The sequence below is a fragment of the Musca vetustissima genome, unplaced genomic scaffold (assembly GCF_032173495.1).
Source record: "Musca vetustissima isolate MV318-11 ecotype Yass unplaced genomic scaffold, APGP_CSIRO_Mvet_v1 utg4569, whole genome shotgun sequence".
NCBI lineage: Eukaryota > Metazoa > Arthropoda > Insecta > Diptera > Muscidae > Musca > Musca vetustissima.
This window is the reverse complement of record NW_026877951.1, coordinates 15,834-157,667: the sequence shown is the minus strand read 5'-3', so window position 1 is coordinate 157,667 and position 141,834 is coordinate 15,834. Positions and strand designations below refer to the sequence as shown.

Sequence of the window (141,834 nt, the reverse complement as noted above, 5' to 3'; positions counted from 1 at the left end):
CAATCTCGCTGACATTCCTTAACAAACGCACAAAATATTTATGACAAGTTTTTTTTTATGTTCTTGTTGATTTTTTATGATATAAAAATATTTTTATTATTTTTTTTTTTTCATCAGTTTTTATTGAAGATTGATTTGGGTGATCATAAAAATTCCGAAATAATGAAAAATTTCATTCATAAAATTAATAGGAGAGATGAACGAAAAGGGGTTAAATAAAACAATAAAGACAAATTGTTTCATGTCACAAACAAAAGACCTAAGAAACGAACGTGAAGTTTAATAATATAAACATTTGGTTGAAGGAACCGTTTTCACATTTTAAAAATGTTGAAAAATATTTTATATAAATATGAGAAAAAATATAAAATGTTCTTAAAAAAAAAAAAAAAGATTCTAAAGAAAAATAATAAGAATTTTTCTATAAAAAATTGATAATTTGAAAATATGTTTCCTATAGAAAAAAATTATTTTATATATAAAAAAATATAGTTTGACAATATTTCTATAAGAAAAAAAAGGGTTATATTATTCTATTAAAAATAAAAAAACCTATAGGGAAAATAAGCAATTTTTCTTAAAAACATAATACGATTTTTTTCGAGAGAAAAATATTTTCCATTTGCATTTTGGGTTTCTAGAAAAAATTGTGAAATGAAAATGAACATTTTCCCTATAGAACATTTTCCCTATAAAACAACAATCTTTTGTGTAAAAAATCAAAATTTTTCTATAGAAAAATTTTTTTGTAGAAACAATTAAGACATTTTGTATACTATATACTGCAATTTTTATGCTATTTATACCCTTCACCACACAATGGTACAAGGTATTATCAGGGATGGTCCGTGCGACGAATTTTTAGGTTTTCGACTGTCAAAAAGGTGTAAACGTCGAAAACGTCATATACCTGTATAGATTGTAATAAATGTAGTAAGCGTTATTTATTTGAATATCATTACCATATATAGGTATTTTGTAGGATATATATCATTTTTATATATATCTGACTATTCCTTACTGGAACTGATAAACAATTCCAAACTTTTTGGAGATGAAAATTTTGAAATTTGATATGGATTTGAGTAAAGCATACGTAATTTGATAATTTATTAAAGGAAATAGCTATTTTGTCAAAAACCTAATGGTTTTGAGTAGGTTTCCGACGTTTCTGACATATGTATTATACGTCGGATATGTAGGTCATTTACGTCACTGTTTCTGACGGACCATCTCTGGGTATTATGTCTTTGTGCATATGTTTGTAACATGCAAAAGGAAACGAGATAGACACATGGTTCCTTTTGAGAATATGCATAGAATCACTTTCTAAGTCGATTTATGCATATCCGTCCGTCCGTTTGTCTGTCCATGTTAAATTGTAAACAAAGTACAGGTCGCATTAATGATTCGAACTGGATGAAATTTGGCACAGCTCATTTCTTTGACCCAAGGACGACTATTGAAATTGGGAAAAACGGTTCAGATTTAGGTATAGCTCCCAAAGCCTCTAAATATCCTTCGATTTACACGAAATTTGGCCCAACGTACTGAAACAGGCCTAGAATGATGTGTGCTAAGTTTCGTGAAAATCGGTTCAGATTTAGATATAGCTCCCATATATATTCATCCGATTTTAATAGAACCACTTTCTAAGTCGATTTAGGCATATCTGTCCGTGCGTCCTTCTGTCCGTCTCTCTGTCCATGTTAAATTGTAAACTGGATGAAATTTGGCACAGCTCATTTCTTTGACCCAAGGACGAACTCTATTGAAATTGGGAAACATCGGTTCAGATTTAGATATAACTCCCATATATATTTTCGTCCGATTTTAGGTAAATAGTGCACCATAGTCCCTATAAATCCTTCGATTTGCAATTTGGCATAGCGTACTGAGTTTAGTCTAGAAAGATGTGTGTCAAATTTCGTGATAATCGGTTGAGATTTAGATATAGCTCCCATATATATTTTCGTCCGACTTTATGTAAATGGTGCAGCAAAGACCCTCTATATTTTTGGTTTTGCATGAAATTTGGCATAGCGTACTGAATTGAGTCTAGAAAGATGTGTGTTAAATTTCGTGAAAATCGGTTCAGATTTAGATATAGCTCCCATATATATATATATATATATATATATAAGGTAAATGGTACACCAAAGACCCTATATATCCTTCGTTTTGCACGAAATTTGGCATAGCGTACTTAATTATGTCTTGATCGATATGTGTTAAATTTCGTGAAGATCGGTTCAGATTTAGATATAGATCCCATATATATTTTCGTCCGATTTAAGGTGCACTTAAGTCCATAAATATCCTTCGATTTGCACCAAATTTGGCACAGCGTACTGAATTGAGTTCAGATTTAGATATAGCTCCCATATATATTTTCGTCCGATTTTAGATAAATAGTGCACCAAAGTTCCTATATATCCTTCGATTTGCACGAAATTTGCATAGCGTACTGAATTGAGTCTAGAATGATGTGTGTTAAGTTTCGTGAAAATCGATTCAGATTTAGATATAGCTCCCATATATATTTTCGTACGATTTCCATCAGTTGAATATACCCAAAGTGGTGAAGGGTATTTATTATATAGTCGGTCCGTCCGACTTTACTACTTTCCCTAGTGGTGTTTCTACAGAAAGACTTGTACTTTTTTTCTATATAAAATTCTCGATATATTTAGCAAATGCTTATATATATATATATATTAAGAGTACAGTCGAAATATAAAACAAAAATGCAACATGTATTTTGTGACAGTAGAAATTCCTTTTAATTTTGTTTCCTCCCCTTTGTTTTTATTAATTTTTTTCCACTAAAAAACATTCCATTTCAAAATGAAATTTTCCGCATGTGCCTGTTGTGTGAGTGTGTGTGTATTTTTTTTCAAGTAAAAGTTGAAACAAAAAATAGCCACCTAAAAGCAAGCAAGGTATTAAATAATACACCAGACCAAATAAAAAAATCCCAAACATTTTCAAAATAAAAAAAATTACATAACCAAACAAAAAATTATGAATCCGCAAAGAAAGTTTTTAATACGAAAAAAATGAAAAGTTATTAATTTTTTGGGAGGGCTTTTAAAAATTACACGTTTTTTATTATACAAAATAAAAAAACAAATGAAAACAATGGTCAATTGAAATGGAAATAAAAAAACTTTAATTTTTTGGGGGGCCTTTTTGATGCAATGCCATTTTGTTGTCCTCTTCAAAATACTCTGAAACGTTTTATTAAATTGCAAATGCTGTGTCGTATGTATGTGTTCATGGTTGTTGCTCTTGTTGTTGGCTACCCCGTGCCATGATTACCGTTATTATTAAAGCATATAATTGAACACACCCAATAAAGTAAAATCATCACAATCACCGGCCAGCATCACATCGTCATCAGCAGCCTCGGCAGATCTTAACTTTTATTTGTAAGCAGCCATGGTCATGCTTTTACCGGGCTGGATGGCTGCCTGCCTGGCTTTCTTAACTGTTTATTGGGAATTTTTATTCCACGCTCCTTATTGCTGTTGTTGCTATTGTTTAAATGAACTAAAAGTTGGCAACATGCACCAATTTCCATTGTAAGAAAGGTATTTTCTGCTGGTTGTTGTTGTTCCTACTTTTTTGTTTAATTCAGTCCACTCGTAGAGTCCATTCAAACAATCCTGGGCCCCCCTATGCATGTGTGTGTATGTCTGTACAACCATACGATTTGCAACAAAGACAGTAGGTAAGATTTAACATGTTATTGTTGTCCACCAATAGCTAAATGGCCGCTGATCCAAAACGATGTGAATATTTGCAGTTATAAAGATTATAGCAAAAATAACAGCAACAACATCAGAGCTGCAATCCCATCTAGCCATTCAAAATCGGTTTTTTGTTGTTGTTATTTTATTTTTAATCTCAACAGCACAGCAGGTTCCCTTTTTTGGATTTAAAAAAATAAAAAAAAAACTTGGGATAATCTTCTAAGCCAAGTGGCTTTTTGGTCAAGCCATTTTGCAGGAGAGGCCGTTAAGCAGGTGGAAGGCCATATTGGAGCAAAAGATGAGGACGACGATGATGAAGAAAAAAAGTGATTTTTGTCAGGAAAGGAAAGCTTAAAGGAAATGTTTACCACAATTTCTCTATCCTCTAGCCTCTGCGCGTTCATCGAATGATATCTTTGTTTTTCCCTGCTTCTTCTCCATGTATTTGGATTATCTTATTGAAGATATTTGTTTTTTTCTTTAATATTCTTCCGTTATAAACTGCTTTCAATTCCAATTGTGAGGTCTTTTGACCAGAGAAAAAAAAATAAAAAACGACAGCATGTTGGACATACAAACATATGAAAGTTCTTTGATAAGTGAATTGAAATGATTTGTTGGTGAAGATATAAAGCAGGATCAAAATTTTATAAAATTATAGAGAGAGAGAAGAATTTCTAGGGAAATTTTATAGATAAACCATTCAAAGGTTTACTAGAATTTTCTCCACATGAGAATTACCCCATATAGAATATATAATTCATAAATAGAAATCATTACAGAGAAATTCTATAAATTAAACACCTTCTTCGAATATACGACTTTGTAGAAGGCCTTTATGTTTAGGACACACATATTTTTCTATAACAAAAAAATCTACAGAAAAAAATAAGAAATAGAAAATATATAAATTATATTTTTATAAAAATTTGGTTTGTCAACAACTCAATAGTTCTGCTAAAGAAAAGTCACTACATTATTCCCTAGAAATGTCTTGGCATTATTCTATAGAAAAGAAATCGAGATAAACCTATGGTTCCTTTTTGAGAATATGCATAGAATTACTTTCTGAGTCGATTTATGCATGTCTGTCTGTCCGTCCGTCCGTGCGTCCGTCCATGTTTTTGGTGAACAAAGTACAGGTCGCATTTATGATGCGATTTGAATGAAATTTGGCACATGTCACTAATATGGCCCAAGGACGAACCCTATTGAAATTGGGAAAATTCGGTTCAGATTTAGATATAGCTCCCATATATAGTTTCGTCCGATTTTATGTAAATGATGCACCAAACTCCCAATATTTGTCCGATTGGGACAAAATTTTGCACAGCGCACTGAATCAGGTCCATACTTATGTGTGCGAAGTTTTGTTAAAATCGGTTCAGATTTAGATATAGCTCCCATATATAATTTCGTCCGAATTGTTTGTGAATGATACACCAAACTCCCAATATTTGTCCGATTGGGGCAACATTTTTTATAGAGTACTGAATTAGGTCCAGCCTCATGACTGCGAAGTTTTGTTGGAATCGGTTCAGATTTAGATAAAGCCCCCATATACAGTTTCGGCCAATTTTTTGTGAATGATGCACCAAACTCCCAATATTTGTACGATTGGGACAAAATTTTGCACAGAGTACTGAATTAGCTCTAGACTCATGTCTGCGAAGTTTTGTTAAAATCGGTTCAGATTTAGATATAGCTCCCATATATAGTTTTGTCCGGTTTTTTGTGAATGATACACCAAAGTCCTAATATTTGCCCGATTGGGGCAAAATTTTGCACAAAGTACTGAATTAGCTCTAGACTCATATCTGCGAAGTTTTGTTAAAATCGGTTCAGATTTAATTAATAATATTTGTCCGATTGGGACAAAATTAGGTCCATACTGATGTCTGGGAAGTTTTGTTAAAATCGGTTCAGATTTAGATATAGATCCCATATATACCAAACTCCCAATATCTGTCCGATTGAGCAAAATTTTGCACAGCAAATGCAATTTAGGAAAAAAATGATGTTTGATAAGTTTCGTTGAAATCGGTTCAGATTTTTATATTGGGCTTTTATATATTTTCGTTCGATTTTATGTAAATGGTGCACCGAAGGGCCCATATTTGTTCGATTTACACAAAATTTGGCAGAGGGTATTAAATTGAACATATGGTGATAACAAAGAAAAAAAAAACAAATGGTGTATGCAACGGTTGCTCAATTAGGTCCATGTGTTCATGTGCAGCTCCCATATATAATTTTACTCGATTTCATACAAATGGCACACCAAATATTCCAAGTCTGCGCGTTTGACATGCAATTTTTTATTGATTTCAGGCTGATATGTGTATGGGGGTTTTCAATTAGTTCAAATATCTATTTAGATAGCACATTTATTTTCGCCCGATTCCATCCCAATGGTCCTCCAAAGATTCTATGTCTGTGCTATCTACAGAATATTGTAGATATTAACATATCTTGTATGTACCCAAAGTGGTGAAGGGTATCATAAAGTCGGCCCTTTACGACTTTTGAACTTTCCTTACTGGTTTTTCTATAGACAAATTCGAATTATCTTTTCTATCGAAATATTCACATTCTTTTTTTTATAAAAAAAAAATTGGCATTATTTTTCTATACCTTTTTTTTTATTTTCCTATAGAAACATTTTCATTATTTTTTTTCGATAGAAAATTTTTTATTATTTTTTTTTCTATATAATTTTTTTATTATTATTTCCCTATAGAAAAACCCCATTAATTATTTTATTCTTCTATAGGGAATAATTATTCTTCTATAGAGAAATTCTCCATAATTAAAATTTTTATTTACCATAAAATTATTTGTTTGTCAAATTCTCATTACTTGTTCTATAGAAAAAAAAAACCCACTACATATTCTATAAGAAAACTCGAAGTTTTCTTTAGGAAAAAGGCTCAATCATTAATAGGAATGCACTACATTCTCTGGCTTCAATACGAATACTATGTAACATGTTTTGAAAAGCTTTTTCTTCTAAAAGAAGACTCAGTATTTTATAGAAAGACACTGCCTTCTTAAAAAGACTTTGTATTCTGAAAAAATACACTATATTCATAAAGCAAATTCAGCTTTCAATCGATCAGTTATCAACAAGTCTTATATAAAAATACCGTCTTCTATAAGAAGATTATTAGTTGTATGTATGAAAAGTCGCCGTCTTCTCCCATTGTTCTATAAGAAGAGCTCTTTTAAACTCTTCTAAAAGGAGACTTCTATAAGAAGAGTCAAAAATTTCTATAAGAAGACTCTAAGGCTTCTGCAAGAAAACTCTCCAAAACAATAACCCTCAGTCTTCCAAATTTCCAGACTCTTCATCTTCCAATGAAGACCCTCGGCCTTTTCTAAAAAAAAAAAAACATTCAGGAAAAATATTTTCAAATAACAAAAATATTTATCACATAACAAATTAGTGGCTAACAAACACTCATTCCCACATACTCTGGTGTATTGACATTTTCTATTACTATTTCGAAAAAAAAACATAAAAACAATTTATTACATATATTGTTTGCTTTTGCAATTTCATTAAATGTTGTGTTGTTGTTGTTGAGTACGGAAACATAACTTCAAGGAAAATTATCATAACTTTGTAGCAAAATAACTGCTAAATATTTATGAATGGAATTGAAAACATCGATCAATGAAAACAAGTCAATAAGTTATTAAATCGCAAAGCTGGTTACACATTTATTCGCTGTTACGATATTTAGCAGGAAGTGAAGCTAAAAATGTTGACAAATAAAAAAATACCAGAAAAAATAGTATATTAAGCAAACGAATTACCTCATTTTTGACATTAATTGGTTACACACAAAGTTTTATAATTTGAATACCAATTACCATGAGTTATCGACATCATTGAGTTATCGATGATGTCAAATTAATAGATTACGTGTGTGCCAGCAGATTTGGGGGGTTTTTCTTTTGTCGTGGACAAGAAAATATTGCCAAATTTATTTATTTAACAAATCATTGCTTAAACGATTTTGTAGAGATTGTCAATCTTTATTTGTTGACTGCTTTAGTTAAATCCATGGATGCATCTGTAGTGGCCCCGGCCATAATCATGCCAAATGCGAAAGACAGCGAAGCAAATTACCAGCTTGTTAAGTGTTTACAGCTGAGTGACAATTGTTAACACAATTTACTTAATGCCAAAAACAAATAAAACATAAAGCCAACTAACATAAACAAAAGGTGCAGGCAAAAAAGAATGAAGTGTCCGAACATAACCTAAACAATGTTGACATGGTAATACAAGAAAGAATACACGGAGAAAAAAGGGAAAAAATAATGTAATTTATTCGATTCAGGGGAGGATGAAATGGTTTTCTGATGTCAATCAGTAAAAAATCTTATATTTGAAATCCAACGATGATATTCTTCTAAAAATTCCTTTCCTTGCAAAGCTAAATCTACTTGTCAATCGGACTCTCCAGCTTCTACAAGAAGACTATGTCTTTCAAAAACAAAACTATTTTTTCTATAGAAAAAATTCTCAGACCATCAGGTCTGATTTTTTTCTATAGAAAAAAAATTATCAGGCCACTAGGTCCGATTTTTTTCTATAGAAAAAATTCTCGGACCACGAGGTCATATATTTTTTTCTTTAGAAAAAATTCTCAGACCACAAGGTCTAATATTTTCTTTAGAAAAAATTCTCAGACCACAAGGTCTAATATTTTCTGAAGGAAAAAATTCTAAGACCACGAGTTCCGAAATGTTTTCTATAGAAAAAATTCTCATACCACAAGGTCTAATATTTTCTGTAGGAAAAAATTCTAAGACCACGAGCTCCGAAATGTTTTCTATAGAAAAAATTCTCAGTCTACCAGTTCTGTTTTTTCCTATAGGAAAAATTCTCATACCTCCAGGTCTGACATTTTCCTATATTTTATTTATAGAAAAAAATCTCAGACCACCAGGTCTGATATTTTTTCTAGAGAAAAAATCTCAGACCACCAGGTCTAATATTTTTTCTAGAGAAAAAATTCTCAGACCACCAGGTCTGATACTTTTTCTACAAAAAAAAAATTTTTTAGACCACCAGGTCTGATACTTTTTCTGTAGAAAAAAATTCTCAGAACACTAGGTCTGATACTTTTTCTATAGAAAAAAATTCTCAGACCACCAGGTCTGATACTTTTTTTATAGAAAAAATTGGGCCAATTATGGCCCAAACAACGCGAATTTTGCATGGAGAAAGGAATCGGGCCAAAGAATAAGCATGCCTGCTTTGATTTAAATCGGACAATATTTAAATGTAACCTGATTTTCGTGGAAGCTGTGTAGGGTATCTTATGGTCGGCACCGTACGAGTCTAAAATTTTTTCCAGAACTAATATTTTTCTATAGAAAAAATCTTAAGCTACATGGATTGATATTTTTCTTTTAACAATATTCTCAATCAACCAGGACTAATGTTCAGTCTAAATGACAAATATGTTAAACCGATATTATTCCGGGCTTGTATCAATTTTTCCCTTTCAAGAGATTGAAAGGGAAAAATTCTCAGACCACCAGGTCTGATACTTTTTCTATAGAAAAAATTCTTAGACCACCAGGTCTGATACTTTTTCTATAGAAAAAATTCTCAGACCACCAGGTATGATACTTTTTCTGATACTTTTCTATAGGTTAGGTTTTTAGGTTATCGTCTTCGTCTACATAATTAAAACTGTCTCCCTATGCCATAAAAATATCACGAGAAAAATATTTTTTGCAGTGTATATTTATAGGCCACTTACCCTGTAGTTGCATATTTTTACCCAGTTATTTTTCCCCTATGTTAAATGAGTTGACAATATTTGGGTAAGACCGTCCGTCTGTCTGCCAGCCTGCCTGTCTGTCATTTAACTTCGTCTATTGGCATGGATGGATGAATGCATAGATTGATGAGTATTTGGCCAAGAGTCTAGGGTGATATGGTAACGATGATGTTCCGCTGCCTGATGCTGATGATGTGTTAATATTAACATCTTGGCCACAGCAAACACAACCAACATTTTCTAGGCAAAAAAGCGCATAATAAAATGCCAACTCTACCTTTGCCAATATTTCATAATTGCATTTTTCCAAAAGGCCGTACGGCCACCTTTGTCACCTATCCCAGTTAGTTTTTTTTTTTACGCAAACATGGCTATTGAGGTGAATGCTGGTGTGAAGAAGAAGATGATGAAGAATAAGCAAATAATAAAAAGACTTTCTGTTTTATTACCGATCAACGAAATTTGTTGTTGTTCTGGTTGCAGTAATTTGAATAGACTGTAATTTCGAATGTGTGTGCGAATAACTAGGCCAATGGGTTATACTTATCATCATTTGAGAATGGTTTAGAGTAGAGTGGTGGTGTGGGGTGCTGTGAAAGAATACCCATTGAAACCTTAAAAGAATATCCATTTTTTCTGTCAACAAAACCCCTGGAATTTTCATGTAATGATGTTGCAAAAAAAGAAAACGGAAAGCCAGTGCAAATGAAAAATGAGCCGATGACTAGGCAGGCAGGCACTTGCCTAGAATGTCGAAATAAAGATCAATATCTTGTGGGGAATTTTATTACAAAACTCTATTAAGTGGTGATAGTGATGACGATGGTGGTGCTGCAAGAAATTAATGGTGCTTTGGTTGTGCCCAGTGGTCCGGAAATGGCCTGTCAATAATAATGGTGGAGAATGAAACTGTAAATAAATGTTTTATGGTTTATTAATAAGGAGCACACAAATGAGATTGGAAGAAATGGTGTTTGTAATGGAAGGCATTAGGTCAACCCATAAAAGGCTAGGTGGGTAATGGGTACTGAGAGCAGATTAGATCAGGAGGAATTGCAATTCTATTATAAAGAAAACATAGGTCCCTCTGTATTTTATGGAAAGTCAAGGCGAATTTTTAGTAATGATTGATTGCTATAGTTTCTGGTAGATATTTAAAGATTAAAGTCCTTTGAAAAGAAAATCAATAGGTAACCACTAAAAAAGGAACTTAAGGGGTACTAAAAGCAAATAAAATCAGGAATGTAATTAAAATCAAGGGAGGATATAGGCAATTCGCCACAGATAAACATCAGTTCCTTAATTTTTTTATTTATTTCTTTTTGTTGTTATTATTATTTTATTTATTTATGTATTTTTTTTTTTTTTTGCTTACAAAATTTTCCACCAGCAATCTTCAACAATGGAAATTTCTCATCATTAATTAATTGGCTTTACTCTTTATTTTACTTGTTTATTTAGTTTTTTTGTTTTTAGTTATCACATCCGTTCAACGTTACAGAACATTTAGAGTATCTGGCATTATTAGATTTCTTTTAATATCTCGAATAATTCGTATTAATGATTTGACCCAGAATTTTACTTTTTGGTCTTTATTATTGTTCATTATCGTTTAAAGTACTTACGAATACTTGAAAGTTAAGATCACTCATATGCTTGACTGACGATTATCGAGCTTATTAAAATTAATGCTCATCCATTTCCCTTTATGTGGAGAAATTGGGTGAAGTCAATAAAAATAAAAAATTAAAGCATAAAAAGCATCAAAACTTAAAATAAAACAGAGAAGTAGAGAGCAATTGGTCATGGTTTAGAAGTCAGATTAATGTATAAAAGGCATGCATTTTTTAAAAAAACAAAAATTTACAATTAGAACTCCAGAGAATCATGATTTCAGATATCCACCCATTTTTGGGTATGCATAGCTATTTTTTAGAAAATCTGAAGAAGATCAGATAAACTTAACAATTTCAATTTTCAAAAAGATCTACATATTTGGTCCAAAAAATATTAGCTCCTGGGGACCGATTTTTTGCATTAGAAATAAATTCCTAAGTTTATGAGTACAGGTTTTTTCTATGAAGAAAATTCATAAAGACATTATTTTATCCTATTAAAATCAATCTCTAGGCTATGATTTTATTAAAGGCAAAAATCTTGAAGCATAAGTAAAGATATTTTCGCTAGAAACAAATTTTAGATTTCGAGAACTGGTCATTTTTATATCTTCGAAAAACGTATTTAAGATCTTTAGACTGATTGTCTTTTATAGAAAAAAAAAAAAAATCAACAAGGTCTGAGGACTACGGAAAAAATCCTAAGTCTAATTCATTATCTAATTTTTGTGTTCTAATTATAATATTGATTATAAAATTTATGCAAGACAGGAGGTCTGACTTTTTTAATAGAAAACATATCTGAGGACTGTGGAAGAAATATATCCAAAGGACCCATTTCTTTTATGACAAAAACTTACATTTCGTTTTATGAATAAAGCATTCTTCTGTGGTCCTTAGAATTTTTGTTTTCATAGAATTCTCAGAAACTAATGGGAGTTTCGAGATTTTTTCCTATTTAAATGATTAATTTTGCGGTGCACATTTTTCGGGACATATTTTTGCAATAGAAAAAATTCTGAGTTATGAGGACAGCATTTGAAAAGTAAATTATATCAGACAAAGTTTGTTTTATAGATAAAAATACCTCAGGTAAGGGTAATACCTTACGTATGAGGTCCAGAAAACGAATTATTTCTCAATTTGCCAAACCTTAAGAAGTAACTTGTAGATATATAAAAAAATATTTTCGCATCCTGAGGATTGATATGAATCTTTGAGGTCTGTGGAAAAAAAGGTCTAGGTACTTATTTTTTCAACGTAAAAAACCACAGCTCAAAATTCTGATCCACTAAAAAATTCATCTTGTTCTTAGAAGAAGAGATATTGTCATAAAGAATATTTTTATAAAAAATATAGATATGTTTCTTAGAAAAAATTTTAATTTTTGGGTGAAAAAAACATCAGATCCTGAGATTTTTTGTTTGGAAAATAATCCTGAGGTCATGAGAACATATTATTTTCTACTAAATAAATGCATCTCTCTTGAGCACTGATGTTGTGTGTAGGAGGAAATCCTCATTCGGGGTTTTTTAATAAATGAAAAAAAATGAAAAATCCTCTTATCCTGGAAATATATTTTTTCTAAAAAAACTCAAACCTACCATGGTCTTGAGAGGGTCCGAGACTGTTAACCATAAAGCATATTTTAATTAAAAATATAGATATGTGTCTTAGAAAAAATTTGAATTTTTGGGTGAAAAAAACATCAGATCCTGAGATTTGTTTGTTTGCAAAACAATCCTGAGGTCGTGAGGACATATTATTTTCTACTAAATAAATGCATCTTTCTTGAGTACTGATGTTGTGTGTAGGAGGAAATCCTCATTCGGTGTTTTTTTTTTTTTTTTTTTTTTTGAAAAAAAAAATACTTTAGATAAATGAAAAAAATACTTTAGATTCTGGAAAATTCCATATGGATGGGAAAATATATTTTCTATAGAGAAACTCTTCTTATCCTGGAAATATATTTTTTCTAAAAAAAACTCAACCCTACCATGGTCTTGAGAACATATTTTTTTCTACTGAAAAATTATCTCTCTTGAGCACCGATGTTGTCTACAGGAGGAAATTCTCAGACAATCCCAAAGAGGATCGTCGATTTTTTCCAATCAATGAAAAATAAATACTTAACATTCTGGGAAATATTCCTTAGGGATGAGAAAAAATATATTTTTTTTTCTAGAAAAAAATCGCTACGTTCTATGGGAAAAATCCTATGGTCTTGGAAATATATTTTTTCTAAAAACAATAAACCCTATCATGGCGTGGAAATCTTGAGAAATATTGAGGTCTGATGTTGTCTACAGAAGAAAATCCTCACATTGGCCCTAAGACGATCGTCGATTTTTTTCGATCAATGGAAAAAAATACTTTACATTTTGGGAAATATTCCTTGGGGATGAGAAAATATTTTTTTCTAAAAAATAGTCGCTAGGCTCTATGAAAAAAAATCGTCGATTTTTTCCGATAAATGGAAAATAAATTCTTTAGATGTTCCGAAATATTCCTTACGGATGAGAAAATATTTTTTTCTTAAAAATCACTAGAATATATGAAAAAATCCTGCGGTCCTAAAAAAATGGATAATATTACGTGAATGATGAAAAAATTGAAGCTTCTGAGAAATAGCGCCAACAAATCTTCAATTTATATATGATCCTGTCTCGTTTAAGTTCTTCATAAAATATGTATTGACCTTCTTTACAGAAGGAAGAAGTGCCATTGACCATCTGTTTCTTATTCTCTTGGAAGAGCCATCGATCATATTTATAGAATATGGCCAACACACATTTCCATTGGAACTCTAGTAGGTCTTCTCACAAAAGTTCACCAATGAAAACAAAAGACTTAAGCAACAAACTTGATAGGGACCATTTCAAGTTTGTTGCTTAAGTCTTTTGTTTAAATCGATTAGAAATAATTAAATACAATTTTCCCAACACAAATAATTCTCTTATCTCGTGTTATTTATTAAAGGATTATTTGTTCTTCATATTTGCTATTTTGCTAAAAATTCTGGACATTTGAAAAATAATTACAAACAAATGTTAGAGCTGTGAACTATGAATAATAATTAATGTTCCTCATTATATAGTCGATTGTATAAAATTAAACGTTGTATTTTGTTTTTTTTTTCTGCAAAAAAAAACAAAAAGTTGTTGAAAAAATAACAAAGGTGAATAACGAAAATTGCATGCATTAAAAAAAATAAATATTATTTTTTTTTGGGTGGCCAAGTTTTTGACTTTGAAAATATTGTTGCAGCAGCAAAACAACAGCAACAACAATATCATAATCCACTACTTCACAGGCCATATACTTGGCAGCTAGATAGTTAACGGTAATACACCTAATTTACTCTGAAATATAACTGAAGTTGGAAACAAAAATCTTCGAGCGATGCCATTGTCTATCGGTGTGTCGGTCTATCCGTTTGTCTTTGTCTTCATGTCGTCTATTAAAAATAGCTGCTGCCATATAAATTGTAACAGCAATTGTCATAATTACTGTTTATTATTTGTTTTTTTTTAAGTTTAACAAAATAAACAGCAACAATAAGAACACCAAACAACAAAAACTACAACAACAAGAGTAACATATTGACTAAATGAAATGTTGGCACGCAATATCACCACCAAATATCTGTTTCCAACATATTGTTGTTGTTGTTGTTGTTGCTTGAAAAAATAAACGACTACAAATAATAATAATATTATTATTGTTGTTGTTTTTGGTTTAGTTGGTGGGCCAGAAAAACGTTTATTAACCAAAACAATTGTTTGTTTTTTGTTTTATTTTTCGTTTATTGTTACAGTTATTATTTTTTAATGTTGCAAATGAGGTTTAAACTAAAAAAGAGGAGTGTTTGTATTTTTGCAAAATATTTTGGCAACGTTTCACAAAGGCCAGGCCATTCGCATTTTTTTGTAATTTAACGTAATATTAATAATATGAGAACAAGTGAAAAAGCGTTAAGTTCGGCCGGGCCGAACTTTAGATACCCTCCACCATAGATATACAAACAGGTACTTGAAATGAAAATATAGGGAAAATACCACAAAGTGGACCTATACCGACATTTCTACAAACCGATTAAGTAAACCATAATATAAATTTCAAAAATTTTTATGGATAATTATACCCTCAGCCTTATGGCTAATGAGGGTGTATACACTTTGACACGGTGAAAATGTGCCTCGTCGAAATACATTTGTTTTAGACCCCATCTTTCTTTGGACAAAATCTGTTTCAGAAAATTTAGATTTTCATGCATCTTACTATTTCTTCCAAACTTAGTTCAATTTCGAAGATTGGGAACATCGGTCCACTCCTTATGGTACCTCCCGCACAGGGGCTAGGTCTAAATGCGGGTTATAGTTCATATATATAGTTCTTTATCGAACCTTACGTTCTAGTTTTTTTATCTCGATATCCTATGCAGGTGAAAAGATTACAACAGAGTCTTAGAACAAAACCCAAAACACGGAACAAATCAGATAACGATTTTAATATAAAAAAATGGGGTTATATGGGGACTACCCCAAAAAGTGGGCGAATGCTAATAATTTTTTGTGGAGAGATTTGTTACCATATACGACTACAAAATACCAAATTGCAGCGAATTCGGTTGAAAAATGCGCTCAAGACCCCCAAAATACTGAAAATTAGGAGGTACCGTTATATGGGGGCTACCAGAAAAAGTGGACCTATATTTATAATTTGTTGTGGGGACATTTAGTACCCAATAGGAACCCAATGTACCAAATTTCAGTGAATTCGGTTGAAAAACGCGCTCAAGAACCCAAAAATACCGAAAATTGGGGGTACCCATATATGGGGGCTATCCGAAAAAAATTGACCTATATTTATAATTTTTTGTGGAGAGATTTGGTGCCTATTAAGAACTCAAAATACTTAATTGCAGCCAATGCGATGGAAAAGTACGATCAAAACCGTCAAAATACTGAAAATTAGGAGGTACCGTTATATGGGGGCTATCAGAAAAAGTGGACCTATTTTATAATTTTTAGTGGAGACATTAAGTATCCAATAAGAACCCAATGCACAAAATTTCAGCGTATTCGGATGAAAAACGCGCTCAAGAACCCCAAAATATCGAAAATTGGGAGTTATGTTATATGGGAGCTATGCCTAAACGTGGACCGATATATCCCATCTTCGAACTTGACCTGCCTGCAGACAAAAGACAAACCTGTTCAAAATTTCAGCACCCTTACTTAATAGGGTCGGAAATGAATATTTCGATGAGTTACAAACGGAATGACAAAATTAATATACCCTCCATACTATAGTGGAGGGTATAAAGAGGGTTCCAACGTTTTTGGATTGTAAAGACAAGCAACCGGAAATTGGTCGAATAATTGGACGGATGGGAACTATGATGTTTATGAGAGGATGGCCTATTAAAACTTACTATATGACTTCTTGGATTTCTATAAAGAGTAAGCTATATTTTCTTTTGTAGAAGGCCATTTTATAAACCCATTGGTCTTCTATTATAAAAAAAGTCTCTTGGTCTCCAACAATGTCTTATATCACGAATACATTTTCACCTCCTTCAAAGAAGAACTTTTATTATCTTGTTCACCTTTTAGAAAGTGGAGAGAACCCTTTAGTCTATTATTAGAATGACCTTTATCTTCTCTCCGATCCCTTCGATCTTCCTATTGGTTTCTATGAGAAGGTATTTTGTTCTTTTAAAACTAATGATTGTTCTTTTCCTATAAGAATTTTCCTTTAATGAAAACCTATGAGAACTATGAAGCACAGTATGGGCCTTCAAACATTCCCATCAAAAATACATTTCCTTTTGTATGATCATAAACAAAAGGAAAAAAAAAACATATTACAAATCTCACCAGGTTCGACATAAAACAAAACTGAACAACAACAAAAATTATACTTTACGATCAATCTGAGGAAAATTACCCAGTTCTACGTTCTAGCTGAACATTCATTTAAGGAAAATGTAATAAATTTTACTGCTAATCATGCTGCCAGAAATTCATCGCTTTTTCACTTCGTCGTCGTTTCGTTTTAGTTCTATTTTTTTATTCTTCTTCCAAAATGCTTTGGTCAAATAAATATTTTTCTAGTTAAATAATGATAATGACTCTGTTGATAGTTAACCACGCCAATTGCTGCACATCATAACTATAATCTGGACTACACAGCAACAACAACAAGACGAAAAAGAACAGAATAAAAAAATTAACAAAAGAGAACAACAAAACGGTAACAGAACGAAAAATTGTGATAAACCAAACATCCTGTTAACTTTCAAGCTATGCGGCGGCTATGGCTGTGCTGCTGGTACTCTTAAGTACCAAGCAGTGGCAGCAGTCATTTTGGGCATTGTTGGCACCAGCCACGACCAATTGTGGCCATCATCATTATCATCATCATGTAATGTAGAGTTAATAAAATGAATCGGAACATTTAAGCAGACAACCGTTCTCTTTTTAACTTTTTTTGTACTTGTTGTTGGTGATGGAGGAATGGCTTACCTTGACAGGGATGGTAGTTTCGATTGGGATAGGGAATTTGTAACATTTCCGGAATATTTCGGGGGAGAAAAAAGAAACTACCAAATGGAAAAGAAGGATAATTTCTCCAAGGTTAATGGAGGGAAGGGTAGGTTTGGCGAAAAGTAAAAAAAACAACATGAGGCAACAAATCATAATAATATTTATAATACGTCAAAATATTTTTATAGGGACTCTGCCATGGTAAATTAGTACCAAGAGGTTTGTTATTTTCTAGGAAAAAATTCCTGCATAACAGTCACTTTGAATGGGAAAATTCCGCAAGGACATCGAACCTTTATATAGGGCTATGCTAAAAAATTGATCTATCTTGACAAATTTATATCAGGGCGTACTCTGAAAACCCCAAATGGACAACAACCTTCAAGAACCCGGATAAAATATTCATACCATGCTTTCTGGTCGGTGTTGTCCCACCTTATTGCTCTGCCTTGATACAATTCGTTTGCCTCGATAATGATAAATGTTTATGTTGATAGAAAATGTTACCACCACCAAAGAATCACCCGATAAAGGTTAGCAAAGTTCAACTGACATTTCATTCATTTCTTTGGCAATGATTTGGATTTTTTGTTGCCGTCTTTTCTCCTTTCTTAATTCTATTGAGAATTTGGAAAAAGGAGAGGAGTAGAAGCGTACGGCCAATTGACTGGCCATCCATAGTTAGCCGCCTGCTCTTGTTCATCGGATTCTACACTGCCACCATAGATTCCAATAAATTTGTTAAAATGTAACAGCGTAAACTGGCGAAGTAACCACTCCACTCACTACGGTTTGTGGTTCGACTGGCCTGCTGCTTGGTATTTCTGTTGGGTGAGCGTGTGCGAAGCAGTTTTTTGAATGAACTATTTTAACGGTCAAGAAGCATTCCATTTTTTTCTCTTCGTTTATTTTCTGATAGTTTTTTTTCGGTGGTTTGGTTCCCCCACCACAACAAGCCTAATCAAATACTATGAAGTAAATGAAGTTAAACGTTTCAACTGTCCAGAGCAGCATGAAGTCATGAAGACATTCCTATTAAAATTTGAGAAAAGAAAACGAAGAAATATTTTTTTAGAGACTGAAATAATTTTGGAATATTTATTTTATGGCTGTTGATGGTGGCAAGAAAAAATAAGAGGTACAACAAGGAGTCAGTGTTGTTGTTTTTGTGGAGGGGACAACTTAAGTTCGACAAAGTATTTTAACACCTTATAAAGAAACCCATTCGGCTTAAGAAGTTATGGTTGAATATTGACAGGATGATGGAAGTCTTTATGGGTCAACAACTTGTTAATAAAATGTTTATATCCTCTATCATAGTATTGAGGGTATTTTTTTGTTTGTATTTTTATATTCTTGATATGTGTAAAATATAATATTTGTATGTCTGTCCGCCCATTGTTATTTTCTGAAATAATTGCCTTAGTTAGCTTAGCTCAAGTTCGAAGATGATGAGACGCTCGACTTTCAGTATTGTCAACCGAAGTAGGTCAAATGTATATTTTTATGTAGGCTTTGTCTTTCGTTTTCTTGGTGGGTTCAAAAAATTTGTATATAGGTCCAAGTCTTGACATTGCCTTGTTATAAAAGCGCCGCATCATCGGTAGGCATATTTTCCAATCGAAGTAGCTAGAACTTGGAATTTTAGGTTCTTGATGGTCCAAGTTTAGACGTAGCTTTCATATAATGTTACCACCCCATTTCAGTGTGCTAATGTTCTTAATCGAGGATTTCAGTCCAGATGTTAAGACCGTTTATTAGTTTTCCATTTAAAGGACAAGATAAATATGAGGTTTTATATATTTAAAAAAACTTTCGGGTGCATCAGAATTAAGAAAAGACTCCTATTCTTTACTTTACTTGCTAACTTAGCTGGCTTATGATAGAACGGTTGTTCCAAAAGCAGATCTTAAAAAAGATTTCAAAGTGCGTCGGTTTCGAAATGTTATAATCTACTTGATCTTTCCATTGGATTCGTGGCCTTCGCCTTCTGCGTGAACCATCACTTCGCTTTTATATGCCTTTTGAGCTGGAGCATCTTCATCCATTCTCACAACATGGCCTAGCCAACATAGTCGCTGCAGCACGATACGTCCGTCGATGTCCGAGAATAGATGGTATAGCACATGGTTCGTTCATTCGAGGGCGATATTCACCGTCGACGCAAATCGGCCCATAGATCTTCCTGAGATTTTTCTCTCAAACACTCCATGAGCTGCCTCAGATCCATACAACAGCACGGGTAATATTAGCGTCTGTAGAGAGTGAGTTTGGTCTGGCGAGAGGTGGCCTTGTTTTTGAGTTGTTTACTCAGACCATAGTAGCATCGGTTGGCCAACACTATTCTCCTCCGGATTTCAAAGCTGATGATATTACTTTGGTTATGGCGGTACCGAGGTATAAAAATCGTTCACTACCTCGAAGCAAGTTCCACAGTTGGCCTGAGTCTACTGGACGTCTTGGGCGTTGATACAACCAATCATGGTCATTTCGCCATTTACTGTCAGTCCCACTTTGGCAGACTCCTTGTAAATTGGTTCAAAGGTGTATGTTACCGCTGGCAATGTTGACCCTATTCCTTAATTCTGATAAACTGACACGGAACTCATAGATATATACTAAATATCTCTTATAGACTTAAAACAGTCCACGGGTCTTCCATACAACAATATCTACATACTGACTCTCTTTCAAAAATTTATTTTATATGGTCTGCTATAGATGGAGAATATTTAATATTTTCGTGTGGACTGAAGACCTCCTTCTACAGGTCGAAGAGCTTCTGGGTTGGGGTTTCTATTGCGAATATATCGAAATAGGCTATCCTATAGATCTTTCCAACTCTCATCACTCAAATCTCGAAATCATTTCAACTCTTTGCAGTCCACTTTCACGCATACTCATGACAATCTATATTTCATATTGTTGGACTGCAATTGTATGTTTCTTTCTGATTCATGGAAATTCAAAGTTCATCATAACTTTAACTATTTTATCTTTACAACAACAAAAATAGCAACAACAACGAAACAACTGTAACAGTGACATTAATTACAATGTAGCTATGCGGGTTTTTTTCTCATATGGTACTCCAAGATATTTGTACTATAATTAAAATTCCAAGCATGCACAGATTGCAAATTTAGCACAGAGATCTTTTCAACATCAAAACAAACCAAAAAAAGTGAAAAGAAATATGTGTATGTCTGTCGGTATGTCATCTGTTTGTTTATTGTGTGCATATGAAATGTGTCATAAATAAATCAAAATATTAGAAACCAAAAGAAAACATTTGTTACTGTTCCGAAAAAGAGCAATTTAAAATATATCATACAAAATTTTGGTTTTGCCAAATCGTGGGCAGAATAAAATTTTGGTTTTGTGGTTGGAAATAAAAAAATAAGAGTCTCAGAGAAATGTCTTCTGTGAAGAAAGTGAAGATAATATATTAGAGAAAGATATGATTATTATTTAGAGTAAAGAGATATCAATGTTTAAAAATACCCAGATCTTTAAAAAATATAGTTTTGAATTAAATCAAAGTTCTAATGGCCTAATTTGTAAAATTCGAAACGAATCAATCCATGTGACTTATTAAGGGAAGATCTTGACCGTATGGCTTTATCCTAGTTCATACGATAGCTATACACTCACAGAGAACCGTCCCAAAAATTGGAATCGATTGGGTTATTAGTTTTTGAGTTATCGTGCTCGCCATTCGTAAAAACACTGCTTTGAGAAAAATGCGTTTAAACTTTGAGAATCACTCTTGCCGTCACTTGATGCTGACACAATAAATCGGCTATATTTTCAAGAGTTCTTGAGATTTTTGACACCGAGAATGGGGGGTCCCCTTAAGTAAATGAATTTTTGAGGATCCCAAATATTCTGTATAAAAAATATAAACTTTATTTTAAGTTGAAAAATAATTAATTTTATTTAATTATTGATTAAAACATCCCCAAACAAATACAAAGATATCAACTAATTGTAATCGATATTGAAAAAAATCAAAGTACGTAGGATGAACAAACTATATTAAGATTTTTAATTATATAACGATTTTTTAATAACAAAATAATTATTATTAATGAATCTCTACCACATATCTACATATATGGCAATCATTAATCTGATAATAACAATAATTAATTTTATTATTACATAGAAGATTGCAGATGTGTAAATGTCAAAACTATAAAACCAAACTCAAACCAAACCAAACTCTCTGTCCCCATATGCACCTCTAGGTGATAACAACAGTTATGTCTTTTGTGACTGGTTGGTAGGAAACCATCTCGACAAGTTATTGTCAATTAAAATTGCAATTCCATTCAAATTAACAACTTTATAATAAATTTCGACAATTAAAGTGAGACTGACAGGCAGACAATCGGGTGCGGAGACTAACGTTACACTACAATTATGATTGTGATAGGTAGTTGTAAGTAGTCTGCTTTGTGTCTATCACCGTCATCATCATCATGGTTGTTATCGACATCGCTATTGACATTCAACGATTGAACAAATGACTGACGATATGAATAAATTTATAACAAATTACCTTGTCGATGTCTAACGCTATGTCAATAGTATTCAAATAAAATTAAATATGACATTTTTCTCAGGAGGGTTCCACACCATAGCTGTAACAACAACAATACTTATCACCACAAGATGGCATTGAATAATGAATGAAGTGAAAACAGTTTATGGACTATTTCAAAAGAAGGATTTTGTTTTTATTTTCTGCAAGAGGAGTTAAGAAGAAAAGTTCGGTATGGCCGAGCTTTTTATACCCTCCACAATGAGGACATTCAAAATACCCAAAATCGATCGGGACTTGTATATGGGGACTACGTCATAGTAAATTTTTGGCCAGAAGATTTGACATCCAACGAAAATCAAAAATATAAAATTATAGCCAGCAGTTTGGTTGAAAAACGAGACCCAATATCCCCAAATTACCGAATAATATAGACTAACGTTATACGGAACCTACCCTGAATCTGAAGACAATATTGATAATTTTCAATAAAGAGAATTTCTACCCCATAGAAATACTAAATTGAAGACAATTTTGATGATATACGCCCCCAATATCCTTAAAATACCAAAATATGTAGACCAATACTGCTAATTTTTGGTTGGAAGATTTGGCATTCCAATTTTCAAATATATATACAATGTTATTCAAAAACGTTTCAAAACTCATCAAATACCAAACATCCTAAGAATGCCATCAATGTGTAAAATTTCAAAACATGAATATTTTGAACCTTTTATTGATTTCGACAGAGAGTCAAACTTGGTTATATTGACATAGAATTTTATTCCGATCAAGAATATATATACTTTATGGCGTCTCGGATAAATACTTCGATGTCTTGCATACGGAATGTCGAAGTTACTACTTTAACTGTATGATAGAGGGTATAAAGATATATAGAATAGTACTTAGCTGGCTTGTGACAGAACATTTGTTCCATATACCGAGCTTAAAAAAGATTTCCAGGCCCATCGGTCTTTTGCACAGCTCGTCCAATTTGCATGATTTTTCCATCGAATTCTTGGCCTTCCCCTGCGTGAACCATCAGTTGGCTCGTTTTTATAGATATGCCTTTTGAGTTGGGAAAACGTAGTCGCTGCAGCTCGTTACGCGTGACTATGTCGATGTCCGACAATAGATGGTACAATTCATGGTTCATTTAATGCAGATCTTTTGAAGAAAAATTTTCTCTCAAAAACTCCAAGAGCTGCGCATGTATCCATGCTTCAGATCCACACAACAGCACGATATATCAGCGTCTTGTAGAGTGATGCTCAAAACTTCCCAAAATCAATCAATCAATCTCATTTGTTCCCTTTTCCTACGTCATTTTTGGTAATGAATTCTCCGTTACGCTCTTCAGACTAACTCTCTATTTAGGTGTCCACAACACTGTTGTAGAGTGTGAGTTTGGTGTGGCGACATGTAACCTTGGTCTTAAATTGCTTACTCAGACCACAGTATCATCTGTTGGCCAACACTATTCTTCTCCGAATTTCAAAGCTGATGTTAGTAGTTTTGTTTATGACGGTACCGAGGTATATAAAATCGTTCACTACCTCGAATCTGTAGTATGCAAGTTCCACAGTTGGTTCGAGTCTACTGGACGTCTTGCGCGTTGATACCATCAGGTTGATCGTCTCGCCATTTACTGACCATCCCCTTTTGGCAGACTTCTTCTCAATGCGTTCAACGGTGGCTGTTACCGCTCGCAATGTTCGTGCCATTATATCGATGTTGTCGGCTTAGGGGAGTAACATGTTTGGTGTACAGAGTGTCATTTCTGTTCACACTTGCATCTCGTATGACCTTTTCCAGCAGGATGTTAAAAAGGTTACACGACAAACTGTCACCTTGTCTGAATCCTCGTTCGGTATTGAAGAGATCCGAAAGGTATAGATAGTATCGCTCTCATATTGCCTCATTTTCCAAATCTTAAAGATTTACCCGCATTTTTCTAGCGAATGGAATTTTATGGTCCTGTTTTTTTTTTTTTTTTTTTTTTTTGTTAACCACAGTGTCTGTATTCCGAGTTCCATGTTTCAAACAATACCTCCTAGGTCCTAGCAGTGTTTAAGGTCCTAGGTGATTTTTCCAACACAAGTGTCTGCAATTTAGAATTCATTATTCATGTCATATAGATATACTTCTAATAGTTTTGGGCAGGAGTGATGTTCCTCTTTCTGCAATAGACCTATAAAACATCTATATGCTCATCAAGTTAATATTTATATAAAAACTTCTATCCTCCAAATCTCTAAAGACGTTAAAGAATTTTTATTTGAATTCATTAACGAGATTGGCCAAAATTCAAGTTTATTTCTTAACCTTGTTTTGCAAAAACCGATTTACATTTTGTTCTGCACAATTTTTTATGTATTTAATTTTTATATCGCAACGGGTATATATTTATAAATATGTATCTAAATATTCTGTTAAGCCGGTTATTTGTTTTTGTTCTTATTTCAGTTTGGGCGTTTCACCTTCAGATGACAGTGATGGTGAATTACATTTTTTTTTAAATCTTAAAAGAAGAGAAAAAACGTAACTGAAAAAATAAAGGCAATGACCAAAATATTTTTTAAACTTGTACAGTTAACTGGTTGACCTTAAACTTCGTTACAAGAGTGTGATAGGTGTTGTTGTAACGTATGCATGCATGCAATCATGTTTCAGTTGTATGCGGTATATTAGGGAGGAGAATTATTTCATATGATAGGAAAATGATGTCCTTTCAAAAGGGAATTTTTTTCTAGTTGGGTATCACCTTTTCTTTTAGTTTGGATTTAAAAACAGTTCAATTTTAATTGAATTTTTTAAGATTTTCAATGGGCTGGTAAATCAATACCAATGCTTGTTAAGGTTTGTAACTTTGCACATATATAATTGAAGATTTAAAAAAGAAGAAAAATAATTTACAAAAAATTTTTGTTATTGTTTTGATGTTGTTTTTCTTAATTAAAGAAAAGTCCTTATTTTTGATGGCGGGCATGATAACTCCTCACTGGAACATCGGAATCCGAAAATTCAAACGGTGTTAAAAAGAGTACATGTCTGGCTCTCGTATGAACTAGGATTATTGACTTCGCTCTAAAATTAACAAAATGGTGGACCTTTGAAAAAATATTTTTGGAAAATCGCCGATTTTTGACCAAAAACCAAATTAAAAAATAAGGAAGATCTTCACCGATTGGCTTTATCCTAGTTCATACGAGAGCTATACACTCCCAGAGAAACGATGCAAAATTTGGAACCGATTGGATTATTAGTTTTTGAGTTATCGTGCCCGCCATTCGCAAAAAAATGTTTAGAGAAAAACGCGTTTAAAGTTTGAGAAACACTTTAGCCGTCACTTGATGCTGACACATTAAATCGGATATATCTTCAACAGTTCTTGAGATTTTCACTTGAAATTTTGTAGAGACATTCTTTAATCAGTGTAGATTCGAATTATATCAACAAAAATTTTGACCCCGAGAATGGGGGGGTCCGCTTAACTTTCAAACCACCCTAATATTGAGAAAACGGACCCTCACCTAAACATGTATTTAATGTTAATTCGAAGTTTATCTACTTTTTTTGTGGCAATTGATTTGATATGTGTCATGCCAAAATGGAAGGGTATTATTTATGCCGTTACATCGCGTCTGGAGCATCCCTAAAAATAGAATAAAAATGAAAGGTTTCTTTACATTGTAAGGTTTATACAAGAATATGCTTACAGTATAATGCAGAGAATTCGTAATGGCAGGTAACAAGCCAATTTTTAATATTTAAACGGACTTTTCAAAAAGATTTTACGTATTTTAAGGGGTTCTTGGCAAGTTTTCGAACAGAAATGTTTCTAATTTAGCATTCCGGGATTGTTTAGACTTAAAAAACATAACGGCCTTTCGATAACTGGGTGACCAAGATCTATTAATCAGGTCACCCAGTTAGCGAAAGTCAGCTGTTTTTTCTCAAGTCTAATAATGGACTTTGACAGCTAACGTAAGTGGCAGCTGATATACAGCTGGTCTTCCTGGACGACTTTATTAATAGGCCTTGTGGGTGACATTAATAGATGTTGTGTTCTTCGAATTTCCATGGTAAAATAAATAGGTTGTCCATTTAGCGCAGCTGATGACTCGATTAACTGACAAAGTGCGTAATTTCTACTTTAATTGGATGTGCAATGTTGCCAACCATGATTAATATTATAAGGAAAAATTGACAGATGGTCGAGACCATAATACAATAAATAGGTTGTCCATTTAGCGCAGCTGATGACTCCATTAACTGTCAAAGTGCGTAATTTGTACTTGAATTTGAAGTGCAATTTTGACAAACATGTGAAATATTATAAGGAAAAATTTTGACAGATGGTCGACACAAATAAAAATGTTTTTGTTTTGATACATCACCTTATTATTGCATCAAGGAATTTTTCTGTCTCAAAATCTATTAACAAGGTCACCCAGCTAGTGAAAGTCAGCTGTTAATTCTAATGTCAAAAATTTTGACTTTGTTTACGTTTTCATTGTAGAAGTCAATTCACAACAATGAATTTTGACAGCAAACTTAAGAGGCAGCTGATATCCAGCTGATCTCCCTGGACGACATTATTTATAGGCCTTGACTTTAACATAGTTCCAATTTGACAATTCACAATAATGGATTTTGACAGCAAACTTAAGAAACAGCTGATATCCAGGTGGTCTCTATGGCCTTATTAGAATCATTATAGGCCTAGTTAGAATCATTAAAAAATATTACCACAAAAATAATCTCCTGATTCCCAAGCTTTGTTCACATATCAACAAAAATTGTTTTTCGCCAATTTTATATATTTGTATATAGTATATCTATATATAATAACTGTTATAAAATACTAATGGGCAAATGTGTTTACAAATATTGACAGTTAACAAAATTTGCATTAACTTGTGTTAAAAGAAAACAATGACACATTAACACAAACATTCCAAATAGCAGATAATATACAAATCTATTTGTTGGGATTGTGCTAAAGATAAACAAGAATAAACAAAATAAATAAATTAAAAGAAAAAATATTATTAGTATTGTTATAACAAACCAATTTTAACAGCTTATGCGGATTTCACATCAACAAGTTATTATTGATTAATATGGATCTGAGACAGGCAGGCATGTGATTAATTCAGAAGTCAATAATAATAAAAAATATTTTTCAACACCACAACAATGATTATTATTCCATTTTTTTTAATAAAAAGAAAATAGTTTTTAATTCAGAAATCAAAAATATTGAACATTAAGTATCTGTACAGAAGGCCTCAGCTGAGCGAACAATGCATTAAAAATGCACCTTGTTAGAAATGTCAGTTGTGACATTTAGCATCAGTTGTCAATGATATTATTCATTTTGTATGAAGTTTCCCCCCATTACAAGGTTCTTAAATAAAGTTCTCCAATTTTATTTAAACCTTAAAAAATGTCTCATAGCTTGAACACTACTCAATCGCTACCTTAAGCTGAAAAACAGCTGTTTTGAGAGTCAGCTGACTGAACAATGGGAGTTCAGAAATTCTTATTGGAAACATTTTCTTCAGTATCAAGGCCTGTTAATAAGGTCATCAGGGAGACCAGCTGGATATCAGCTGCTTCTCAAGTTTGTAAATTACTAAGAAATAACTTCCAAAACGTAAACAAAGTCCAATTATTTGACATTAGAGTTGAGAAAAAACAGATGACTTTCATTGTATGGACGATCCAATGTTTTATTGTTATATGCGAACAAATTTAAATAAAAAATGTCTATAACTTTTTAGCAGAAATATATTTCTTATAATGAAATTATAAAAAGAGAAACATACATATCGAAGTTATACTCTCTCAGAATATATCACTAAGTAATTTATACTGGGAAAATAATGAGCGAATATATTACAAAAAAAACCTATGCAGTAAAATCATGCAAACCATACAACATGTGATGGTGTTTAAACAGCTGACAGCATATTGTAAACATCTGTTTAAATGTAGGAATTTTCTTAATTATTTATCAAAATTAAATAATAAATTCAATTTAAAAATCTATAAATATAATTAATTTTTGCTTACTTTACACAATAAATAATACTAATTTCCCTTTTGTATTTCTTTCCAGGTATATCACACCCTCGAATGCCCCACAAAATTCTGTCAACAGTACTAGTCTAATGTATCCCACAACGTCGGGACAAATGTATCGTATGCATCCGTCAGCCACAACCATGCACCACCCATCATCCGGCACAACAGATGTCACCGATAGTCCTGAGATTGCGTCATCATCATCCTCTTCAAATGGTTTTTCACAAAGGTTACGTGAATTGGCCGCCTCTGCCGGCCTAATGTCACTGAAAACCAAAACCACCACCCTTAAGCCAGTTATAAAAACTCGTGGCTCACCGGGTCCTGAATTTCCCAAAAAAGTAACATTTAGTGCTTTTGCCACAGTGCAAGTGGTGTGATGTCCAACCCAGCAACAAACCCCTACCTTTGTACCAAAAAATCAAAAAATTTGGCAGGGGCGAGGAACAATAAAAATTAACACTTGATGTTTTTGTGAAGGCATAATCTGTGTCTGTGGAAGAGCTAAAGGGTTTTCGAGGTAATGCAAAAAAAATTAATGAAAAATATTTATTTAATTGATTAGCTATTAATTTTTATATATTTGTTGTTTTTTATTTTCATATCCATCCAGGGTACTGATGCTGCTGCTCGCTCAACACTGGTCCAATATATAATTTTTGTGTATATATAATTTAGAGCTAGATGTGTTTTATTTCTGTATATGGATAACTTCACATATTCCTGTTTTATATTTCTCCAGCTGATTGTTGCTATGTTTGTAGTCTTTTTTTAATATATACTTTTAAAATATATTTAAGAGTGAAAAAATAATATGTATATGAATGTATATAATCTAGTATATAGTTGAAGATACAATCAAAGTCCTAAAAGTAAAATAACTAAAAATCTTAAGGTATAAATCTAGTAACAATTTGGTATATCAAGACTATTAACAAACAATCATTAAAGATTTTCATTAATAATTATGTTTACATAATTATAATTATTTAAAATTTCAACCTATTTGACATATTTATTCACCAACAGCTGTTCTGATTCATATACCTTATAAAATATACCTTGTTAGAAATGTCATTTCTGACATTTAGCATCAGCTGTTAATGATATTATTTTGTATGAAGATTTAATCTTAAAAGAAGTTAAAATTCCTTTGTTTCCAGTACTTATTCCAGTACTTTTAATTAAAATTATTCAAAATTCTTTCTATATTTAGTAGAACACACCTCTTTCTCATAAATAGTATTGAACGATTTTTAAAATTTTTGACAATTTGTTAGGAAAATCCAAACGTATTGGAACGCTTTTATGTAGACTTAGTTACTAAAAATATTGTTAAAATCTTTGTTGACCACATTTTTCCCAAAAACAATTTGTAAACTATTAAAACCCGCCACCGTGCCTTCATCCAGAACTTGCTCTTTTTTACAGTTTTCGACCAATCAAGTCAAGGTCAATTTACAAATTCTCTCAGGAAGATCAGCTGTTTCTCAAGATTGCTGTCAAAATACATTGGAACGCCTTTAATTTTTAATTGATTACAGCCAATATATATTAATAAGTTTACCCAGCTAGTGAAAGTAAACTGTTTTTTCTCAAGTCTAATGTCAAAAATTTGGACTGTGTTTACCTTTTCATAATGAGAGTCAATTCACAATAATGGATTTTGACTGCAAATTTAAGTGGCAGCTGATATCCAGCTGGTCTTCCTGGGCGACCATGACACACTAAATAGGTAGTACATTTAGAGCAGCTGATGTCTCGATTAATTGTCAATGTGGGTAATTTCTACATGAATTCGATGTGCAATGTTGCCAACCATGTGAAATACTATAAGGAAAATTTTGACGGAAAGACGAGACAAAAACTAAGGTTTTTGTTTTGATACATAACCTTATTATTGCATCATGTGGGCGACCTTATTTATTTGCCTTAATTACAGTAAACAAGTTGGAAAATAAAAACTATGGCCCAATTATAAGATCGAACAATCCTGATAATTTCATCGGTACGAAAACATAAACAAAAAATTGCCTGTATGGTGATACTTCAATCAAAACTACCAATAAGGATTGATCTATGAAATGGGCCTTGTTAAAAACATTCCTTCACCCGCTGAACTCAAATCTCCCAAGTTTTCTCATGCAACGATATGACAAGAATCTTCACGATCTTGGTAAATTTAATAACTGCAAATATTGAGCTTAAGAAATCTCTAGAAATACAAGATTAAAAAAAACGGCGGTTTTGTCAGTCAGCTGAGCGAACATCTAGAACAAGATCTATTAATAAGGTCAACCAACTAGCGAACGTCAGCTGTTTTTCTTTCTCAAGTCTAATGTCAAACATTTTAATTTTGTTTACGTTTTCATAATGGGAGTTAATTCACAATAATGGATTTTGACAGAAAACTTAAGTGGCAGCTGATATACAGCTAGTCTCCCTGGACGACCTTATTAATAGGCCTCGATATGGGGTTTATAAGTTCTTATCGGAAACAATTTCCTCAGTAAACATATTTTAAAATTTTCATAGTAAATTTTGTAATTGCCAGTTTTGTTGTTAAATTTGAAAAAAATGTTACCATAACTTCTTAGCAAAAATATTTTTGTTATAAAGAAATTATAAAAAGGAAGGCAAATTATTTCGAAGATCATGTTTGATGTTTGAGGAAGCTGTGGACATTTTCCTTTTTTTATTATTAGAGAGACCATACTCAAAAAATATCAGTGTCATTTTGAGACAATTTCCATCATTTTTTGAGAAAAGTTTAAAAAACGCTAAAAATTTTAAACTATATACACAAAAATAAATAAATATCATTGACAGCTGTCTGTGACAGTTAAAATGTTTCAACTTCTATAAATATGTTTTCTAATTCTAATCTAAATAAAACTGATTGTATAAATGCCAAACCCCATTTCAAATGCATTTGGAAAATGGTGGCCTTGCATTTTAATGTGCCATGAATGATGTGGCCTTATACAAAGAAATAAAAGAATATTTAAAAAAATATGTTTGTAATACTTGAGTTCACAAACTTTATAAAAAAAAAGTAAAATAAAATAACAATTATTCATATAAGAAAAATGCAAAACAGAAATAAAATATTGAACTATGCTTTGCAAATATTGTAATCCAACCAAATAAGGCTTATTTTTCTTTACATATATATATATATATATATATTATATCATATATCCTTAAAAACATATGTTATGTCACTAAAAAACCCTTATAACAATTTTAAAACGATTTCAATTGATTTAGCCCCTAAGTCTCTAAAACCACAACATCTATCAAGTCATTCTAAATTATGCAAGTGTAATATTTTCCTGTTTTTTGTTAATATAATTCTTCAGTATTTAAAAAAATAATAGAATATTTAAAAATTGTTAACAATTCTTAAGAATATATTCATGCTTTAATTTATCTAAATGTAAATTATTGATAATGAATAGTAAGAACAACAACAATTAATGTTAGTTTAAACGAGAGTTTCAAAATCGAATTAAAACAATAACAAATAATAATTATTTATGTATGAGGGAGGTTTAACAAATATATATGGGGCAGGATATACTCTTTTGTTGAGGGGGTTTGCCTCATATTTTATATTGGAAATTTGTGAGAAAATACATGTTTGGGAAATTTTAGAAATTGGATCTTTGGCTTACTGTTTTTGATATTTTTATTTAAATTCTTTCCAAATCCTAGTTACTATCTGCAATTTAAATTGCATCTCTTAAATTCTTCTCCTTCCTTCCTTCCATCCATCTTTCCACCTCCCTCTCTCATATATTAGTTATTAACAATCAGAAAAAACATAACTAACTACATTATACACATAGTGTTCAACAAATGTTATGAATAACAAATAATTCTAAAATAGAGAGGATATGAAATGGAATTATCACAAATTCAAAATATATAGTCATTATTTACGATAAGCATTTATACACACTAATTATTAAGTATGTATTCTTGTAATGAGTGTTTTTGTAATATTTTTTGTACAATGTAATATTGTGTGTGTACTTATTTTCATATTTTTATTTTTTTGTAATATTTGATTGTGTTCTTGTAAATAAATAATTTTATTTAAGTAAATAAAAACAACTTAAATAATAAAGGCGAAAAATTTAAAAAAAAATGTGTATTTTTTGTTTTATTATATGGAAATGTGGTTATAAACTTCAAGAATAAATACAAGTAAAAACCAGTAAAGAAAGTTGAAAAGTAGGACGAGCCCGACTATATGATACCCTTCACCACTTTTGGTATATGTATCCTAACAGACGTCGATTTTTCGAATCATTCAGTTCAGTACGCTATGCCAATTACATTAAATTGGGTGGAATGTGTATGGGAGCTTAACTAAATCTGAACCGATTTTCACGAAACTTAACGAACATCATTCTAGACTCAACTCAGTATGTTATGCCAAATTTCGTGCCAATCGAAAGATATATAGGGACTTTGGTCCACCGTTTACATTAAATCGGACGCAAAAATATATGAGAGCTATATCTAAATCTTAACCGATTTTCACGAAACTTAACTCACATCATTTTAGACTCAACTCAGTACGCTATGTCAAGCTTCGTGCAAATCGTAAGATATGTAGGGACTGTGGTGCACAACTTACATTATATCGGACGAAAGTAGATATGGAAGCTATATCTAAATCTGAACCGATTTTCACAAAACTTAGCATACATCTTTCTAGACTAAATTCAGTGCGCAATGCCAAATTTCTTGCAAATCGTAAGATATATAGGGACTTTAGTGCACCATTTACATAAAATCGAAGGAAAATATATATGAGAGCTATATCTAAATCTGAACCGATTTTCTCTAATTTCAATAGGGTTCGTCCTTGGGCCAAATAAATGAGCAGTGCCAAATTTCATCCAATTCGGATTATAAATGCGACCTGCGATAGGTGTCTTATACAAAATCTGGCCACATATTTGGTAGCTAAATCATCGATAACATTGTGACTCAGACAAGAACCTGCAGTCAAGATTTATTCAATGTCCTTTACTACCATGCAGATTTGCTATACAGAATTGTAGTGTTTTTTATCTTATCTGAGAACATTTATCTCCTATCTCAGGAATCAATTGATGCTATATTATCCCTAAAATGGCGAAAGCCTCTTATGAGTTGGTTTAGGTTATACTACATAAAATATAGATGTAAGCAATTAGTAACTTTGCCTTCGTCTTGTCGACCGAAGTCTGGAATTCATAGAATACTGCAATATTATAGTTCTTAAACATTGTCGGCTTCTATTTTCTTAAAGTTTATTTTGATGTAGGATGCGGCTACACCAATCCCAATTATTCTAATTCAAACAGATCATTAGCAAGGGATATCGAAGACAAAGGAACTTAGGTTACACTAACACTTTTTCTGATACATGTTATTTATTCTCTGCTCATTGCAAGGTCTATAGATTATAGATCCAATTTGAAAAGCGGGTACCGTCTAGTTGCTCAAAATATATGAAGTATTTAAGAATAATCCAATATGTTCCAATATGTTTCCTATCTACATTTTCAATATAAGTATTATAGCCACTTACCCTTACAAAATCTCGTGCATCCTTCAGTGAGATATTGGTATTATTGGGCTATTTCAAGCAGCCACCAGACCGTTTAAATAAAACACAAGGACATAATTAAAATTCGATCTGATTAACATGCGAAAATTGGAATGTTTGATGAACTTTTTTTTATTTTCATTGAAATCAATGTCAATTTCGGATTTTGGCCACTTCATGCCAATTCTTGCCGCTAATAACACACATTCACAACGACAAATTCTTTCAGCACTATTTTCATTAATTCTCTCATTGTTATCAATTTTAAATATCGCCAAATTTTATTAAGATTGAAAATTTGTCATGGATATTTGTAAACATACTTTGTCAAAAAACTGAAACTTTAAAAGATGACGCTACCGGAATTTCGAAATTCAACTTTTTCTTACAATCTGTCAGTTGATTGACAACCTCCTCTTCACAAAGATTGCCAACCTCATTCCAATTAGAATGCGACACTTTTTACGAAAAATGTTTCCACGGCAACCCTAATTTCATAAACGAACTGTGGGAATCAATTTTTCATAACAAGTCTACCGAATTGGCATCTGCTATATAATTCGTGGTGTATAGCAGTCAAATATTGAGGTTTCTTAGAATCGGAATAATTTAGTTCAATTGTAACTCCCGGTATATTAATGAGCTGGTTCGTCAGTTATTCCATCTACACACCATGTATATTGCAAGATCTGATCCAGGCCTGCTATCTAGTATTTGAATATCAGCTGTTTTCTTGTCGTTTGTCACTTACCATTCGTAAATATAAATATTATTCCTCTCACTAGCTTTTCTCCTCATTCGTAAACATAATGCATTTTCGTTGATTTTACTTCTTCCAACATTTCATAATAAGAAATAGTTCATTAACTCATTTCAGTGAATCGTTCAATTGAAGCACAAGGCGATTACTGTTCGGGTCCCTAGGAATCAATTGGAACTGGAAGAATACCCATGAAAATGGCCAGTGATTGGTAAAAAAACTTATTTCAATAATCAAGAAATCCACATAAGCAACTATGGCTTCGTTTTCACAGGGTTTGTGCACCCCGCCTCTATGAGGTCACCAAAAACTACTTTCCAAGTTTTCAGACATTTGATCATCCACTGAAACTGGTCACAGTGGTGGATAGCAAGGGGACAAGAGCGCCAAGTTTGGGTAGCAATGCCAGTAGCCGTTCATCTAGCATGTCGGTACTGGCCGATCCGTTGTCACAAACAACATTGGATGCGGCCCTGGATCCTTTGTCGCAGTTTGCAAAGCAGGACCAGGATGCTATAGATCCATTAACACAAATGGCCTCGGAATATGTAAGGAAGGGGAATTCAATTAAAACTATGTTAATAAACAATGGATTTATCATTACAGGAATCCTTTAAAAAGGTCAAATCGAAAATACGCGACAAAGAAACATTGGACGTACTCGAGGACACTTTAAATTGGAATTCCAGACGGTTGACCATATTAAATAAATTCACCACATCTGAAAAGCTATCAATATCAACTAGTTTCTTGACAACATCCAGTTCATCTCAGTTGGGAACTGATACAAGTATATAATACCCTATACCGTGTTTAATTGTCCCGATTAACTTTTATTTCCTCCCCTCGTTTTCCATTTAGTTAAAGTCCAAACTGTTGTCTCCGATAAGGTTAAATTTCGTTTAGAACAATTAGATGATTTTGAAGATGGCTCGGTGCGTCATATGATGGACTTAACCCAGCAGGAATATATTCAACGCATAGAACAATTAAATCATGAATTGGTACAATCCTGGCATAATGATCAGCGCGTTAAGGCCTTGAAAATCGCAATACAATGTTCTAAAATTTTAGCAGATACCTCTGTTCTATCCTTTTATCCCAGTCAATTTGTTCTTATCACAGATATATTGGATATTTTTGGAAAATTGGTATATGATCGGCTTAAACAGAAGGCCACTTCGGGACCAGAGTAAGTTTGTCATCGAATACAAATAAATGAAGTGAATTAATTGCTACTTTTTGTTTCAGATCCATGCGCCAATCCAATGCTGATAGTGCGCGAGATACATGCCAAAATTGGTTTTTCAAAATCGCCTCAATTCGTGAACTTTTACCCAGGTTGTATGTGGAAATGGCCATACTAAAATGTTATGAGTTTTTAAATGAAAGGTAATTGGGGGAGTTTTTTTTGAATTTATAATAACAAATTTATGCAAAATTATTATTTTCTGTTAACATTAGTTACGACGATGCTTTACTGCGCTTAACCAAAGCTTTACGTGGTATTGGAGATCCATTGGTGGCCATATATGCCCGTTGCTACTTAGTGCGTACCGGGGTACTTTTGCAATCACCCAACAAGGCATATATTTATCAAAATTTCAGAGACTTCCTGTACATATATCAAACGGTAAGATAGACCCCTACTTTTGTTTTAAAATTTTGTTCAATTTTAATTACCTTTCTCCTTGCAGATATTTAGCGGTTCAATACGTTCTGAATTGAATAGACAACGGGTTGATATGTCAGCTTATTTGGCATTATATGGTCCTGCTTTAAATTTTATCTTAGAAGCATTGGTGCACAAAAATAGTCTCTACAATGAAGAAATTCTCAAGGATGTTCAAAGTATAAAAAATAAGTAAGATCTTTAATGTATTCCAATTCTACATCGATTCTAATATACAAATTGTATTACAGTGGCACAATTCTTATGTCAATTTTACACGCCTTCCAACCGGAATTCATTGCCGCTCATGCCTTTGAATTTGTTAATGTTTTATCCGCCTCTACTGAGGGTATTTCTAAGTCGCAACTCTTCAAAGCACTGGGTACAAGTATGAGTACATGCTCGCCACTGTGTGAATCCAAACAAACATTTTTACATGAAGTGTTTAAGACCATTAATACCTTTACCGATCCCAATGAATATATAATAAGTGTTGAATCATGGGCACAATATATTGCCACAAATATGCCGGTAAGTAAAAGGGATTAATTCGCAATACCTATCTACGTCACGTCAATTTTAAATAAATTTTGATTTTAAGACATTTTTGTATCCCTGTGAAAATATAGTAATTACAATCTTTTTCAGATTGCCGAAGTAAATCGCTTCCTGGGAGAAATACACAGTCGCATTTCCATCTCAAAGGCCGTGTGCGAAAAACATCATCAACAATTGAGGAATATACTGGATAAAATATTGCAATATCACAAAAATATTGAATTGCTTTTGGTGCAAGTAAGTCCAATTGTGATTAAGCAACTTTTATCTATTTTGTTTCCAGAAATAGTAAAGAGATCAGATCATAGAAGATCTAAAAATCATAGACAATCATATGTAGTCTAGATAGATCTTCGATAGACGACCAAAAGGTCTCCTCATAGACGACAAAGGGGTCTTCTCTTCTTCTATATCAAACAGTCTTTACATAAAATATCAATCACATAGTTTTCTGTGTATATCTCAAAAGGTATCTTTGAAGAAATTCAGATTTTTTCGCAGAGAACCAGATAACACTCTCTTAGAGGAACCAGATTCCTCTCACAGATTACAATTAATGAATTTATTCTTAAATATATCATAAAAATATGATCCCAATCGTAACATGAAAACCAGAAAATTCTCTCATAAAAGTTGAAGAGGCATTCTCGCGGAAAAGAACTCATTTTTACCATAGGTTACCTTGTGAGTTTTTATGTATAACAAGTCGACCAATAGGTCGATGTATTCTCATAATTGAGATCTTCTTGTATGAAGACTTTTTGGTCTTCTATATAAAGACCTCTTGATCTTCAATGAGTAGACTTTTTGTCCTTCTAAGAGTCGACTTTTTGATCTTCTATGACAATACCTCTTAATCTTCTATGAGAAGACATTTTGATCTCCTATGAGAAGGCATGTTGATATTCTATAAGAAGAACCTTTGTCTTCTATGAGGAGAACTTTTGGTCTCTTCATAAAAAAATCCCAAGGTCTTCTTGTAGAAGAATGTCACGAAAACAAGAATATCATATCATCTTCGATGAAAAGATCATGAAGACTTCTTACCCTGAAATCTCATTGTATAAATCTTTTTGATTTTTTGAGGAAGTCAGGGGGCTCTTAGAATTCTAGAACTCTCGGAGACTTTATCTAAAAGAACTCAAGAAGATTTTTTAAGGAAGACATCTTTCCAGAAGGTTTCAGAAATGTTGCAAAGCCTTCGAGGAGTTAAAGTCTTACTTAGCCAATTTCCCAAATTTTCAGATCATATCTAAAATATTCGGCTCATAAAAAATAATTGCCAATTAAACATTTATTAGATTATTTGTGTAGACACAAATAATCTATAAATCATTTTTTAAAATCTTCTTTTCTATTTCTAGGAACACTTTTTGGCCTATTTGGACTTATTTCAAAAAGAGTCACTAAAAGTTGAAGCTTGCAAGCATATTTTGGATATTTACAAACGAAATGGTAGTGATTCCACAAATGATCCCATTGTTATAAATGCCTTAATGTATATCGGAAAAATACTCAATGATTATGTAAAGTAAGTCATTACAGCATTCATTTTGAAAATACATCATTTAAATACATCCGTTTCTTTCAGTGCCCTAACCGTTGAAGATGAAAGGCGACAAATCTCAAATTTAATTTGCAATTTTATACGTAAAGTTCATTTTGGTACAGATTTCGAGAAGCAATTAAGTTTTTATGTCGAGGCGAGGGGTACATTTTCTAATCTCGATAGTGTGTACAATACTTTAGTACATTCCGTTAATAAATTGGCAATGGAAACATGTCAAATTGTGCAATATAAACATACACGAAAAACGCTGAGTTTTGTTAAGGCCTGTGTGGCATTTTGTTTTATAACCATACCCAGTATTACATCGATACAACAACAAATGGATTTATATTTATTGAGTGGACAAGTAGCATTGGTGAACAATTGTTTGGGCCAGGCTGATGCTTGCTTTGAGGAGGCATTAAATCTTGTACCAGATTTACAAAATACCATAGATATCGATGGTAAATCACGAACAATGGATACGTATCTTACAGCGTTTCTTAATAATATGTTGGCCACATTGGTATTGGTACCCGATAGCCCGGATCAGGGTGTATTGTATTTGTTACGTTTGCTATTGGATGTTATTCAAAAATATCCGTTTGCCCACGAAAGTGGTCCCGCAAATATCTACTTAAATGCTCTAGATATGTTGTATGTGCAAAGTTTGGAAACGTTTCCCTATCACATACCGGGAGGTAGGTTTAAATATATATATTTTTTAATTTAACAATTGTTTATTTTTTTTTAGTTATTTCTAATGATGATCTATATGGCCACGATCCCAAATTTTTGGGTGAGGTAAATAATTTGTGTGCCTTTGTGGTGGAAGAAATCCTACGATGTTTAAGTCAATTGGGTAATATCCAACAATATAAACTGCAAGCCACACTTTCATTGGAACTTTTGGTACGCATTGTACGCTATGCTGATTTATCCAAGGAACAAATATATCTTTTGGCTTTGAATCTGGGTCTATTGGCCTTGAAACATGAATCCCTAATGGAAGCGAAATATATTGTAAGTATCTGCAGAATGTGCCAGATTACAAACGATAATTTTTATTTTACATATTAACATATTAGTTGGTTAAATTATATTAAAAAATAATAAATTTTTATTAGTAATAATATTATATTATTTATTTGTGTATTCCTGCAGGTTCGTGTCCTAAAGTCTCTCGAGGATTATCATAAAATATTGCAAAACATTTTTCCTTCTCAGGCCAAGTATTTGCAACAAATACTTGCACGTTTGCAATCGAAGCAGTAATCGGCGTTGAACGCTTAAATCGTTTTTTTATTATCGAAAACTGACACAATGAACGATGACCACTTTAAATAATCAATTATCATAACATAAGCTTTGTATTATTAAGAAAAATTATTTATACTCATGTACAATTTAGAATTCATTAAATATATATAACTTCTTTATACTACAATTGATGATGGTTGAGAAGATTTTTTGGTCTTCTATAAGAAAACTTTGTAGTATTTATAAGAATTGTTTGTCTTCTATGAGAAGACTTTATGGTCTTCTATGAGAAGATCTTTTGGTCTTCTATGAGAAGTACTTTTGGTCTTCTATGAGAAGACCTTTTTGTCTTCTATAAGAATACCTTTTGATATTCTATACGAAGACCTTCTGGTCTTCTATGAGAAGACCTTCTGGGGGGTTACTCTGTATTGCGATGCGTAAGAAAAATTGTATCGCATCGCGTAATTGGTACTCTCTAATTCGTTTTCGTATCTCCTTTCGCATCTACTTTACGCAAATGTGGCATCACCGCAATCTGTAATACGAAAACGCATGTCAAACTAGTTCGTTAAACGCAAATATCTTGCGTTAACAAAATAGCAAACGCAAATGAAGCGAAACATGTAAATAAGAACAATTAAAGTTTTTATTTACATCTAAATTGATAATTATTTTGGGTGAAAGCCAAAAAAAGTTACAGTTGACGACTCAGCACCGTCAGTTCCAAACTTTAGTAGATTTTATGGTGCAACACAGCGATTTGGCAAGGGGCCAGTTGTAGAGTTCAAATGCGAAACGACGCGCGAAAAAATTGTAGAGAAAACTGGATGATGACCTTAATTCAGATGGACCTCCTGTAAGAGATGTCGCTGGTTGGGAAAAAGTAATGTTTTATATTTTATATATATAAAATGTGAAACTATGTGTGCATATTTACAGGTTGGTGTTGATAACCACCTTGTCCAAGCAATTTCAACGTCCACTTTTATTGGATTTGGAATTGCTGTGGATCTATTTGGAACGACGAGGTCATTTTTAATAGCGTTTATTAAAAACATAAACGCATCTTTATTGAGACGAACATTTTGTACAAATTTATAAAAATTAAATATTTGAAAACGTTTGACACATTATTCGTACTTCTATTTTCTCTTAAAATTCTTTTTTTTTAGTTGGTTCGTCATTTTTGTTTAAAAAAAACACTCGTACCACATAAAAATATGTTTTGAAATGTTTAATGTTAAAAAAAACACTCGTACCACATACAAATATGTTTTTATTTACAATTTTTTGACGTTTCCTTTTGTCATTTTTCGTTATTGTTTACTTTGTGGTGCCAGTGTTGCCCTATTTTGGATTTATTTTGCGAATGCGTTTGCGTGAGCGATACAGAGTACCAAATTGCACTCTTAACGCATTTAGCTTTCGCATCGCACTGGCTTTCGCAACGCAATACAGAGTAACCCCCCTGGTCTTCTATGAGAAGACCTTTTGGTCTTCTATGAGAAGACCTTTTGGTCTTCTATGAGAAGACCTTTTGGTCTTCTATGAGAAGACCTTTTGGTCTTCTATGAGAAGACCTTTTGGTCTTCTATGAGAAGACCTTTTGGTCTTCTATGAGAAGACCTTTTGGTCTTCTATGAGAAGACCTTTTGGTCTTCTATGAGAAGACCTTTTGGTCTTCTATGAGAAGACCTTTTGGTCTTCTATGAGAAGACCTTTTGGTCTTCTATGAGAAGACCTTTTGGTCTTCTATGAGAAGACCTTTCGGTCTTCTATGAGAAGACCTTTTGGTCTTCTATGAGAAGACCTTTTGGTCTTCTATGAGAAGACCTTTTGGTCTTCTATGAGAAGACCTTTTGGTCTTCTATGAGAAAGCCTTTTGGTCTTCTATGCGAAGACCCTTTGGTATTTTATGAGAACACATTTTGATCTTCTCACAGATTACCTTTTGGTCTTCTATAAGAAGACCTTCTGGACTACTATTAGAGAGGACCTTCTGTTCTTTTGGGCTTCTTTAGGAAGATTTTTTTTGTCTTCTATCAGAGTAACTTCTGGTCTTCTATGAGAATATCTTTCGGTATTTTATGAGATCTTTCCGTCTTCTATTAAAAGACGTGTTGTTTTTAATGCGAAGACCTTTTGGTCTTCTATGCGAAAGCCTTTTGACTTTTTGGACTTCTATAGAAAGACCTTTTGAAGTAATCTACAATTGTACTTACTGTGATACAATTAATCTTTCACGAAATCGTTTATATTGTAATTTTGAATAGAAACCACAATAAATAATTTTGGTTTTTTTTCTAAGTTTTTTTTATTGGAAAAGAATTGTCGTTTTTTGTTTTTTTGTTGTTGTTTTATTTAAATATATTCTTATGATCAAAGTGATACGCTGCTGTAATTATATGCTCGTATTATTCTGTTTCTTTATTTTCAATTTATTTATGGTTTTTGTTGTTGTTTTTTATTATTATGAGAATTATGAAGTTTAGTGTACGTAAGTGTGTGTGTGTGAGTTTGTGTTCTGTAGTATGAATGCGAGTTTGGATTTTGGAATAGTAAAGTGTAAAAGTAAATATCGTATAATTTGTGTATCATTTTTTTGTTTGTTGTAATTTATTTCCATATTTTGTATAATAATATACACTACCACTTGTTTTTTTGTTGTTTACTTTTTTGTAACTATAGGTATTTTCATAAACTCTTCACTACACAAAAGCGTAATAAATTATGGCAAAACAAAGAAGAAGAAAAAGAGGAATACCTTTCTTTGTGGGGGCGTGATTTCTTTTTTTAACAAGTAGGGTGTTTTTTTTCAAAAATAGGAAACTAACTATAGAACTATAAATGAAAGTCAAGCTTTTTTTCCATAACCATCCCGAGAATGAAAACTTCTAGTAATTGAGAAAAAATAAGAAAACTGCAAAGCATTTAGGGAATGTCGACAATTCATTGACATTTTTATATAAATTTTCTGAACGAAAAATTCAAATTCTTTATGAAAACAACTTTTTTAAAGAAGGCATTCGTCCATAGCTTTCAGATGAATATAAGCAGTTTATTTGCATTTACCTTCCAGCAAACCATCCCTGTCACATTTATAAAAAAGAAGTACCCTTAAGCAAATATTTAAACACCAAAACCTTAATGGTGTAGTTGGTTTGAGGACAAGAATATGACCGTACAACTTAGTGTGTTTGAAAAAGACGTTTCTTTGTTTTGTTTGTTTTTTTAATAGACACACACATTCTAATAAATGTTACCATTTACTTATGAGCCATTCTAAGAAATCTGATGAATTTACCAGCGAAAAGGGGCCGACAATAAAAACAAACTCAATTTACCAGCGAAAAAGGGCCGACAATAAAAACAAACTCCACTAACAGTTTAATAGTCATTTCAATTACCGGAAATAAAGGAAGTCCTTAAATAATGCAAGTATGATGTCATTGTTGGTCCTTACTCCGTTTCTTTCGTGCTATTAATTATTCTACCCAAGTTGTACACACCAAAACACATCCTGCTACCCCATAATTAAAAGTAAAATTGGTTTATGACACCCTAGGGTAATATAACATTTATGAAATTTTCTCCCCCTCCACCCAACAACAACAATAAAGGTGGAACAAACTTCAGTGCTATTTTTTAAATGTCAAACCTTTTGGCCACATAATGATGTGTTTTGATTCATGTTTTAATGTCTAAATTAAACTACACCTTTTTCAAATGTTATTCAAAACATTTCAATTGCAATTCGAGAATTTCATTTGTAATTCGCAAACTCAATTTGCAATTCATAACATTTCAGTTTTAATTCGAGAATGTAATTGGTAATTTACAACATTTCATTTGCTATTTTAAACTTTTCATATGAAATAAAAAAAAAAACATTTCCGTTTGTCATTCGTATATTTCCATTCTAAATTCGTAGAGTTTTATTTGAACTGCAAAGAAATTAATTTACAATTCAATGAATTCAATTTAAAATTCATAACATTTCACGTGCAGTTCATAATATTTCAGTTGTAATTCGTAACAATTCATTTCAAATTCAATATGTATGAATTTCTGTTACCAATAATATTTTTCGAATTTAAATGAAATGAAAGTGTTATGTATTTCAAATCAAATGTTATGTATTTCAAATAAAATGTTATGAATTTCAAATGGAAGTATATGAATACAAACAAGTGAAAAAGCGTTAAATTCGGCCCTTGGATACCCTCCCACCATAGGTATACTGACAGATACTTGAAATGAAAACATAGGGAATATACCAAAAAGTGAACCTATACAGATAATTCTACAAACCGGTTTATGTAATCCATTATGTACACCAAATACAAATTTCAGCAATTTTTAATGAAAACCCCAAAACATGGACGATACTAATAACGCATGGTAGAATATACAAAGTGAAAAACTGACTATTTCCCCCTATACTTTGGTATAATACGCCTATATAGGGACAACCCCTACACACGGAACTTATATAAACTTATTTTAATATAAAAAGGGGGAATATAAAAAGGGGGCAAATATTAATACTTTTTAGAAGGATGATTTGTTACCATAGCGAATTCGGTTGAAAACGCGCTCAAGAACACCAAAATACCGAAAATTGAGGGTACCCTATATGGGGGCTACCCGAAAAAATGGGCCTATAATTACAATTTTTAGTGAAGAAATTTGGTACCCAATAAGAACCCATTGTTAAAAACGCTCTTTAACCCCCGAAAATACCGTAAATTGGGGGTACCTTTATATGGGGGCTACCAAAAAAAGTGGACCTATTTTTTTAATTTGTAGTGGAGGCATTTGATACCCAAAAAGAACCCAATGTACCAAATTTCAGCGAATTCGGTTGAAAAGTGAGCTCAAGAACCCAAAAATATCGAAAATTGAGCGGCACCCTTATATGGGGGATATGCCTAAACTTTGACCGATATAGCCCATCTTCGAAGTTGACCTGCCTGCAGACAAAAGACGACTCTATGCCAAATTTTGGCGATTTATCTCACGGTCAAACGAACTGACATGGCTATAAATGTTACTCTGATCAAGAATATATACTGTACAGAACGCTGTACGTTACCCTGTTCGTTTTCATAAGTCCCATTCCAATACATGGAGATCGGTAACTGAAGTATATTAACGATTCAAAAAGTCAACACAATAATCATCGACGTTGCTCAACCAACACCACACATGAATACTCTAGAACGTAAACATAAAAAAATATTCAACAAGATTGTGGGTATTTTGTGGTTTCCAAATCCATATACAGTATTAGGATTGAATAAACAAAAATTGCCTACGATAGACAGTTCATTTTTAGATCGCATGTATTGGAACTTTCCCAAATGCATAAAAGTCCCCTTATATTCCCTTTCGCACATATTCCCATCCGACAATAAAAAAAATAAGTATTAAACATTTAAATGAATATCCATGAAGTGCGTAGAAAACGATTTTTAAATCCCCACCACTAGGGCACACAATTATTCACAAATCACATTCCATTGCAAAAGTAAAAAAAAAACGAAACGGAATAACTCATACGCCTTCCTTCCTCTCTCCCTCTACCTAAGAATGATATTAAACTGTTCCGCAGCAGTCTTAAAAATTAAGAATTATTTACTAATATTTGATTAATAATAAATTTGTTTATTTTATTGTGTGTTTCGTAGCAGTTTTTTATTATTAATTATCAAATTTTTTTATGTAATTTTATATGACTGTTCTTCTGCTGCTGCTTCTTGATGGTTTATTGGTTAGTTGGTAGGTAGGTTGTTTGGGATTTAGTGTGTGGTGTGTTGTTGTGTGGGTGGTTGGTTGGAAGTGTGTGTGTCTTGTATTTCTAATATATGTACTTCTTTTTTAGTTGTATGTCTGTCTCTCATCACTTTGCGCAATTGTTCTCTAATCTTCTCTCAATATTTAAAAAATGATAATATTTTTGTTGTGTTTGTTTTTTTCTTTTATTTGTTGTTTATTTTTTGATGTAATTTTTTCTGATGTTGTTGTTCTTATTTGTTGCTGTTTTTTATTTTATTTTTAATATATAATTTTCATTTTTGTTATAATATTTTTGCTTTTATTATTTATCCTTTTTTGTAATGCAAAAAAATAATTTTTTCATTTTCAAACATTGAAATGATGGAGGAGAAGGTGGTGTAGAATTGTGTCTATTGGCGGCTGCATTTATTGGACACACATGGGGTGACGCAAAATAATAAAGGAGACAACGAGCTGAATTTTTGTGTGTTTTATTGGAGTGGAGGGGAAGAAGAGTAGTTTCTGTATTTTTTGTTTTCTTTTCAGTTTCTACTGCTCTTGTTTTTTGTATTATCGAATGTGACCTCTATAAAAAGTGGAAAATATAGAATTATTACATTTAATTGTAATGACTACATTTAAAAAAAATACATATGTATAATAATATAATAATAATAGTAGTTGTTGTTTTGTTGATGATGTAGAAAAAAACATGCTTCTGCGGATTGTCGATCCAACGACCGACCACTCGATCGCTCGATTGACTGACTGGCTGTTTGATTTAATTAATACAAACGAACATAAAAAGACAAGAGATGAAAAAGAGATGTGTACTTCTGGTATTTCCGAATTGAAAAATTTTATTAATTATATGTAGTTTGGGGGTGGGTGGTGGAAGGAGGAATAGAGAAGGGAGCCATGAATTATGAATTGTTTCTGGGATTGTTGTTCTTGTAGTGGTGGTGGTTGTGGAGAAGGTGGTGTTGCAGTTGCGGTAATAACTGGAGAACAGTTTCCTTTCTTTCTGTTTCTTGTTGTTGTTGTAGTTTTAAAAATAAGAAATGCAAATAGTATTTTAGGGGGTATGTTTTTGTTTTGTTTTTAAGGATTTTTTTGTTTTGTTTTGTGGGGGGTTTACTTAAATTACGACACATCCTGATCTTCAACATCTTGGATTTGTTCTTTTTGTTCACCATCACCTGCAAGAGAAGAAGAAAAACAAAGTATGCACATGTATAAGTATAATCAACAATTCGCATATGGGGGGCGGAGGTATGTATTTAGTACAGAACAAACACTTACCATCGGCTTGCATATCCGATGTCCATAATGTAAGGTTGTCCCTCAGCAGTTGCATGATAAGTGTGGAATCTTTGTAACTTTCTTCACTTAATGTATCAAGTTCTGCAATGGCATCATCGAATGCTGCTTTCGCCAAACGGCAGGCGCGATCGGGTGAGTTCAAAATTTCATAATAGAATACCTGGAAAAGAAAAATAAATGAGGAAACATTTGGTTAGTATTGAAAGGTCACAAATCAAATCATGTTGAGGTGGTTGATTTCTGGTGTAGATCATATGGAAGCTTTGTGTGTGGAAAGATTTGACATCAATTGGAAAATGTTTTGCTTCATTTGAGGGAGTTTTTTTTTTCTAAATACTATTTTCTATATCAAAATGGCCAATTCAAATTCTACTCACCGAGAAATTAAGCGCCAAACCCAAACGAATTGGATGTGTTGGTGGCAAATCATTCATAGCAATATCACTAGCTGCCTTATAGGCAATCAATGAATTTTCGGCCGCATCTTTGCGATCCGAACCGGTTGCAAATTCAGCCAAATAACGATGGTAATCACCCTTCATTTTATAGTAGAATACTTTACTTTCGCCTGTGGTGGCACATGGAATGAGATGTTTCTCTAAAACATTTAATATGTCCGAGCATATATCGCGTAATTCTTTTTCGACTTGTCCGCGATAGGTTTTGATCATTTCCAATTTCTCCTCGGCACCCTTATTCTCCTCCTTTTGTTCAATTGAGGTAATTATACGCCATGAGGCACGACGAGCGCCAATCACATTTTTGTAGGCAACCGATAAAAGATTACGTTCTTCAACGGTTAGTTCAACATCCATGGAGGCAACTTTTTTCATGGCCTCAACCATTTCTGTAATGGAAAAAAAGAAGAAGAAAAATATGAAAGATAAGAAAATAATTTCAAAATTGTTCTTTTTTTTATTTAAAATTATGTGAGAAATTTGCAAGGGTCCATACATTCATCTTCATTTGTTGCTGGTTATCGAGTTCAATTAGTATTGTAAAGGTGGGTATGTCATATCTGGGAGTGCCAATTATTTATTTCAAAATTTATATAAATTACGAAATACAGGAATTTATAAATGGTTGGATATCAAAATGGGTTTGAAGTAAAAAAATGTTGAGTCAATTGACGACCGAAGGGTATATTTTAAAACGTAAAATACTATATTTTTGGTAATTGTTGAAATCGTAGCAAATAATATACCACTTAAGTTTCTTATACAATCAAAGTATTTAAAAAATGCAAAAAAGACACGTTATCCAATACGGACCCAAATCCATGCTTAGGAAGTTCATTTTTTATAGAATACTACTCTAAAACCAAAAACAAGGAGATCTAATAAAATTCCGAAGGCATTTCCTTCAATGATCTTAGATAAAATAAGAAATGTTTCAGATTTCCCTACATAAGTCCAAAAATATTTCCCATAACATAGAATATAGGTGTGTTCTCTTAGATATTTTCCCATAGAAGACTCATAAATGGCGGGTAAGTATTATCATGGATATTTTTTGATTCCACAGATATTCGTTAAAAAAATCAAATAGGTTCTCATATATTGCCAACTGAAGACGGGAGATTTTCTAAATGAAAACAAAAGATTTCTCATTGAAGTTTAGTATAGTCTTCTCAGAGATCGGGAAAAGACTCCGACAGAAGGGCAATAAAACATTTTTTATAAGGTAAAGGTCTATAGGGTTGTATAAATTTGACTTAAATCCTCCTGAAAACACCAGTATTATTAGAAGGTCAATAGGAGTTGAAATATTCAATTCGTTTTTACAATGAAAAGACCAGATGTAACTTCTAATGGTAGGTAAAAAAACGTTTTTCGCTAGATAGCCATAAAGAATGACAATTCATTTTCCAGGGAAAGACAGATTGCTCAACGTAGGCCCAACGGTCTTTTCAAAGAGTGCCAACTAAATATTCTTATAGAAGGCAAAATGTTCTTATTCTACAAATCAAAATACTCATCTATGTGAAATACATAGAAAAAATTTTTTGAAACCTTTTTCAGAGGTAGATATTTTTACCCTAATTATGGGGATATATTTTTTTCTTTGGGCCCGGATGTCAGTGTATCCGGTTATACTCGGTCTTACGGATCCGATATGGGTATAATTTAAAAATATTTCGCAAATGAATTTCCTCGTTTTTGTAGGGTTCTAATGTGACCTATCGCACCATTTTGGAAAGCGCAAATTGTAGCCTATAATTTGAGATATTGACTATAATAAGGCGTATAATGGACCCATGTTCTAAGGAGTTTTTCCAAAAAATCAGGGTAAAAAACTCGTTTTTTTAATCTTTTAAACTATTTGAGATAATTAGAAGAGTACTAAGGTCCAAAATGATTAATTTGTTTCGTTTCAGAAACCCACATTTTATTAGTATTGACTTGTGGCCAATATTATGAATTAAATTTCCTCAATGGATTATTACAAGATGTTCTTCATATAGAAGAGATGCAAAAACTCTTACACATTGAAGGAGCTTTCCTTAGTATTACAAAGGTCACACATCTCTCTTCTAAAATAGCCTGACTTTTGAATTTTTGAGTTTTAAAATTATTCTAATCTAATTTAATATCCCTATGGGTTTTATAATCTCTCAAGTGTTTCATAACTCACTTCATAAGACAACAAAAAAAAACTAGGCTAAAGTTAGAATATTAATAATGACCTTCAATAATTTAAGCATCTCGTAACGATGGTTAAGTTGTCTGTCTGTCTTTCGGAGAAAAGAAACAAAAACCCATTTCACTTGCAGTTTTTAGCAGTCATGCAAATAACTAACCAGGAGGCATCGTGGAACAGACAGGCGCAGCAACAGACCAAAAACAACCAACAATACAAAGAAGACTCAACAATGGAGAAGGAAATGCAGATAATTGTAAATCATATCCATGAACAAAAAAAAAACAATTCTGGCACGAGTCTAGATAATTGTTTGCTGCATAAAACAATCAAGAACACGCATGTTGTTGTCGTAACCAAGGGGAGAAAGAAGATGAATGGGAATTAAACATTTGTGGCCTAAAAGAAAACAACAGCAAGAATAAAGAAAAGCCCTGCTTACAACATCAATCTTCAATTTCAAACAACAGCAGACAAATAGACGACTGACTGGCTGGCTAGGTTATGGCGGCATATCCCACAGACCACTTAAATCGCAGAAAAAAGCTAAAACAAAATATGTAAACGGCACAAACACAACGGCCGGCCAAGTATTTAAAATGTACATTCCCCCAATAATAAAAATAACAACAACAGCAACAATGAGAGGGGCAACAAATAACATAACCTACTCGCGTACAAAAGTTGTTGCCGGCACATAAGAAATTACCGAACAAAGTAGCGAGAAAAAGAAACAAAGCAGAATTCTTTGAATTAAAAAAGAACGAAACGAACAAAAATTATGTGAAATAACAAAAGCAACAAACTTGAAAATAACAAGAACAAACGAACATTTTAGTATCTAAGGCAGTCCGACAGTTAGCCAGTCAAACAGCCAGCCAGCCGCAATCACAGCAGTCGCGTTTTGGCGACTAACATTGATTTAGCAGCCGCCAACTAAAAATCTGCACACACCACAACTCTGGAATGAACATCAAGATTTCAGTCATGCGTGTGAGTGAGCAAGACAAATCCATCTACCACAAAAATCATCATCAGCCAGCCATAATCTCAGTGAGACACGAGGAGACTGTAATCGCCGCTTGGTTAGCTGTTTGCTGCGCGGCGGCATACAACAAAACCAAAACGAAAAGTTGTATTTTTTTGGCAAAATCAAAAGCACACACTGCTGCTAGGCTATAATATATTTTATATCGCATAGATTGAAACAGAAAACAGAAACACAAGTGGAGCGCAAAAACACTAGCACAGTATTGGGGAGAGAGGTTGAAAAGGGGAAGGGTAGGGGAGGGGGGTTCAGTCGGTCGGTCATAAAGAGCGAGCGGTTAGTTAACAACAACAGTATCGTATGTTGGTTGCTTGTTGTGTTCCAATAATAAAATATAACGCATTTAAAAAACAGCAATGAAAGTTGCTCATTACCTGCTGTGGAGTGTTGAGAGGTGAGGAAGCAAAAACTAAGGTAACAACATGGTCACCACACCATTACCACCATCATCATAACCAACCAACATTTTATTGGCGGTGAGTGGTGGCGACATAAAAACTCCACAAAATATCCTTCAACACAGGGCCCACACACACACATACACACTGGTGTATTAAAAACAGGCTCTCAATTATTACGGTTTTGTGATTCGCTTCATGTTCGCTCGCTGGCCAACACCACTCCAGGTTAGACAGTTACGACGACAACAAACTCTTCAAAAACTGCACCCCCAAAAATCAAATCGAAACCAAGTGGAGGTGGTGGATGGGTGGGTGTCGATGACAACGTCGAAATGTCTACCACTTCTTCTGTATTGAACAAAAATCTATAACATAGTTCCTTCCTATATCTGTTTTTTGGACACTAACACACATACAATAATAAAAAAAGAAATAAAATAAAAAAAATATATTTTAGTATGCTCCAATTTCTCAAAAATAAAAATGGTTTGGGGGTAGGTTGATGTTTGTTACCAACTCTAATGGCAATGGAACACACAGGGTTTGGTCCGTTTGATAATAGAGTAAGAGAAGTGGTGGGTGAGTTGCATGTGTAAAAACGTTGCTGCTGTTGTTTGGAGGAGATGGCAAAATTAAATGAATTCTACTTGCGCACAAGGGATGAAAATCTAAATAGAGAGCTGATGGAGAATATTTTCTTCTTCCACCCAGACACAATAACACGCTCCACTACACAACAGCGAGCGAGCAAATAGACAGGCTCCCCCCGACCAGGAAAAACAGAAACAAAACATGCTAATCACGCAAATTATTTAAATTCAAATTTGCCACGGTTACACGTTGTAACACAAAACAACAGCAACACAAACAGTTTCAAACAAAATTTTTTTCCAAAGAACTTATATTGGCCAAAAAAAAACCAACCAGCCACATTAGTGTAAGGTCGCCATTGGTATATACGATGAGTAATACTGCATTTTTTCAGACAGAAAATCTAGCACAGTGTTGCCATGACAGGCAGGATAAAACTGGGTGAAAATAGTAGAAAAACAAAAAAAATTCAAGAAAATTAAATAAAATTTAACATAACCCGACAAAAGGGCGTTTTTCATCATACCCTGAGTAACTATTAAATAAAATTTGACATAACGCGACAAAGGGGCGTTTTTCATCATACCCTGAGTAACTATTTTTGAAATATATAAAAGGTAAAGGTCATATTGTTGAGGTTCAAAAGTAGAAGAAATAAAGTCAAATATAAAGATTGAATTGATTTTCAATTTGTTTAAAAGCCAATACCAAGAACATATATCTGAGGATCAATCAACGGATTTACATTTATCTAAGAATTCCTAAATGAAAAAAATAAAGAATCACAACAGAAGAGTAAGACAAAGAAGGCAAAAATGTAAATATAAGTCAAATAAGAAGATTTTCTAGGTGTGCTGAAGAAGGCTATATTCAAAATTTCGTTTTATACTAGAGGTTACAAACAGATATTTTTTATTCTAAAGGGAAATAGAAACCCCTGCCAATCTGTAATAAAAGTAGCGATTCTACAACAAGATAAATCAATACCTTACATATAATAGTGTGTAGAAGCTAGTTTCAATTTTCATAAATTATCTGTAAAATCGTCCCCTGCGCATCAGCTTTGATCGAATAAATCTTTCAGTTTTCAGTTCAGTTCAGTTTAATTCGGTTATAATAAACTTATACAAACTTATATAAATATATAAAATACTTAACGGAAATATTACGAATCAAAGTTTTCCCACAGATGTTCTTAATATAGAAGAGATAAAAATACACCTATTTGTTACACCTTCAATGTATCATCATTGAAGGAGTTCTCCTTAGTATTACAAAGGTCCCACACACCTCTCTTCTTGCAGCAAATCCAAAATCTATTCATATTGACCTGTTAATAATTATTCTAATCTAATCAAATATCCCTATGGGTTTTATAATCTCTTCAAGTGTTTCATAACTCGCCCCATAAGACAAATCTTTACTCTTAAAGCGAACTGCGGATGTAGCGAATTTTTTTTATAACGAATTATTTATTTGATCCCTTATTTCAGTTTTCATTTATTTTAATTCGGTTATAACGAACTTGCTATAAATATACAAAATACTTAACGATGACCAACCTGATCAACATTTAATTTATAGCTAACGCTGGCAACCTTCACAAAAATTTCAGATTCATCAAAGGATAAGTATTGTATTTTTTCTGCTAATCCTTGATTTTTATCTTACATTGGTTATAACGAACTAATTTCTTTGGTCCTTGTAATATATTTGTAACCAGGACCAGACCTGCTAGTTGTAGAAGATCTGTCAAAATAGTCTGCCTACATTTGTTTCTAAGTGGGATTCATTATACTTATGGTTTTTGTCAAGACATTAGGACCAGAAGGACCTTGTTATCAGTGTTGATTCAAGACACAATTTAATAATTAAATTTCAATTCTGCACTTGTAGGTGACAAGGCTTCACTTTACAGACTTCGAAGTGAGAAATGTTGATGTTGCCTAAAGGGGGAAACACATACGAGAATTCAGACCTGTGGGCCTATTCTGTAACTTTAAACAACATCCGATATTGTTTAAATGTCTTTTGTTATTGTAAAAACAATAAAACAAACAAATGAAATTGTTGTAAAATAAACAATACCGAATGTTGTTAAAAAGTTGCAGAATGGGCCTACTGGCCTGTTAAGTTGTCTTGGTATGAAATTTCAATTTATAAAGGAATATCAGATTCAAACTTGAATTTAGCTACCGTTCTCTTTTATTCTTTTACAACTAACGAAGCCAACTTAGCATGCCAATTCTGACGTCCTCTTTATGTGTTTCTCCTTTAATGCACCTCAGGACTTTTTAAGTTTATTAATATGAATGAAATAAATAGTGAAAAACCGTAAGTCTTAAAATTTTTTCAATCGATTCTATTTCGGCACGAAATTAACACTGATGTAGACTATCAAATAAGTCTGCATAAAAAACCCATTGTTTTTCATAAAAAAAATCTGGGTACATAATCCGAAATTTCTACTTCCATAAACAACACTGTCTTCATGGTACTGGTTCCCATAAGGACATCTATTTCAAAATCATTTCAACCTCTTTTAAACATATAGTTGATTCTAGCATTTACGTGAAATTTGGTCTGTTCCTGTACTGCAGAATCTACTACTTTTTACTACGAAACAAATTTTCCTTTAGTACGGGAACAGACAATTATATCAGCGTTCAAGCACTTCAGTTCAATAACTTATCGAATTCCCTCTCCAACAACACTCCCTTTTTCCAAACCTAAATTATTACAAAACGATCAGATGGATGATGAGCTTACAAAAGAAAAGAAAAAAACAACAACAAAAACATTGTTTACAAACAAATCTCTGCCTATTTTTAAAATTTAAAGAAAAAACTCCCATTCCCCACCAAAAAAAAAAAAATCAGTGAGAGTAAATGGATGAGATGAGTCACTACGACGACGTCGTTTTTAAGTCATTTGCGTGTGTGACGATGATGACGAGTGTGCGCATGCATGCATATTTTTTTGGGGGGATACAAAAAACAAAACACATTTGCTAATTATGATTTCCCCCCAATTTGGGTAAAATGTGTATCATGGCAACTCTATTCAAACAACCAACAACAAAAACGCACACACACACTTCTGTGTATATACACCAAATTCAAATTCTTGACGGTCGGTCGTCGGTAGGTTTGATTACAAGTGAATGTGAGTGTGTGTTTGTGCGTTTTAGACTTTTTTGGTTACTTTTTTCCTTTTGTTCAGCAGCGGCGCGCAAAGCAACAACGATCGATTCATTCATCGATTTTTCGCGCTTGTAATGAAACAAGACGACAGCTCATAGCGAAGAAACGCACAAACACGCACACTCATGCACACCTTTTGCCAAATGGCAAAATCACACATTTGCAACAAACTATAAAAGTAGATGAGAAAAAAAATATATATTTTCATCAACTCTCATGAAATGGGAGAGAAAAAACAAATAATGAAAAGAGGCAAGGAGACCGAGTAAGCAAAAAAAAAGAGTTAACAAACAAGGCAACTACTAAAATAACAACAACTACTCTAAAAATAATCTGCGAATTGTTTAAAACATAGCTAGCGGTGCTATTCACTCAAACAGCAAACAGGATACTAAAGTACAACACTTCACGTTTTAGCAAGTGAAATGGCAATAGAAGATAATGAGAGGAGATTGACAACGAAAAAGAAGAGGAGGAAGACGGCGGCACTGGACGACGATGATGATGACTCGAAATTGCAAAAACCACATTTTAAGACGAAAGAATTTTTTTTCGCCATGAAGCAGCAATAAAAATGGTTTGTTTGCCATTCCCCCTACTGAATTTTACTTCCTCATTACGGGGATTTAAAGATAGTCAACGACGACTACGACCAAGAATGAAAATGTATCTAAATTTAGATGCCGGAATAACACTTCGGAGAAAATGAAAAAATAATAAAAAAAAAACAAAATTATATATAAAATAAATTACACTCATGTGCAAGACACCACCCTAAAATAAACATAACCCCCACCCCCCTACATCATCCACATTCACGTCGACGACGCAGCAGTCACTCCATAGTCATCGCTGTCAGCCGTCGTCGCCGCCACCGTCGTTGTCGTCATATACATTATGGAAATTTTCTCTATACTCTTTGAGATTTTAACCAAGAAAATTGTTCACACAAAATTTCCAATCAATTGACGACAATTGAAAAAAAAAACAAATTTCTTTTGTACAATAAGAAGAAAATTCCAGCCACGAGTTTGTTGAGATTGGATGCATGATTCTAGCAAAAAAAAAAAAACACGCCGCCGAAGAATTTTTGCCGGCAAAAAACAAGTTTTGTTGTATTTATTATTGCGATTTCTACGAAAATTTTTACTCATCATCATCAACACAAACGTTATTTGTGTGTGGATTGACTGACTGTTTAAAGAAACGGCTGGCTGACTGGCCTTTTGATAGCTTTGGCTGGCTGGCTGCTGACGCACCAACCAACGAAAAGACAGAGAAGCGACACAGACCGACTGATAGACATTCGGGTTTACTTTACTTATTTCGCTTGTCCATTATTCCCCCGTTTCCATACATTTGAAGATTCGATTCTTCCAGAGAAAAAATTTTTCAATTTTATCCATTCAACGACTTTTCAATACAGGGAACTAACTCAGATGATGCTGATGATGGCTCATTGCATGGGATGTTTCAATAAATATCTTTTAAAAGTTGATTACTAGTTTTCTTTTTTTGTTTCAATTGATTTTTTTTTCTGTTAGGTCTATTACTCACCATCATAGCGTTCTGCTTGCTCGGCCAATTTAGCCTTGTACACATTATTTTCCCGTTCAGACATTGTGCAAATAATTTATTTGTGGTAGAGTTGCAGTTGTTGTTGCTATTTGTGTATTTGGAGAAAAGGTTTTTTGTTAATTCCTTTTTCTGCTTTTCTGTTTGTTAATAACAATTTAACAACAGTTTCTCGTTTGAATCCCGGCGTCGGTCGTTGTGCTTCTGTATTTCAGTTACGACTTGGTCGCCTTCGTTCTGCCGTTTTTTCTTTGCTTTTTTGCTTAACTTTTTTCTCTACTACGTTTTTTCTTCTTTCTCTGACAAGCCGCCGCTTCTCTTCTATACTGTATGTATGTGTGTGTATTTTTTCAATGTCGTTGGGTGTACGCAGGGTAAAGTCGCTCCAAAATCCTGGTCAGAGAAGAGAAAAAGAAATGATTTTCAGTGGTTTTTTTTCGTTAAATTCAATATCACTGAGTCACTTTTATAAATATATGTTTTGTTTTTTACTTAGATTTGTTCGGAAATTAATTTTTTTTGTTCTTTTTATTCAAATTTCAACAATAAAAAATACACACTTTAAAATGGTTGATGATCGCCGTCGTCTTTACACCGCTGCTTCTCGATTTGATTTGTATAGAATCGTCGTCACACTAGTTTTTCGTTCCTTTTTTGTAGCTTTGTCGCGCATTGCAAGCAAGGCAACGAAAAATTTTCGCATGCCGATATGGCCGCAGCATAAGTGGGAAAAGGAAAGGTAATATAACCAATATGGCCGCACCTTTTTGTAGTTTTGCAGTGCTGCGCAGAAAATCATTGTTGGCAATGCCCGAGAAATGTCAATGCGGCGTATAGCTAAATGGTGGCGTAAAGGTGGCGACGTCGAAATTACGTTTGAGCAATGTAAATTCTACCGTTTTTTGCACGAGAAAACAAAATGGCAAATAATACAATTTTGTGTTCATTATTACTTGTTGTTTATATAATGGAATTTATAATAGGCGCTTTATAGCACTTATAATTCAAAAAGTATAGCGCGTTCAAAAGTCTGCTTTGAAAGGTCAATGTTTGTTTATAAAACTGTACATTTACATTGTACTGTATTTATCCAAAATACTTCCTCATAGAGGTGGTGAAACGGCAAAAAGCTCTAATCATTACAACCTGCCAATAATTAATTTGAAATGTGACCTATAAACTTAATGGCATTGTCACACGAGCCATATTTCATATGTGCTGCCAGTTTTTCTGTACCTACGAAATTTGTATGTATGTCAAAATTGGTTCTTAACAAACATCTTCTACTTTTGTGTATTTGCATGTTTGTTTATTTTTTCCTTCCACTAATTAAACTTTGTTTCTTAAATTTTTTATCAAAAATATATCTTCATTTTCCAAGCAATTAAAACAACTGATTTATTTGGTATACATATGAAAATACATACAGAAATAGATCCGAAAAAAATTACATATGTGTTGTTATATCGTTTTAACAAATGCATTATTTGGCGTGTGCCACACGACGTGTACAGTACTCACATATGTAAAATTTGTTAAAAAAAAAATTCAATAATAACTATTGGCCGTGATAGACACACTACGCTAGTTTTAAGCTAATTATTTTAAGTTTGTTATTTAAAATTGCAATGTTTATTTATTGTAGATCAGAAAACTTCCCTGAAGATGATATTCATAAATAAATACAAATATTGACCTCAAGCTCGATCAGCCATCTATAATTTGTTTATTGAATTAATTAAATTAATTAAGTTATTTTTAGACCTGTGAAGCTATACCCATCCATTGTCATTATTAATTGAATTGTGCTGTGTCAACCTGTATACGTCATTGATAACTGATTAGAAGAGCAACAAAATTAGGGGGAAACACAAAAGACGACTTCAGGCCTGCCCTGTCAAGTTGTCTTTGTTTCAAGGTAGATATACAAGGTTACCGCATCGGCGAATTTCTACAACAAACATCGGTTGTTGTATTTTGATATGTCAAAAATATTTTGCCAAAACAAACAGATTCGCAAGATTTTTTTACACAAATTCTTGTAGAAAATGTTAATAAAAGTATTGCCAAACAAGCTCTTCGAAATTCGGAGATTTTCATTTATAAATTTGTTTTTTTTTAATTTTTAGCTTAAATAAGGTAGCCGATGCGGCTACCGATAAGGCCATATTATTTCACCCGAGCTATAAAAATGCTATAACGTAAACAAAAATTTTGAAAACTTGGGGGATTTTAATCCAAAATTGCCTATAACGATTGCTTCTTACACGACCTGTTTATTGGACCCATGGCCTATAAATAAGGTCACCAAGGGAGACCAGCTGATTATCGATACCTCTCAAGTTTGCTGTCAAAATGCATTATTGTGAATTGACTTCCATTATGAAAACGTAAACAAAGTCGAAATTTTTGACATTAGACTTGAGAAAAAACAGCTGTTTTCCGATTTCGATTGCTATCTTGGTGACCTTATTAATAGATCTTGATTGGACCATGGACCATGGCCTATAAATAAGGTCACCAAGGGAGACCAGCTGATTATCGATACCTCTCAAGTTTGCTGTCAAAATACATTATTGTGAATTGACTTCCGTTATGAAAACGTAAACAAAGTCGAAATTTTATATATTAGACTTGAGAAAAAACAGCTGTTTTCCGATTTCGATTGCTATCTTGGTGACCTTATTAATAGATCTTGGATCTTGCCATGGCATTAGACTTTTCAATACAAAAAGTCGATTAATCGAAAGTCGATTTACTTATCCCTAATCATAATTTGCCTAAACCTCATTCGTAAACAACACGGTTTCCATTATCCCACCTCATTCGTAAACTTTCGGTTATACCATTTTGAGTTCATCTTTATCGGCCATTTTGTCTTCTCCTCCCATTCGTTAGCAGGTGGAACGTTTTTCAATTTTTATTTTAGCTCCGTTCCAAAACCTAAAAGAATCTACTAATTTTACAAGTTTTGCAACTTTTTACTCGAAAACCGTTCCTGAACCCATAATTTTTATGGTAAAGCATTGAATCAAATTTAAGAGAGCACAAAACAAAATGGCTTTCTCTTTGTAAACTTTTTGTTAAACTTTTGTAAACTTTGTTATTTATTAACAGCTTTTGGGCTCTTTGACAATGTTGTTGGACAGAAGTAAAAGTTATATTTAAAACTGGGATTGTTATTTTTTGAAACAATACCACAATATGGCACCGGATTTGGGAGGATGGATACACAGCTTTGCTGTAACTGAAACTCAAACCCATAAAGCTGGTTTTACTCTCTACAAAATAACATCAATTGTATGTATTAAAAGGCAAATATTAATTTTAAGATTATTATAGAATATCTTTCTCTCCTAGGTCTTTCCCAGGTCGGTGCCGCAGGCTTTAACCACCCTAGTGGTTTGGCGACGTTTTCATGATATTAAAAAATTGCATCGTGATTTAAAGAGACGACATAAAAGCCTTGGTCTACCCGGCTATATGCCTGAACCCATTGATTGTTCATTTTTCAAACGCTTCGATCAAGATGTTATACGAAAACGTAAGGCCTATATTGTATCGCTGTTGGATTTCGTTGCCCAGCATCCAGCCTTGTATAAGTCACACAGTTTTGCCCAGTTCTTTAGCAGTGAAACAACGCCCTCAAATAAAATACACAAATTAGTACAAAAAGCAGCACGTAGTTTCGTTAGGAGCCCTGAAATTGAACATGATGTTGTGGTTAATGGTAAGGCAGCCAACGATGATATTGCAAAATATGAAATATTGCCGGATGATAACACCGATAGAAATGAGGAACAGGCAGAAGAGGAGACGGAGGAGGAGGACACCATTTGTGGTGATGGCGAAAACATTAACAAAGATACCATCACCAAAACAAGTGGTCTATCGACAACAACAACAACAACAACCAAGTGTAATTTACGTTTTTTGACCCCCATGGCATCTGTGGAAAGTGAAGATAGCGATTATATTTACGATGCAGCTCTCGAATTCAGTTCAGCCGTACAAGCAGAAGCAAATTTGGATTATAATGATGCTTATATGCGCTATAAATCCGGTGTTGATATATTGTTGAAAGGTTGTAAAGACGATTTGAATGAGGATAGGGTTTATATTGCCAGAGCGAAAATAACCAAATATTTGGCCAGAGCAGAAGACATCCATGAGCGGTTTTTGAAAACATCACAAAGGTCAATTACCTCAATCGTTTCGACATCAAACTTCCAATTAGCCTTAGATGTATCGTGCAATACCAATTCCGAGAGTTCTGGATTTTATCTCGAACGTCCATGGAATCATATGGCTAAATATAAAGTAAACGCCTTGCTGGGTAATAAGGTGTTGTTGGTCTCGTGTATTACCGAACCGTTAAAACCGAAATATGTAATGAAGGGTATTGAGAAGCCATCCAGCAACTCGCCCACACAAACAGTATTCCTTCCACAACATGTGCCATATATGGTGGATCTATTGGCGTTTTTCCAATCTGATCAGAAAATATTTCTATTACTCAAGCTGGCCTTGGGTGGCAATTTAATTGATTATGTACATTCCCAAAACCAAAGTAATGCTATTGCTGCAGCTAAGGAAAAACCCTGTGATGGTGATATCACATCTTCAGATACTGTTACGGACCCAATGAACTCAGACAGTAATGTACAAGACTTGGTAGAATCTTCCAAACAACTTATTGAATCTGTTTCAAATACTATAAACCAATCGGAATTCGTACCCCGCCTGGTGAACGGTATTCTACTATATGGCATTCCACAACATTTACTTAAGAAGTGGTCACAACAACTGCTGGTTGCCATACATGCTTTGCATGAGAAGAGTGTCATATTATGGTGAGTGTCGTCGTCTATTTTATATCTTCATTCAATTATATCTTCGTATGCCATTTTTTTAGTGATCTTCATATGGACAATTTATTATTAGATGAAGATGGTCAATTACTTTTAACGTATTTTTATCAAAACGAAGGCATCTCATCGGATAGTTTTATTCACAAAGCCCTGAATCCAAAGGCGCTGGATAATCATTTTGTTGCACCGGAACGTCCTTTGACCTTACGTTCGGATTGGTGGAGTTATGGTGTTATATTGTATGAATTGTTTGTTGGTTTGGTAAGTATGTTATTTTCTTTTTTAAAATAGGTAATAATAGTATTTTAATGAATGTTCCATATATAGAAAGGAATTTTAGGTTTTACATAGAATAATGGAAAATTAGAAATGGGTGCTTTCATTGTAAAAAAATTGCGGATATGTATTTTTTGAACACCTGTTTCTGTATGAAGGAGTAGCCATATCGAATCAAATTTTTACATGAGTTCATAACAGAGATGGAAGTTTCCAAAACACTTAATTTTTGTCTGTTTATGCCGCCCTTTCTGTCCTAGGCTAAGAACATTCTGAACTGCTCTCGTAAGAGGCTTTTTGGGTGCCTATATAAATACCTTTTGACCTTCTTTTATAAAGACCTTTTGTTTTCTGTAAGAATCACATTTTGTCCTCCTATCAAAAAAAACCTTGTTATCCATAATTATTTTAATAATTCTCATTTTTTTAATATCATTTCAGCCCTTCAAAGCTGCACATCCGGGTCAAATCGATTTATATGGTTTCGTGCAATATCCGGAAAATATCGAAATACCAAAAGTAATGCGCAACTTATTGGAAAAACTATTGCAACAGGAACCGGAAGAACGTCTCGACTATGAGCGTATCAAACAACATGAATATTTTGAGGATACCAATTGGGAAGAGATTAGACAAGAAGGTTTTAATTGTACTACAAGTGAAAATAAAAATTAGAATTTTTTTTTACCAAAATTTAGTTTTTTATTATTACTAAATATTTTTTGTTTTTTATTTGTATTATATAAAATTGTTGTTTTTTTCATATGTTCCTTATTTTGTTTTTAAATTTTTACAAAAATAAAATATAATTATAAAAATATGATTTAAAAATTATTATTTATTGGCTATGACTTACAAATACAAATGAAATAACATTAATTTTAAATAAGCTGAAAAAATTATTTATAATATTTGAAAATATAACTAAGATTTTAAAATTACAAATTATGAAAACATTAACAACAATTGGTAAAGACCAATTGTTTGTTTTTTAATTTAATAAAAATAAATATTTATTGTCACAAACCACAACAGTGTTTTTTCAGTTAGAAGTTGTTTAAAAAAATATTAATTACTTAAAAAATTATTCAATTGAATAAGGCACATTTGGAATACATTGTTTTTGGTTTTTATATATACTACTTATATATTCTATTATGGAACATGTTTGGTACTAGAACTATTTGCTATTGTAATTTGTTAAAATATGTTAACTTTTCTAAAATTCTAATTATAATTTATAAACCTCATTTAGGCTTTGATTTTGCTTACAACTAAGTGTTTAAGGCACATTTGGAATGCAATCTTTTGGAGTATTCTCACGAATTTACAACTTATATGGCAAATGGTTTTAAACTAAAAACTAAACTTTGGACAAGACTTTGGATTTTGTTGTTTTTTTTTTTCTTTAAATTATTCCATTGACAAAAAAAAAAACTAAAACTAACCTAAAAAACTAATTACACAAATAGATAACAAAAGAAATGCTTGACACACAAATACATACACAGAGAGGGGCCCAGGCAGCACACCCAGCTCACAAAGGACGACAAAATGTTCGAAATTTTAACAGCCGTTCTCTTTGTTCCTGCTGTTGCTGCCTACGCAATTGCCAACGTTTTTGAACTTCGTGGGCATGACGATTTTGTAGAATTGAGGTTGTCGTCATCGTCGTGGGATGTTTATGGTGTTCAAGCATTTCTTTTAATGCAAAAAAGGCGGCAAAACATAAGTATGGGAAACTGTACCGTTTTGTTGCTGTTGTTGTTGATGACCGGCGGCTGCGGCGGCAGCAGCATTTACTTCTTCACTTTTTATTACCGTTTGTAGGCCATTATCATTTGGATCATCACCCGTAGCTCCGGACGCTGTGGTAACATTTAAATGCGTTGCTTGTTGTGATGCTTGCTGCTGTTGTTGCGATTCGTGGGGTGTAATATGACATATTGTACCATTCTGCTCCAACTCATTACCGCCGGGACCAACATTCAAATATTTGGCTTCCTCGGTTGTTAAATATTTCGAACTTGTACCATTCTGTTGATGTACCATATGTACAGTAGTGCCATCCGCTAAATGGGCAGCTGTTGTTACATCTTCACCCATCATTCCCGATTGAGTCATATACCCGGAACCATCATGATTATGTAATTTGTGTACATCGTCAGGTTGTTGAGCAACACCACCGCCACCACCTCCACCCATTTCTACTCGTGGTGGACTACCGTATTCAAAATGACGCATTGGGAATATTTGCGATTCATGGACATAGGTACCATACTGGCTGGTGTAGGTACCGTAGGGGCTAGCCGCCGGTGATAGTAAACTAAATTGTGGACTCAACTCATATGGTGGCTGATAACTTGTCCAACTGTCCATACTACCGGGCGGGGTCACAGTTGTGGTTTGTGGAAATGTGGCAAACGGTGCTGCCAGCGTGGTATTCAATGTTGAGGTGGGCGGAGTACTGGTCTTAATGTAACCAGTTTTACGTGGCGGCTCATGTTTACGCCACTTGGCGCGGCGATTTTGAAACCAAACTTGTACACGAGATTCACTCAGATTCAATTTAATGGCCAATTCTTCGCGGGCAAAAACATCTGGGTATGGAGCTCGTTCAAAGGCCCGTTCCAATTCTTCCAATTGATAGGCGGTAAATGTAGTTCTGGAAATAAAATGGGGAAAAGGAGAATGCTATTAAAATTTTGTTTTTGAAATGACATATTCAAAACTGCTAAAATATAAAATATTTCAAATTTTTATAGAAAAAAGTCTGAAAAATCGAGTTAATAGATACGAGGCCAGTTCGGAAAGTTCTTAGCCTAGCACAAAAAAGCGCTGTATAAACAGAAAAAAGTTAACAGTGTTTTGGAAACCAATTCAAAACAAAAATAAATGACATATTTTTCAAAACCAAGGAGTTTGTTAAATTTTGTGTTTTGGAAACTTCCATCTTCATGTTAAATTTTGTTTCGATCTGGCAACTCCTTAATATAGAAACAGTTGTTCAAAAAAGACGCATCCGCAATTTTTACAATGAAAAAAAATTTAAATGGCAGCTTTCATTGAAAAAAAAAAAAATTGGGAATGCATTTTTTGAACAACTGTTTCTATATAAAGGAGTTGCCAGATCGAAGCGAATTTAACATGTGTTCATAACAGAGATGGAAGTTTCCAAAACAATTCACTTTTTTCTGTTTATATCGCGCTTTTTGTGCTAGGCTAAGAACTTTCCGAACTGTCCTCGTATTAATTCGGCAAATTTTGGAATAAAAGTTGAAATAGAGGACTTGTTTTGTTTTTAAATAAAAATCCCTTTCTAATATTGAAGATATCTCTGCAAGATCTGAATTCACACCGACGGGTTTATGTATTCTATAAATTGACGACTTTCATGTTACAAAAAAATATAACTCGATTTTTTTAGGCTCTAAGCAATACCTATTTGGGGATCCTACGAATAAAAACAAACATACTAACATTTCAAAACTTTATAAATTACCCAGATAAAATATGTATCAATGGCGTGATTAAAATCATCTGAACCCTTATGTTTCTTATGAATAAATATCTTGTAAAATAAACTTAAAATATTTCCTATTTTTCTACATTACTAAATTAATTTCTTTACATCCAAATACGTCCTAAGCTTGGAAAACCAAATATTTTTTTTTATTATTCCAATATTAAAAGAAAAATACAACCCTATTGTGATGTCTTGATATGTCATACGATCCTGCGAATAAAAAAACTATGCTAACATTTCAAAACTTAATAAATGATATTATTTTTATTAAAGCCTTTCATTTAAATATTCTTATTTTATATGAGGAAATTTCTAGTTGTAAGCATAAAAATGGAGTAGAAAGAAGAAGAAACTAAGAAAAATACAACTCTGTTGTGGTGTCCTATTATGTCACAGTAACCTATAAATATATAAATATATATAGGTGTTTTATATATTTGACACTTGTTACTGTTTGTTTTTAATTACGCAAGAAAACTAACTAAAGACAAACCTATATTCCGAATAATTCTTATAACTATTTTTCAACTTACCTCGTTTTCTTCTTCTTAATGCCATTGGGATCTCCTTTCTTTTTGTCATTCTTTTTAGCAGCAGGCGATGTATTGCTATTATTGGCTAATGATGATGATGATGAGGACGAACCATTGCCATTATTATTATTATTTTGACTGGCATCTGGATTTGGTGGTGAACACATCTCATCATGTTTACCTTTATTAAGTTTTAGGCCATTTGTTAACCCGGTGGGAGATTGTTGTTGTTGTTGCTGATGATGTTGCGGGTTAAGACCCCCACCATTCGTTTGGGGTACTGGGCCAGTTAAAAGATTATTGCTATTTGGTGTTGCTGTTGTTGGTGGTGGTGGTCCACCACCAACCATTGCTGTTTGCTGCAACAAACTCCCGTCGGTATTTGGATTGGCACCCAACGATGTCGGCACGGCCGATGAGTTGCCGATTAAACCATTTGCGGTTAATGGGGACATATTATGTTCATTGGAATTAATAATTTCATGGTGATTGTGATGAGGACTGCTGGTAGCATAGATGTGATGAGGGTGTGGTGCTTGATGATGAGGAAGTTGTTGGTGTTGCTGCTGCTGTTGATGTCCATGGGGATCATAATCCATTTTACCATTGGTATGGTGGAGCTGATGCTGTTGATGGTGATGATGAGCATAGTCCAGCATGGCATTGGGGGAATGGTGGAGTTGTTGCTGCTGTTGATGATGAAGGGGATGTTGATGGTGGGCCATTGACTTGTGATGTTGATGAGCCAAACCATTTGGTGTATGATTACCCGATTGTGAGGGCGGTGGGGTTGATGAGTATTGCTGATGATGATCCAATTTATGAGCCGATCCACCGCCATTGGCTGTGGTCAAATATTCATATTTCTGTGTTGGCGAATAACAGCCCATTTTCGTAACATATTCCATTTTATTATCGTAATCGGGTGTTGAAGATTTATATGGATCCATTTTGGGCGATGTTGATGACAACAAAGTTTGGCAATCCGGCAAACGTTGTGAACACAAATCCCCTTGACCACTGTGCTGCATAACTGTAGCTCCCGGTGGCAAACTTAACATAACCGAATGCATGCCATGGGCCACAGATGTTGGTGTTAAGGGTTTACCATCCAAAGGACTCAGGGGTCCTGAGAATTCAAATATTTGATCCTCAAAGGCGGTATGCTCCATAGTTAGTTTTTTTTTTTATTTTGAAATAATTTTCTTTTTTTTCTAGGAACTTTGTTTTATTTTCTTTAAATTGTTTATTATTTTTTAAATTGTTGTTGTTGTTATTTTTTTAATTGTAATAATTACATTTATTTTTTGTAAGTATTTATTTTAATTGGAATTTTCGCACGACTATTTAAATGTCTGGCTGGCGTAACTTAATCCATTTTGTTGCTTAATCAAAGTGTGCGCGAAAACGCGAAATTAAATCAATTTCAATTAATCAATTTGATGATATTGGCGGGGAGAACAGCAGCCCAGCCGACACTTGTACAATTGATGTATCCAAGTCCGTTCGTCCGTCCGCTTGAGTGGCTATACTAATTAATTACATTAAACGCAACTGCATCGAGTCGACTCTGGTCTATTCATTCACATTGATAAAAATTATCAAAATCTTTGCACTTTTCTGTGATTATTTTTGTCCCAACGATTTTTTGTTTAATTTTTTATAATTCTTTTTTGTAACAATTTATTTGCGGTTTAAACACTGTTATTGATATCGAAATAACAACGACGGCAACACCACACTCTACCGTTGTTCTTCTGCGTCGAACGGCCCTTAATTGAATCCGCAAACGGCGATGATTGTCTTTTTATACCCAATTTAGGTGAACAGCATTTTCCAAATTATTTCCACCAATCAGAATTCAGTAATGGCCGTTTTGCCATTAGGTGTGCGTGTGTGTTGTCTTGCAACAACCACGAATCATAACATTGGATTGGTTGTGTGTGCGTGCGTGTGTGTGTGCTTCCATTTGACTGAGATTGAAGAGCGAACAGTAACATCAACAGCATAGCACATATGAGAGTAAAAGAGAAAGAGAGGTTAGTAGATGATCGTTGTTATTGTTTTGTTGACTGCCTTGCTGACTGCATGCATAGGCCTTTGACAGTATTGTTTGTGTATTTCCCTTTTGCTGTGCTGTGTCAGTTTTATCGATGCTGGCTGGGACTTGCTGTGTTGCGTTTTTTCTTTGTACGTTCATTGTAATGTAATGCTGAATCCTACCGTTGTTGCATTTCCTGCATTCTTACAAATGTTCCCAGGAAAAGAAATTGCCAGCATAATTAAAATAATAGTATCCTGAGAATTTTGATTGTTTTTTTTTTGTTTTATTTTCGCAGCCAAAAGTAAAAGTATATTTGTGAGACGGGGAAAATGTCAAAAAATCATGGAGTGGATAATGATTGAATGTAAAAAGTTGAATGTAAAAAGTTGAATGTTAAAAGCTTTGTGCCGGGGAACGGTTCTTTTGCCATCATCGATTGATTTAACTTTGATTGGTAGAAAATGAAATAACGCCTATAACAAAATTCAAATATTCACTTGAAAAATATTTTTCGTATAAATATTAAGAAGATAAAGTAGTTTCTCTTCTTAATGGGAGGGCGTAATGTGTGTTTTACATTTTGTAATCAGTAGTGCAATTCTGTAATTATTTTTTGTATTACCGACACATATCGATAAAATTAAAGCACATATTTTTCAATCAATCATATCAATTGGTAGGACTTAACGACTGCTTTATTTTGGTCGTTAACTCAACGAACGCTCCCCTATTTTTATAGTTTTTTAAAAAAAAACTAGATAAACAATTATATTTTTGATTAGCTTATATATTACACTGGACTCAGAGCCATTTCGGCGCCAAACAATGTGGACAAAGGATGTCACGATTTTAATGGGATCATAACTTAGATGAGTCATAAAATCTAATAGTATTTTTTCTAATAAGAATTTGTAAATTTGACAACTGTCTAGATCAAGACTGCGAAGTCGATTAATTTGGCCGCAAATGGAATATGAGTTGAAAAATACCATTCGAATTCTACTTCGTAAACGTCGTGAAAACAAATCCTCTAGATCACTATGCTGCATAACTGTGATTCCCGTTGGCAAATTTAACCTAACTGAATGCCTGCCATAGGGCACAAATGTGGGTGTCAAGGGTTTACCAATCAAAGAACTGAGCAGTCCTGAAAATTCTTTAAACATTTTTTTCCTCAACGGCGGTATGCCCCTTTAAATTATTTTTTAGGAATTAAAAAATAAAAGAGATTAGAGATTCGTACAATCATACTAAATTGTTGGCGCCCAACGCCCAACGGACTATCGGAAGAAACAGGATAAACTAAATAAACAATTATAATTTTGATTATTCTATTACACAAGATTCAGAGCGATTTTACAATTTTGGCGCCCAACGCTGTGGCCAAAGAATATCCCGATTTTAATCAGACGATAACATATCCCCTGGACCACAGTGACTTCCCTTGGCAAACTTAACATATGTGGGTATTAAGGGTTTACCAACCAAAGAACTGAGCGGTCCTGAAAATTCTCTTAATATTTTAACCTCATAGGCGGTATGCTCCTTTAAATTATTTTTTGGGAATTAAAAAAATAAATAAAAATAGATTAGAGATTCTTACAATTATACTAAATTGTTGGCGCCCAACGCCCAAAGGGCTATCGGAAGAAACAGGACAAACAAAATAAACATTTGATTAGCTTAAACATTACTCAAAGCGATTTTACCATTTTGGCGCCCAACGCTGTGGCCAAAGAACGTCTCGATTTTATTCAGACGATAACATACTTATCTGAGTACAATCAATTCCCCTGGGCCACTATGCTTCACAACAGTGACTTCCCTTGGAAAACATAACAACCCAATGCCTGCCATGGGCCACATTGAGGGTATCCTGAGCGGTCCTGAAAATCCACTAAATACTTAATCCTAAAAGCCGGTAGGATCTTTTAAAAAATCAAAAATACATTAGAAATTAAAATTCGTACAATCATACACCCAATTTTGTTTCCTGTATAGGTGTATCGGTTAGCACAGGATAAACTAGATAAACAATTGTAGTTTTGATTACCTTATACATACACAGGACTTAGGACGATTTTACAATTTTGGCGCCCAACAATGTGGCCAAAGATCGTCATGATTTTAATCAGGCCATTAAACAAATTAACCAATCGTGTTTTCCAATAAGAATCTGTAAATTTGGGCCAACTTTTTGAACAGTTTTGCTGTAACACTTCAATTTGTTCATATATATTATCCCCAAAATTTCTCAGTCAGTGTTTTTTTTTTGTTTATTTACATATTTTTTTCTTGAAGATCTTTAAAAAAAGTAAAAAATAAATTAAAAATTACCAATACCAATAGATTAATATACTATTGCTGGCGCCCAACGTTTCACTATCCCTTATATTCCCGAAATATATGTATTTATATATACATTAGGGCGGGCCAAATTTTTTTTCGATTAAATTTAGCCTCTAGGATGATTCTATGGACAATTATAAGCAACTTTAGGGAAGGAACCATAGGTATATCTCGTTTTTCGAGCCTCCCACTTTTAAAAAATTATTTTTTCAAAATTCGATTTGTTATCAATGTTATCGAAAAACTTTTTCTCAATCCCCATGAGCAAAATATTTTTTGTGGTCCTCGCCCGGATACCTAGTTGCAATACAATCCTTTTGCTTTTCATTGAACAACTTCAAATTCCTATATGCATACCGGTCTGTCAGTTGTTCTCATGTGGGACACGTGTTATTATGTCCACCCTTGGCGTACGTCTCTACAGTTTCAAGCATCGCAATTTACAAAAAAAAACACCACCAAGTGATTGTGGGCCACCACGAGAACGAACAGACGTCACTATGAAAGTTTGACAAAAAAGTGTGCGACTTTGAACCTTTAAGGATTTCATTCTCGTTGGTTATGAGCGAGTGAATAATATATGTGGAGAGGAGGGTGACTTCATGATCACTGCTTTTACCACGCGTGTGACCGAAAGTATTTTACGGGCCATGATCGCGACCTTTGCTGGTCGTCTGTTTTAATATGCTGGTATTTGCCTAAAATGTGAAAAAGTTTTTTTTTTTTTTGGATTTTGCGTGGGGGAAGAAAGTGTTTTCACACGAGCTGGCAAAAGATAAGGGCTATTCAAATATTTTATACAATTTTTATAATAGTAATGTAGGATTGTGTGTTTATATGTAATTTATAGGAAATTTATTACTTTAAAGTCCGCAAAAAATGCAAATTCACATATGATATTCTAAAAATTGGTGAGCATTACTTAAGATTATTCCGATCAGAATTAAATTCGGCAAAGATCACAATATTAGTGATATATTCCTTGTTATTGGTATTTTCTTATAGTCCTTAAAAACTAATCCTTATAAAATCCACGTCTCTTATAGGCCTTTAAAAATATTTTTTATAAAATCCACGCCTTTTATTGGCCTTGAAAAAATATTCTTTATAAAATCCACGCCTTTTATAGGCCTTGAAAAAATATTCTTTATAAAATGCACGCCTCTTATAGGCCTTGAAAAAATATTCTTTATAAAATTTACGCTTCTTATAGGCCTTGAAAAAATATTTTTTAACGAGCATTTTATTAATAAATCTTTCTTCAGAGGTTTACAATATTTGATACCGATAAATTTAATACTTAATATCTCCCGCATTTTGATCCAAATGTCCTCTCCTTATACAAGAAAAAAAAACAAAAATTTCCCAGCAAAACGAACTGCTTCCCACAGTATCAAAAGTTAATATCCATTCATCAACATTATTTGATATTATTGAACGCAGTTTGATATTGAATTGGAAGTTGGCTGGGTGTGTGTGTATTTTTCGCTTTCTTCTTCATCTGCCTCTAAATGCGGGCAGCGGCAAAGGAGACACATAAATTTGATATTAACACGCTAATATGAACAAGCCTTGATCAGACTCAGTGAATGTCTGAAGGACTAGGCCAAAAGAAGTGATATTTAGTGGTGGTGATGGCGACTAAATAATACTGGTGCTAATGGGTGGTGGGTTTGTTTGGGAAAATAACTTGTTGAGGTTATGTTGTGCATTTTTCTTTAGTTTTCTAATTTTGCATGAAAAAGATACCTATTGCCCCTATAATTTTGGGGGATAATTAAGATGTTAGGTTTCTTCAAGTATTTATGTTGACTTTTGTTGGGCAAATAAAATCTTAAGGATAAAGATCAAGGACATAGAGGAAGAAAAAAAGAGGGTTCAAAAGGTTGTGATCTGTCACATGAAGTATATAATTAATGTTATTATAGGGGCCAAAGGTAAGAAAGATAACTAAATTTTAAGAAAATATTATTGATTTGAGCATAAAATGACTTGATTAACAATGACCTAGTCAATATTGGTTCTAATAACACGATTTTGAAGCATTTAACCAGCATTATACACGCTTAACATTCTCCGGCTGAAAAGAGTTTGAGGATAATTAAGATGCTATGCTTCTTCAACAATTTATAAGAAACAAAATCTAAATTTAGCAATCAAGGAAATAAAGAAATGGGTTCATGGGGTTATGATCTGTTGTGTGAGGTCTACAAATATAGGGGCCAAAGAACTAAGAAATGACAAAGAAACAGTCATAGATGACTATGCCACAGTCAAAGGTGAAATTAATTAAGCAGCATGGTTCGAATTTTTATAAATTTAAGGTGATGATTTTATACAAATCTAAATATCAGTAAATTTTAAAGGAGCATAACATTAATAAACTAATGTTGAAAAACATCTTCAATAAGTAAGTAAATGATCGGCACGACAAATCTAACCCAGCGTTTACATAAATTAATACAGTTGAGTTGATATATTACTCAGGAAATATACAGGTTGGAAAATACCGCTAATACCGTGAAAATATCGAAAAGGGGGCGAGACCTTAATACGTGAAAACATAATATAGGAAAAGTGAACGCAAAAGATGTTTAACCACCAAGAACCAAAAATTACAAATGAAAACTATAAACTATTCTCTTTAAAATTCCATGATTCGTATAGTCTTTAAAAATTTGCATTCTTCCTCAAATCCAAACTTCTTATAGGCTTTGATAGAATAGGCATTACAAAATCCAGGCTTTGAACAAATATTCTTTATATAATCGAAGTCTTAAAAAATATTATTTATAAAGTTTTAACATCTTATAAAATATATATAAATAATAATAATAATAATAATATATAAATATATTCTTTTTTATAATAGAAGCCTATTATAGGTCTTAAAAATATATTCTTTATTCAATCGAAGCCTACTATAGGCCTTGAAAAAAATATTCCCTATAAAAACCTGGCCTTGAAAAAATATTTTTTATCAAATCCAGGCCTTGAAAAAATATTATTTATTATTGAAGCCTATAATTGTCCTTGAAAATATATTCTTTATATAATCAAACCAATTATAGGCCTTAAAACATAATCTTCTTATAATCGAAGCTTATTATAGGCCTTGAAAAATACTCTGTATAAAATACATTCTATATAAAATCCACACCTTTTATAAGCATTGACAAATTTTTCTTTACAAAATCCACGCTTTTATAGGCTTTGAAAAAATATTGTTTATAAAATCCACGCCTCTTATAGGCCTTGAAAAATAAATATTTTTACAAAATGCACTCCTCTTATAGGTCTTGAAATAACATTCTGTATAAAATCCACGCCTCTTATATTCCTTAAATAATATTCTTTATAAAATCCACACCTCAAATAGGCCTTAAAAATATTCTTTATAAAATCCATGCCTCTTTTTAGGCATGGAAAAATGTTATTTATAAAATCTACAACAATTATAGGTCTTGAAAATCTTTCTTCGTATAATGGAAAGGCATATTGTTTTATGGGAAACGGAATTGGAGTTTTCGAATATTTTTTCATTTGTTTTTTTTTTTTTGTCGTGAGGGTTTACTCCCTCAAGGAAAATTATTTCAAGAAGTCCTCATCCGTAATAATTAATATGTTAACACAAGCCATAGATATACCCATAGGTTTACCAGCTATAAAACAAATATTTATTGGAAAATGTTAATAGAAATCCCCATAAAAACGATCTTGATTACTAATGGCCTCATCAGAGGTTGCTATCCGTTCTTCCTAACGAAAACCACAGCTTATCATGATGCTGCTGCTAATGATGGTGACAAAGATGGGAGGAGTTACGAAATAACAAGAACCCAAACCTGTATACCGACAACATCACTCAAGTTTCTAACTTGGTTGTTGTTGGTTTTTCTGTTCAGTATTGTGTAACTTTCACAAAACGAGTATGTACCGCTTTCGACGACGATCATTAGCAAAAAAAAAAATGTGTATGTCGCCGTTATTTGTACACTTGTACATACATATATCATACTTTATGGTACATATTTTCTGAAGCCCATAAAAAATATACGCCACAAACGATTTTATTTTTTTTTTGTTATTTTGATCTTTGGACAGACATTGTATTTCATATTTCAGTTTTTGTCGCTCCTCTATTTTTCCACTGTTTTTTTGTGTCTGTTTTTCATTGTTGTTGTTGTTGTTGTTGTTGTTAACGATTGAACTCGGTGACAGCAAAGTACTGAATAATTTTATATAAACGCTTTCATATCGGCGATCTAAAAGATTTTCCCCCGTCTTTTTGTTGTTGTTGCTGGTGTTTGTTGTTTTTTTTTCTTTCTTTTTTTGTATAATAGTCTCTTGAAAAATTCAATATGGCGCACCAAATTGTTTTTTTGTTGGTCTTGTTGTTTGTGTATTGTTTGCATCAATCCAAAGTTTAGTTATGCGGTGAAGGTGCACAGTGGGACAAAAAATATATTGGATCTATAAAGATTCTTCGAAGATTCTTCACATTGTCTTTCAATCATGGAATACTCTTCAGATAAAATAGACTTTTATTCCTCTTCTATTAATATAAGATCCTTCCAAAAGTTTACTCTTGATAGAAAGGTTTATAAGGATCGAGTTCACGAACTTCTCCAAATGAGTTCTTTATGATAGAATATTCTTTAATTGGACTTCTGTAAGTAGAAGAACCCTCAGATGGCTTCTTAAGATACCATGACAGAAGAATATTTCAAACCCATTTCAATAGATCCAAGACCCTTCAAATGGTACTCCATATATTAAAGTCCTACAAATAATGTATAGATGGAATAGTCGTGTATAAATCAAAAAATATTCCTTCTAAAATCCACACCTCTTATAGACCTTGAAAAGATATTCCTGATAAAATCCACACCTCTTATAGGCCTTGAAAAGATATTCCTGATAAAATCCACGTCTCTTATAGGCCTTGAAAATATATTCCTTATAAAATCCACGCCTCTTAAAGGCCTTGAAATAATAATCTTTATAAAATCGACACGCCTCTTATAGGCCTTTAAAAAATATTCTTTATAAAATCCGCACCTCCTATAAGCCTTGAAAGATATTCTATATAAAACCAAGGAAAAAGTCTTTATAAAATCCGCGCCTCCTAGGCCTTGAAAAGAATTCCTAATAAAACCCACGCCCACTATAGGCATGGAATAAACATTCCTACTAAAATCCACGCCTACTTTAGGCTTGGGAGAAATATTCCTTATAAAATCCATGCCTACTATAGGCATAGAGAAAACATACCTTATAAAATCTACGCCTAACATAGACATAGAAAAAATATTCCTTATAAAATCCACGCCCACTATAGGCGTGCGAAAATATTCTTTATTAAATCCAGGCCTTGCAAAATAAATATTCTTTTTAAAATCCACGCCCAATATACGCATGGAAGAATATTTTGTGAAAGACCTTAAACATATTCTTTATAGACCGAATACACTTCAAACTGTACTCCATATATTAATGTTCTACAAATAATCTTGTATAGATTGAAGACCTTCACACCCTTGAAATGACCCTAAGACCCTTAAAAATCGTGTATAGATAGAAAATTCTTCGAACTCAAATGTTCAAAGACCACTTAATACGTTGGTAAAAATCTTTAAATGGTCTTCTAGACCCGTTGAATAATCTCCTATATATCGAAACCCCTTAAAAGAATATTCTAAAGGACGGGCCCTTACCTTTAGAATGTCCTTTTAAGGAATTTCGATCTATAAGAGATTATTCGAAATGTTCCTCCATAGATCAATGACCTTTCATCGAATATCCTTCAAATGGTATCGCATATATCGAAGGTCTTCAAATAGAAATAATGACCTTCAAACCTTCTTCTTTGCCTCAAAGACCCTTCAAATGATCCTCTATAGATCGATGGTCTTTCAAATGGTCATCTATACATATAATCCCCTTTTATGGGGTTTTAGATAGTCTAGACCTGATTTACCCTATTTTGATCTGATAAAATATAATATAAATATTTTATTGTCCAATATTTTTCAACAGGTTATAAGTAGAATACATAAAATATACCACTGTGTCTCCATGGGCTCACACGAACACATTCTCCATTCCCTGTACACGTATGCACCAATACAAAAACAATCAATTAAGCTTCGTTAAGATCAATTTAAAAATCCCGCATAAAGTAACAAAATAGTTCTGTTGTCTTCTTATGGAAAACAAAAACCGAATGAGAATAATACAACAACAACTACAAAAGACTCACCAACAACAAACCGAACACACAGAAAAAAAGTCAGTCATTTGTTGACTGACCATTTATACCGGCCCGTCAGTCAGACATACATCCAGCTAGTCATGCATCCAGCCAGCCATCCATCCAAATCGAGAACTTTAGTCTGTTGGGCCATTTCTGTAGCGCGATCAACAATGTTTTTTAGCTTGTATGTGTTCATATTTGTTGTCAGCTTAGAAATAAAAAAAATATGTTCGGTACAACATTTATTGCACACTCCAACATTATTTTTTAGAAAAAAGATGAATAAAAAAAGATGTACTGCTGTATGCTATATGGCGGCTGTACCGGTCATTATTTGATGTCTTTCATTATTTCGTTTTTGTTTTGTTTTTCCATTTACGTCTATCTATTACTATGAATATGTGATGTGACGATGGTAGTGATCCCGTTTTTTATAACAGCGACCCCTTATGACGTTCATGGGGTAACATTACTGTCATCCATTATTTCGCTGTACTCTTGGCAACTATACTGGGGTCGTTCATAGATCGTTTACACGGAGAAAAACAATGTAGGAGGTTTCATAATATATTAAAACTTTTGAACTCCAAATGTATTAAAATTTATTGTATAGATGGCAGATCCTTCAAATAGTCCTCCAAATTTTTTAATACAATTTTTCCAAAGACCAGTAGGCAATAAGCGTGGATTTTTTTGAAGTATTTTTTTTCCAGAACCAGTTGACCAATAAGGGTGGATTTTTAAAGAGTATTTTTTCAAGAACCAATAGGCCAATAAACCTGGATTTTTAAATAATATTTTTTCAGGAACCAAAAGGCCAACAAGCGTGGATTTTTAAAGAATATTTTTTCAGGAACCAGAAGGCCAATAAGCGTGGATTTTTAAAAAATATTTTTTCAAGAACCAATAGGCCAATAAATTTAAATAATATTTTTTCAGGAACCAGAAGGCCAATAATATCGGATTTTTAAAGAATATTTTTTAGGAACCAGTAGACCGATAAGCGTGGATTTTTAAAGAATAATTTTTCCGGGGCCAGAAGGCCAATAAGCGTGGATTTTTAAAGAATATTTTTCCAGGGACCAGTAGGCGAATAATAGCGGATTTTTAAAGAATATTTTTTCAAGAACCATTTGGCCAATAAGCTTGGATTTTTAAGCGTGGATTTTTAAAGAATATTTTTTCAAGGACCTGTAGGCCAATAAGCGTCGATTTTTAAAGAATATTTTGTCAAAGACCTGTGGGCCAATAAGCATGGATTTTTTATGAATATTTTTCCATGGACCAGTAGGCCGATAAGCGTGGATTTTTAAAGAATATTTTGTCAAAGACCTGTGGGCCAATAAGCATAGATTTTTTTGAATATTTTTTCCATGGACCAGTAGGCCGATAAGCGTGGATTTTTAAAGAATATTTTGTCAAAGACCTGTGGGCCAATAAGCGTGGATTTTTATGAATTTTTTTCCAGGGACCAGTAGGCAAATAAGCGTGGATTTTTTATAAATATTTTTCCAGGGACCAGTAGGCCAATAAGCGTGGAAGCCTTTCATCTGGCGTCTTATAAGGACATCTTTCAACTCTTCTAAAACAGACCTTGAATATCCTGTATAAGGAGACCATTTAATTCGTATAGCGAATATATGTCATCTCCTTAATGGAATATCTTCAATAATAAAAACTTTTAGTTGTTCTATACGAAACCGTATCAAGTCTTCCCCATTAAAATTTCTCAGCTTTACAATAAAATTTAAATGAATTCATTCTGAAAAATCAAATCACAATTTTCCCAAAGTGCAATAATATATCAGTACATTTGTATGTTCACTATGTTTAGTTATTTTTCTCGAGAACCAGGAAAAACAACTTTACTTCTGCGACTTTTGAGGAGGTGGTTGGTTGTTGGTGGTGTACTATGGACATTCATAGATGCATCAAACATCTACAAACTCACCCATGATATAAATATATGCATATATAATGATATTTGTGTGAATGTGTGTGTCTAAATGTGTATCAAGTAGCATTTGTAATACCTACTACTACAGTTGCAATCAATTAAGATTCATTAAAATCAATTTAAAAATATGTCCCGCATATCTGACGGTATGTCGTCGTATGGAGGGTACATCATCATCATCGTCGTTGTCAACAACAAGTCGTAGTCGTAGACTGAATACAATGTTTGGAATTCGTTTTGGTTTTTATGGATTTTTATTTTTATTGTCTTGTTTTGAAATTTTGGTTTTCTGATATTGAAAAGAGCCAAAAAATAATGAATATCTATCGTGGTTACAACAAAAATTCTTTCAAAAAAATGTTTACAAAATACTTTCTAGGGGTTTGGTGTCCACTAAATACTTATATTGACTCTAGGAAAATTAAAAAAAAAAACTGTAATCTCAAAAATGCGTATTCCCTTCGAAAGTATATTACAACAAAGGACAATCCATTTCAATCCAACCCCATCTTTTCAACGATAGAACCTAACCTAACATCGGTATGGAGACCATACTCTGGACTCATTTTAATTCATGAAATGACTAGAAGCTGACATATTATTTTGTTGTAATTATATTTAAAATGATATTCATTGACACAATGCTTTCCACGGCATTTATTAGTCAGCCATCTGGGGTATACCCCAATATTTATTATGCCACACTCAAACTCGCACACACACTGTTGGTCGTCTATGCAGTAAATTGAAATCAATATTCCCACAATTGGACAATAACAAAAATAATTCATTTAGAAATAGAATGCATTGATTATTTCAGGCGAATCAACAAGTGTGTAAATTTGTAAAAGATTACGCTCAGATAGCTTCCCAGCCTCTGAAAAAAAATTAAAACTATTTTCTGAGAAAACGCGAGAGGTTTTAAAGAAAATTTTCTTAAGAGAACCAAAATATACTAATAGTTCAATAAATGTGGATTTTTAAATTACATTTTTTTATTCAAAGAACAATAGTCCAATAAGCGTGAGTGTTTTAAAAAATATAAAGGAATATTTTTTAAGAATATATTTTTCAAGAACCAGTAGACTAATAACCGCGAGCTTTTAAAGAATATTTTTTATATGTTTTCAAGGATCAGAATACCAATAAGCATCCTTTTTTTAATTTTTTGAGGGACCAATAGACTAATAAGGTCGGATTTTTTAAGATTTCTTTTCAAGGGCATGCATTTCAGTAAGCGTATATATTAAAAGAATATTTTCCTAAGTATAGAATGTTTTCCCATAGAGTGGAGTTTTAAAGAATATTTTTCAGGGACCAATAGTCCAATAATCGTGGATTTTTTAAAGAATATTTTTTTAATGTCCAGTAGGCCAATATTTTTAAAGAATTCCTTACGAAGAACACGTAAACAAATAAGCGTGGATTTTTAAAGAAAAGTGTTCCATGGGCCAGTAAGCCGATATTTTTAAAGAAAATATTGCCAAGGACCAATATTTTTTTAAGCACCAATACTCCAATAAGAGTGAAATTTTAGACAACAATATTTAAAGAATATTTTTTCTAAGGACCAATAGTCAAATAATCGAGGATTTGCAAAGAACTTTTTTTTTCAAGAACCAGTAGGACAATAAGCGTGTATTTTTAAGGAAAATATTTCCAAGGAACTGTCGGCCGATATGCGTGGATTTTTAATGAATATTTTCAAGCACCAATAATCCAATTAGAGTGGATTTTTAAGAATATTTTTTAATGAGATTCGACTTTTAAAGAATATTTTCCCAAGGACCAATAGTCCAACAATCGAGGATTTTTAAAGAAAACATTTGCAATGACTAGTCGGCCGATATGCGTGAATTTTTAAAGAATATTTTTCAAGTACTAATAGCCCAAAAAGAGTGGATTTTTAAAGATTATTTTTTCAGGGATCAGTCGTCCAATGAGATTCGATTTGTAAAGAAAAATTTTTCAAGCAACAATAGTCCAATAGTCGAGGTTTTTAAAGAATATTTTTTCAGCGGCTAATATGCCATTAAGCGTTGAGTTTTTATGAAATTTTTTTAAAGGAGCAGTAAAGCTTGCATTTTTAAAGAATATTTTTTAAAGGACCAATATGCTATTAAGCCCGGATATTTTAATAAAGGGGGAAGGATACACATACGAGGATTCAAGCATGACATATTAAGTTGGCATTGTATGAAATGTGAATTTATAAAGGTATATCAGAGTCAAACTGAATTTTGGACGCCGTTCTGCTTTAATCTTTCACATTAGCTGTGTCTGTTTACTCGATATTTGGTAACAAGTGGTCTCTTTACCCAAAAATCCAGTAAAAGAGAGCAAGTAATCGGTATACAGAATTTTAATATATCGCCTACAAAGAAATTTAATCTAAATACAATTTTCATTAAAAAAAAATAATTCCAAATAATCACAGTTCACATCAATATAAATATAATTGAATTTTCATCTATGAAATAACTACATCTTGCTATCCTTTAAACTATCCAATATATCATATAATCGATAACACACACATTGTTACTATACATTTAACACACCCCCAACTAAACAAACAAACAATTCATTTATTTATGATTGTTATTATATTATATTGTTAAATCAAATCGCCTTTCAATAATTAAATTTCATTCTGAAGGAATTATAAACAAGCAATTAAGAAAATTTACTTTTGATTTGTTTTGCTTTCTTTCGATGCTGATGATGATGATTTCAATTGTCGGTAATTAAATGAAATTGTGCAAGGCCGTTTGGTATATGATGATGACGACGAAGCTGATGATGATCCATCCAGTGATTGGTTTTTGCGGTAGACAGCCTGGACTAAAATGGTTATTTGTCTGGCCATCATCAATGAATGAATGAATGGACGCTTGGATGGTTGATTGCCGGTTGGTCGGACAGTTGCGCTTGGTTAGTTTATGATTATTAAAGTTGATTATGATATGTTGATTATATTGAATACTACACTCAATTTAAACATGGAATCACAAACAATGATGATTCTGTCTAGAATGAAATTGTTTGCATAGAAAATTAAATTTACATTCATTAAAATGTGAAAAAAGCCGGCCGGCCGGCATTTTTTCCCCAAAGTGGTGTTTATTTATTGTTTACATTTCTTTATCACGGGGAAATCCATGAACATTTTTAATTATACGGAGGCATTTAGTTAATTGATAGAAATACGTCAGGGAAATGTGGCTTTAGTGAATCACTTACAAATAAGCACTAAGAAGATACAGCTGTTGATAATTATTTTAAAATTTTTAAATAAATATAGTAACATAATTTTTAGTAGTAATTTTTAATATCACACACTATAATTTAATGAACACTTTTGTAATTGTTTTATGTGTCTGATATTTTATTAATTTGTAATTTCATTAAGACAAAAATTATTGATCTAAAGCATTAATGATTATTTGAATTTAAAATATTTTCATTAAACGTATAGCAGCGCCATCTAGTGGCAATATCAACAACTAAACGTCAAACTTGTTTCTTTTGTTGTTTGCACTTGCTAAAAGCACACAACCCATAACTAAAAAAGCTTTTTTTTAAGTTCCAGCCAACTACGTCAACGAACACACTAAACGCAAGTAAATATTTACAACAAATCAATTATATACCTACATACATATATAAATAAAAAAACTTCATAATTATTTTGTAATTTGTTTTTATTTTCCCGATGATTAATTTCTCTAGGCTCGTGTGTATTTTTTATTTCGCATATTATTCTATTATTGAGATAATATCTTTGGAAACATTTTCACATATGTATGTATGTTTGTTTTTATTGTATTATGCCATAATGCTTTGTTGAAATTATATAAATTATTCTAATCTCTACACTTTTCCTGCCAATAGACATCGAACGATGTGGGTGGGGTGGTAGAGGAGGAGATGAAAGATAAACGCTTTTTGTTAATGCATGATGGTTGGTATTACAGAAATTTAGGCATTAGCAAAATCAACACCCTTTTGAATGTTCTTCTTGAGTTCAGGAATGGCAGCTTCCAACAATTTCTTCTCATAATCGTTCAATTTGGGCAAGCCCAAGTTTTCTTCAATACCGTTCTTGCCCAAAACCAAGGGAGTGGCAAAGAAGGCAGCTTCAGTAACAGTGGATTGTACATAGGAGCATTCGACAACGTTCTTTTGGCCATCCAAACCCTTGAGCAAAGAGCCGGCGAAGCGAGCACCAGCATAGGCCATGGACAAGGTGGCAGAACCAGCGCCAGCCTTGGCCTTGACTACCTCGGTACCGGCTTCTTGGATACGCTTGGTCAATTTGTCGATAGTGTCAGCGCTACCCTTGAAAGCGGGTTGGCATTGAGACAAAATTGGCATAATGGTAACACCGGAGTGACCACCAATGACGGGGATGTTTACATTTTGGGGATCAACACCCAAGGCTTCGCCAATGAAGGCACGAGCACGTACAACATCCAAAGTGGAAACACCAAACAAGCGCTTGGGATCATAGACACCTGCCTGAAATCATTCACAGACAAAATTTTATAAAGAATTTAATTTCAAATCAAAAATCCGTGACTTACCTTCTTCAAAATTTCGGCAGCAATTGGCACACAGGTGTTGACTGGGTTGGTAATGATGGCAACCATGGCCTTGGGGCATTGCTTGGCAATGGTGGCGGCAATATCCTTAATAATACCGGCATTGACATTGAAAAGATCATCACGGGTCATGCCAGGCTTACGTGGTACACCGGCAGGAATGACAACAACATCAGCGCCTAAAAAAAGAAACAAACAACAACAATTGCATTAAATATTGATATTCTCGAATTTATTACATAAATAAAATTCTCTCCATGTGATAAGCAAGGGAACTACTGTTTCTAATGGTGGCGCATGTGGTATGGTTTATCTTATCTAAAATGAATCAAATCTTTATAAATGGTCAATATTCTGTTTTTTATTGTATATTTAATAGTGTCTTTTCATTTTCCTGTTAATTTATTTATTTTTTAATTCATCTCCTATTGATAATCTTTAAACTCTGTTGCTGTTGTTGTTTTGTATTTAAAACAAATGCAATCTCAATGATGAAAAATATTGCAATTATTTTTATTGTTATTATTTGCATTCGATTGGAGGGGAGGTTTGACCTCGTGTTGTCATGCAAAAGTAATACTGAGATGCATAAAATGTTGATTGATCAGATTAGAGGTGTATGAAATGTAAAATAAAATTCCAATATATTGGAAATGTAATGCTCGTATAAAAACAAGGATTTTAAAAAAATCTAGACCAAGAATGATATTACTAATCTCACCTATCCCAGATAATGAAAGGGATATTTTATTCAATTTTAAAACATACATATTTTACTATAATTATATTTATAATGATAGGAATATTTTCTTCAATTTTAAAACATAGTACAACAGAATAATAGAAGTTTTCCAGTTATGCTGACATTTGTTGTCTTCTTTGGAAAGGATATTGGCTCCAAATTAGTAAAAATTTAAATAAATTTAATATTCTTTATAAATAAAGTCATCGAACTATTTATTTAAAATAAGAGATAATCAGGACCTCGACCTCCAGACTTAAACATAACTTAATGCCAATAATATTTCCTTATAATTAAAATTTAAATCCTTTCAAGTTTTCCAGTGTCCACAACCAATGCTCAATTTTTTCATATAGAGAATGGAATAAAATAATTTTGTATATATTATTAATAAATATTTTAATAACATTTATTAACTACTATTCCTATTTTCCCAAAATAAACTTTTAATTTGTAGCACTAAATTCACATGCAAATTTATGACTTGGAAAAATCCACGTGATTCCATGTCGATAACATAATAATATGCAAAAAGAAAAAAAATTAAATTTGATATAATAAAAAAAAAATGTCACATTGGTATAAACAAAAATGTCAACAAACATTTATGACAATTAAATCTGCAAAGATTATGAATTAAATTTTGGAATCAATTCCAATGATTATGTGCTGCATTTCTAGAAGGTTCAAAGTGCTTGGTAAGCCATTTAACAATCTTTGGATTAGTTATATATATTTTTGTTTTCAAAAAGATAAGATAGGCAAATCTCTCAAGTCACTTTTCGAAACGTCACAATCCAAAAATGGTAACACTACAATGTTGTAATATCGAACAAATAATGATTTCAAATAACAACTACAATTGTTTATCACGATGTCCAATGCGCGCAAAAAACGTCATCAACGCTATCATTTTAGCCACCACACGTAACAATAGTTTTATCTTTTTTTATACGGAATATATTTTTTATAGAGCCATAACCTCACAATCATCAAACAACCTGATATTTCTAATACAATTAATTTCACTCTGTTTTATTTCAATGCAAAAGAAGAACAGATGTATTCAAATTGTTGTAAAATGTAAAAAAGGTCACACTTACCCTTCAGGGCATCACCCAATTGGTCAGCACCAATATAACCATGAGTGCTGCTCTTGGTATCGATGTGAGACAAATCAGCAGCAACACCGGGAGTGTGGACAATGTCGTAGAGAGACAAGGAGGTAACCAAAGGATTTTGCTTCAAAAGCAATGACAAGGGTTGACCAATACCACCAGAGGCACCACAGACAGTAACCTTATAGTTGTTCTGTGCGAAAAGGAAATAAAAAATAAATAATTAATCTCCATCTGGCGAGTAAAATTACAACAAATAATTTCCAGATATTTGTTTTATGCATTAACTGAAAATTACGTAAACATGCATTCACATTGTATTACAATATATGCGCGCTGCTGCCTGCTGAATGCCCGCAATGTCATCTTAATATCAAATCATCTTCCCCCCTTTGATACTTGATGACCAAGCATGCAACATCGCGAATTTGGTTATTATTATTTTTTTTTCTCACCTGTCTGGAGGTGGAGAAACTCCTCATGGATTGGATAGCCAATTGTTTGGTAGCTTGCTTCAACATTTTGATTTTTATTAGAATGAAACTCCCGCTGCTGTGCTGCAAATAATTTCCAACGTCTGCCTGAACTTGACTGCCTACACTTGCCGAGGTCTTGATATTTGCAAAAAACAAATTCTTATCGGCGTTGAATGGATTGGCAATAGAGATGGTATGTTTGGCAACGTGTAACGGAGAATGTACGAAAAATAGTACTCACCGGAAAATGATAACATGTCACGATATTTACCGGAACATAGAAATGATAACATGACGTGACTTTGGAGACACCTGTTTGACGCCTGTCTCTGTTTAGAAAAGAGAGTCATGGAAATTTACTTGGTTATCCGCACTACAATGCCTAATATTACAGGCTTTTATAAAGGGGAATGCCCATAAGGGGACTTTCAGGCTTGGCGTGTTAAGTTGGTTTCTTTTATTGTAAAAGAATAAAGGAGAACGGCGTTCAAATTCAAGTTTGACTCTGTCAAATTGACTTTTATTATTAACGTGACGTATACACAATGTAATTGACATTTAAGATGGAGTGAATTTAGTAGTCTAAACGTAGCCTTATCAGGGCAGGCCTGAATCCTCGTACATGTTTCCCCCTCCACTCCATCATATGGATGGTTTTATTATAAAAGAATAAAGGGGAAAGGCGTCCACATTCAGGTTTTATTCTGACATTCTTTCATAAATTGACATTTCATTCAATGCCAACTTTACAATGCCGTGTCTGAATCCTTGTATTTGTTTTCCCCTTAAATGTTAATGTAACCAGACACAGCTACTGTCAAATCTGTTGTTTACGTTTTCCTACGATTAAGTCAAAATTGAAAGCCATTTTGACAGCTCGAGTGAAATCATCTGACCATGGCCATGGATCTACCTGTGAAGACACCTGTTTGGCGTTTAACAAATGAAAAAGAGAGAATCCATTAATTAACGCCGGTATGTGAGAGCTTCCAATATCTTTGAGTGGCCTAATTATCTCTTCATTTCTTTGTTTATTTGGTTTGTCATCATAATCATCATTGAATTGATTTTTTCGATCGGTCAGAAGAGCAAAGTTCGTCCAACGTAACAAATAGTCAGTCCGCCGAACTAAAAAATGGCCACGGAAAATAAAATAGTCGTCACTCTACTAAACATTGTACACATTGTGACGGATTTCCTGTTGGAATTCATTTTGGGTTGGTATTTAGGACCCAAAAAGGAATGCAGTCCACCAAATGAGCAGGAAAAACCAGTTGTTACGAAAAGTGCTGTTGAGTTGGCGACCTTAATTCGTCAGCGGAAACTCAAAGCATACGATGTTGTGAAAGTGTACTGTGATCGTATGAAGACGGTAGGCATTTCACAACTTAATGCTGTCATCGATGGACCATTCACGGTCGAAGCTTTGAAAGAGGCCGAAGAAATTGATCGTAAATTGGATAATGGCGAATTCACCGAAGAGGAATTGCAAGCGAAACCATTCTTGGGTGTACCCTTTACAACTAAGGACAGTACAGCTGTGGCTGGGAAACTACACACGTTGGGATTGGTGTCCCGCAAGAACGAACGAGCTCCTGAAGATGCAGAATGTGTAAAACTAATGAAGGAAAGTGGAGCCATTATTATTGCCACCAGCAGCGTTCCTGAAGTCAATAAATGGATAGAGACAAGAAACAATGTTATTGGTCAAACGAATAATCCCTATGATTTAAGACGTTCCGTAGGCGGTTCCAGTGGTGGTGAGGGTGCACTGATTGCATCGTGTTCTACAGCTTTTGGTCTTGGCACCGACATTGGAGGATCTATACGCATACCTGCATTCAATTGTGGTATCTTTGGACACAAACCTACACGAAATGTGGTAAATATGCGTGGTTGCACCTTCCGTACTGGCAAGGAGGAGCACACCATGGTTGCTGCTGGACCCATGTCAAGATATGCCAAAGATTTAATGCCCATCTTAAAGGTGTTGACCGGTCCTGTTATGGCTGAAAAGTTGCAATTGTCGAAACCTGTTGATTTGAAGAAACTGCGCTTCTTCTATGTGCCCACCAACAACATGAAGCAGTGTAATCCCGTTAATCGTGAAACGCAAATGGTTATGTATAAAATACGTAAACATTTCCAAAATATCACCGGTACTGAGGTCCAATTGGCAGTTCTACCCCATCTGGAAATTACCAGTAAAATGTGGAGATATTGGATGACCCAAGAACCAGCTAATTTCAATAAGCTTTTGGGCAATGGCGCCGATCTCAATCCATTTGTTGAGCTTTTTAAGAAGTTAATTGGTCAAAGTGAATTTACGATGGCAGCGATCTTTTCTCTAATCGATAGCATTTTGCCCAAGGAGAAAGAGGAAATGATACGTGCCGCAACACAGGAGCTTAAGAAGGCTCTACAAGATCTCTTGGGGGATGATGGCGTTTTGTTCTATCACAGTTCTCCACGTACAGCACCATTCCATTATTACCCGTTGGTTAAGATCCTCGATTTCAGTTATTTCTCAATATTCAATGTATTGCAAACACCAGTAACCCAAGTGCCGATGGGATTGGATTCGAATGGTATGCCGTTGGGTATCCAAGTGGTTGCAAACGATATGAATGATCGTTTGTGTATTGCTGTGGCTGAAGAGCTCGAACGACAATTTGGGGGCTGGGTCCAACCATAAATGAAACGATTCGATTACTAAGGAATGCCATTCTCATTGTATACCGAATTATTCTGAAGATTGGTAATGGTACGTTGTACGAGCTATGAATTAATCCATATGTAAGTATTTTGGTAAAGGTATTAAGGAAACGACTGTTATATATAAACGAGTATGTAATTAATAAATACATATTTTGTATAAAAATAAAACGCGCCGTTTTCTAATTAAATAATAATAGGGGTTGGAAATTATTCATATTGGCTTATTTGTTTTTTTTTTTTAATACAATAGGCAGCCTGGGTTTTTTATATAGGATAATTTAAACCCTAATCTTGCTATACAATTCTGCAATGATATTTTCATTTTGATAATACAATAAATTCTGAAGGTGAAAACAAAGATTTTGTTTTACATCTGTAATTATTTATTAAGCTTTTAGCATTTGATCAACAATTTACTATTTGTTCAGTGGTTAGATTAAATAGACATTTATGGTCATACAGTTATGAATGTTTGTCATTTGTTAGTATGTGTATATGATATTTGTGTCATGTTTGAGTATTTTAGATGAATGATTTTAAGCTAACATGAATTAAATGGAAAATTTTTGCATTGCCAGTTCAACTTGCAAAGCAATACATTGTTTATTTTCTTCGAAAATTTCCTTAGCCAACATTAATTTTTTATTCTCCAGCAGGGCATTTTCACGCATGAAATGTTCAACAATGCGTTCGTAGTCTTCGGTGCCGGGTAAAGGTGAAATTATATTCTCCTGGTTGGTTGCAGAGTTTGGCGGAACTTTGTTTTTCATTTGTTGTTGCAGTAAGTGCTTCAATTGCAACATTTCAGCTCTTTCGGCACTTATTCGGGCCTGCAATTGTGACTTCCATGCCAATAATTCTTGATTTTCCAATTGTAACCTCAATAATGTAGCATAATCAGGATGGGATTTTGATACCATCAGCAAACCAGTTTCTTCATCCATATACATGATATCTGTTTGATTTGATGATGGAGGGGGTGCCACCGAAATATATTCCTCATTCTTTTTACTGGTGGCATCATTCAAATCTTTAATATTTTTGGGAGATATACTATTTTCGGCAATTGACTTCTGTACTCGGCTTGAATCTGATTCAAATTTATTCAATGTGGATTTATTTGTTGTAGTATGTGTTTTGGGTGCGGAATCTACAGTATCATCATTGCCCTCAACCTCATCTATAGACTTTTCACTTTTACCCCTTTCAAAGGTTTTCAATTTTCTCTTTAACTGCGTTATAATACGCTGCACTTCCCACAACTGCTCCTCACGTTTCTTGGTAACATAACCAGCATTCATTTCGGAATGTATTTGATTTAATAAACTTTCTTGTTTGCATAATTCCTTTTGTATTTCCTCGGGTGTTTCTGGTAATTTCGGACTGGATGATGTTATAGGTGGAACGTATCTGAAAAATAGAAGAATTTTTGAAATGATTATTTTCCTAACAATAGAAATTGCTATTAATTTACTTTACTAAAAAATTAACAATTCCCGCAAAACGCAATTGCTTTTCGATTTTCTTCATTTTGAGTACAATTATAAACTAGACTAGCATCGTCATTTTTTTTTCTTATCTACTCATGAGTTTATCTTATAAACAACATCATGTTTATCATCATCAAAATATAGGTGATTAGGGAAAAAGCAACAGTGTGTCAGTTTGAGTAATGTCTGCTTTTATTAGTTAAACATTCCATTATTATTTCACCTTAATGCGTTCATTTAACAGACGTTAAATGACGACTGCAATTTAACGCTTTAAAGTTTTTATGAATGACTTATTATTAAAACAGCCGTTTACGTTCTCATAGTTCAATAGCCCAAGTGATGGATTAATTAATTAAAGAAGCTAAGTTTATTAATGTACAAGTATATTTAAACTGTCTTGTAACAATTTTTTTATATATAATTCCGATGCTATTTTCAAAATATTTCATTATGCACTTACTTGACAAGTTTAACATCCGGAAACAGGGTGGGACAATAGCAAAGCAATGTCACTAAAAGACGATGCGACATTTGCAGTGGGGGGCTCAGCAACATGGCCAAGGACTGGGCATTTAATTTGTTACTCTTTTCATGCTGAATAACTGAATCAAAATGCAACAGCAGCCAGGACAATAATATTTTGTTACATTTTGGCAATTGTTCCAATAGCAATATTATCTCTTCTTGTTGTTTAGTGACCTTGGGATGGGAGGCCACCTCTTCAAATCTTGTTATGAGTTCTGTTGTTAAAACTGGTTCCGGTAATTCTCTGCAAAAAACACAATTTAAATTCATAGTTTCTTCTTAATTATAAAATATCTTACCTTAAAAACAATTTCAATAGGCCACACGCAGTCGCCACATCCAACTCATCAGATTCAGTGAGTCTCTCACGATTATTGTATAACCTCTTGAAATGCTGTAGACGAGTTTTAGCAGGCTCCACCCTATAGATTTGTTCATTTTTCAAGCCATTCTCCTGTAAATAGTCTATACAATCACGCACTACCAATGGCAAATCCAGACCATCATGACAACGACTACGCTCGGTGGCTAAACTAACAGATACTCCAAAGACCGGAGAACACAATTCCAATACCTCTTCCGAATTAATACTCGACTGCTGTTTCACCTTTTCTTTCTTGTCCTTGCGCTCCTTATCCTTTTCTTTATCTTTGGATTTCTCCTTTTTATCCTTCTTATCTTTGTCTTTTTTCTTGTGCTCCTTTTCCTTGTCCTTATCCGCATGCTTGTCCTTATCTATTTTATCCTTTTGCTTGTCATCCTCCTTATGGTCTTTGTCTAGTTTTTCCTTATCTCGGGACTTTTCCCTTTTGTCTTTACTCTTTGAGGTGGTGAATTTGAAGGTTTTCGATTTCTTCGATTTAGATGGACTTCTGAAATTGAAATACAATTATAGAACCCATGTATATTTGATTGTACCGTTAAAATTATATTGTATAGACGTTTACTTTGCATCTAATTCCTCTTCGGGTGAACTTTCTCCCTCTAGAGCAGCATATCCTCTATCTTTGCTTTTATCCTTTTTATCCTTGCGGCGACCAATAAGCAGGTCCTTCTTACTTACCTTGTCGTGATCACCTTCGCTGTCTATTCAATAATTAAAAACAACATCAATTTGATTCTGAGAATTCCAGGCGTGAGAAGCTAAACGAAGTACTTACAGTCACTTTCGTCTTTAATTTTCCTTGACTTGCCTCCTTCTGTTCCGTCAGACGCATATAGGCCAGGAAATTCTTTTTCCACATCAGGACTATCAAGGTCCATTGTTTTGTTGTTTTATTTAATTAGGATTTTGTTGTTTTTTTCTCTTGAAGAATTTATGTAAATTTTGCTTTAGAACTTTTGGGCTTGGCACGGAATTTTTGGCAATGACGGCGTAAAGATGTTTGCCAACGGCTCTGTTACAATTTATTCTTTGGGCCGGCAGCTTTATTAAAAGATATTTAAGAAAAATAGGATTTTTATTTGAAGTGTGGGAGGTGGGACATGCAAGAGGGTAGATCACAAAAGAAACTTCTTAGTTATAAAAAGATTGGAAATGTATTATATATTAGCCGTTACAGGCGAAACGTTTTGGCGGCACAGAACTTGTGACATCCACCGGCATGTCTTTGCCGTCAACTGTCAAACTCGCACGGCTGTGAAGTCTGCCACAGACGGTCACTTTGTTTACATTTATTTGCATATAAAAAAAAACTACTTCACTTGGGTTACAAAAGTGGAGTGTATAGGAACACCTATTTTGTTGAAGAACTACAGAATTACCTTCTCCTAAGCATGCCATTTGTTATAAAAAACTTGCAAAAATCACACTTGGAGCCGCTGAAAGTGTGTGAACCTCAAGATGTAATAGCATTGTGTAAAATAGCCTTCGATTATTTATCAAATGGTCCTCAGGAACATATTTATGAGGCAATAGGCAAGAAATACAGCCTGACGCCCCAAGAAGTTCAACAAGCTGTGGAGGCCCTGATATCAATACTCATTGAAGCAACAAAATGTAATGCTGATATAAATAGCGTCAAGAAACCTTTAATGCAATTGGAGGGCTATAAAGAGGAAGTGACCGATATTCTAGCACAATTTGTTACTAGCAAAAAGAAATTCATAGAGGGATCAATAAAATCGGCCAATATAAGAGCTTATCGTTTGGTCAATCTCGAATGGCGACTTGAAGTCCGGCTGGCATCTAGAGCGTTGATGAAACAAAGTCAGGTATTTGTAACCATGAAATTGTATTTACATACAGAACCAAAAAATGAAAATCGTGATCTCCTCGATGATTCACGCAATCCCAACGAAGATATACATGAAGATGAAAAAAGAAATCGAAAAGATTTACTCATACAAACGGATCTAAGTTCATTGGTGTATATGATACAATCATTGGAGGAGGCCCTTATGGAATCTAGATCACGACGTATTCGAAATATAGTAGCAGCAATACATTAAACAAACCACAACAACATTGTATATTTAGACATGTAAATAAAAATATATTTATTTTATTAAAACTTACACATAAATTGTTTTCTCTTACATAGCTTATATCAATCTATTCATTATTTGTTAGTAATTCTTGGGCAGCAGCCTTCATCAGTTCCTTCTTCTTTTGACGGTCAGCCTTTTTCTCTTCGGGTGATTTCTTAAGACCCTTAACACGACGTGTTTGGATCTTGCCCAATTCTTGTTTACCCAAATGTATACGACCATGGGTATTGCCCAATTCATCACGAGTAATGTTCTTCTTCTTGGTAACCTTAAGTTGTTTGGGTTGTTTGCGCGCCTGTTTATATAGATCTTCGGAGGCAATTTTGGTGCGTCTAATGGAGAAATCAGCTGAGGGTCCAATTTCAACCAATTCAATGCGTGGTGTTCTTTGTCCAGATTTTTTCAGTAAGATTTTATAGGAACGCAGGAGAATATTTAAATCCTCGGTGCATGTAAAACTCATAACATGTTCAATGCCTTGCAAACGAATGGCTTCAACTTTATCCTTTTGGAAGGCATCAATTAGAAGATTCTTTAGACGTCTTAGCTCTTCGGATTGTGACCATTTGGGACCATTAAATACCAAGCAGGGTTTAACACAGGTGCCGATTTTTTCTGTTTTAAATTCGGACATTGCCTGATAACGTTTAATGCCCAATTCGACCATATCGAGGATTTCATTTTCATAAATGCGACCCAATACTAAATTGTTTGGACGTTTTTTGGATGTGGAACCGAATGCAAACATGGCACAGTCATTTTTCTGGGTCAAACTGAAAAATAAAGCAATTTTCAATAAATTGAGAAACAATTTTTTATTTAACACGTTACTTACAATTCCAAGGAAGTTGGATCCTCAAAAGGTGTAATATCATTGTTTCGGTTCAGTACCTTTACCAAAGGTTTCTTCAGTTGTTGTATATCTTTCATACACGACTTGACATCACCGCCACATTTTCGACCATCCAAGAACAGCATATTACGGGGACCTTCAATCAATTGTGGCTCACGGGCCATTAATACCTTTTTACCCTTGCGGGTTTTAGGTTTCCTTGAATGATAAAAATGCCATTATTGTATAATTTATTTAAAAAATAATTTGTTTAATTAAAGAAATACCTTATTCTTAGCAGAGACATGCTTATTGTTTGTAATTCCCGATGTTTATGAAAAATAAACTGAATACACGTGTATGTTTTGACAGCAAGTGAGAGAGAGCGAAATTACTTTGTTTACTTGGAGAGAGATGCCACTCTGTAAGAAATTATGATTTGTTAAAATCAAGAGAAATCTAAGTAAAGTGAAAGTTCTTTTTTATATTTTCTTTATTCCTTATTTGTTTTTTTATTAAATTTATAATAATATTACTAAGTAAAAAATACATATTATTTTCATTTATTTTCATTTGTTATATTAACCAAATATTAAAAAGTGAATGGTGAATATTTTGTCTGTTTGTCATTTGTCTATACTCTGGCATCTCTGTTTATTATAAAGAGAGCTTCATATCTCTCTCTTGTTAATCGACGTCCATCATTTGGAGAATCAGTCATTTGGGAATATTTTACTAGGAATAAAATATGGGCAAGACTTCCAAGGATAAACGTGATATATACTACCGTCTGGCCAAAGAGGAAGGATGGCGTGCCAGAAGTGCTTTCAAATTATTGCAAATAGACGAACAGTTTCATATTTTAGATGGTAAGTTTCAGTGATGTTGGAAACAAGATTTTCTGGCCAAAAATTCTGTCTACGGTCTAAATATTCAACCACTACTTCAATAACTATAATTTTATTAATTCCTAGGAGTCACAAGAGCGGTTGATTTATGTGCCGCTCCTGGTAGCTGGTCCCAGGTGCTTTCTAAACGTTTATATGAAAACAGTAAGGATAAGGATAACGTGAAAATCATCGCTGTGGATTTGCAGGCCATGGCTCCCTTAAATGGTATCATACAAATCCAGGGAGACATTACAAAAATTCAAACCGCCAAAACCATTATTGATCATTTCGGTGGAGAAGATCAAAAGGCTCAATTGGTTATATGTGATGGAGGTAAGATACGATATATTAGTTAAAACTACAAATACAAGAACTATCTCGAAATTACAGCTCCAGATGTAACCGGTCTCCATGATATTGATGAGTATATACAAAGTCAATTGTTGTTGGCGGCCTTGAGTATAACGACCCACGTTCTAATGCCTGGTGGAAATTTTGTTGCTAAAATATTTAGGGGCAAAGATACAAGCCTTTTATATTCTCAGTTGAGAATATTTTTTGAAAAGGTATCAATTGCTAAACCGGCTAGTTCTAGAAATTCTAGTATTGAAGCATTTGTAGTGTGTCAAAATTATCGTTGTCCCGATGGTTATATACCACAAATGATTAATCCCATGATAGACGATGTTCAAGTCATTCAGAATGCCACCGATTCTGAAGTGAATCGCACATTGATACCATTTGTGGTGTGTGGAGATTTAAGAGGTTTCGATTCGGATATGTCGTATAGTTTAAATGTAAGTATGGTTAATTATATTTATTTTGGATATTATTTACTTTGGTTTATTTTTTAGTTGGATGACGATTCGGAATACACATACCGGGAGGTTGTACAGAAGCCAATATCTCCAGCTTATAAGGAAATATTGGATAAATTAAAGAATTGTTCCATTAAACACAAAGCCATAACGGTGCGACATGAACACGAAACAGATGTGAATGAAACTGAAAAATAGATAGTAGAACACTCAATGAAAAATTAAAGGAAATATAAATAAAAATTAAAAAGCGGACAAATTTGTATTTTTGATTACAAGGTAACGAGATGGGCTAATTTTTATAAAGTTTGTTATGATAATATGTGTGATTTTCGATATGAGATTTTAAAATGTCCCCCTATGTAAAATATATGTTATTTGAATTATTTTTTTATGAAAACATAAATTGGAACATAGACGTTCAATGTTGCATAATTCTTATTTCTAGGAAATCATGTTTTCTCCCATTTTATAACAATTTCTTTTATTCAAATTTAAACATTATATTACACTTAACTAATTATTAAACTAAGAAAATAACATTTATATATACAAAATGGCTTTCAATTAAAAACATATTCTTTAAATGAATCTTTCGATTCCTTTTTGGCTGATATTGATGTTGACGCAGATTTAAGACCATACTTATAGATGTTATTAAGACTTTCCGGGAAATCAGGTAACAAATTATTAAAGTTTTCCACATGCTGAGTATGCTGTTCTGTCCAAATACCATCTCCGGTAAAATGAAATTCACTTTCTATTAAATATAAAACTAATGTGAGCATTTCATTTGTTGTTAGTTCATTGGAGTTTTCAATGGATTTGATTTCTTTGAGGAAATCGGTGTTTTCAAATTGCTTCAACTTTTCCTCAATACGTTTTCTGTAAAAATAATAGAATAAAATAAAAAAAGTCTGGTGTTTGAGTAGAACACTTACATTGGATACAACAACACGTGTATATTATTGTATATATCTTCAGTGGCAAAATGATTTTCTATTAAAAACTCATAGCATTGTTTGACTTGTATGGCTGGTATGTGACACCAATTCGGATGTCTGGATAATAAGCTACGCAAATCGCTTTCGGTTTTATTCATAACATTTGACAAATAGACAACAACATCGCGGCCTTTGGTTTTGTCAGATCCATCGCGGGCAAATCTATAATAATTTTAAAATAGTACTTCATATTTTGAGTTACAGCATAAATTTTTTAAATTACCTTGCAAATGCCTCTGAACTACAGGATAATATATGCAGTGAGGCACATCGTACTTTCAATTGATTTAAATAATCCAACCTCAGTCGGGCTTTATTTTGATAATGTACCAAACGCAGCACTCTTGGATTTGAGCTAAGAACTTTAAACTCTTCAATTTCATTTAAATCCTTTAGACGTTCCAATACCGTGTCAGGTCCCAGTGTCAATATTTCCAAACATCTTAATATGGCGCCTTCTGGAATACCAAAATCTTTAATGTGTTGCATGGTGGTCTGTAGAGCATCGCATGAAGTCATCATGATTTTTGGCCTTTTAAATAATAATTCTTTTATATCCTGATTATCGATAGTTGGCACTTCAGTTAGGATACGTTTCACATTCTCCGCATCGGCATACAGCAGGAAGGCATTTTTTATGATACGTTCATAGGAAAAGTTCAAATCCTTTGTAAGAACTTCTATGATATTTTGAACGGAAGCAAAACTTTTGTGACGTAAACGTCCATATGTTTTCCAAATCTTCTCAATATCTGCGGCAGATGCACCCAATCTTTGTTTAAGATAACAATTTAGTATGCGTTGCCTTAGAAATTTCAATTCCAAGCTTTCATTGCATTCAGAATCATTTAACAATTTGACATCAATATCGTTGAATGTTGTACGTAGTCGTTCAATGACATCGGTATCATAAGATATATATCTATATGATTTCAATGATACAACACTACGATTCATGGCAGCAACGAATTTCGATAGCAAGGGAATTGTTATTTCCACAAAACCGCATTCTTTTAATACAACATAACGATTTTCCAATGTCATTTCATTTGTGTATAAAATCATTGGTCTCGTAAGGATATCATCAACGGAAAATTCAAGTTTGTTCAAGGCTTTGGCAGAGTTAAGAATATCTTTGCTTTTCAACGTTTTTAATTCGGGATGTTTACTTAGTACGGCGTGCCATTTCCAGTAATTGGAACCTGAATGAAAATAGGAATATTAAATTTTAATTAATTTATATGTACATATATCTATGTAAGTAGTTTACCTATATTCTTGGCAAAGAAACTGGCACCCACCTCCTCTGCCATATCTAATGATGCATGGGCTTTTTTATTGGTGCCATAACTTCTTGGGAGTACAGCAATGCAGCTGCGAAAGAATTTGTTGCGCATATACATTTTTAAGTCATCAGTTAAGGCGTTTATTAATAATTTAGACTTTATAATATTCCCATTAACAGGCAACCAACAGTTGTATCATCTGGATCTCCAAAACTCCCGCAAACTGTGTGTTTTCGTGTCGCAACACAACACCTTTGACATCTGTGCATGTTTTGAGCTTCTTCTTTATCTATAGAGAGCAATGTAATGAGAAATGTTAACATTAGACCAACAGCTGATGACTGCCCCGTACATTTAGATGCCCAATTGTTTTTTATTTATTTTAATACGTTTTATTAATTATTTTATAAATGTTCACTACATATTACATTATAATGGTATATTTTAATTATAAAAACTACAAAAAATTAATATTTCATTAAAAAACCCGTGAAACGTCAAATAATTCAAATCTCGGTCTCTCGTTCTCCGTAACATTCAATCATTAACTCTTAGAAGATAAAAGTCTCGTAAGGAACTGGATATTTAAAGAAAATTTGTATGCATTAAATGTATTATGCCCCTATTTACAAAACTGTAATTATTATAAACAAATTTTTAGTTGCATTTTCTATACGTTTCCCCGCCAAAACAACATCTTTTTTATTCATATGGCAATATACCGCAATTTCTCTCTCTCCCTTTCTCTTAATAGACACCCAGCAATGGTTAGTTGTGGAAACGTTAGTATTTGTAATATTTTTTTTGCAAGCGCACAGACGTTTCACGCAAGAATTTATTGGAAAGAAGAAAAATAAGAAATATTATATTTTTAAAATACTTTTAAATTACAAGGTAATAAAACAAATAATAGAAAAAAAAAAAACAAATAGTTTACGTGTCTTCAAAATAAATAAATGTGAAGTTTAAAATATATCTTGTAATGTCATCATTTAAGAAGAATGTTTTATAAGTGAATATGGCTTGAAAAATCGATGAATGAATAGCAAAAATTGCCAAAAAATCATGTTGTAAAACAACATATTGGGTTTTTTTATGTCAAATCACTGTAAACAACAATATTTGTGAGCTGTTTTTGTATTATTTAAGATACATAATTTAAAAGGTGTTGTGTTGTTTTTAATAATTGAAAGTATTCCAGTTAAATATTGATAAATTTTTCAACTACCAGCATTACTCTGTGTATGTAAACATGTGAATGGAGGGGGTGGTGGTGGTTAGTTGACTGGGTGGCTGGCTGATTGTAGAAAAATTCTCTTTCTGTGTTTGTTTATGCTTGCTCACTATTTTCTCTTCAACTTTCTCCCCCGGCTCACTCTCTTACCCAATGTTGCGGCTGTCAACTTTTTGAAAATGTTAATTGACTTATCGTCTTCCTAACCAAGTTAAGGAATTACTTTTTAAACCGGATTTATTTGTTTGTGTTTTGAGTGTTGGGGAATTGTAAATATTTACAATATTTATTTAGAATTAACAAAACCAGCGTTTGCTAAATACAAACAAAAACAATATTTAATATGAATGGATGAACGCATCAAATGTGTTGAAGTTAATTTTTGCAAATCGACAATTTACATATTACCACGACGACGAAGAACATCATTATTATGTTTCCAATGAAGTGTATATTTTGTATATTTTTTTAAAATTTGCATTTCACTTTGCTTTCGGGGTCTTCTATTTCACAAAAACATTAACATATTGCTTTTCCAATAATTTAGCTATACAGTCAGGTCTCTATAACAAATTAGTATTTATTCCATTTAAAAGATGCTTTAATTTGCATACTCTTGGAAACAGATAATATAATTTGAAAAATTATTTGTATTGAAAAGTTGGCATGTCTGTTCATGTTATACAAGTTATGGTATAACCCTCATATAACAGCATCACCCGATTTTATATGATAAACCAAGAGGTAAATACATTCTTTAAACGTTTTAGTCAATTTGGTGTTGATTTTGATATGTCCGTCCTGCTGGTGCACGATAAATCTCTCCCAAAATATTTAATACATTAAAATATACAATCAATGAAATCATGAGTATAGAATAGACCCAAAATTGACATAACATAGTATGTTTACTAATCCTATGTAATGTTCGAATATGGAATCTTTCGGTCCACTCCTTCCCATAAACGGCGTCTTTGGATATTCTGGGGTCTTTGGAGGGCAAAATAGCAGTTGACTTCGAAAACAGTATGTCTACTACAAACAACAGCAGAAAATTTGTATTTCGGGCCTTCTGAGGATATTTTCTTCCACATTCCGTATTTTGAACCCCTTAGGGGTAGCCATCCTACATTTCAGAAGGAATTAATCCTCATTATATTAATCCTCATTGTTATTAGCCAACATTTAACGGTTAAACTTTATTTTAGATACTTCGAAGGCCTTATCCGCAGATTTCAAAGGTAAAAAAGGTCTGATCGGTCTGATTGGGATGACAAGCACCAAACTTAATCTAACAAAAACAGTCATAGTAGTTTGTTTTTCTTGCTGAAATTACACACAATCGATACATATGCAAAAACTATCTGGTTTTTAAATGAGTAACGCCATTTGGCGTTGAAATTGTCATTTTGATAAGATTACCATTAGCAGATATGAAAAGTAGTTAAATGTGAATTACTGTCAAAAAAATAAAATTTATTACATGCCTACTTGGAAACAGTAGTACCAAGCATATTAGAAAACATTCTTTACAGTATTTCTTTAATTCCAGTTAAACAAATACCCCCCGCAAACGAAAAACACAATGGCTGGAAACAATAATGGAAATTATATGCGGAATTTTGAAAATATCCTAGAACCTGGTAAAGAACCAGTTATGACCAAAGAATACAATCCATTGGTAGCATTTAAATTGGAAAAGAATTTAGATCCAATAAAACTTAAAAAACATGTTCTGCAAAGTGAAAGAATACGCCAGCTAATTGATTACTATGCGGATAAACAAAATTGTCCAGCCAAACAGGTGCAACGTATGGTCTCCGAGATATTAGATGAAATTGGTTTGGATCGAAACTTGGCCATAATACGTTGGTGTGGCATAGCCATAACGGCAATTGGTAAACGGATTTGTAAAGGCATCTATGTGAATAAGGCCAGTATGGAGAATTTGAAAAAGGGTTTGGGTAAAAATCCAGTACTATATTTACCCAGTCATCGAAGTTATATGGACTTTATATTGATGTCTTATATTTGTTTTCATTATGACATTGAGATACCAGGAATTGCAGCTGGAATGGGTAGGTTTTCTTTAGAACACAAATGTAAATAAATGTTCACTAATCAAATTATTTTTTTATAGATTTCCATTCTATGTTTGCCATGGGCACAATGCTACGAAAAACTGGTGCCTTTTTCATGCGTCGCTCTTTTTCAAATGATGAACTCTATTGGGATATTTTCCGTGAATATATGTATGCCTTAGTGGGTTCCTATCACATAGGTGTTGAGTTCTTTATTGAGGGTACAAGAAGTCGTAATTTTAAGGCCTTAGTACCTAAAATTGGTCTACTTTCAATGGCCCTACAACCCTTCTTCACAGGAGAGGTATCAGATATTACAATTGTTCCAGTTAGTGTTTCCTATGAACGTGTTTTGGAAGAACAATTATTTGTATACGAATTGTTGGGTGTGCCAAAACCCAAAGAATCCACAAAGGGTTTCTTTAAGGCCTTAAAAATAATCGATGAGAATTTTGGGAAAATGTATTTGGATTTTGGTGAACCAATATCGGTCAAGGAATTCTTTGGTGATTGCTGTAATTTGGACAAAATGAAAAGGGCCACGTTGGGTACACATTTGCAAAAATTAAATAAAAAGGAAATTGATTTGGTTAAGAAATTGGCCACAGAGGTAAGTTGGAATCGATACAATCAAAATCAAACGATTCAATCTAACATATTCAAAAAATCCCTTTTAGATTATTTACCAACAACAACGACGCATTGTTATAAACACCTTCAACATGATTAGCCTGTACTTTGCCAGCCAATATTATATGGATAAATCGTTAAATATTGACGAAATCTCTCGTGGCATTATCTTATTAAAAGATATGTTTGAAAAACTTGGCGCGCATGTTGCCACAAATGTTAATAGCATAAAACCTGAAATAATTGAAACAGTTGAAATCCACTCAAATATTATACATTTAAAACAAGGCCGCCTAGAATTTTCACAGGTGCCGGTGGAATTATTGGCTCAGGAAATTGATGTGAGTCGTTTAAAAGCTCATGCCTTATCACCACGTACCATGGCTGTGGCTGTGCCCAGTATGGCATTACAATTGTATATGAATCCATGTTTATTTTGGCTTGCCAGGCCGGGTTATTTAATTATGGCCGCTCTACACTTGGAGGAAGAACAACAAAAATCGAATAAACAAAATTCGGGATCATATGAAGAAACCATATTGAGATTATCACAACAAGTTGATGCTTTGGATGAAGTATTTAAACATGAATTTATTGTGGAATCTAATCGTGAATTGGAGGTATGGATATTTTTGTTGTTGTTGAAGTTTAAGAAGAAGAATAATGAATTTTTTTATTTTCCTTTTTTAGGAATTTGAACATAATTTGAAATTTTTAAAAGATCATGGAGTATTGCAAATATCTCAAATGGGTTTGGTAGAAGTTCGACATAACGAATGTAGCCGCAGTATTCTCTCAGCCTTGGCACCATTCCTGTGTCTTTATTATCAACTTGTTGTTATCTTGAATAAGGTTTGTTTTAATTTATTTTTGATATTTATTATGTATTTTGTATTTACTTGTGTGTTCACTTACAGCTTTCTATCGAAAATGACGATGAAGAATTTGCCCCCAAAGACATATTGAAAAGTGTACAAAAACACATTGAATCAATGCTATTAACAAATACCAGTCCATTACATGTCCATCCCTATTGTCTGGCCTTGGATAATTTAAATATCGCCCTACATTCCCTTGTACAAAGTTCGTATTTATTGCGCAACCGTGAAACGGGTAATTTTAAAATATCTCCCAGTAAATCCTTGCCCCAATTGGAAGGTTTCCTGCTACAGTTTTGTAATCTGATGCCATTTAAACAGTATTGGCAATGTGCCATAACATCAAAGTTATAACTCTTAGCTGACTTGAAGCAGACACCACCAACAAATACCACATCCACCTCATTTCTGCAGAAAGTTAAAAAGTCATTTCATTCATTGTTCACATATGCCCGCATTTTAGGTACGTTATTTATTATTGTTATGGTAATGCCATTGTTTCATTTCATATGCAATCATTTAAATTTAAATTAGTGTTCTTAAGTAAAAGTGGTGACAGTGTTTTCTCTTTTGTTGTTATTATTATATTTATTATGGTGCCACCACCATCGCTCTGTTGAAATTCCCGTCAATTCTTTCGAAATAGAATATTTATCTGAAATATATATTTTATGGCTCAGAAGGAGAAGTCCGATAGTCTCCGCCTAATTTGAATCAAATCGGTAACTGCCTTTGTGAGTAAGAATTTTCCATTGATTCCGTAATTTTACACGGAAAGTCTTATCGTGGTAATATATATATATAGCAGAGCCGTGTAGGTTGGATAACATTTGTGTATTTTGGAAATACTAATTTAGTTAAGTGAATTTAGTTTGTTAAATATTTTCCTTGAAACACACACACATTCAAATCATTCCTTATTACTAGTCCTCTTTGTTTTAAATAAGTAATAAACAAATTTTGGCTATGCATTTAATAAAGTTCCATTAAAAAAATACATTAGTTAATACTACAAACATGCATTTTAAATAAATTAAAAAAATATATTTGTACACAAACAAAATTCATAGTTTAGCTATAATGTGTTTATCTTCAATTTTAAAAGTTTTTATTATATATAAAAAAAAACAAATTAAATAACATATTAACATTTTCCTTTAGGGCGTTTTTATATTTATTATAATTATTATTGAATAATTCACATTATGTATAGTTTAATGCAATTTAAAAAATATAGCATTTTTAGAAATGAAATGATCTTAAATAAATTGTATTTATTTGCAAAATTGTTTTTTAAACTGTTGTAAAACACTTTCTTTTATTATAATATTCATTAACAGATTTTGAGCATCGTTTTCATCGGCACTGACCTTGACCACAGCTGCATTTTTATATAGCCAAGACATTTCGCGTCCACCATTGGGCACACGTATTGTCATTTTTTTACGTTGTGTTGTTTTCAAAACTTGATTTTCAATTTCTTCAAGTAAGGGCGCTAAACCGTTTTGTTGCTTGGCCGAGACCAGAAAACCTTCAAAGTTGTCAATTTTCTTGTTCTTGGCCTCCAACAAATCAAGTTTATTACCAACATTAATAATTTTTGGCAGCGTAACTTGATCCTCCCCGCCCGATGCAATGAAATTATCTGTTAAACTTTTGAGAGTTTGTTCAACGTGTTGTTTTTGTGAGTCATAACAATTGTGCGATACATCGTGTATGTGTAGAATAACATCGGCCAACATTGCATCCTCGAGGGTGGCCACAAAACATTCAATTAGGCCAGTGGGTAGATCGGACATGAAACCAACCGTGTCCATATAAATCACTTCCAAATTACATGGTAATTTGCCAGCATGGGCTGTTACATCTAGGGTGGCAAATAACTGATCTCTGGGCTCTATGGTTTGTTCTTGGGTCAGGGCCTTAATCAAAGATGTTTTGCCAGCATTTGTATAGCCCACAACGGCAATGATTGGATAGTTATTTTGTCTGCGTTTATTGCGTAAAAGTTTCCTATATAAACAAAATAACTATTATTAAAGTTAAAAAATAAAAAATAATAATAATTTATTTTACCTATGCGTCCTTATACGCTCCAGTTCAACCTTTAATTTCTTCTCGCGACTTTTCAAAATGTCACGTTGTGTATCTGTCAGCGAATAGCCAAGTTTTGTCGATTTCGATGTATTGTAATCCTTGGCTTGACCCCAAATATATGGTATTTCAGCCATTGCCACCTGCAGACGAGCCTCAGCGCTAGTTGCATGTAGACGTAAAATTTGTATTACCACCGAATAACGATCCATCACAGGCAATTTGAATGTCGTTTCCAAAAGTGATTTTTGTGCAAAACTTAATGTCCCCTTACTAACAAATATACAGGTGAGTGGTTGTTGCTGGTGACTTTTATTGTAACGCAATTCATTGACAATGGTCTTTAACTCTTCCATTTTACCTTTACCAAATAATGTTTTCCGTTCCAGTGATTCCAGAGGAACTTTTATGGACATGGTCACACGCCAATTGGTAATTGAATGTATTAAGGCTTCAGCTTCTTGTATTTGATCTTCGGGTGTAATGTTGGAGGTACGTTTTACGGACCATTTAACATATGGTTGGATTACGAGTACATTTTGAGGTTGAGTTGATTTTCGTGTTACACGCATAGCACCATTGGCCACTAGATCATATTCACTGAAATGAAATGGAGGAGCAATTATCATTTCTTCCTAGGAGCAACCGATAATTATAGGCCTAAATATATATATATATGCAAAATCTTTAGTGCCAAATCATGTCGGAAATTATGGCTAAAACATTCAAAAATGGAGCTATAACGTTATATTGGGACTATTTCAGAAGCATTTATTGATATATCGCAATAGCAAACATCTTAGGAGTATTAGTAATGTGTTTGCTAAATTTAAAACTTTTATTTTAAATATTGCTAGAATCGACATATATTTTTAAGGGCCTCTGATGATTTTTTCGATATTTTGCAAACGGATTGATTTCAAATTTACTTCCCAATGTAGTCAGAAATCGGTTTGGCGGATTTTTCAGAAATTTTAAAAGCTACAGAATCTACTATTATTTAATATTATAGGTTTATGGTATTTTTTGTATTATTACCTATCTTCCAAATTCAAAGAATGACCAAATTCCTCGTGCTCTTGCTCCTCACTATCCACATCTTGTTGATTGGTATTCGATTCAAATTGGCTTTTACGATTGCGTATACCCTTGACACCTTTATTTTGGGTATATTTCAAACGTACCGACGATTGTTGCAAGACCCCAGCAATGGGAATGTAGTTGTTGCTATGACGATTAAACAAAACACGTTGTATCGGAATCGATCTCAAGGGTAATAATCTGGTAGCCAATTGTTTTAGTAGCATTGTAATTATTTTAATTTATTTTTTTATGTGTGTATATGTATATTTATTTGCCATTAAAATTCCTTTTCTTTAAGTATTGTATGTTTATCCTCTGCCGCCATCCAAGCGGCTTGACACGATTTCGTTCTTGTACTTGTCACCTCGTAGGCTATCACGGTGGCAGCCAATGTGGACGCCAGTATATTGTATTGTTGTGGATAACGTACTTTAGATTGTATGATTTTTTGGGCAAAATAAAAACCGGAAAATCCTTAAAAAATCGATGGAGGTTCAATGAAATTATGCAATTTTCAATTTCACAACAAACAAAACGGAATACTCACCAAGACAAAATGATGCTAAGCCGGTAAACAATGATCTGGTCATGCATTCCATGTAGGCATCAAAGCCAGGATGTTTTCCACGTTGTTGATCCTTTAGGCGTTTAATGTCATTCATGCTGCGGCAATAAATTTGGAAATGCGACTGGAATTGTTTATAAAATGCATTAACAAAATGCAAATTAGTTTATTTTGTGTCGATGTATGTTGGGTTATGGAACAGCTGTTTTTGTTGTTGACAGTTGTTAGAGAGAATGCCACTCTGTCAAATAGATGCAATGGCAACCGTAATCGTTTTTAGATGTTTTTTTTTATAAAGATTATACATTATCTAAATAGATTTGAGTTTTATTTGTATAATTAATTTATAATTTGTATAATTTACAAAACATGTATATTAATTTACAATTATAATATAAATACGATTTTAAATGAATCTAATAATATTAAAAAAGTGGCAACACTAACCATCTATGTTTGACGTTGTCTCTACGCGCCATTTACGTGGCGGCGTACATTGACAACCAAGCGGCTCTGATTATTTCTGTTGGGCCTTAAGTCGTTTCTTCTTTGGGAGAAGGATTTTTGTTTAATATTTTGTTAGTAAACACTTGGGAATCGGCAATCACTACCTAAATCGGCACAATGTTTTATCATGTAAGTACAACTTGGATTGGACATGATCAAATTGTTCATCATTAATTTCCCCTCTCTCGCTCTTGTAGATTTCATTGGAACATGAAATTCTGCTACATCCACGTTACTTCGGACCGCAACTCTTGGAAACTGTTAAACAGAAACTGTACACAGAAGTTGAGGGTACATGTACAGGCAAATATGGTTTTGTTATAGCTGTAACAACAATTGATCAAATCGGATCGGGTGTAATTTTGCCCGGTCAGGGTTTTGTTGTTTATCCGGTCAAATACAAAGCTATTGTTTTCCGGCCATTTAAGGGTGAGGTGCTCGATGCTGTTGTTAAACAAATTAATAAGGTAGGGATATGTTGTTATTTTGCACACAAGTCTAATTAACACGTTATGACCGACATTTTTGTGAAAAATTTAGTGGCCTCCGGCGGGGTCTTAATATTTCCCCTGCGGACAGATATTGGGAAATTTGGTTATACTACTTAAAAATTCATTCGGTCGATCTGCTGAGAAAAAAATAAAAAATCGCCGGTTGTAACGATTTTACTAGACTTGAGTCAATTACTTTAAGAGGTGTGTTATTCAATTGTTATTCTTGTTATTTTAAACAGGTGGGCATGTTTGCCGAAATTGGTCCATTGTCATGCTTTATTTCCCATCACGTAAGTTGATTTATATTTTATAATAAAATATCGGACTGTTGCCTCAGTAAATTTTGTAACAACAGTTGAGGATAATTTACTACTGCCAACGATACGTAGATAATGTCCATAGCAAAATTAGCGAGAAGGAATTCAGATTGATGTAGAAGTACCTAAAGGTCGTGAGGAAGTACGAGGAACTAACCCCTCTAGGAAACTTCCGATCGATCAAATTCATAGCTCGCGTTCAGTGTTTACCTCTGCCGGAATGGTTTAAAAATGGTTTATTCAATCGGATATTGTTTTGTTATAGCTCACGTATGGTTGTCAGATTAAGAATTTTGATCACAGGGAAAAATAAAACTCCTTTGGATTTGAAAAAAAACACTCTCTGTGATAAATTTTTAATATATGTTAATTTTTTTATTGATTGAAATAACATTGTGACCGCGTTTAATATTGTTTTTCTTATTTTCGTTATTAAATTTCAGTCCATTCCTGCCGATATGCAATTTTGTCCCAATGGTAATCCACCTTGTTACAAATCAAAGGATGAAGATGTTGTAATATCAGGTGAAGATAAAATTCGTTTAAAAATTGTGGGTACACGTGTTGACGCCACTGGCATTGTAAGTTTTACATTCCCCCATTGTGAGAATTTTAAATAAAAATTATTTTTTTTTTAGTTTGCTATTGGCACATTGATGGATGATTATTTGGGTCTGGTGGGCAGTTAATTTGCATACTGCATATTTTTAAGAAAAATAATATATATTTGGTGAATGAATATTTCATACATATTTTAGAAAATGTATAATAGTTTTAATAATAAAAAAATGATTTCTATTTAAATAAAAAACTATTTTTTTTTTGATGTAGAGGAAGGACCTTTACAAAACCACTGGGCCATGGTAGGTAAATCGCTTAAGAAAACAAATTATAATTATTTCTTATTTTATATATTTATATATTTTAAATATAATTATTATTATTTTTTTTTAATTATATATTATTAAGGTACATATACATACATTTATAAAGTGTTGGTAGTTATACAAATAAATAATAGATTGGGAAAAAGAGAACATTATATATATATAAGTATTTTGAAGCACTTAAGTGAATAATTCAAACTGCATATAATTTGTTGAGATTAAATTACAAACAAATTTGAAGATTATTTCATATATTGGTTTATCTAAATATTCCGTTATAATTATTTTTTGTATATAGTAATATAAGCTGCAATGTGGTTTACAATGCTGATATTTTTGTTTTTATATTAAGTTAATAATATGTATAATTTAACATAAATGCACATTTTTTGTGTTGTGTAAAAAAAACAAAAATCAAATTCAACAAAAATGAAAAACAATTATAACTATTTAAATATGCGATCGGCAAATAAAAACATATTTACGTTAAAAATGTAAGGAAAATATGTACGGTGGTAAAAACAACAATGTAGTCGGATATCGACGATTTTTTGGTTGGGGAACAAAACATTCCTAATAATTGATTTTCCGATTAATCACGATACAACTACAAATTACATTTGAAAGTAAAACATTTAAAATGATTTTTAAAATCGCAATTAACACTAATATACATCTCAAACTAATAGAAACAAAAAATATTCACTAAAAATAATAATTACAACAAATTCGGGAATGTCATTCTTTCGTTCGAGAGAGAAAGAGAAATAAGAACTATTTTAAAATTATTTCTTATATATACGAAAAATTAAAACTCATTATTTGACAAGCACAAACGAATGCCAAACATACTCTCACAAATCCCATGAGAATAAATGATGTTTCACCAACATATCTCGAACACCATCTTTAAGCGGTTGGGATTCTTTGCCCCGCTTTGGTGGCAATTCCCAATCAGGATTTAAATTAAAAGCAAATTGGGCCAATATACGCAATTCACATTTAATTTGTACCCATCCCGGTGAATAGATAAACGACCAGGAGTGATACCATTTTTGTACAATTTCCTGGCAAGAGCATAAAACTTCTAGCCACAAGTGTAAAACCTGTTCGTTGAGACCCAAACATATGAGCGAACGTAATTTGACATCCATTTGGGCATGAGCCTCATCATGTGATTGATTAATAGATTGGACACAGCGATAAAGCAGCTCCTCTGGGGTTAGAACTTTGCCTGCAAATAAATATTATATCATTGTCTAATTTCCTATTACAATTTTTGTTTTCTCGATTCTTACCATCTTCATCCAAACGATAGGTTTTGCACAATACCAAACGGCTATAAACAGATTCAAAGTCTTTTTCCACCTCCCTGGAGGCAGCTTCCTCAATAAAAAGCCATGGATGTATGGGACCGCCCAAAAATGTTGGCCTTTTCATGCCATGTTCCAAAAACGCCTTTACTGCTGGCGCCAGTGTGCCCCTAACCAAATCCGTTACCGTTTCTGATATTGCATCATCCCCTGCCGATGTATACTGTTTGCTGCGTTCATCCAAAAGTTCAACAAATTTAGCTGGAAACCAACCTCTCAATCCATTCAATTCACCAACCCAACAATGTTCATCTTTTTGACTTATTATCGTTATGATATCGTTTTTCCTGAAGCCCAGTTCATCATCGTCATGTCTTTCGAAATCATGTAAGGCCTTGGCTCTACGTTTACGGGTTCGTGCTACATTTATAAAATTCTCATGATCCTTAGCATGGGATTGGGTACTGTAGTCGGCCGTTAGTTGAATGTGATTTGCCAATTTTGGTTCAATGGCAATGAAGTGGCGAGCCACTTTAAGTATCGCCTCACGCAAGTCAACCAAAATTTCAGTTTGTCTGATGTTTTTATTTTTCACCTCTTCTGTGCCATTATCACCGCGGAATAGCAAGGTCTCAAGTATGGATTTTGATTTGCGGACTTGTCTGCGTGCTAAATGCTGTTTTGGTAAATTGGGCACTAGGTTGGGATTGCCCACAAGGCCACCTTGATCTGCCATTAAATAAGCAAGGTGTCTACGTCTATGTGTATCAATTACGGTTTGACTCAGAGAGCCACCTACTTCCAAGGCAAGTTTAAATAGTACCTAGGGAAATAAAGAAAAATGTTATAGTCTTGAGATTTATATTTTTTAATTGAACATTATCCAATAAAGAATTTTAAATACTATCGCATTGTAGCTCAACCATTTTGTTTTTCATTTTTTAAATAAATGTGTATTAATATTTTCTTTGGAAACACTTCTTGTCAACCAAAAGAGCTGTATGTTAACCACTGTGTACTTGACCATTAAGTTATACTTACTTCAACATCATCAATCATGCCGGGTATATCCGATAGTGAATTAAATATTTGAGCTGAATTTTCCAAATTATGTAAATCATTTTCTTTCATCTTGAGCATACCCAATGTCAGCTGGAAGAGTACAATACTACCCTCATAGAAAAACCAATCCCAAATGCGCACCAATATTTTCATATGTACCACATTGGCGAATAGCGTAAGAAACCAATGTAAGGTAATCAATGATAGTTCAATATCATGTTTTTTCAAGCTATCATCAACCGCAGACAAATAATTGGCGATAAGGGTTTGCATTACTCGTTGATCGGCCTGTATACCCAGCAATGTTGATGAGTAGTATGAGGCTGGTAGAAGATCTTCAACAATGGTTGCCATCATCCAAAATGCATTTTCCTCTTCCATAAAGAGTAGAAGACAGGCGGCAATAACACCTGTACCCTGGCAATATCCAATATCGGGGTAAAGCCAAGCAATACCTAAAGCATAGAGATTTATTTAAAGAGAAATTTCAATTTAATTAAAAATACATACCTCTCAATATCCTTCTTAGCCTTGGTATACCAGTACTATTCGGATTGCTAAAACATGCATTTGTGGGCAAAATGCGCAGCAAATCTTTTTCGATTTGTTTCGATGTCATCAGTTGATCATTTGCCGAAGCCTTGATAATCTCTTGATAGCTGGTTTCACTCTTCTGTTTCTTAGACAATGCCCCCGATAGACGCATCCACATCTGTGGTCGCAACGAATGTGGTATACCCTCTCTTACCATATTCCGCAATTTTTCAGTACGTGGCAACATTACACCCACATTTTCCCACGTCAATTCATTCGCCTCTTTATTGTGTGAAAACTCCAAATGGGCAATCCACTGTAAGCGGTGTTGTGCATCTTCCACAAATGGTATACTCAGCAGTTTGTTAGAATTTTGTTCGGGGCCATCTTCCTCTTCGACACGAAAACCGAATTCATCAAATCTATAGTCTGGCTGATCATTGGGACCACTTCCATTATCAGATTCAGGTTTTGCCAGAATTTCTTGCGGCCACATTGAGGGGGTAAGGGCTGAAAATGGACCCCCCGGATTGGGTCGCAGACCATCGACAACACTCAATGCTTCCATTGTTGTGGTCAACTCTTCACCTATATCATCCTCCGAATTAAGTGTTTGTAGCTTCTTCTGTAAGTGAAGACATTTGTAAATAGATTTTTTCTATGGAACTAAATTGATTATTTACCGTATGTTCTTTGGAAGAGACATAACCATCATGATCTCTTCCAAATAAACTTTTTGCCATTTCCATTTTGAGCTAATACGGCAAGTTAGGGGCTACACCATCCAGTTTTTAATACTTTTTTGTGGTAAATGTTTAATGAATTAACAAAAAAACAAGTTATTTCTTTTTATTTTTTCGTCATGACGACGTCAAGAAAATATTTTCACTCTATAAGTCGGGGTTTACACTTGCAACTGTTTTCACGCAACTCTGATGCTCCTCTTTACGATTCTCATTCGAATTACTTCCCCCTTTACAATCTTCTTTACGCCCTCTCCTAAGCGTGGTTTTATATTTGTCGGGATCGGTATCGGTGTTGAGAGTTTCTCTCTCAGTGGTAAATTGTGAATTGTGTTGGAAAACATTACCACAGGTAGGAACAAAAAAGTACGAAAAGGTACCTGAAATTCTACTTCAAATGATAATAAATCATAATTATCGATAAATATTGGCCAATATTTATACCAGTTATTTGCATAAATAATATATGTTAAATGTATTCAAGAATAATAAAAAAATCTAATTTTTGTTTTGGTACGTTTATGTCAATTCGCACCTTTTGTGAACAAAAAGTACGCTTGTTACAAAATTAAAAATAACGCAACTCTAATTACTCTCTCAAGAGAGAGAAACTCTCAACACCGATCCCGATCCCGACAAATATAAAACCACGCTAACAACTCAATAGAGTTGCATACAAAAGTTGCATGTGTAAACCCTGACATAATAAATTTGACGTTTTTACACAAAAGGTAAACACACATCAGCACAGCTGTTGGTACAAATAAATGTCAAAATTGTTGTAATTCAAACCAAGATTTATTTGACCTCAAAAATAAAATAAAAAAACTAGAATTATAAATGTAAATCTCTTAATTTTGAACAGTTTGTTCGCCAATACGATTATCAACTTTTTTTAATGTATTTATGTATATATGACATATCATTGTACTACTACATTTAAAGAGTTGTTGATTGTATTCAATTGCTGATCTGTCTTGTTGTTGTGTATGTTTACATGTCAGCTGTTTATAAAACGTCAATTTATTGCAGTGGACATACAATTGTTTGTCGTCGTCATGAAAAAAGTGAAAAAATAGGGGAAAAAATAATTTCCATTCGAAATGAATTTTAAACCTATTATTACATGTAAGTTTTTGCAAAGAAAATATAATTATCTTCGGAGGGAAATACTGGTGTTCCGTAATTATTCGGATAATAGATCAACCAGGCATTACTGAGTGTTTTGTTAAAGTGTTTACTTGTCCTTTGCAGATACAGGTGCTGCTCCATTATTTCGTTCATTGGAGGCCCAAATCTCAAATGCTATACCCTTGGACACATGTGAATGGCGTCGCACACTGCATCGACCAACTAAACATGTTCGACTGGATGCCCAATTTCAGCCCTTCAATGTGAAACTTTTAGAGAAATATAAAACAGGAGAATGGAGTATAGTCGAGCATCCCATATTGCATGTTTATGTGACGGAATGTAATGTAAGTTACAAGCGATTAAATTCCAAAAGAGATAATTCAACATTCGATATTTTCAGGATGTTGACAATTATAAGAAAACAACCCATGAGGAAATAGATAAATGGTTAAAATTATTGACCAGTTATGATGTCAGTGATTGGATGATTCTCCTGGTTGAGACAATAGATGTGCGAAAGACCAAAAATCTATTGCAGAGGACAACGGTGTTGGATAAAATTCGTCTGGATTTTGGTGCCAAGAATGATGATCGTTGTATTTCGGTACTTAATCCCGCGAAATTTGAACAAAAATCAACAGAAAGTTTTAGGTGTCTGGTACAACGTATTAGGTAAGTAGCATTACGTACAAATAAAATACATTTATTTTGAAACAATTATTTTCTTAGGTTCCTAATGCTGGCCAGTTATAATCGTAATATTGGCAAATATGAAGAATTAATACGTTCCAAACGTGAAAAACGCAATCACGACGGTTGGGATTTCCGTCAATATTTCTTTATGCAGGAAGATTTGGCATTGGTTTTTGAAAAATTGGAACTGCATACGGATGCCCTTATTCAGTACGATGAGCTAGATGCCATATTTTCCCAATTCATAACCAACTCCAGTTTTGGAGAAAAACAAAAATGGTTGGAATATTTTCGTAAACCTCTGACCTCTTTCCACGGCATTTGCCTTCGGCGAAAGGATCGTTTTGAATTGCGCGACAAGATGCGTAACGAGGGTGTTTCGTTATTGGAATTCCGCAACTATTTATTCGAACGCCAAGCCTATTTGTTGCAGCAGAGCAATGATACACCCTACATAGCTAAACGGTTGTTGCCTTTTCTGTTTTCAACATTACGAGAAGTTGAATTGGTGAAACTGGAATATCAAGAAGGTGCCTTGGCCTGTTGGGAATTTGTGTGTGCCCTGGAGGTATTACAGGTGTGTGAAATACCAATGGAAGACCAAGAACTTACGTGTTTTCAACACTGTGCTCCCATTTGGAATCTGGCCAAGGATAAGCTGTACGAATTGGGTAAACTGTGTGGCTTGCTGCCAGGATGTACACCCACTTCAGCTCAACTACATATTGTGGTACAATTATCAGCTGGCATCGGAGATACTCCCATTGATCAGCAGCAGCAATTTTTAAATCCCACCCCACAGCAAAGGGATCGTTCACCTGCCCGTAAGCCACGCAAATCTGCTCCGGAACAATTGAAAGAAGTCTTGGGTTCGAATCAGGCCTTTCAAAAACTGTATTTGGAATTAGCTGAATTGGCTATTAGCACCTACAAACATGTATCACGTTTGAGGTCAGCACGTTTGGTTGGTTTAGATCTGGGCAATTTTTATTGTGCCTTAAATGAACCGCATAAGGCGGTGGGATTCTTCACAGATCTCTTGCGGGAGCTGAAGGCAGAAAACTGGCCATCCTTGTGTTCTCAAACTTTGCTTGAATTGGCAAACTGCTATCGCAAAATGGGTGATGCCATGGCCTACACCAAAACATGCAGTGTCATTTCTTGTTGTCCAGAACTTGAAACGTTGGTGCGTTCGTTTTATTTCGATGAATTTCTCAAATCTTTAAAATCTCTCAATTCTGTGTTATCCGCCCAACCATCCCTGGAGAATGCCAACTTTTGTATTCTGGAGGATCATTTTCGTATTAGCAGCATTCAGGTGTTGAACGAAAAACCAATAATTCAGGATGACATCATACGAGTGGAGTTGCAGTTTGAAAGTTTATATCCAAGAGAAATTCTAGTTGACGAAATCAAGTTGTCTTTTGAGCGGTATATAGCGCCTCTTCCAAATCAGGTGAATACACCAAATGCGATAGCACAAAAGGTTGGTTATCTCAAAGACAATCGTCAGAAATTCTCGTTGCTGTTGCATCGGAAACAAAACAAACAATTATATTGTGCCTCGGTGGCATGTGATACACCAAAGCCGAAGCAGCCCGTGAGGAGGACAAGTAGTACTAAACGTAAACTGTCACCTAGTATTCAGTCAGATTTTAGCAATGCAGTCTGTGTGGAGAATATTGTTATTCAGCCTGGTGCAAATAAAATCGAATTGAAAACTAAGGGTACACGTGTGGGGCAATGGGAGTTTAAACAGGTACACAAATTAGTCACCCACAATTATAATTAAAATAGATTTTAATTCTATGTTTCTTTTTTCGACTTAGTTACGTTTGCAAATGTCTAAATTGGAATTTCTTTCCGAATACTTGCCGGTTAAAGTTTTACCCTTTGACATCACCACCAAACCGGCCACGGCAGTTCTACACTTTAAAACGCTTATAGCTGGCATAGAACAACCCATACGTTTACATGTTTCCGGTGGTAGTTTTATATTTCCCCCAGATGCCAAAATAACATTAAAATGCTCAAAAAATCTACGAATACGCATGCAGAACCAATCAAAAGAAGAAGATTGTGATACCAACAAAGAAAATCCCGATGAGGATGCCACATTTGAAAGCACACTGCATGTGCCTCTGATGAATTTCAAATCCTTTGAAGAACGTGATATACCATTGGAAGTTTTAACGGATATGCCGGGACGCAAATTGACCAAACACCTTGAACATCACATTACACTGAGTTGCCCCTGGTCGCGCAATGAATTACAGATACCCATTGAATTCCAGCCGGCCATAGAGGCTTCGTGTCACTTGCACACCTGTGGAACTCAAAAGTTTTTGCAAGTGATTGTTAGGGGTTTGGAGGCGCATCTGTATTTGTCCGAGGCACGGGTGCGATGTGATGTACCAGGTGTACGTTTGATCGATTTGAATCCGCCAACACAACAGAAAATTGTGTGTAATCCAATGACTTCAATTATAAAATGGCACAGGGGGTGGAGAAGATTTCTAATTTGTGTCTGTGTTTTGTTCTTTTTCATTTTTAAAGGAAATCTACAAAACGCTGACGGTATTTTTTCTTTATGAAATCCAAGTGGAGCCATTAGGGACAGAAACAGAATTCCCCGTAATAAAAGTGCATTTCATGACAAAATATTCGAGTGTGGATAAACCCTATTTGCTGCGTAATTTTGGTTGTGCCTTCGATTTGGTGGACTATGTAACGCTGTTCAAAATCGAAGCCCAATTGGAACCAAATGAACTGCGTCGTCTGAAATCTGTGTGCAATTTAAATTTGAAGATAACCAAAATACATGAAAATCCGTACAGTGATTTAATGTATGAAGTACTATCCGATCAAAATTCCTGGGCTGTATGTGGACGTTCTTCGGGTAAGTGTGAAAAAAAAAACAAAAACAAAAAAACGAATGTAAAAAAATATATACCAATCTCTTTTTGCTCTTTAGGTATTATTTCCATGAAAGATGTGGGAAGCCATTCTATTTCACTGGATGTTATGCCATTGTGTACTGGTTTCTTGCCCATGCCTAGCATACGTTTGTCGAAATACATCACATGTAATAAAACTAAAGCTGATACTCATTCTAAAGTACATCCATTCCCTCCGGGCCAATTATACAATTCAACAAAATCCATGCAAATCCATGTCATAGCCACAGCTGGTGAACAATAATAAGAAGAAGGATCATATATGTACTATGTATGTTTGACTTGAAAACTATTTATTTAAACTAACTTAAACAAAAAAATGATAACGAATTAAGTATTATTGTTAATCATCTACAATTAGAACTCATTGAGAGAAACAAAAAGGAAAAAAAATAAAATATTATTATAATTTTTATTAAATATATTTATAATATATTAAATATACTATTATATATGTTCCAAAATCTTAAAATATTGATTATGTATTTAAATTCTTATTTATTGTTTTAATTCCTTGGATAATGTATCCAATTGTTCTTCGTGCAAACGATACATATGCCATTGTTCGACTTCTGTTAAATCGATGGCACCCAATTTTTGATAGAATTTCGAGGCAGGATTCCATGACAAAACATGAAAATCGACACGTTTACATTTGTATTCTTTGGCCTTGGCTGCAACCTCACGGAAAATGCGCGCTCCCGCTCCAATGCCACGATATGCTGGCTTCACATAGATATCTTCCAAAAAGTAGAATTTACCTTTCCATGTGGAATATGCAAAGAAGCAAATGGCATAACCAATAGTGGTACTGGAAGGAAGGAAATATTTTATGGACGAATCAAAATATTACAAACAAAGGCATGGTTTTATTTTGCTTAGATTTATCTTAATTTAATTTCTAAACTTCAATCACGCTATTGAACTTACACTTTATCGCTTTCATTCAAATCCAATACATAAATATGACAATGTTCTTGTCCCCCGTCCAGGCCAGAGTCTCTTGAAAGATCTACAAAATTGTTTAAAAAATCTAGTTAACAATTGTGTGTGATATAAATATGATTGTTTATACCTTCTTCTGTTAATTCAGGACCATCGCTCATTTTTTCAAAATCAGCCAATTCCTACAAGAAGAAACACAACAAAAGTTGCACACATTATTTCTTTAAGTGTAAACACATGTCAGCCGAATCAGATGGCTAGCCGCACTCAGCTGTTGTTCTATTTTTAGTCAATAACTTAATTTAATTAAATATTCTTTTAGACATTAAGAAATTAGTAAAAATATTATTTCATCAATCTACTGACCTGTATCATTTCCAATACAGCTTTTAAATCCTTTTTCTCAGCCTTACGAAATACCAAGTCCTTGTTAGAAGCCATTTTGGGTGTTGTGTGCCGGTTTTTATTTCTTCCTTTAAAATTGATTAATTCTCCAGCTAAACATACAGGTGATGTTCGGGACAAATGAACGGAAACGTACTGAATCGAATGTTTGCTGTAACTTGCGCTTTTTAGTTATGATCAGAACGGCCGGCCAGAGTACTTACCGAATAGAGATCTAATCTTCCGCCAGTGTTGTAGATACTGAGAGGTTTGTTTATAATTGTTCTGTTATCATATCTGATTTTTAACCCTTATGTGAGTCGTTGAATAAAGTGGAAACTTTCCAGCGACATAAATCTGTGGACGTTTGTCACACTGTGAAAGTTTTCTAGCAGAAATTCTTACCCAGAAAAATATGGTACTTCTTTAGAATTAGTTCGGAGGCTTGACGAGTAACCAAAATATATGGGCTAGTAGAAAAAAAAACAATTTAAGCACCCGTTTAATTAATGGTTCGGGAAAAATTAGTTTTAAACATTAAAAGACATATTTTCCATGTTTTTTTGGGAAAACATTTTATAAGCTCCATGAATCTTGAATTCTACAGTCACTTCAGTTGATAAATGCTCTTAGGACCATGAAAATAACGGTACTCTATGTAGGTCCAAACAATGGAATAAATATTTTTGAACTTTCACATAATGCAAATTTGCTCGTATATAACATTAGTTTATATATGTATCATTAATATGGAATAAACTTTAGATTTCCCACAAACCATTTTTGCAAAATTTATAAAAGTCGGTTCAGTAGTCGCTGAGTTATTTGCATTTTAATTCAACGATGTGGAAATACATTTTTTGTTTATAATAGCTACTGTGTGTGTATATAAGCTTATGTTATTTTACGGACTACATACATACTGTGTTTGGCCTAAAAGTATGTTATAATTTTTTTACCCAAAAAGCAGCCATAGTTAAAGAAAAATTGCCTCTTTTCAAAAATCAATTTTTGTGTGGTTATTCATTTTTAGGTAATAGGCGCCCAGCACCGAACCGTAGGCACATTTCGGAACATCGTTATATTCAAATGCAAATATCTCAGCAACTACTTAACCGATTTTCATAAATTTTGCACAAATGGTTAGAGGGAATTCCAAAGTTTTATTCTATATATATATATATATATAAATTTATGTTATGTAAGAAAGAAATCAGCATTATGTGAAAGTTCAAACATATTTTATATATCGACGTTTTTTCGTTAAATGTAAACAAAGTAGGCACTATCCTTGTTTGATTTACACGAAATTTGTCATATCGCATTGAATTGAGCCTAGAATGAGGGTACGTTCCACACCAAATGGACAACATTTTGTTGAAAATTAATTTTGTAATATAAAACGAACGGACTATTGGATTTGAACCAAACTTCGCAAAACTTAATATTTTTACCAAACCTGTATATTGTTGGAAGATGGAACTTATAAGTCCACTCTTTATAGTATCAACATTTTGAAAACTTGTACATCTCATATGGAATGAACGGAAAGATCAATTTCGAAGGTGGTACCCGTCATTCCTCTCATCCCTTCTCCACAATGGGTCAACATATTTGACAAGACTTTAAATTATATTTTGTAGCGAATAGAATAATCGATTTAATTCATTATTTGCAATACGTAATATTTTACCCAATCTACTTTAAACCCGAAGATTCTGACAACCTCTTTTGTTACCTCTACAAAGATAAAAACATATCCCTTATATACAACGAATATACCTTAGAGACCGCTGTGGGTATATGTCTGTTGGTATTTTATTTTATTCATTTAATTGTATTTTATTTTATGCGTTTTTTTTCAAGAGACTGACGTTAACTGAACACCAGTCGATCGATAGATTGTCGTCAGAAAAAAATCACAGTTTAATAGTTTTTTATTCTGTTCAACCCGATCTGTCAGTAAAGTGTATTTATGAGTATCAATGTCTAACTTTACAGCAGGCAAACACCCGTCTGTCAGTTTAACATTAACACCAACAATCATGATCGTCTAAGAAAACAAGAAATAAAAATCCAAAAGAAATGAAATAATGCTGAATATTCGATGCCTTATGAAATGATCGGAGGAGATAAGACAAGATCATGTCTAATGGTTATGAAATCAATGAGGACATCGACATAAACACGAGCTGGGGGAATATGAGTACGTATACATACTTGAAACAAAATATACATACATACATATAAATCTTGGTTTTGGGAAATTAAAAATAATTTCAAATCCCCAAAAATAAAAAACAAAATCGTCAAAATTGTTTCCATTATCAAGGAGGTCATCTTTGGGGTTTCTTTTCAATAAAAAAAAAAAACTACAAAAAGGGGAACGATAAGATGTGACAAAATTGTTTTTAGTTGTGTGGTATTAAAAATGTTAACCATTAACGTCATGGGTTTGAAGGTTAATTACACGTTTAGTTCATCGTCAAAACAAGTGGAATACAGACTATTTTGCGGAATCATAACTCAGCTCATTTGTATGACTTATAGGATTACAACAAAAATGAGCTGATTTTAGAGGGACCAGACAAAAATAAAATGTTGGTCTATATTCTTATTACCCGATCATTGCCAAAAACAATACGAGCTGAACCGAACGTTCATGCAAAATTTCGTGACGATTGGTCCGTAACTGTGGCCTTGTTTACAAATTATAATGTACAGACGGACGAACACACATGTCTAGATCGACTCAGTTATTCGAGATATGACCGGTGTACAAAGGTGGTTGCAGGACCAATATTTCGCGGCGTTGCAGGACCAATATTTCGCGGCGTTCCAAAGTCTTGAGTCCACACAAAGCCTTATCCTTACAGCATAGTTGTCTAGGGTATAAAAACCATATCTTGGAACAATATTCGACTGAAAACCAAAGTTTTAATTAAAAAAAAAACAAAAAACAAATCATAACCCACTCACATTTCGACAAAGAAATGCCAAACTGAAGCTATTCCGTCACAGTGTAAAATTTATTCGGCCGATATTATGCACATGTTTATTTTAAATTATCTAAAAAATATATTTTTTAATTTATTTTTTATTTTTCATTCCAGGGTGTTGTGAATTGTATATCCTCGGATTTCCGTATGATGACAATCGAAAGAGATCTTCAAATAAGTTCAAAATATGACAAGGGCCGCCTTTAACGATGAATATATATTTTGGAAATTATCCAGTTCTCTCAATCATAAAATTCTACAAGGAAGAATAGAGACCAGAAAACTCGGATATGTTGTTAAGAAAATTACTTATTAAAATTAATATTTTATAATTTTACTTAAATGTATGTATAAATTTTACAACGAATCTTTAATAAAAATTTAAACACAAAACGAATTTAAAAATATTGCTTGTTTTCATTTACGGATACAGATTTGGTAAGTATACATGCCGCCAAGCATGCGACATCTACTTATTTGATGACGTCACAATTTTTTGTTTCGTCTGGGTTTGTCCATTTTTGGGAAAATTTCACAAAAATACCAGGCACCCAGAATAAAATAGAAAGTAGACCGCAAAAAAAAACAAAATTTGTAGCATACTTTTAGGCGCTCGAATTTTTTGGCGGGAATTCTTGCACATTTTTTTGGCGGGCAACTTGCTGTTTTTTCTGGGCGCCTGGTATTTTTGTGAAATTTGCCCCAAAAATGCACAAAATTGTTGTTTTTTTTTAATTTGTTGGGACCCAGTATGGAAATGTGATGTTAGTGTTTTTACAATTAAATACTAAGCAACTAATATTTAGAACCCCCACCAAGAGATTTTTAAGACGTCCATAAATAAATAAAAAACATTTTTTTTATTTTTTTATTTGTTTTATTTTCAATTTTCAATTTATTGAGTACATAAACATAAAAATTAACTAGATATAACTTAATAATAACTAGATATAACTTAATAATAGAATGATGAATGAAGTCAGGCTTAAAGTTTGGAGTGGGTATTTTCTTTCGGAAATTGCTCAAACACATCAGGTGTCCAGAACAGATAATTGAAAAACTGTGGGCTTCCAGTTTTTTCCCGTATCATATATCAGGATTGAAATTGTGACTCATATCAGGAAAGTAGATTTAAAAAAACTGCTTTGGAAGTCCTTGAAGAATGAGGAAGGATTTCTATAAACATCCAGTATGACTTTTCTAGTAGTCTTAAAAGAAAAATTTCAAGATCAAATGGATCAGTGGATCAAAACTTTATTTTTGTGGACCGATATATCCCATTTTCAATCCTGATCATGAATATATGTATACTATATGGGGTCTCTGGTGAATATTTCGATATGTTGCAAGCGAAATGTCAAATTTAATATACACTCCACAATATGGTGGATAGCATGGTGTCCAAGTTAGATTAATTGTTTGAAATTTTCAATTTCGAGTTATGATTGATTAAATCCCACCTCGCAACACATATTTTTGGTGATGACAAAATATTCCTGTTTCTGTTGGCTGTAAGAACAAATATTCGACTTTAAAAAATATAATTTTTAATATACAAAAAATCTATACTTATTTTGGGAGTTGAAAAATAAATATAAATATTTTCGTGTTTCTCGTGCTTTGGAAAATATTAAAAAAATTATCAAATGTATTAATAATATCCCTATTAATCAACACATAATCTTTTATGCAAATTTGAAATAAAATCATATATCTTACTAATAACCTAATCCTCTCCCACTTTCCAAAACGGTAACCATCATTATAATTCCCATCATTTCAAAATTATGAATGAATATATAAATATTTTGCTACTATTGCGGCTGCTGTTGCCGTTATCAAATCTGATTTGAAATGCATTCCATCATGCTGCTGTGTGTATTGAAGGAGTTTACGTTTGTTTTTTGCCGGTTTATCAGAAGATTAACCAAACGACCTTCAGCTACTGATAAAAAATCCATGTGCATTGTTGTTGTATTACTTTTATTTTTTTTTTCTTAATCATCTTTCGGTCGGTTAAAATGCCGGCATGTCTGGTGGTGGTACTACTAGCGCCTGTGAGAACGGGGGAATTGAAATTGAAATATATATAAACAAATGTTCAAAACCGATAACGGTCCGAACACAATATTAAATGCGATAAAAAAGAAACTGTGTGTTGTGTCTAATCACGTGAAGGAGTCGGTTTGTCACTATGTCAATAGCAAGTAGAAATTGGCTATTTACCGACGGCCTTTTAATGAAAGGAAAATGAAAAACGAATGAATGAAAAACAAAAAAAAAAACTCCTGGGGTCTAACAAAAATATATATGCCAAAAAAAAAAAATGCAAAAAACCATCGTTATCTTTACGATCCGTAAAAAACATTCTTCAAAAGAAAAACACACTTTTGCAGGTCTTGGAAAAACATTCTTTACAAAATCCAGGACTTTGTAGGTCTTGTTTTTTTTAGAAAATCCATGTCCATACTTGTATAAGTTATATAATAATATTATTATTTAAAAACTCCGATTATTCTTTAAAATATCTTAAGGGACTTGCACAAAGTCTACACATTTATAGGCCTTGAAAAAATATCCTTAAAAAATCCACGCCACTAAAAGGCTTTGAAAACATTTGTCACTTAAAAGTCTATGAACAAATATTATTTAAAAATGCACGACTCTATGGGCCTGATAAACATATTATTAAAAATCTACGTCTTTATAGGTCTTGACATATTCCTCATAAAAACACGCCTTTGTTGGCCTTCATTTTTTCAAGGAGATGAAGTAATATCCTTGTTGCTTCTCCCTAATTTCTGACAAAAAATTTGCACATTTACAAAGATAATATTATTAAATATTCACCAATACAATTGTCTAAAACTTCCGAATGACTCATAGACGATGCTAGTACTATACCCTCCGTTCAAATGCTGTGAAAAGTCACCCTGCCTCCAATGTAGATAACCGCATAGTGTATTTTTTATTATTTTAATTCTATGCGATATGAACATGGCCTATGGTAGTAAACCCTAACCGCCCGCAGCAGTGCGGCAACGTCATATGTAGATTGGCTTTCGTTTCATTCGATTCCGATAATCCTCGTTATCTTCAAAAAGAGTCCTTATCAAAAAAATGGTCGTTCATTTGGTTAGTTTCGTCATTATTATTTGGAGGTGTGTCTGGTCTGGTCTGGTTGGTCGAGCGGTTGGGCTGGCGGATAGATGGATGTGGTTGGGTTTTGGCGATTTTCTTCTGCCTGTTGCTGTTGTTGTCGTCGCGATAACCATTATCTGAAGTATATAGTATGTAGAAAGAGAGAAACAAATTATGGGAATGCCTTCTTTATATTATTAAAATAATATTCATAATAATAATATACCCTTATGCCGGCTGCCAGTAGAATTTATTTGTTGCTGCATCCATCCATCAGTGCTATCGCATTGTTTTGGGTCACTCTCTGTGATAGACAGAGAGGGGTTTCCTGGTTTTCCAGCCCACAAATTTTAATCAGTTAGTTATTGAATAGTTGGTTATTGTTTAACACAAAAAATATTATTTTAAAACTTGTTTGATTTTCAAGCCATTGAACTTGAATTTGAAATGTGAATAATTGATTTTGAAACTTTATCTATGAAAAAAAAACAGAAACAAAAATATAGAAAATGCATGCAAATAATTGCAAAAGTTTTTGCATACAAAAATAACCTACAAGAGTTTCTTTAAAGCAATAAGTGATTGATTTTAAATTTATCTTTTAGTGACATCATTATAAGGCAGGTCATCTATAGGCTAAATAGCATTCGAAAGTTACCATAAATTTAAAGTACTTTTTTCGGAAAAATATTAAAAAAATCGATTATTTTTATACTTCTTTCAAAAAGGCGAGAATTCTCTCCCAGAACTGCATTTTGTGAGATTGATCTCAAGGGGAAATATATTCCTCAGAAAATGCCTTCTGGGTCCCTATAGAAAATAAATTTGAAGGATTTATATATACCATCAAAATTTAGATAGAAATTTTAGACCTACAAAATAATATCAATATGTAATGAAAATCGCCCAAAGTGGAGTTTCATCCAATTTCCTAGGGATTCTTTGACTTTGCCTGCGGGTTGTGGTCAGCAATAATGTTGTCACCATTACGGCGAATATTTTTGTGGGACATTGCAACCCTCGAGGATCTTATTCTTTGAGTCTTTTGGGTTCTGTTTTGAAAAAAAGTAAAAAGTCGTTTTTTTACTTCTTCCAAAATGGCGAGAATTCTACACCAAAACTTTATTTTTTGGTCGATGACAATAAGAAAAATATTCATCGGAAAATTATACTCTGGGTACCCATAGAACATAAATTTGTAGGATTAATATATACGATCAAAATTTAGATGGTAATTTAGGTCTACAAAATAATATCAATAGATAATAATAATCGACCAAAATGGAGATCTATCCAATTTTCTTGTGACCCTTCGAGTTCGGCTACTAGTTGTGGTCAGCAATATTGTTGCCAACATTCTGGGGAATATTTTGGTGAAACATCATAACCCTCTAAAACCTCATTCAATGGGTCTTGTGTGTACTATTTTTTAAAAAGATATTAAAAGGTTTATAAAGTCGCACATCTACTAAAACCGTGAGAATTCTCCTCCAGAGTTTCATATTTTGGGGTCGATGTCAAAGGGAACTACATTCCTCGTCAAATTTCAGTATAGATCTCCAAACACAAGAAATCTGCTGGAAATGAGAATATAAAATTTTGTCAAGCCAATTACCATGGGATCCCTGGATTTTGGATCCGGGATGTGGTCTGCAATAATGTTGTCATTATTCCGGCAAACAAGTTTGTGGAACATCGAAAAGCTCTATGATCCCATTTTATGGGTCTTTTTGGACCTCTTTTAAAAAATATATTAAAAAAGATGCGGAAAGGGGCACATCACACAAAATGGTCACGATTCTCCCCCATAACTTAATTTGCCGGGGTCGATGTCAATGGGAACCATATTCTCGGCAAAATTTCACTATGGACCTCCAAACACAAGAAATCTGTTTGACTAATATATACCACCTATATGTGGATAGCAATGTTGGGCATAAAAACTATAATATAGAATGAGTAAGGAAATTTGACCAAGAATGTGTTCCCTCTTGAAAAAAAATTTTCTTTAAAATCCCACGCCTTAATGGACCTTAAAAAATATTCTTTAAAAAATCTACGCCTTAATGGGCCTTGAAACAATATTCTTTAAAAAATCCAAGCCTTAATGGACCTTGAAAATACATTCCTTAAAAAATCCTTAAATATATTATTTTAAAAGTCAATGTCCTATTGGTTTAATTAAGCAGTGCAATTCGAAGCGTCGAATTATTGATAACGAAATTCTCAAACCCCATTTTCTCCCGAGAAGATCACACCATAAAAATAAAGTTTATGATAAAATATCTTATCTTAGATATATGACTACTGGGTACTAGACACTCTATAACGGAGAAGCAGGAGGAGTGATGTAAGTCTACCCTGGTTCACACGAAGGTGTGATAATACTTTAGACGATAAATACGCGTGAGCTACTTGTGACATCGAACATTGAATTTTAGTTTTTAGACGACTGGCAATTTACTGCTGCTGCTGATAACATGGTGTTGAGTGTGTGGGAATAGCAGGAACCACCATCAACCATGGCCGCATTGATCGCTCCATTTAGTTTAATGTGGTGATCTTAGACAGAAACACCACCTTATTTTTTTAATTATTCTCGTTTTTCGGGCACGCGGTGGAGTTGGCGTTCGTTTTTTTTCATTTGTATTATGAAGAGGAAACTCCTGTGGAAAGGTATGAAAAGTATGGACAACGCGTGTAAAAGGTAAGCGGCAAAAGACCATGACCATGAGTTGCCTTTTTTAGTGGGATGCGGGCACCTCACGTGTTATAACATGTTGCACGTTGTTATCAAAGATCGAAATGCAGGAGAACGCGGAGAAGACGAAGTAGTCTTATCAATTTGCAGCTGTTAGACCCGGAGGTGGTCATTGGTTTTTGCGGTTACCTCCCCCGCCGGCATAAACTTCACTTCGCCTGCAAAACCCTTTATTTTCCGAGGGAAATTCACGCAGCGTTTCGCTTATTTGCATATGTTGAGTCACTGACTCAGAGTGAGTGTCGATGTGTTGGTGTCTGTCCAATATGACAAATTTGTCGTTTGGGAAAAACTTTTTGCCAGTTGGAAAGCAACAACAAAAACACGAATACGAAAATGAAAGGCAGATACCAGGCCTGCTGCTTAGTTTAGCCAACAACAGTGTTTTCTATCACGCTCAACAGTGATCAGCAACAGCAGCAGAAGACCGGGCATTTCATGCTCACACCCTCCAAACGCACTCGAAAGAACGGACAAACGAACGGACGAACGAAAGAGTTGTCACTTATGGCTCATAAATGCAGTGAACGCCTACGAAATCCCTTAAAATGATCCGTGTAATGCTCGGTTTACCACCACCAAAAAAACAAGAATCTCCGAAAAATCAAAACACACATGGCCCCTAGAGAGAGGCTATGTTCAGTGACAATCTAAAATTTCATAGATGATCATCATTATATGAAATGATTGTCCCAGATGGGATTTCAAATGACAAAATAACTAACAACAACAAACACAATGTAGCACCAACACACATATTAATATTTGAGTGCCTGTGCCTCTTAAATCACTTGAAACATTTTGTCAAACGCCCCTTTAATCAGTCTAAGCTCACTTAGATACTGACCAAGAATATTATTAGCAATCACCACCACCATGAGTGTGTCAGCGGATCACACCGCAATCCGCACCGCATAAAATTGATCTCTTTATTGGAGGTATACTTCATTTCCAGAGCGCAAACCTCATGGATGTGGGTTTAATAAGCCATTGGCCATATTTGTTAGTGATAATCGCCTGAAAATCCCCAAAAGTTTTGGAATTTATTCTTGACTTTTTCATCTAAACCTTGGTTTAAAGAATTAATCCTTTGGTCGGAAAGGGTTAAATATGCTGCTTTCAGGTAGGTATATATGAGAAATAGCAAGGAATGGAATTTTTCTTATTCGGAAATTACTATTGGAAATTAGGAGAGGGGGAGGAGGAAGAAACACTGTAATAATCATGCGGGGTATAGCTCGTCAGGCAAAGTTAAAGGGAAGACTCATTCCCTCATTGGACCAATTTCTAAAAGTCGAATGTTTCATTATATTTCTGGGGAACTTGTGGGTCTGTTTTGAACATTTCTGAAGGAGGGTATTTTCTTCACTTTATAATTATACAAATTTAAGACTTCAGTAGTGTTTGGCGGGTTATTTGGGATACCATTTGTATTTTGTTTTTGCAAAATAGTCAGGCTTAAAAAATACCTTAAAGACCTTAAAAAAATATTTTTGACAAATCAACGTCTTAATGGCCCTTGAAAAAATACTATTTTAAAAATGTTCGCCTCTATGGTCCTCTATGGATTTTTAAAGAATATATTTTCAAATTCCATTAATGCGTAGATTTTTAAAGAATATATTTTCAAAACCCATTAAGGGAACCCCCCTATTCTCGATGTTTTTTTTAAGATTTTAAATGAGCTGGTAAATGAATAAAGAAAGAAAAATAATTTACAAAAAAATTTTATTGTTGTTTTTTGTTATCAAAGAAATGTCCTTATTTTTGATGGCGGGCATGATAACTCCTCACTGGAACATGGGAATCCGAAAATTCCAACGGCGTTAGGAAGAGTACATGTCTGGCTCTCGTATGAACTAGGATTATTGACTTCGCACAACAATTAACAAAATGGCGGAACTTTGAAAAATTTTTTTTTTGAAAACTAGCCTATTTTTGGCCACAAACTAATTTAAAAAATTAGGAAGATCTTCACCGATTGGCTTTATCCTAGTTCATACGATATCTATACACTCACAGAGAAACGTCCCAAAATTTGAAATCAATTGAGTTATTAGTTTTTTAGAGATATCGTGCCCGCCATTCGCAAAAACGCTGTTTGGAGAAAAACGCGTTTAAAGTTTGAGAAGCCCTCTAGCTGTCACCTGATGCTAACACAATAAATCGGCTATATCTTCAAAAATTGTTGAGATTTTCACTTGAAAATTTATAGGGACATTCTTGAATTAGTGTAGGTTCAAATTAAATCAAAATAAAAAAATAAATTTTTTTGAAACCGAGAATGGGTGGGGTCCCCTTAAGGCGTAGATTTTTTAAAGAATATATTTTCAATGACCAGAAAGGTGTAAATTTTTAGAACTTTTCGCCGTAGATTTTTTAAGGAATATAATTTCAAAGCCCATTAAGGCGTCGATTTTTTAAAGAATATATTTTCCAAGCCCATTAAGGCGTTTATTTTTTAAAAAATATGTTTTCAAAGCCCATTAAGCCGAAGATTTTTTAAAGAATATATTTTCAAAGCAACTTAAAAAAATCATTTTTTCGTGAGCCATAAAGGCATACAATTTCAAAGGATAATTGTTTCAAGGACAATAGAGGTGTATATTTTTTAAACATTTTTTTTCAAGAACCTTAAAAGCGATGATTTTAAATAATATTTTTTCAAGAACCATAAAGGCGTAGATTTTTTAAAGAATATTTCCAAGGTCTTAAATTTGTAGAATTGTTAAGTGGAGAAAATATCCTCCTTAATAAAATTCAAAATATATCCATATGCTCCCCAGAAATATAATGAACCAATCCACTTTTCGAAATTGGTCGAATGAGGATATAAGAGCAGAGTATAAGTGGTATCTTTTTGTTTTTTATATACTGATATTTTTGAGAATATTTTTATGTATTATTCTGAACATTGTACTTTAAAAAATCTTCAGACTACAATAAATGCTTGCAGTGAATAATGGATTTATATATTTATTGTATTTTAACAGCTCATTATTAAGAATATGTAAAAAAGTTAATTATTTTTTATATAACAACAACAAAAACGCCCAACTGAACTTTGACAGGAAGTGTAGACTAAAAAAAAATAAATAAAATAAAAAAACAACAACGAATACAAAAAGGCTCGGGGTCTCTTTTGTGTTGTTGACGATGGCGATGATGATGATTTTATTTTTTTTGTTCTTCATACGATTTCATTACATTCTTGAATGGTTTAAGAAAATAAAGGAGGATTTCTATAGAATTATGGAAAAATATATGAAATTATTATTTTTTTCTGAACTGAAACAAAACAAAGTCAACGAAGTCACAACGAGGCAACAACAAACCATAATGACAGGCAGGCGTTTGGGGCTGGGGTAGATGGCTGACTGAACAAAAAAATAAAATCGACGGAATTTTAAGCGCGTTTTATAAATTGTGTGTTGTTGCTGTTGCTGTCGTTGTTGTTGTTTTTGCTCTTATTGTACATTTGTATAAATGACATTTCTACAAATATAGTATATTAAAATCGATGTTGTTTCTGTTGTTGTTGTTGTTCGTCTCTTCTTCTTCATGGGGCTGTTCGTTCGCCCATAAAAAGTGCAGGCAGTACCCAACGCTTGACTGTTTGGGTTGTTGTTTCTTTTTTTTCGTTTCTGTTCTGTTCCACTGATAAGAAACAAAATGAACTCGTTGTTGTTTCTTAAAGTCTTTTGGGTTCAAGTCGCGCCATATATATACCAAGTATATATATATACCCACATCATGTATACACATTTATGTACACACATATGTACGAGTATGTAGGTATGGTATAGTCGTCAACTATACTTATTGAACAAACTGAAAACCTATACCTACCAGCAATTCTACTTGCAAGTGCAAGCGTTTTTTGAACTTTTTTTTTGTTATTTTCTTCATTTCCATGCACAATATTCTCGGAATGAATGTTGTTTCTGGTACGTTGGTACGAGGCAAACATTTTGTTGTTTTTCGATATTATTTTGATCTTTGGAACATTCCATACCATAATGGTGCTTACTTGACTTCCTTTCTTTTGTACTTTTACTAAAGTGCACTTCGCCCAGTATTGGTGTGGAACAAAAGTTTGTGTTTTCACAATTCTGAAAATATATTAAAAAAATAAAAAAATTACTTTGTTTCATAAATATTTATAAAAAAATCTAAAAATCTGGGTTTTATTTGAATTAATTTGTTAAAAATTAAGTCGAAGTTCTACCACATTCCGGATTGCCAAAATTTATGGATTATCAAAGGGTTTAAATTGGTTCTAATTATACCCTTCACCACACTGTGGTACAAGCAAAAGGAAACGAGGTAGATACATGACTCCTTTTGAGAATATGCATAGAATCACTTTCTGAGTCGATTTACGCATGTCCGTCTGTATGTCCGTTCATGTATTTTTGTGAACAAAGTACAGGTCGCATTTATGATCCGATTTGGATGAAATTTGGCATAGGTCACTTTTTTTGTCCCATGGACGAACCCTGTTGAAATTGGAAAAAATCGGTTCAGATTAAGATATAGCTCCCATATATTTTTTCGTACGATTTTATGTAAATGGTGCACCAAAGTCCCTATATATCTCTCGATTTGCACGAAATTTGGCACAGCGTAATGAATAAGGTCTAAAATGAAGTGTGTTAAGTTTCCTGAAAATAAGTTCAGATTTAGATATAACTCCCATATATATTTTTGTTCGATTTAATGTAAATTGTGCACCAAAGTCCCTACATATGCTTCGATTTGCACGAAATTTGGCACAGCGTAATGAATAAGGTCTAGAATGAAGTGTGTTAAGTTTCCTGAAAATAAGTTCAGATTTAGATATAGCTCCCATATATATTTTTGTTCGATTTAATGTAAATTGTGCACCAAAGTCCCTACATATGCTTCGATTTGCACGAAATTTGTAACAGCGTAATGAATTACGTCTAGAATGATGTGTGTTAAGTTTCCTGAAAATCGGTTCATATTTAGATATAGCTCCCATATGTATTTTCGTCCGATTTAAGGTAAATGGTGTATCAAAGTCCTTTAAAATGCGACATCCGTTAGGATTAATTTGTTTAATAAACCCAAAGTGGTGAAGGGTATCATATAGTCGGCCCCGTCCGACGTTACTACTTTCGTTACTGGTTTTTTATTAATTTAGTGATCATTTAGTTGTTTTTATTAAAATATACAATTATTCATTGCAAAAATGTGGACTTGAAATATAAGAGATATCTTCTTCATTACAATCGGTTTCAATTTTATATTTTTTGCCTTAAAGTCAAAACTGATATAATTATTATTCTGAGTACGGCTAGGGTTCCAACCTAGGATTAAATCCACGCCTTAATGGGCTTTGAAAAACCATTCTTTAAAAACCACGCCTTAATGGGCTTTGAAAAACCATTCTTTAAAAACCACGCCTTAATGGGCTTTGAAAAACCATTCTTTAAAAACCACGCCTTAATGGGCTTTGAAAAACCATTCTTTAAAAACCACGCCTTAAGGGACTTTGAAAAATATATTCTTTAAAAAATCTACGCCTTAAGGGACTTTGAAAAAGATATTCTTTAAAAAAAACTACGCCTTAAGGGACTTTGAAAAATATATTCTTTAAAAAATCCACGCCTTAAGGGACTTTGAAAAAGATATTCTTTAAAAAAAACTACGCCTTAAGGGACTTTGAAAAATATATTCTTTAAAAAATCCACGCCTTAATGGAGTTTGAAAAAATATTCTTTAACAAATTTACGCCATAATGGTCCTTGAAAAATAATCTTTAAAAAATTTACGCCATAATGGTCCTTGAAAAATAATCTTTCAAAAATCTACGCCTCAACGGTCCTTGAAAAAATGTTCTATAAAAATCTAAAAAATCATTGAAAATGAATTTTTTAATAAATGTACGGCTTAATGTGCCTTGAAAAAATATTCAGTAACAAATCCAATATTCCATGCTTAAAAATCCATGCTTTGAAGATATATTCTTTGCTTTAAATTTTTAACAATCCACACTTATATATCCTTAAAATTCTGGCTTATGTAATAAATATTTTAAGAAATATTCTTTGAAAAATCCACTCTTATGGCAAAAATTTTCATTCCACTTTTTTCAAACTTGTTTACGGTGTTTTTTTTGTCATCTAAACAAAGTAGAGGGTATATTCTAAATTTATTTTTATGCACTTAACCCATTTCAAAAAAAAAAAAAACAATGTCTTTAAAAATGTATATGCTTATCGCCATAACCATTATGCGGTAGACCTAATGGTTGAATTTTTACTTCATAAAAATATTGATAATGACCTCCCCACTACCACCAACACCACCAAAAAACAATAATGTAAATATTTACAGTAAATTATGAAATCCTACTCAGCCTATGTGAAGTGTACTGGGAAAATGAAAGTGAGAGCTAGAAGTGATGCTCTATTGGGTTCTCCAGGAAAAAGACAAAATATAGAGTGCGAAAAAATTCAATATCCTATTTCAAGTGGACATGTTAAAGGGACAAGTGTTGTTTGTTGGTGTTCATTGTTTGGAGAGCACACTTTATGAAATTATTAAAAATAAAATTAGATGAGATGAGGATACTCTTCATAATATACAATGTAAATAAAACATAAATTTAATAAATGAAACATACACGCACACACAAATATAATATTGAAAACTAGAAAAATGTCTTGTGTTTGGTTATTGAAATGCAATTTAAAACCCAAATATTTGTAACAATTCTTAGGCAATGGCTAAGCGTTGTATTTAAACTGGGAAAACTCATAAATATATCAACGAAGATAACATGAGATGAGATTTGGATACATTTTTGTTTTTTTATTGTTTTTAGTTGGAGGATAATGTAGAGTCATGTGTCGTATGTGTATGTGCGTACATACATATATGAAGGATGACACTTGTGCGATGTTGAGCATGAATGGACGTTTCATATTTTTTGGTACTTGTTTTCCATTCCATTTTTTATATATTTCCCAAGAAAGGCTTTAGAATTTTGTTGCTTTTTTTATTGGTTTTTCTTTTCCTAGATTTACATTTGGACAATTTGAGGTTTTTGTTGCCTCATAAATATGTCAAAATATTCACATGATTTTTTTGTTGTCATTGGAAACCACTTTATGGATTTCCAAGAGTTAACACCTTATTATGACATAGGTATAGCTTCACAATTTGGTGGACAACATATTGATTTGCTTCGGATTATTAGGCAAGTGTCAAATTGTGGTAGTGTTTGGGGATTTGGTATCGATTTTCTCGATTTGAGATGATCTCCAATTTTTCGAATAAATTAAATGAAGCAATTTAAAACTCAACAGACATTGTGGCAATGTGAGATACAAGAAATAACAATCAAGGATTTTAGAGAAATAAATAATATTTTTTGAAGGAATTTTAGAGGTGCATATTTTGATTTTTTAAGGTATATTTTTGAAAAAGGAATATCTGAGCATATTTTGATTTTTTTAAGGAAATATATTTTTGAAAAAAACATTGACCTGTAATATTGGATTTTTTAAGAATATTTCTGGAGGAATTACAGAGCTATACACGTCTAAGAAGATTTTTCGGAATATTTTTTAAGGAAATTGTAAAGCTTGGATTTTTTGGGAATATTTTTGAAAACATTGACCTGTAATATTGGATTTTTTAAGAATATTTCTGGAGGAATTACAGAGCTATACACATCTTGAATTTTTAAGGTATATTTTTGAAAATTAATTTTTGAGCAATAAGAATTATTATCGCCGATTTTTTTTCGAAAAAATTTTTGAAGGAAATTCAGAGGTTGGATTTTTAAGAGATTTTTTTAAATAAGACATATAGTCATTCATTCATTTTTAAAAATATTTTTTGAAGTAAAACGTGTTTAACACAAAAATAAAATACATTTTATTCATTTAACGAATAGAAGGGAGGATATTTTAAAGAACTCGAGCAAAGAAAATTTGGAGTCGATTTAGCCATGTCCGTCCGTGTGTTGACCGTCTGTCTGTCTGGCTGGTGCGCACGATAACTCTCGAAGGGAATAATCGATTTCATTCAAGCTTTGCACTTCTATATATTTATTCCAAACTTAGTTTAAGTTCGAATATGGGGAATATCGGTAAACTCCTTCTGGTAACTCCCCCACAAAATGGTCAAAATTTGTACAACCTATTATCTTTACCAAGCCTCGACCAAGTATGAAGATGGGACCCATTGGTCTGCTCCTTCTGGTACCTCCCCCACAAAGGGTAACATTTTCAATATTTCCAAATTCAATATCAGGCTAATGGAATGTCCGATTTTAACGACACTCATCTTTACCAAGCCTACATCAGATAGGAAGATGGGACCCATTAATCCACACTTTCTGACACAAAGGGTCAACATTTTTAATATTTATAAATCCAATATCAGGCGAATGAAATTTGCAATATGAACCAAACTTTGTATAATCTATTATCGTAACCAACCCAGATCATGTGAGAGACCCATCCTTCTGGTGCCTCCCCCACAGAGGGTGAACATTTCCAATATTTATAAATCTAATATCAGGCGAATGAAATGTCCGATTTGAATCAAACTTTGCACAACCTGTTATCTTTACCAATTCCATATCAAGTCCGAAGATGGGACCCATTGCTCCTTCTGGTATCTCCCACACAAATGGTCAGCGTCCTCCGCAAACGATAGGGTGAGGGTATATATCTGTCGGCAACACCGATTGACACATTTTTACTTGTTAATCAATATTTATCAAGTCCCATTATGGCGAGGATTCTAAAGAAAATTTTTTTTCAACATGTTAGGAGAACGGATTTTTTAAGAATATTATTCAAACAACCAAGAAGTGAGAGGTTTTAAAGAATATCTTTCAAGTCCCTATATGAATTTTTATAGCCCTTATGGCTTGATTTTTTAAGAATATTTGTCAGCGCCTTAATGGCTTGATTTTTTTAGGGAATATTTTTCAAGTCCTCAAGGGCTTGATTTTTTAAGAAGAATTTTTTTAAATATTTTTCTCAAGGAATTTCAAAATTGGAAGCGAGGATTTTTAAGAAAAAAATTCCAAAGAATTTCAGGACTAAAAGTGAAGATTTTGCAGGATTATTGTTTGAAGGGATATCTGTGCTATAACAAATTTAAATTATATGTTATGAAGAAATTTAGATAGTTATAAACGTAGAATTTTACGAATACATTTTCAATATTTATCATTGTTTTGGATTTTTTATAAATATTCTCGATTATTTGCAATTTACTTTCAAATATGTGTTTAAAATCCAAATCCCTGATAGGTATTGACAATAAATTCTTAAAGGTTATAAGCGAGATTTTTTTTCTTCAAAATTTCTGTTTTTAAAAAGAAATATATATGACAAAATACACTATTTGTAGACTCTATAAATCTCACGAGCAAATTTTGTAATTGACAAATTCCAGTTTTCCCAAATTAACTCATTAATTCCACTTCTGTTAAAAGCCACAAACTGGGAATTTCCGATATTTCCATGAATGAAATCCCAAACATGATGACACTCATTAATTTCCATTAGCCAAAGAAATTCATTATTCATTGTTATTCACTAACAATATTCCGGAAAATCAAGGCTATTTTGAAAAACTCATCGGCGAGAGAAAGGGAGATAGAAATACTACCATTCAATGAATTACCTATAAAACGATGAGCGAAGAACGTGTCGACGACGGTGACCTGCTGCCAATAAAATTGCCAAAGACACAATTTTCAAATCGTTGTCTAGAATTTCCCAAATACGAAATTTTGTTAAGTGTTGAAAATAAATAAATCAACAATAACAAAGCCATAAAACGCCGATTCACAACAACAACTACACACAGGCGCACTCACCACACCACCGCCATGGAACCACAAATTGAAATAATTATTTAATTGGGTTTTTGAAACAATTAGAAGACAACATGTTGTTTGCATTGCCTTGTCTTGTTTGTTCTGACAAATAACCCAGCCTTGTTGTCGAGAGTGTAATAATGATGATGATGGAACAGGTAGAATCGAGACGATCACAACACCACACACTACACCAGATGATGGTTGGATCGGTGCGCCAGGTAGATGTCTTTCGTTTTGCTTGTTTGTCTCCAAATAAAAAAAAAACGTTCTCCATATTTGTTTTTAGTTTTCCCAAAAAATGTCACACAGCGAGCGGTTTGGTGTCCATTTGGAATTATTAAACCACTTGGTCGGCGGTGTAAATATTCATTAATTCGTGTAAATTTGTTGTTTAGATTTATAACCTCAACATTTAGCTTGCCCCAAATTTTGAAATAGGTGTATTTCATGAGAAATATTCAGATTAAAACCAGTGAGCGGAACAGTATAGTCGGACGGGGCCGACCATATGATACCCTATAAAACTTCCAAAATCTAACTTTGTGTCGTACTATATTCAGAGCAGAACATTTCATGATATTTGTACCCTCTGGGCCGAATAGAGGTCATAAAATGTTGCTAATATTCAGTTCAGCCGTTTTAGTTCACTAATGCACAAAATAGTACGATAGCGGTGATGGCTAAACACGTATTCTCTTTTTTTTTCTCTTCGCCAGTCATTTTTGAATGGTATCTCTCACTTACGCTCTCACACACTTACTCTCACTTTAATTCTGTTCAACTCTGTTTTAGTTACTTGTCCAGACTCCCTTCACCGTGGATTGGGTTGTGATGTTCGGCTTTCAATTGTGTCATATAGATCGACTCGAAAAAACACAAAAAATAACGTTTTCGAATCACTTCATGCCAATATTATTATCGGATTATCACCGAAAATTATAGGCGTTGTGCTTGACCATACCTGGACCCTCTAAATTGATAGCAATAAAATTGCTATCAATTTAAAGGTCTAACACTCCTCGTTGATATACTATCAACTTCTCGGGTCTATGTCGTTCAGGGGTAAATATATACGCTATAGAATACAAATTTTGTAATTTTTCACACAAAAGTTGGGGTCCATTTGAATCGCTATATATTGACCGGTCTATATCAAAACTAGCATGCTTATTCTTGGGCCCGATCCCCTTCTCCATGTAAAAATTCGCAATGTTTTGGCCATAATTGCGGCCTCTGGAGCGACCGGAAAAACCGACAAAAATTAAGTATTGTGTAAATTTCATGCCCTAAATATTGACCGATTTTTACCAAAAATAATATTTGTCTAGATCGACTCAGCTAGGCGAGATATGACGATTTGTATACTTTAAGGTGTGTCTAGGGCCAATATTTTGCGGCGTTACAAACTCTTGGAGCTGCACAAAGCTGTTGCTGATAGCATAGCTGTGTAGGGTATAAATATATTGAAAGACTTTCAGACTATCATATATTTTCTTTAATATTTTTAAGCCCTAACCGAGCAGTAGGTTGATATTTAAAAAAAATATTTTTTTGAATGACAATAGGAGCTATAAGCTTAGATATTTTAAGTATACTTGTTGAAGGACTATCCGAGTTATAACCTTAGACTTTTGGAGCAATAATTTTTCAAAGACTATCTAAATTATAATCGTGGACTTTTTGGGCAACATTTTTTAAGGACAATTAGAGCTTTAATCGTGAACTTTTATAAACAATATTTAAATATTTAGGGGATAATCGGAGCTTAATACAAAAACTTTGTATCTACATTTTACTAAATAGTTTGTGGAGGGCCATCAGAGCTGCAGGCTTTTTGAAACATAATCATATATTTTCGAACGACATTTTTTTCGGATGTGTTAGTTAAGATTGTTTAAACATATTTTTGAAGGAATATTGGAACTGAAAGTTTTAATTTTTAACAAAATTTTCGAATAGCAAAAATGTCTCTTAAAACTATGATATAGTCCAAAAGTCTATTTTTTTGGAAAAACAATTTTATTACTCATTTAAATGTAACTGTATGTCTGTAAATATGTAATTGTTTGTATTTAAAGTTAAAAAGCCATTAAATTCAACCAAGTTTAAAATACTTGATAACAACGAGACTCCACCACAAAAATATAAGACACCGTTGTACACCTTAATAGAAAAAAGGCACCCAGCTCTGTCACCGCTTTAAATATGTAATTGGAGCAAACAGTTGGTTGGGCGGACACACCAACAACAATAGTTGGAAGGAAACCCTCTATTTTCTTAACAAATTAACAGGCAAAATATACGAATTATTTTCCCCATTCAACAGTATCGAAGCAAATGATTTCCATGTTAATACATTTGTATGGATGGATGTATGTAGGTGTGTTTTTGTGCAGTCATCCATGTGAATATTTTTTTTTTATTTCGTTGAACGAAATTTTTCTCCACAATACCTCGGTAAACCACATTCCAGTAACCATTGCAAAGGGAATTGAGGGACGAACACCAAACCAAACACTTGTTTGGTATTGTGAGTCAAATATTTAAACAACTCCATGAATTCGACAACAACAAAATCATAGAACCCAAAAAAACTGGCACAATAAATCATTAATGAACCATGAAGCAACTACACACAAACATACATATATCGAACAAAGTGTCAATTTATTTCGTGTGGTTGTTCCCTATTCCTTACGAAGTGAGTGTCAGTATTACTCTTGAGGCTGCTGCAAATTGCTGTGAAAAGGATATTGGAGAATGTGTAAAACGATGATTTATTACTTAAATATTTATTTGTTAATCGTTAAGTAAAGTAAAGGATTTATTGTAAAAAGTGAGGGGAATAATAAGGAGTCGTGGTTTGTTGTCAGTTGTAGTGATATATTTCACACTTGATTTAATATTTGTCAAAAAAAAAATATATTTTATCCTGGGAATAGTATATCCTGGAAATACATCTGATTATTTTGTGAATATGTTTTTAACAAAAACTATTTATTTTCTAAACTACTAATATTCCTACTTATATATAAAAATATAAATATGCGTATTTGTAGCCAGGTTATAGCTTTAAAGTCGTAAAAAACACATTCTTTGACAATCCAATCTTGTGGGTCAAGATTGTAAGCTCCGAAAATTCTACGAAAATTTTCAGAAAAATCCATGTTTGTAAGTCTGAAAGTCCTTCAAAAATGTAGACTTTAAAAGTGCATGATAAAATATCAAGGCCCTTGGAAAAATAAATTCTTATAAAATCCCAAACTCTGAAAATCTTCTTAAAAAATACACGCTTGTATTCTCCGAAAGTAGACTCCGAAAGTAGTCGGGCATGGCCGACCACAGGGACGTACGCAGGGGGGAGCCCTGGGCCCCCCCCGAAATGAATTTTTTCACAGTAAATTTATGTTTGCAACAGCGAATTTTTTCATTTTGTACTACCGGGCCCCCCCGAAATGAAATCCTGTGTACGTTGCTGGCCGACCATATAATACCCTACACAACTATCACGGAACACTAACATCCTGCAGAACTATATTCAGTATCTGGACAATATTTCGCGATATTTGACCCCCTTGAACGATTAGATATCAACAGCTCTCTTTCTTACCCTGGCATATTATCGGAATATTTTTCTCGGGATGAACATTTACGTCATAAGATGAACATTTTTGACCCGTTGCATATTGACCGATCAAAACAGCTATTCTAATTAGTTGGCCAGATTCCCTAATTTGTTGTAATGTTCGGCTTATTATTGTGGCCTAAAAATCTACACTTGTAAATCTAATAGTGCATGAAAAGGCGTCGATTTTTTGAAATTATTTTAAAGGTATCCGACAAGGCGTTGATTTTTATACCCTACACAACTATGTTGTCAGGGTATTATAGCTTTGTGCAGCCCCACAAGTTTGTAACGCCGCGAAATATTAGTCCTAGACCCACCTTCAAGTATACCGATCGTCATATCTCGACGAGCTGAGTTGATCTAGACATGTGTGTCCGTCCGTTCGTCCATTATAATTTGTAAACACGATACAGGCCACAGTTATGGACCAATCTTCACGAAATTGTGCATGTAGGTTGGGTTCTTGCAAATGAAGACCCCTATTGTTTTTGGTATATATCAGTTAATATTTAGGGGTTGAAATGGACTAAATACTTAATTTTTGTCGGGTTTTCTGGTCGCTCCAGAGGTCGTAATTATGGCCCGAACATCGCGATTTTAACAGGGAGAAGGGGATTGGTCCAAAGAATAACCAGCGGATCAAATGTACCCTGACTTTTGTGTGAAAAATTACAAAATTTGTATTCTATGGTGTATATATTTGCCCCTGAAGGACATATACCCGAGAAGTTGATAGTATATCCAAGAGGAGTTTTTGACCTTTAAATTGATACCAATTATATTGTCGTATGTACTCGGATGTGGAAGCTACATTTAAATATTTACAGGTGCTTACGTATTCAGATATTATTTAGTAACCCAATACTACACTAGCGGGCGGAAATATAGCGCTGATCACACTAGCGGGCGGAAATATAGCGCTGGTCGCTTTGAAATTTTCCATGAGATTCCAGTTGTGGTCAAGAATAACTCCTATAATTTTCGGTGATGATCAGATAATAATTTTGGGATGAAGTGCACCGAAAACTTAATTTTTTTTTTTATTCGATCTATGGGCTACAATTATAAGCTGAACCTCACAACTCAACTCGCAGTGAAGGGAATCTGGACAAGTAATAATAGAGAGTTCTGTGGTAGTTGTGCAGGGTATCGTATGGTCGGCTCGTCGAACTATACTGCTCCGCTCACTGGTTTAAAATTATTTTTCATTTATTTTTTTAATTTAGGTCTGACAGGGTAAGAATTTGGAGCTCTTGACCTCTAATCGGTCAGGAGGTTGCAAATATCGCGAAATATTGCTCTGACTCGGAATACAGATTCGCGGAAATTTAGAGTTCCATGGTAGTTGTGTAGGGTATCATATGGTCTTCTATATTGCTCCGCTCACTGGATTTGAAATATCAATTTTCATATTTTTAGGCTTACTTTTGTTATTAAATATATGTAAAGCCAAAACAAATCGGACGTGATTTTTATAGCATGTTTTTAGTCGTAGATTAATTTACAACATATTTAGATTTTTTTATATATATTTTTCTAAGCTTAGTTTTAAATCATCGTGTTGGATTAAAAAAATATATATATTTTCAAGGTCTTGATTTTTTTAATGTCGGAAAAATATTTTTTACTCTTAACAGTCCGATATGCTAAATTACAGATTTAGATTTTTTTGACTAAAACCTCTAAATACCGAACCTCTAAAATACCAAAAAATTGAGATTTTGTGATCTATGTCAAAACGGTTT

The 141,834-nt window shown here is 33.3% G+C and overlaps 18 protein-coding genes across 19 annotated transcripts; 8 read left to right on the top strand and 10 right to left on the bottom strand.

Moving 5' to 3' along the window:
- Window positions 1-34,936: 34,936 nt before the first annotated feature.
- LOC133322688 (VPS35 endosomal protein sorting factor-like) lies at window positions 34,937-39,614 on the top strand. Its single transcript, XM_061531654.1, has 13 exons — window positions 34,937-34,950; window positions 35,014-35,287; window positions 35,346-35,529; window positions 35,601-35,931; window positions 35,991-36,131; window positions 36,204-36,372; window positions 36,437-36,603; window positions 36,663-36,942; window positions 37,060-37,206; window positions 38,334-38,500; window positions 38,561-39,219; window positions 39,273-39,545; window positions 39,607-39,614. The coding sequence occupies exons 1-13, from the start codon at window positions 34,937-34,939 to the stop codon at window positions 39,612-39,614; spliced, it is 2,814 nt and encodes a 937-aa protein (XP_061387638.1).
- Window positions 39,615-46,667: 7,053 nt separating this feature from the next.
- LOC133322673 (14-3-3 protein epsilon) lies at window positions 46,668-130,048 on the bottom strand. 2 transcript variants are annotated; one of them, XM_061531638.1, is made up of 5 exons: window positions 130,035-130,048; window positions 56,323-56,417; window positions 47,260-47,729; window positions 46,862-47,042; window positions 46,668-46,758 (listed from the first exon to the last, which is right to left on the bottom strand). In XM_061531638.1, exons 2-5 carry the CDS (start codon window positions 56,384-56,386, stop codon window positions 46,703-46,705), a joined length of 771 nt encoding a protein of 256 aa, XP_061387622.1. In that variant the 5' UTR covers window positions 56,387-56,417; window positions 130,035-130,048; the 3' UTR covers window positions 46,668-46,702. The 2 variants fall into 2 exon arrangements, with proteins under 2 accessions (XP_061387622.1, XP_061387623.1); XM_061531639.1 differs by lacking the exon at window positions 130,035-130,048 and adding an exon at window positions 83,209-83,220.
- On the top strand, window positions 59,545-62,162 carry LOC133322687 (ribosomal protein S6 kinase delta-1). The gene is made up of 4 exons (XM_061531653.1): window positions 59,545-59,640; window positions 59,701-61,193; window positions 61,256-61,472; window positions 61,929-62,162. Exons 1-4 carry the CDS (start codon window positions 59,545-59,547, stop codon window positions 62,160-62,162), a joined length of 2,040 nt encoding a protein of 679 aa, XP_061387637.1.
- Window positions 63,192-66,729, bottom strand: LOC133322686 (retinal homeobox protein Rx). The gene is made up of 3 exons (XM_061531652.1): window positions 65,728-66,729; window positions 65,547-65,652; window positions 63,192-64,152 (listed from the first exon to the last, which is right to left on the bottom strand). The coding sequence occupies exons 1-3, from the start codon at window positions 66,716-66,718 to the stop codon at window positions 63,192-63,194; spliced, it is 2,058 nt and encodes a 685-aa protein (XP_061387636.1). The 5' UTR covers window positions 66,719-66,729.
- On the bottom strand, window positions 82,104-85,207 carry LOC133322672 (malate dehydrogenase, mitochondrial). Its single transcript, XM_061531636.1, has 4 exons — window positions 85,072-85,207; window positions 84,602-84,809; window positions 82,739-82,935; window positions 82,104-82,673 (listed from the first exon to the last, which is right to left on the bottom strand). The coding sequence occupies exons 1-4, from the start codon at window positions 85,135-85,137 to the stop codon at window positions 82,134-82,136; spliced, it is 1,011 nt and encodes a 336-aa protein (XP_061387620.1). The 5' UTR covers window positions 85,138-85,207; the 3' UTR covers window positions 82,104-82,133.
- Window positions 86,228-87,787, top strand: LOC133322677 (fatty-acid amide hydrolase 2). The gene has a single exon (XM_061531643.1). The coding sequence runs from the start codon at window positions 86,228-86,230 to the stop codon at window positions 87,785-87,787; it is 1,560 nt and encodes a 519-aa protein (XP_061387627.1).
- Window positions 88,362-91,126, bottom strand: LOC133322671 (ralA-binding protein 1). The gene is made up of 5 exons (XM_061531635.1): window positions 90,989-91,126; window positions 90,776-90,914; window positions 90,128-90,700; window positions 89,764-90,072; window positions 88,362-89,220 (listed from the first exon to the last, which is right to left on the bottom strand). Exons 1-5 carry the CDS (start codon window positions 91,089-91,091, stop codon window positions 88,362-88,364), a joined length of 1,983 nt encoding a protein of 660 aa, XP_061387619.1. The 5' UTR covers window positions 91,092-91,126.
- LOC133322685 (uncharacterized) lies at window positions 91,605-92,279 on the top strand. The gene has a single exon (XM_061531651.1). It carries the CDS (start codon window positions 91,605-91,607, stop codon window positions 92,277-92,279), a length of 675 nt encoding a protein of 224 aa, XP_061387635.1.
- Window positions 92,368-93,462, bottom strand: LOC133322678 (ribosome production factor 2 homolog). The gene is made up of 3 exons (XM_061531644.1): window positions 93,438-93,462; window positions 93,154-93,369; window positions 92,368-93,091 (listed from the first exon to the last, which is right to left on the bottom strand). The coding sequence occupies exons 1-3, from the start codon at window positions 93,455-93,457 to the stop codon at window positions 92,383-92,385; spliced, it is 945 nt and encodes a 314-aa protein (XP_061387628.1). The 5' UTR covers window positions 93,458-93,462; the 3' UTR covers window positions 92,368-92,382.
- On the top strand, window positions 93,899-95,056 carry LOC133322684 (tRNA (cytidine(32)-2'-O)-methyltransferase). The gene is made up of 4 exons (XM_061531650.1): window positions 93,899-94,019; window positions 94,125-94,373; window positions 94,431-94,837; window positions 94,895-95,056. The coding sequence occupies exons 1-4, from the start codon at window positions 93,899-93,901 to the stop codon at window positions 95,054-95,056; spliced, it is 939 nt and encodes a 312-aa protein (XP_061387634.1).
- On the bottom strand, window positions 95,419-97,265 carry LOC133322683 (transcription termination factor 5, mitochondrial). Its single transcript, XM_061531648.1, has 4 exons — window positions 97,133-97,265; window positions 96,086-97,064; window positions 95,800-96,024; window positions 95,419-95,743 (listed from the first exon to the last, which is right to left on the bottom strand). The coding sequence occupies exons 1-4, from the start codon at window positions 97,263-97,265 to the stop codon at window positions 95,422-95,424; spliced, it is 1,659 nt and encodes a 552-aa protein (XP_061387632.1). The 3' UTR covers window positions 95,419-95,421.
- LOC133322675 (dihydroxyacetone phosphate acyltransferase) lies at window positions 99,969-102,342 on the top strand. Its single transcript, XM_061531641.1, has 5 exons — window positions 99,969-100,460; window positions 100,523-101,073; window positions 101,141-101,713; window positions 101,784-101,945; window positions 102,011-102,342. Exons 1-5 carry the CDS (start codon window positions 99,995-99,997, stop codon window positions 102,323-102,325), a joined length of 2,067 nt encoding a protein of 688 aa, XP_061387625.1. The 5' UTR covers window positions 99,969-99,994; the 3' UTR covers window positions 102,326-102,342.
- Window positions 103,224-105,372, bottom strand: LOC133322682 (putative GTP-binding protein 6). Its single transcript, XM_061531647.1, has 3 exons — window positions 105,104-105,372; window positions 104,048-104,665; window positions 103,224-103,984 (listed from the first exon to the last, which is right to left on the bottom strand). Exons 1-3 carry the CDS (start codon window positions 105,370-105,372, stop codon window positions 103,246-103,248), a joined length of 1,626 nt encoding a protein of 541 aa, XP_061387631.1. The 3' UTR covers window positions 103,224-103,245.
- LOC133322689 (transmembrane protein 141) lies at window positions 105,425-105,810 on the bottom strand. The gene is made up of 2 exons (XM_061531655.1): window positions 105,696-105,810; window positions 105,425-105,622 (listed from the first exon to the last, which is right to left on the bottom strand). Exons 1-2 carry the CDS (start codon window positions 105,808-105,810, stop codon window positions 105,426-105,428), a joined length of 312 nt encoding a protein of 103 aa, XP_061387639.1. The 3' UTR covers window position 105,425.
- LOC133322676 (DNA-directed RNA polymerase II subunit RPB7) lies at window positions 106,322-107,842 on the top strand. The gene is made up of 5 exons (XM_061531642.1): window positions 106,322-106,349; window positions 106,418-106,687; window positions 106,954-107,004; window positions 107,475-107,612; window positions 107,670-107,842. The coding sequence occupies exons 1-5, from the start codon at window positions 106,338-106,340 to the stop codon at window positions 107,718-107,720; spliced, it is 522 nt and encodes a 173-aa protein (XP_061387626.1). The 5' UTR covers window positions 106,322-106,337; the 3' UTR covers window positions 107,721-107,842.
- On the bottom strand, window positions 108,765-111,576 carry LOC133322674 (small G protein signaling modulator 3 homolog). The gene is made up of 5 exons (XM_061531640.1): window positions 111,511-111,576; window positions 110,804-111,452; window positions 110,273-110,748; window positions 109,217-110,054; window positions 108,765-109,152 (listed from the first exon to the last, which is right to left on the bottom strand). The coding sequence occupies exons 1-5, from the start codon at window positions 111,574-111,576 to the stop codon at window positions 108,773-108,775; spliced, it is 2,409 nt and encodes an 802-aa protein (XP_061387624.1). The 3' UTR covers window positions 108,765-108,772.
- LOC133322681 (trafficking protein particle complex subunit 10) lies at window positions 112,674-116,598 on the top strand. Its single transcript, XM_061531646.1, has 7 exons — window positions 112,674-112,698; window positions 112,825-113,048; window positions 113,105-113,376; window positions 113,434-115,156; window positions 115,227-115,859; window positions 115,954-116,296; window positions 116,372-116,598. Exons 1-7 carry the CDS (start codon window positions 112,674-112,676, stop codon window positions 116,596-116,598), a joined length of 3,447 nt encoding a protein of 1,148 aa, XP_061387630.1.
- LOC133322679 (thialysine N-epsilon-acetyltransferase) lies at window positions 116,853-117,740 on the bottom strand. Its single transcript, XM_061531645.1, has 4 exons — window positions 117,666-117,740; window positions 117,430-117,481; window positions 117,285-117,366; window positions 116,853-117,165 (listed from the first exon to the last, which is right to left on the bottom strand). The coding sequence occupies exons 1-4, from the start codon at window positions 117,738-117,740 to the stop codon at window positions 116,853-116,855; spliced, it is 522 nt and encodes a 173-aa protein (XP_061387629.1).
- Window positions 130,049-141,834: the final 11,786 nt, after the last annotated feature.

What these genes read in the sequence shown, in the direction of transcription:
- LOC133322688 (XM_061531654.1), top strand. An exon ending in TCCTGTACATATATCAAACG is followed by an intron (nt 36,373 to 36,436) that starts GTAAGATAGACC and finishes TTCTCCTTGCAG; the next exon opens with ATATTTAGCGGTTCAATACG. An exon ending in ATACTCAATGATTATGTAAA is followed by an intron (nt 38,501 to 38,560) that starts GTAAGTCATTAC and finishes CGTTTCTTTCAG; the next exon opens with TGCCCTAACCGTTGAAGATG.
- LOC133322673 (XM_061531638.1), bottom strand. Translation starts at nt 56,386, where the DNA reads ATGTCTGAACGGGAAAATAATGTGTACAAGGCTAAATTGGCCGAGCAA. An exon ending in GCAAGCAGAACGCTATGATG is followed by an intron (nt 47,730 to 56,322) that starts GTGAGTAATAGA and finishes TTTCCATTACAG; the next exon opens with AAATGGTTGAGGCCATGAAA. An exon ending in ATCGGATATGCAAGCCGATG is followed by an intron (nt 46,759 to 46,861) that starts GTAAGTGTTTGT and finishes CTTCTCTTGCAG; the next exon opens with GTGATGGTGAACAAAAAGAA.
- LOC133322687 (XM_061531653.1), top strand. Translation starts at nt 59,545, where the DNA reads ATGGCACCGGATTTGGGAGGATGGATACACAGCTTTGCTGTAACTGAA. An exon ending in TCTACAAAATAACATCAATT is followed by an intron (nt 59,641 to 59,700) that starts GTATGTATTAAA and finishes TTTCTCTCCTAG; the next exon opens with GTCTTTCCCAGGTCGGTGCC. An exon ending in ATGAATTGTTTGTTGGTTTG is followed by an intron (nt 61,473 to 61,928) that starts GTAAGTATGTTA and finishes ATATCATTTCAG; the next exon opens with CCCTTCAAAGCTGCACATCC.
- LOC133322686 (XM_061531652.1), bottom strand. Translation starts at nt 66,718, where the DNA reads ATGGAGCATACCGCCTTTGAGGATCAAATATTTGAATTCTCAGGACCC. An exon ending in TGGCCTAAAACTTAATAAAG is followed by an intron (nt 65,653 to 65,727) that starts GTAAACATGATG and finishes GCAATGGTTCGT; the next exon opens with CCTCATCATCATCATCATTA. An exon ending in ATTAAGAAGAAGAAAACGAG is followed by an intron (nt 64,153 to 65,546) that starts GTAAGTTGAAAA and finishes TTTTATTTCCAG; the next exon opens with AACTACATTTACCGCCTATC.
- LOC133322672 (XM_061531636.1), bottom strand. Translation starts at nt 85,137, where the DNA reads ATGTTGAAGCAAGCTACCAAACAATTGGCTATCCAATCCATGAGGAGT. An exon ending in GTTTCTCCACCTCCAGACAG is followed by an intron (nt 84,810 to 85,071) that starts GTGAGAAAAAAA and finishes CTTTTCGCACAG; the next exon opens with AACAACTATAAGGTTACTGT. An exon ending in CTGCCGAAATTTTGAAGAAG is followed by an intron (nt 82,674 to 82,738) that starts GTAAGTCACGGA and finishes GAATGATTTCAG; the next exon opens with GCAGGTGTCTATGATCCCAA.
- LOC133322677 (XM_061531643.1), top strand. Translation starts at nt 86,228, where the DNA reads ATGGCCACGGAAAATAAAATAGTCGTCACTCTACTAAACATTGTACAC.
- LOC133322671 (XM_061531635.1), bottom strand. Translation starts at nt 91,091, where the DNA reads ATGGACCTTGATAGTCCTGATGTGGAAAAAGAATTTCCTGGCCTATAT. An exon ending in AATTAAAGACGAAAGTGACT is followed by an intron (nt 90,915 to 90,988) that starts GTAAGTACTTCG and finishes ATTATTGAATAG; the next exon opens with ACAGCGAAGGTGATCACGAC. An exon ending in GAAGAGGAATTAGATGCAAA is followed by an intron (nt 90,701 to 90,775) that starts GTAAACGTCTAT and finishes TTTCAATTTCAG; the next exon opens with AAGTCCATCTAAATCGAAGA.
- LOC133322685 (XM_061531651.1), top strand. Translation starts at nt 91,605, where the DNA reads ATGCCATTTGTTATAAAAAACTTGCAAAAATCACACTTGGAGCCGCTG.
- LOC133322678 (XM_061531644.1), bottom strand. Translation starts at nt 93,457, where the DNA reads ATGTCTCTGCTAAGAATAAG. An exon ending in ATGTCTCTGCTAAGAATAAG is followed by an intron (nt 93,370 to 93,437) that starts GTATTTCTTTAA and finishes TTATCATTCAAG; the next exon opens with GAAACCTAAAACCCGCAAGG. An exon ending in GATCCAACTTCCTTGGAATT is followed by an intron (nt 93,092 to 93,153) that starts GTAAGTAACGTG and finishes TTTATTTTTCAG; the next exon opens with TTTGACCCAGAAAAATGACT.
- LOC133322684 (XM_061531650.1), top strand. Translation starts at nt 93,899, where the DNA reads ATGGGCAAGACTTCCAAGGATAAACGTGATATATACTACCGTCTGGCC. An exon ending in ATTGGTTATATGTGATGGAG is followed by an intron (nt 94,374 to 94,430) that starts GTAAGATACGAT and finishes TCGAAATTACAG; the next exon opens with CTCCAGATGTAACCGGTCTC. An exon ending in ATATGTCGTATAGTTTAAAT is followed by an intron (nt 94,838 to 94,894) that starts GTAAGTATGGTT and finishes TTTATTTTTTAG; the next exon opens with TTGGATGACGATTCGGAATA.
- LOC133322683 (XM_061531648.1), bottom strand. Translation starts at nt 97,265, where the DNA reads ATGTATATGCGCAACAAATTCTTTCGCAGCTGCATTGCTGTACTCCCA. An exon ending in AGTTCAGAGGCATTTGCAAG is followed by an intron (nt 96,025 to 96,085) that starts GTAATTTAAAAA and finishes AAATTATTATAG; the next exon opens with ATTTGCCCGCGATGGATCTG. An exon ending in CACGTGTTGTTGTATCCAAT is followed by an intron (nt 95,744 to 95,799) that starts GTAAGTGTTCTA and finishes TTATTTTTACAG; the next exon opens with AAAACGTATTGAGGAAAAGT.
- LOC133322675 (XM_061531641.1), top strand. Translation starts at nt 99,995, where the DNA reads ATGCGGAATTTTGAAAATATCCTAGAACCTGGTAAAGAACCAGTTATG. An exon ending in AATCTAATCGTGAATTGGAG is followed by an intron (nt 101,714 to 101,783) that starts GTATGGATATTT and finishes TTCCTTTTTTAG; the next exon opens with GAATTTGAACATAATTTGAA. An exon ending in TTGTTGTTATCTTGAATAAG is followed by an intron (nt 101,946 to 102,010) that starts GTTTGTTTTAAT and finishes GTTCACTTACAG; the next exon opens with CTTTCTATCGAAAATGACGA.
- LOC133322682 (XM_061531647.1), bottom strand. Translation starts at nt 105,372, where the DNA reads ATGCTACTAAAACAATTGGCTACCAGATTATTACCCTTGAGATCGATT. An exon ending in TCTTTGAATTTGGAAGATAG is followed by an intron (nt 104,666 to 105,103) that starts GTAATAATACAA and finishes ATTTCATTTCAG; the next exon opens with TGAATATGATCTAGTGGCCA. An exon ending in GAGCGTATAAGGACGCATAG is followed by an intron (nt 103,985 to 104,047) that starts GTAAAATAAATT and finishes TTGTTTATATAG; the next exon opens with GAAACTTTTACGCAATAAAC.
- LOC133322689 (XM_061531655.1), bottom strand. Translation starts at nt 105,810, where the DNA reads ATGAATGACATTAAACGCCTAAAGGATCAACAACGTGGAAAACATCCT. An exon ending in CTTAGCATCATTTTGTCTTG is followed by an intron (nt 105,623 to 105,695) that starts GTGAGTATTCCG and finishes CGATTTTTTAAG; the next exon opens with GATTTTCCGGTTTTTATTTT.
- LOC133322676 (XM_061531642.1), top strand. An exon ending in TTGTTAAACAAATTAATAAG is followed by an intron (nt 106,688 to 106,953) that starts GTAGGGATATGT and finishes TATTTTAAACAG; the next exon opens with GTGGGCATGTTTGCCGAAAT. An exon ending in GTGTTGACGCCACTGGCATT is followed by an intron (nt 107,613 to 107,669) that starts GTAAGTTTTACA and finishes TTTTTTTTTTAG; the next exon opens with TTTGCTATTGGCACATTGAT.
- LOC133322674 (XM_061531640.1), bottom strand. Translation starts at nt 111,576, where the DNA reads ATGGAAATGGCAAAAAGTTTATTTGGAAGAGATCATGATGGTTATGTC. An exon ending in GCTAAGAAGGATATTGAGAG is followed by an intron (nt 110,749 to 110,803) that starts GTATGTATTTTT and finishes TCTATGCTTTAG; the next exon opens with GTATTGCTTGGCTTTACCCC. An exon ending in CTATCGTTTGGATGAAGATG is followed by an intron (nt 109,153 to 109,216) that starts GTAAGAATCGAG and finishes ATTTATTTGCAG; the next exon opens with GCAAAGTTCTAACCCCAGAG.
- LOC133322681 (XM_061531646.1), top strand. Translation starts at nt 112,674, where the DNA reads ATGAATTTTAAACCTATTATTACAT. An exon ending in TGTCTGGTACAACGTATTAG is followed by an intron (nt 113,377 to 113,433) that starts GTAAGTAGCATT and finishes TTATTTTCTTAG; the next exon opens with GTTCCTAATGCTGGCCAGTT. An exon ending in CGCCAACACAACAGAAAATT is followed by an intron (nt 115,860 to 115,953) that starts GTGTGTAATCCA and finishes TCATTTTTAAAG; the next exon opens with GAAATCTACAAAACGCTGAC.
- LOC133322679 (XM_061531645.1), bottom strand. Translation starts at nt 117,740, where the DNA reads ATGGCTTCTAACAAGGACTTGGTATTTCGTAAGGCTGAGAAAAAGGAT. An exon ending in CTGTATTGGAAATGATACAG is followed by an intron (nt 117,482 to 117,665) that starts GTCAGTAGATTG and finishes TTCTTCTTGTAG; the next exon opens with GAATTGGCTGATTTTGAAAA. An exon ending in TTGAATGAAAGCGATAAAGT is followed by an intron (nt 117,166 to 117,284) that starts GTAAGTTCAATA and finishes CCTTCCTTCCAG; the next exon opens with TACCACTATTGGTTATGCCA.